The following is a 144179-nucleotide window of genomic DNA, read 5'->3' as shown; positions in this document are numbered from 1 at the left end:
TTGACTGAGTTGGTGTAGGAGGAGGAATGCATGAAATTGCCACTAAATTGGAGGAGAAACGGACTTTAGTTGATTTTGCAGTCTGTGAAGCTAGTGGCAAGAACAGTGTCTTAAGATAGACTGTTTCTTTCTTACAGATGGCTGAATTAATTGAGTACTTAGACAGATGGTTATAGGAGTACCATAGAGTAATGGTGTTAAAGGTGAATCTTGTCTTTTGTCAATATATTCTTGGGTCCAAAGTGCACATGGGTGTTGAACTTAGTATTTTCTTTTCATCTAACAAATTCTTTTCAGTTTACTAAAATATCACAATGGGTGAATTGTGACTTCCATATCCTGTTTCTTTCTTGATTTCTGACTTGATCTTGGATTAAGGTTTAATTAACGTAATAATTAAACAATTTGTGTGGTACAATGTTTTATGTTATTTATTTTGGGTAGCAGCCCTGATGAAGTCATGATGCATTAGAAGTTGCATGACAAAACACGTGTTGGCTGCACTTCTGAAGTTTACAGTAACACCTTGGATTTGTACCGTAACTCATATAAAGAAGATTGGTGTTAAAATTGGAGAATGTTCTGGACTTGGGATTAACCAATGGATTTGTGATTAATGGACATGAATAAGACTTGCCATTTGAATTGATAATTAAATATCTTGACATCTACTTTGGGACTGTGACGCAAGTAGATTTGGATGGACTGCACCTTGATTATTATTCCATTGTTAAATTTGTTCACTTAGATGATTGACCTGTTTTATTTTGCAGTGCTCAGGGAGGAAGTGTCATATAGGTTTGGTTGTGCCCACTTTGTGGGGACTTGTGGGATTGTCTGGTAACGGATCTCTCCACCCTTTCGAAGCACTTATTTACTTTAGAAATTTTTAAACGAGCCCAGAATAGACGGTAGTGCGCCCAAATATATACCTGGTTACCAATTTTGTTGTAAATGGCTTTATGTTGTATTACAAAAAGTCGATGTCATTCAGAATCAGTTGAGTCAAAATATTTTTTTGCCCTTTTAATTGAGGCTGCTGGGTGTAACATGATATTGATGTTGATTATATTGTCATGTTAGAGTGTAAGATGTATGCCTTATGTTTTGTTGGCATTGTAGGAAGCGTATACCAGCCTATAGATATTGACTCCCCTCTAATGAAGGGTAAGCACTAAAGCACATTGTGGCACATGTAATTAATCAAGGTCAAATAACTATTGCTGAAGGGATAAAAATATATTTTTATTCCAAGCAGTGTAGAGCTTTCTTTGTTCAATAAGGATAGATTACTTGAATTTAAGTGAATATTTCTTGAGGCAATTGAAGTGTGTGAGCAATGCATTCCCAAGTGCAAATGTGTATTTAAGCGAGCATATACTGTAGACTTCAGACTGAAGGGAGTAGCCCTGCTTGCACGCCAAAAGGAAAAGTGGGATTGAATTTTAAAATCAAAAGATTTAAAATGTGAATAATAGGAGTCGCAATTAGGGGATCTAAGATACCTAAAATAGGCAACGCCTACTATGAAAGTCTCCTCTTTGCTTTCTGGAAATCTATGAATCCAAGGTATAATTTCAATAACATAAAAGCAAGATATGTTAACAAAAAACATTATGGGCCTTACCAAATGTTAACGGACATTATTAGGTTGGGTCCTGATCAGTTTGTGTGCACTCTAATGCATGGATGTGATTTTAAGTAGAAACTGCAACAAAATTCATACACCACTTGTAACTCATATCACATGATCTATTTGACAACATACCTTTAATATCTAATGTAGATTTGTAGGACAACTAACAAGGTGAATACCAACATGATGGAACTTAGTAGTCACATACATATGAATACCTTTACCACAAAGTGTGTTGCTCATTTAGGGTAAAATAACATAGAGCCAATGATTTATCTGGACTGTTACTCCAAAGAGAAGACCCTTGATTAGATCCACATATAGCAGCCCACACACTACATGTCAAAGAACAGAGATGGTTTAGAGTCTTTGAAGTCACACTGATGACCTGAATGACAAGGTGGAGCAGTTCGCATGAAAGGATCACTAGATCTTTGTTTATAGGACCCACTGTTTTTTGACACTAAGTAACATGAAACATTATCAGATTGAGTAGAGACTGTTTAATTTGACTCTAAGTCTGCACTAATGTATGACTAACTGTACTAATTGCTGATTTTACTAGCCATTTGGTGAAGAAGAGTCCTGATTGTCTTAAAGCCAAAGGAGACAAATATTATGCAGTCTCTTCTTGCTGTTGGTTCTTAGTACCACATACATCCATAATCATGCTACCCTGAGCAGGAAGTAGAAACTAAAACAAAGGACAATATAAAGTCTAAATAGGTACAGCCATTATTTAACCTCCTATGTTTTTTATAGCAAAAGTTAGAGCTTGTAAAACCCCCGAAATATTAGAAACCATAAAATAAAGCTCAAATGAATTCACAAAACTACTTCCTTCCTCTGAACCTCAAACATAACATAAATTTCCTCCTTGTGAGAGAGATTGTTTTCTCCCACAGGAACCACCATCGCTACGTTATCATGTTCCTTGAAAAGTTGAAACCAGTGTCAGTAAATCAAAGAGCTTAATATCATTCTGTAATGTGGGAGGGTAGTATAACAAGAGGTGGGATATTATTCTCCTCCATTGTCTTTAATAAAATGAGGTATCTCCTTCACCAAACTGGGTGTGAGAATCTGCAATTTGAATACAAGACAAGAGTTTCTATTAGGCAAGTTTAAAACATACCTTCCTCTGTCATCACCACATGCACTAGTAGTTTAGAATAAAAACTGTTTTTAGTCACCCTAGACCAATTGATATACTTGAGAATGTGCTCCTAATTGGCTCAAGCTCAAAGGCTTTTGAGGCAATAGCACCCCTGGCAGAGTTACCCTCAAAAAGGTCTATATTTACAACTTCTATGGACATCATCCCCGTTACACATTTGAATGTAACAGTTGAAGACACATGAGAAAAATACTTATGTGTAGAACTAACAACTGCATTAAGGACATTCGCAAGACTCTTGTAACATGTACATATTGTTTGAGAGATCTAACCACAGATAATTTAGACTATGAAGAAACAGATGGAAAGTCTATAGCAGTAGAAGACTTCTGGGCGCATCTACTGATACCAAAAAGGACAACAGCTAGGGAAAAATGCATAAAGGATATAACAAAAAAAGTCTGCAACCTTCCTAAATGAAACCTAGCATAACAAGATGACAAGGTTAGTGGACAGGAATTTCAATTGAACATATCTCACTGTCTTCCCTTATCTGGAGAAGTTGTAACACAATATTCACATTCCACAGTTTAGAATACCTTGGTTTGGGTGGTTTTGAATATTTAGTCCATTTTAGCAACCTACATACCAATGGATGTTCCCTAATAAACTTACCTTGAACTTTGTGTTGTCCAGCCGATATTGCTGACCTATCAGTGGTCCTGTCTGATTTTTTTATTTGAAGCTGTGGATGCTATGAAGTTGAGAACCTCTGTGAAATCTGATAAAATCAGATCAATCATATACCAGTCAGTACCATATACCAGATGTCCCAAGAGGACACTTGCCCAGGAAGCCATGATGTAATTTGAAGTTGATTCTGAGAGGTCTGGCTTGGGTTGCCTGTAAATTACCTGAGAGTTTCCATGTCTCGAGGAGGAGCTTAACCACTACGGCAAGACTGTGACACCACCCATCCAGATTCATCAGCAACTTTCTGAAATATAGGTAACAGAACTTGAAATACTGTTGATAGCTTCAGAGGAGAAGGGCACCAGGGTTGTGTCTTCTAAAGGGGCACTACAAAGACAATTTTCACTTAATGTTTGAAAATCTGTACTATATACCGAGATATCATTATAAGAGGGAACACTACATAGAGGTTTCCACCAGGCCACTCTCAAAGAAAGGAATTTATTGCCAATGCCTCTGAATCTGGGAGGTAAATAGATCTTCATTGAAAGCCCCCAAATGTTGCTCAGAGCTTCAAAAGCACAACAGCACAGACACCAGTTGCTGCTTTCCCAATCCTTCTCGAATACCAGTCCGCTGCTATATTGCATGGTCCACGAAGATATCAGAGATACTCGCTGATGGATACAAACTTCCATTGTGATCTTGCCCATTCTGCCAAGTGTCATGATCCTGTTGCTTTTAGTCTGTTTATGTACCTCACTGTGGTCAAGTTGTTCATCCACAGGAGGACATCACATTCCTGCTTTTTGTTTATAACAAGCTTAAAATCACAAAGCTGCCTGTATGAAGCTCTAAACAGTTTATATGCATTACTGAATCCTTCTTTGACCTTCTTCTTCAAGTCAAGAGCATGCCACACTGGGGACACCATCCCCAGAAACTTGCATTGGATTCCAGTACTTAATCTGGGACTGTAGGAGAAAAGAGTGGACTGTTCCAAGCATTTGTGAGGTTATCTCATGACCTGCCTCCTGACCTAATGGAATGCTTTCTGAATATTCTAACACCCCTTTGAATATTTTCAGATACTGGGGAGCTCTATAATAAAGGTGACCGAGAAAGATTGCCTGAATTGAGGATGGAAGGAGTCCCACCAGTCTCACCAACTACCTGAGAGTTATCTCCTGTTGACCTAGCATCACTTTTAACTCTTATTTTATCAAATTCAGCAAATGGAAGCAAAGGAAATTCCCTTTTGAGTCCACTTAAAACCCCAACACTCCATTTCTTGGGAGGGACTAGACTTCTCTATAATTACCCCAGTGACCCAAAAAGATCATGCCATCCAGTCGAACCATTATCCTTTGACCCTGGGTTCTGAGTGATCTTGAGAGTGGTTTCAACAGCTTGGTGAAGCACGAGTGAGTGGAGGATAGACCAAATGGTATGGATTTGGACCTGAACACCTGCCTCTGCCAAATAAATGGAAGATATGTCCTGTGATTTTGATTAATTGGTACAGTTAGAAAAGTGTCTTTTAGTGTTAGACACATCATCCAATCCTCTGGAAAGAGCATGTCCGTGAGGTCGACTATCGTCTCCATCTTGTAATGGTGATAAAGTGCAAAAGCATTTGAAATCCCTCAAATTTATAATTGGCCTGACATTTCTGCTCTTATTATGTACCAGAAGAATATTGCTCATTAACCCCCTGGGGTGCACCAGGCAGTGTTGTATTGCTCCCTTCAAAAGTAGATCCTGTATCTTTATTGTACTTAGGTGTTCCCCACCTGGGATCACCATATTGAAGGAGTCTCGGTTTGAATAAAACTCAAATTGGAATCCCCGAACTGTTTGCAAAATCCAAGCATCATTTCAAACTGCACCTCATTTGTGACAAAAAGGGCTAACAGCATTCCACTTTTAGGAAGCAGAAAAGTGGGTGGAGAAAATGCTTACCTTGGGTTCCTCTCCGCTTTATTGTCCCATGTTAAAGACCAGGAAACCTCTATTTCTTTGTGGGAATAATTCCATTACTGATGATAGAAAAAAGTCTGAAGATTGACGAACAGCTGGTAAAGCAACTCCCGTATCCACTGATCTTGGGGATATCCAGCCGAACACTCTTGCCAGGCAAAAATTGGCTTCAACTAAGGAAGCAAATGCTTGTAAATATCACCCAATCTCCTGATTAAATCATCACCAAATAAAATACATTGGTCATTAAATCTAACCACAGAAACATCCAGCTCTCCAAGTTTGTATCTACACTTATTAAAAGACCTTTTCACCTCTCAGAAGGTAGTCCAGCTTTTGTGTTTCCCCTAAGAAACATAATGCCATTTGGGACCAGTTGTTGGAAATTACCTCAAGCTCCATCTGCATTAAAAGTTTAATAATTTACCATAGGATATCTAGGTGGCTATTCTGGAATTATGGCCAGGCTCTATCAGCTCCCCTTCTGGGATCTTTCCCTCCCCACTTTGAAGAAAGTGAAAATTTTAGGGGTCACCGTCATCATTATGATGCATATTATTGGCATATATATATAATCAAAATATTGGTCAGATACATCCCCAATTGGCATTTTATCTGGACCACCAGCTAACTTGAAATCCAAATCTTGCTAAAATGGCTCCAAGCCATCTCCAGGCAAGCTTAGAGGGTTTGATATTTCATTTACCACCAAGGTGCCAATATGTGGCCAAAACATATTTAAAAGGATACCAACTTGGTCAGCGAGGCTTCAAGGAAATTCCCAAAGATAATGTTTAAATATTTCATCCTCTTCTGTTGCAGAACTAATTTTCTTACTTCAATGATCTTCCTCCAAAATGTCAATCAGCACTTTATTAAAGTTTTCTTATGGAATTAAACCCCAACCCCTAATTTACAACAAATGTCAAACAAAATTGGCCTGCAAACTCATTAACTGCAAACAATGTTATCGCAATTCTTAAAGCACAACCATCATTTTCCAACATAAAGACATTTTAGCAAGTAGGACCAGATTTTAATCCCTTACACTGCTAGCCTGCAGTTCTGTGCTTTCCGTATATCAAATGGAGAAAACTCCTCCAAAACCAAAATTGTATTGTCAGTTGGTCTTGCCAGAGAACTAAAATTGATAACAAATGTATCCAGAGTGCTTACGGCTTCAGAGAAACTGACTAACAAACATTTGCTTCCAAATACAAACAGAAGCTAACCAGAAGGTTTACTTCCATCAGCCAGCTCCCCTTTTAAAACAAGCTTACTTTGATACAATGTGACAGCAAACTGAAAGCAATATCTGAATACAAGAAAGCAAGCTGCTGCTAATTCTCATGAAGCAATTATCATAATCAACAGCCTACAGCTGTAAACAAACACAAGAAATAAAGTCTGACATCACCTAACTCACATAGCAGCAAGAAAGAGGAGCTTAATAAATGGCTACACCTATTTATACTTTCTTTTTGGTTGTACGTGATGCCCTGGAGAGCAGGTTTATGAGATAGGTAGTTTTAATTTGAATGCATGTGCTACTGTGAATAAAAAGCAAGAAGGGAGTGCATAATATAGCCTCATAAATAAACAAATTACTAAAATGCCATCATGGCAAAAAAAACATCATGATGTTGCAGAGATCCTTCTTTCTGTAATCGTTGTTTGGGACCTCAATAAATGCATGATGTTTTGCCAAAATGAATTGAAAGCGGTAGAAAAGGGGGTGGTGATGGACGGAGCATCTGAATCAATCAAACACTCACACCCAGTCAAAAGATCTGGGTTTAATCCATCACCGTTCTTTAGCCCACTCTGCCACCACAGTCCGGACATGGTGCCACACTTATGGCGGCCACCCCCTTTTGTACCGCAATGAATTGAAAAGCACATTGTCCATTACAATACCACCTCTATTTTGGTCACATCACATTTATAAGATGAATATCCACAGGAAGTGTATCTCACATTGATTTCACAATTTGTGAATGTCTGCCTTCAAGGGCTACATCATGAGTATACTGAAACAGACACTCTAGTATGTGTTGCACTTTTAATTTTCTTCAACGGGCTAATTGGAATGCAGGTACACAGGCCACCTTCTGTGCCCTACATCATACTTTAAGCTCTGCTCCATGCATAGGCTGACACCTTTTTCAAGTACAGAAATAGGAAAGGATTCATTGCACAGAGAAGTACTTCTTATCCTGATATAATAAATTTTTTCTTGGAAGAGACTCCATCAACAACACTTTATAGGAGAGCAAAAACTAGATTTAATTCTTGAAGTGCAAATATCACATATTACAGCGAACGGATGGCTGAGTATCAATTGCGCAGATTTGTGACGTAATAAAATTCAAGAAATCTGGTTGCTCCAAGGACATGGTAATGGCCACTCACCATATACCAGAAGGTATAGACAAAATTTACACCATTTAGGCAAAAGAGAGAGGATATGTCCTGAGCATATTCCACAGTAATCAGTTAAAGTTCTTAATGAATCAACACCAATAGTCTTCTTAAACTTCTTTTATTTCTTTAAACCTTCTCCGAAAACAGTCCTAGCCGCCAACACATGTTTGGTCTCTTTGTGGTGTAAGCCACAGACTTCCTCAGGGCTAATATTTCACAATGTTCCAGGATTAACAGCAAAATTCGAATTATTAACAAGTATAAGTATTTATCATATTTTCAAGAACTTATCAAAGTCCCGATCCATGAGACAAGACAATGTAGTCTCTCAAGCTTCCGTTGTGTATCAAGAAACCATCAGGTACCCGTCAAAAGCAGCGTAGTCAAGAGCAAGTCCTGAGAATAGGCGTCGATTCATTAAGAACTTTAACTGATTACTGTAGAATATGCTCAGGATATAGCCTCTCTCTTTTGCAAATATCACACAGATGCAGGAAGTTGAACTAACAAAAGATTTATTGGCATATAACAATACTTTTAAGTTACATAAGCACTAAGCCCAGAAGTCACATTCAGCCCCCAAATCCTTCACTCAGTGTCTTCTTAGTGTTCTGTCTAGGAACCTTCATAAGTCATCATAGAACCTTTAATATGTCACTAGCCAATAATTAATATTAACATGCATTACTGTATAATAACATACATATGAGAAATATATACACATAATACACCAGTAACTATTTCACACATCTCCCCACTTTTTATTCCAACAGCCACAAAACACACACACACTACAACAACCAAACACAAATCTAAACTTAATCCAAAAATCTTTTAAGTAACCCCTTTAAATGTGAACTCTTCCTTAAAGCTCTCCCAGAATCTCTGGACTGTGAACCTTTCCCTTGACCAAAAGAGTCCCCTCCAACATCGTCCTTCACATCTTCAGAAAACTCTCTACAGACCTAATTCACTTTAGGTACACGAGACAAGTTCCACCACTGGTCATTAGAAATTTTAACTAAATTACCACATACTCTCTTCACTTGAATGGGTACTCTAAACTTTTTCAAACCATTTCTTAGCAGTAAAAGATCTTTAATCCGAACCCAATCTTCTACTCGCACCATTATAGCATTCTTACGCCTTTTCTTACCACATAATCTGTCTCTAACTCTACTCCTACCCGCTTCATCATTTGCAGCTTTCACCTTCTCAGAAAACCGCTGAACATCAACACCCACATCATGAATGTCAGAAATCCATCCAGCAGATACACTTGACCTCACACTTCTTCTCCTATTTCAAAGGGAAATGTTCCTGTAACAGAGTGTGGAGTGGTGTGATATGCCCATATGGTATCCCTGACAGCATACATGCAATCAACAAGAGTTTTCAATGCAGTTTGAATACTCTCAACCAATACTTTGTTAAATCTTTTCACTTTTGCATTAAGTTGTGGACAATAAAGCAGAGTAAGAGTGTGTTTGATCCAGAAGTGAAGTGTACTTCATTGTCTGACAGCACCTCAGTTGGAGTACCTTTTCTGTAGAAAACTTACTAAAAGATTGTTGTAATGCTGTCAGTATTAGATTCCACCACACCCTTCACTTTCACCCATCTGGACAAATGGTAAATCACAGCAAGCATATAACTCATGTCTGCAGGTAAAACATGAAGTGGGCCCAATTGACAATTTTTTACAAACTTTGTAAAGACATAGAGATACTCTTGGTTCTGGGACTGAAGTTACTAGATGTTTATAACTCAGACAACACTGATGGCACCCCACACAACATTGTCAACTTCATGATCCATGGATGGCCACGGATACATGGTCCTTGCACGTCTTTTTGTAGTCTTCATGCCCACATGGCCCAAATGTGCTGTTTTAATATTTCTTTCCTGTAGTACTAAGGCAGAATTAACTTATTTTCACCGACCAGGCTGTCACTTTCTAAAGACTATTTTTCCACATTCTTCCTGAAAGCTTGTAAACTGAACATCATACTCTTTTTTTATAGGCCAACCCCTCCATACAAACGACATAACCTTTTGCAGCTCACAATTCCCAATTAATGTACTATGCCATTCGTCCAGGTTTTCACATGCAACCCTATTGTCAACCATCTCGATCATGCAGTCTCCAGTCTCCTCTTCCTCCAGAGGATCTGTCTGGTCACCTATCAGTAGTCTAGACAAGCTATCTGCTTTGCAATTCTTTCCCCCTGGTATGCAAACCACATTAAAATTAAATTCTAACAATTTTACAGAACGTCTTGCCAATCTAGCTGTGGACTTCTTTATCTTGACTCCTATGAGAATATCCACTAATGGCCTGTGGTCTGTTTTCAAACAAAATGGTCTAACCCACACATATGGTTTACATTTTTCAACTCTCAAGTGCATGCCTGCATTTTTTTTTTCGATGACTGAGTATCTTGTTTCGACTTCAGTCAATATTCTGGTGGAGAATCCTACAGTTGTTTCTTTGCCTCCATCACACTGGGAAAGTATAACTCCCAAGCTGTACTAACTAGCTTCCACTGTGAAAAATGTTCTAAGTCCTTCTATATGTGATTGTAATGCTGGAGCCAAAACAATACTTTGTTTCAAGAGTTAAAAATTCTTTTGACACACAGAAGACTAAACAAAGTCTGAGTTCTTTTTTAACAGGCTTCTGAAACATTCAGTCATATCAGAAAAGATATATGTGAACTTCAAGCAGAATTCACACATTCCCAAAAAGGATCTAAGTTGGACCCTACCCTTGGGATAAGGGGCTTTAGCAAGTGTATCCTCCAATCCTGGTTTGGGTTTGACCACTTCAGAAGACAAAATATGACCTAGATACTCTACTTCATTAACTGCAAACACACATTTATCGTTTCTCTGTGTAATGCCATTGTTGTTTAAAGAATTCAGTAAAAGACAAAATGTAACGTTAAGCTCGTCCATAGAGTTTGCAAAAACCAAGATGTTGTCTTGGGAGACAATAGATTTTTTTAATTCCATGAAGTATTTTTATGTATTTATTTGAAGTTTTATATAGTGCAAGCTAGACAAGAAGGTATCAGAGTGCTTTATAAGTTGTGAGCAATAGGTTAACTTGAGATACATGTGAGGATACATGTAGGTCAAATGGAGTCAAAGGGAAGTATATAAAACATCATTAAATTAGTGAGCACCAACAAGAAAAGTGCATAACAATACAGCAATAAGGTAATGCCGTTAATGCCAAAGCAGGTACTGGCTGGCTCAGGAGCGGTCAAATTGTGAGCAGTTGTTTAGTAGCACCGCTTTGAGTTCTTGTTTTAAAGCAAGGAAAGGAGGGGTTGCAGCAGATATTTTAGGGGAGTGAGTTCCATATCCTGGGGAGATTTCCTGAGAAGCTGCGCACCCTAGTGGGTTTATTTTATCAGTTTGGGGGTTTTGAGAAGAAATGAGTTGAAACTTCTCAGTGTCCCTTGTCTACCTGCTCTGGAAAGTTTGGTTTCTAGGTGTTTGGGTTTTTTTGTATGAAGGGCAATGTGGGTAATGTAGGCTGTCTTGAAGATGCATATTCCTTTAATGGAAAGCCAGTTTAAACTCTTAAGGGCATGTGAGATGTGATCAAACCACTTTATTCAGGTGAGGAGACTGGCTGCTGCATTGAGAGTGGCTCTCAGTGGTGCAAGGTGACTTTTTGGACTTCCAGTGATGATGGCATTGCCATAGTCCAGTTTAAAGAAGGCAAGCAATAGCAATACAGTCTTATGATCAGTGGGGGAGATAAAAGGTTTGATTTTTTTGTGTTGTTTTAGTGTGCAAATGGCTCCTTTACCGGAGTTGTTGATGTGCTCCTTCACTGACAAGTTTTTACTCAGGGTGATACACAAGAATGTCTTCGGAATTGGAAACAGAAAGAGACTAGCCTAGTGCGTTGATGGGCAATTGTTTCTGGGGATTGGTAGGGGATCATTTCTGGGGAAGATTATTAGCAGTTCAGTTTTGAATCTTGTTTAGTGTGGCATTCAGATGGAGGATGTCTCTAGGTGATAATATTTTGCAGTAGAGTTATGTGTCATCATGAAGAGACTAAACAGGGCAGGAGAAGGATTGTTTTTGTCATTATCTTTTGAAATATGGATGCTGCAGAGCCCAGACCAAATGGCATCCTACAAAATTGGACTGTACCATCAGGGGTCAAAAAAGCTTCCAAGTAATGTGACTCAACCTCTAACACACCCTGATAGTATGCTGCCTTTAAGTCCAATTTTTATACCATTTGGCCTGACCCATGACTGTATAAGATCCTCTATGTGTGGAATTAGCAAATTTTTCCCCCATATGGCATTGTTCACTGTCCTCAAGTTGACACATAATCGAAGTTCTCCTGATTGCTTTTTTGCTAAGACATCAGGGTTAACAATAGAGTTGCATCAAAAGGTTCAATTATACTGTACTGCCTCTCACACTAAACTGCACATTGCGTAGTTTTTTTTGGCAAGTGTACAACCCTCTTTTACCTTAATCTCATGGTTAAAGTTTTTGATTTCACCAATATGGTCTGTAAAGACTTTGGTGAACACGGACACCCAGTGAACTTTTTCATTTGTTAGTGTCCCTCAATCATTATGGTTCTCTTCATATGGTACTGGGTACTTTTCCCTGGCCTTATTACAATACTCAAATGAGCTTGATGCCACCAACTGAGTACATTGATGCCCTTTTTGCAACTGAAACTTTTCATTTGAATTCCTTAGTTGAACATCCAATAGTTTCACAGAAATACCCCAGCAAATCAATCCTGCTTCCCTCAAAAGCTGTAGTTATACCACCAGGGGTACCAATACTTGGTCATCCCAATTTGCATTGCATTTTGTAATGCCAATGATAGTAGTCCTAGCAAAACAGTCCACCAAGAGGAAAATTGTGCCTCCGTTAATCACAAATTCCGCCAATGGATCAATAAAGCACTTGGAATTTAATTTGCCCTTTGTTTCTATGACTTCTAATACTAGTACCAATTCCTCTACTTTGTTCCCTGAAAGTGTTATATCCTCCATGGTGTATTGACTTTGCAGGCACAAACAAATATGCCTCTTGTTGTACCTCTATTATGCCCAGATATTTACCACCCCTACATACTTTGTGAAAGTGTCCTGGTTTGTTGCATTTCCAATGCTCTTGAGAAATCGAAAGACATTTTTTAAAACTAGAGACACAATAAGATGGACTGCACCTAAAACATATTGGTCTATTGTTTCCATGTTCTTAGGTCACCGATGTTGAGCCTGGTTGCTGCTGACGACCTGACTGTTGCCTTCTGTTGGAACCATGGTTCGCAAATCCGACCTGCTGCCTGCAAGTTGTTGTCAAGCTCTTTAGAATTTTCCCTTGAGGTCTCTATGTTCTGGGCTATATCAATAGCCTCAACTAGTGTCAGATTTTTACATGCAATTAATCTCTCTTGGATTGGCTTCCAAACTACACCTTGCCACTAACTTGTCCGTTATAAGTAGCAATGTAGAAATTTTCAAAATCACAATATGAAGATAAAACAGTAATGCATGTGTCAATAGATTCAAATGTAGCATGCAGTACAGTAAAAAATGTGTGCCTACATACGACAAGATTAACTTTGCTCTCAAAGTGAATTTCCAATTGCTTAACTGTACATGTGTGTCCAGCACTTCATCTTCAGCAGGACTAAAGTCAGGTTTTTGCCCTTCTACTACTTATTGATAGTACAATAAATTTCTTTTCCTAAATTTTTTACCAAAAATTGCACCCAGATATGTATTGAATGACCTAATCAAAAGCTGCCATTTTAACCGGGGTTCTCTAGGTTCTGAGTACAGCAATGTAACTCTTCCTTAACCTAGTCACAACATATTACAAATTATACATGATAATTAATGATGATAAACAGTCATGTCAAAGTAGTAGATAAACCACTATAAGTGAATGACGAAATTTAAAAAAATGAAAGTAAACAAGATATCATCTACTATACATGTTGAATACAATGTGCGAAAAGTATGACACCAACTTAAACTGTGCTAATCACTGTCAGCACAGTACAGAAGTTATGTCACATGACACAATATCAGCTCCTCTGATAAAGAGTGTTGATAGCTCTCAGCACCAAGCTATGAGGAAACAAAATCCGCTCCTTTGTAAACGCATGCCCATCATTGTCAGCTATGATTAATGAAACACAATCAGCTCCACTTTAAAAGCATGCTAATCTTTGTTAGTATTAATCTGTAATTCTATAAATGCCCAGTGCGTGGAGCAGCAAGTGAAGTGATTCATCCAACTCACTGCTCACTGCCTCTCTTGGTAGAGAACAGCATTTCCTGGTCCATCGGTGTAGAGAGAGGCACACCGCCACCCAGGACGGCAGCTAGAAGCAGCCCGGAGGTTTTGAAGTACAATTGAGTGCCAATCAGCTGCTATGCTAGTCTGCGGACCCAGCGCGGTGGCTTTGAGGTACCAATTATTGCGGATCAGCTGCTATGCTAGTCCAAGGAACCACAATAAAATTAGTCTGGGGAGCTGCAACGAATCGCAGATCAGGATCTGCAGACCCTTTCTGTACTTTTGGTGATTACATATAAAAGAAGTGCCTGGAATGCAACTCAAGCCAAGTTACAGCTTGAGCGCGGCAAACAGTGAGAGACCACTGTGTGATTTGCACACGAGCACTCAAGCAGCTCCAATTGCTACTAGTACAGCGCTGAGCAAAAGAAATACAAGACACAGTTACCCTAAATAGACGAGTTGCTCCCTAGTGCTCCACATGTTACACTGATCTGTAAACCTGCTCTAATTAAATTTGTAGCCCGTTGACTTTCATTTGAATATGTCCAGGACTTATACTGTACCCTTCAGAGCTATTCTTGAATCCACTGACACCAAATATGAAGTGAAAATATCACGTAGTCGCAGGAAGGTGAACCAATAAAGGATTTATTGGCACATAACAATACCTATAAGTTACATAAGCACTGAGCCCAAAAGACACATCCAGCCCCCAACTGCTTCACTCAGTGTCTCCTTAGTTGTCTGTCAAGGAACCTTCAGAAGTCATCATAGAACCTTTAGCATGTCCCTAGCCATTACTGAATAATAACATACATTATTGAATGATAACATAAATATGACAAATATACACACAAAATACACCAATAACAATATCTGTATGACTTTTCGTTTATTACATATAGGTATACCTTGGGACAATGAATTTGCCATGAAGAACATTAATAGCTACTAAGTTTTCAGAGTGCCATTTTTCTTGCCACCACAATTAGGTCCAGCTGACCGGATGTACGCCTGGTTGGGAATCTAATGCAATCCTTTTGAGCACATAATTTTACTGATTCTGTTGGGTTAAATTTAATTGAGTTGGATTTGCTAACCAGCATTTATTCCTTGGATTATTTTAGGTCACTAGTCCTCACTTGGTTGTCCCATCCAATTCCATAAATTTCTTCCCGCTCCCAGATTCACATCCTCCTGCATCCCTGACAGCCCCTCCCATCTCCCAGGACAATTTATGGAGGCTGCTGCACGGCCACACTGCTTGGGCAACAAAGATGCGCCAAAGGCAAGCCCATCTGCACCTGTCCACGCCAGGACCGTGCCCAGTGCCGGGACTCCTTACACTCTCATCTTCCACTGCTGCACCGCTGAGGAGGTCATGACCCTGGACCCAAGCACTAGAACAACAGCTGCTACACATCCTCCCATTGAATGACCAAAGTACCCTTCATATGCCACCACTGCAACTTTTCCTGCAACACTAGGCAGCCATGGATCCACACCCTATCCCACGTCGCTTCTGCCCAGAAGACGACCGACAGCCTGTAACTACTCCAATGCAGCCTGCTCAACTTGAAATCTAAGACACCATTACCACCCTTTCCGCTGACGTTGCCTTCATCAGCAAGAAGTGGTTCAACCGATCCTCACTTCCAGACGTAGCCACTGCAACTCCCAGCAGCTACAAAATTGTACACCAAGATAGCACCAACAGACAGGGCGGAACTATCGCCATCATCTTCAAGGAGACCATCCAGCGCACCATCACCAATGACGACCCTATGCCTCTAATGGAGCATCTTAATTTCTGACAACAGACTATCTCTAAGACCATGATAAGAGGCACACTCACTTACAGACCCCCAAGACCAGCTTTCTACAATACCAGCTCCAACCTAATCGTCCCCATAGCCCTCGACTCCCACCACTATGTACTACTTGGTGATCTCAATTTCCATGTTGATGACTCCAATGACGCCATCACTCTCCTGGAGAACCTGAATAATATTGGCCTCACCCAACTGGTCAACAAACCCATGCACACAGCCAGAATTGCACTTGACTCCATTTTCACCTCCAGCAACAGAATCAAATTCAGCCACATCACAGAACTCACCTGGACCGACCACGCCATTGTTCACTTCACCATCTCCGATGTCCAGCACACCATTGCCAAGCACTACACCTTCCCCCACTGAAACTGAAATAAGGAAAATGGGACCCAGTGGACACAAGCCCTAAGGACCACTCAACCCGAAACTTCAGCTGACCTTGACCAGGCCGCTCAGAACTTCTCCACCTGGATCACCAAATGCACTGACAGAGTAACCCTGCTGAAAGCAGCAGAAACTAACAATACCTCAAAACAAGCCAGCTTTACACCTCAGAGCTCAGAACCACCAATATGCCACCGACTTGAGAAGAGATGGCCAGTCACTAAGAATCCCTCCAACAGAGCTGATCTCAAACCAGCCCTCAGCAACTACCACCTGCACATCAAGCAAGCCATGCGAGCAACCATCAATACCCGCATGTACCACGTGGCTAAGAGCACAGTGGAACTCTTCAAAATACTTAAGGAATTCTCCAAACCGACAGCCACAAGGAACACCACCCACCCCTCCCAATATCTCTGCGAAACCATTTTGGACAACTTTCAAAGCAATGTCACCACCATTGGCAACAACTTCCACACTCAACCCGCCATTCCTAACCCAGACAATCTAAACTAACCTGAGAGCTGAACGATTACCGCCTGGTCTCCACTCACCACTCTACCCATCACAACCATCATGTCATCCATTCACTCCGCGTGCCCACCAACCCCTGTCCCCACCTTCTCTGCCACCTTGGAGCTTACCCAATCTGTACAGACCTCACTGGCATGCTCAACACCTCCATCTCCCCAGCAACCCTCCCTGATAGATGGAAACATGCAGAGATCAGACTCCTCCTAAAGAAACCCTCAGCCTACCCCAGCAATCTAAAATTTACTAAACGATCTCCTTGCTCTCCTACCCAGGGAAAGTACTTGGGAAAGCCATCAAACAACAGCTCACCAAATACCTGGAACAAACGCACCTACTCAACACATTACAGTCAGGAGTCCATGCCAACCAAAGCACTGAGACAACGCTGATTGCTACCACAGATGACATCAGAAATCTCCTCGACCATGGAGAAATGGGCAATGATCCTCCTCAACCTCTCTGCTGCATTTGACACCATTTCCCAACACACCCTCCTTGACAGACTAAACAACGTCATCATACAGCAAAACACCCTTTAAGTGAATTGCCTCTTTCCTTACAGGATGCACACAGAGCATCTGACTGTCCCCCTTCACCTTCGCACCGAAGGACATCATATGCGGTGTACCTCAAAAGTCAACCCTCAGCCCCACTCTGTGCAACATCTACATAACCCCCCTCATAGATGTTATCAGGTCACATGAGTTCAACATAATCTACTATGCATACAATGCTCAACTAATCCTCTCGCTCACGAGGACCCCTCAATGCCAAAATCAACTTCTGCAAAGCCATGACCAACTTAGCCAAATGGATGAGAGGAAATTACCTCAAACTCAACTCTGACAAAACAGAAGTACTTATCTATGGGAAGAACACTTCCATGGGACCACAGCTGGTGGCCAATGGATCTCAGACCACCACCCACACCAACAGACCATGCATGCAACCTGGGCATCATTCTCAACAGGCAACTGACCATGAAATGCCAAGTCAACACAGTCACCTTCTCCTGCTTTCATGCACTTTGCATGCTCCACAAAATCTTCAAATGGATTCCAATCAATACCAGAAAGATCATCACACAGGCCCTTGTCATCAGCCGCCTAAACTACGGCAATGCTCTCTACACCAAAATCTCCTCCCATCGCCTCCAAAAACTCAAAACCATAAAGAACACTGCTGCTAGACTCATCCTGGACACCTGCAAAAGGACCCATATTACCCCACCTCAGAAACCTCCACTGTCTCCCCATCAATAAAAGATGCAGTTCAAGATCATCACACATGCCTATAACGCTCAACATAATCAAGGACCTTCTTACATCAACCATCGGCTGAACTTCCATCTTCCCACCAGACACTTTCTCTCCTATTCACTCGCCCTTGCACACATACCCCGTATCTGTTGCAGCCACACCGGGGGGCACTCCTTCTACTACATCACTGCCAAGACCTGGAATAACTTGGCTCTCCACCTCTGAACAGCACCCTTCCTGGTGTACTTCAGAAAGAAACTCAAGACCTGGATTTTCGACAGAGACACAGTACCCTCAGCGCCCAGATACCCTTAGGGTTGATAGCACTGCACTATATAAATGCTGATTTGTTGATTGATTAATTCATTGATAGAGCTAGTGCAGCTCTTCAAGATACAGCCCGGGTGAAAAGACCAAGAAAATCAGTGCTGTGTTCTTATTATGTGAAGGTCTTGTTTGTCCTCTTCACTTCATCTACAGAGAAACAGGAGCATTGCCAGCCAGTGGTACACATATTCTAAAGCTTTGTCTTATAGAGACAAAGCTTCTCCTCTTACATCAATTATGGCTCTAAGTTTCAACACATTTTCCTGTAACAACGTGGAGGACATGTTAGCTGCATAATTATTTACAGAGATAGAGGAAGACAGGGAAATGGAAAAAGCATTTTTTGCGAAAATATAAATTTTCAGAAATTTTGAAATTTAGACAGAGAACATATACACTTCCCATAGTTTATTGGCTTACAGTCTCTCAGACTCCTGTACTTCATCTGGGTATAAGCAAAAAGAAACTAAGATAACTGAACTGAACATAAACCTAAGTGCAAGTACCTACAGGAAAAGAATAGTAATGGCCATTCCTACATCAGTTCTTCTCCTCTTTCATCTAGATGGAGTTAATGTCTAAGTCAGAGACCTCATGGACACTCATGTGATGTCCCTGGAAGGCTTCAGACACACATCATCATGTTTCATCAAAGGCCTGAAGATGTTCAAATTTATCAGCTAACCTTGAGGAAAATACAATTGCTTATTCTCCAAGCTGGCTTCATCTTCAAGACCAGCTGTCTTCCTTTCAGAAATGGCACTCCACTGTACTGGGCAAAATAATTACCATTTTTGATGGAAAGGGAAAAATCTAGAAGGCAGACATCACCAGATTAGAGCTAATGAAATACAAGAAGGAAAACTCTAGAAGGTCTTCATGTGAAGATTCAAGGCTGCAGACATGGCTTACTGCTTAAGACTAAGTAAGTGCAGGGGAACAATACCTCAAAGCCACTCATGCTGAGTCTATGACAGGGAAGAAAAGTTTGCTCCTTTTTCAAGAGTATCTCACTGTCTGGAGAAAGGCTTCATGACCATGGGAAATGCCCTACATGACAGCACCCGTATGATAAATTCCATTTCCCAACAAGCCTATATAGTTTAAAGACAAGGCTGCCACCTTGGATAACCTTCCATGCAGCCCACAGCATCTTTCCAGGCAGTCAGGATACAATATTGTTGTAATCATGACCTTGTTATGTAGATCTCGGATTTCCTTTGTACAGGGGTGTCACTTCCCTTTGGAGTTATTTGAAGTACATTGGGTAGAAAGAAAACTATTTTGAAAGTTAAGTTGTGTTGTGAAAACAAATGAATTATGTTAACACGTAACTTGAAACTGTCCAAAAGACTGAAGGATTGTCATTTATCACTTACAGTTGTTGATCTATGATTGAACCGCTGGTGGACTGGAGTCTGGTAAGTTACACTTTACCAACTCTCAATGAATGCCAATGTCCTGTTTGTTCTCAGGTCAGCTTTTGCCAATGTGTAAAGCATATATTTTCCTAACATATAATCCTCAAAGTATCAGTATCAGATAGGATGTATTATCTGTGTAAATGTTTCTTGTTGTGTATATATATCTTGTCCCCCGTTCCCTATTATGGGATACCTTAAGGAATATGGGTGTCCCGGATGAATTGCTGTTTAATCTTATAAAGCTTCACACTGACAATTTTGCAAAAGTAAGGTGGGGAAGAAATGGCGAACTCACTCAAGCTATACCAGTAAAAAGGGGGGTACGACAAGGGTGCGTGCTTGCCCCGACCCTTTTTTCTTTATTTGTAAATGATATCCCCCCCTACCTGGCACTATGTAACCATGATTCCCCTAAACTATGCAACGGGGCAATTACAGCATTGTTATTTGCGGATGACACCATTTTAATATCACAAACACCTAAAGGCTTACAGAACTTAATAAACCAATTCAATAGCTATTGCGAGTTAAAGGGGTTAGAAATTAATTAATCTAAAACTAAGTATATGGCCATTAATCCCCCAAAAACTTTTAAGAAGAATTTGGCCCTAAATAACATTAAACTAGAGTATGTGGAATTTTTTGACTACTTGGGTATTAGGCTTGATAGTAAAATGTCTTGGATAAAACAACTAGAAAAAAGTAGGCTGACACTTAAACACAACTCTCTCCCTATTTTAAAAATCCATGGAGGGAGTACTTCAAAAGCTATAACTCCTGCGATTGAAGTGTTTAAAGCCAAAGCGCAATCTGCTGCCCTGTATGGGGCCGAGATTTGGGGGCCTTATTCAAATAAAACATTTGATATTGATGTGTAAATGTACAAATGTACATGTATTTATATAGCGCAAATCGCCCACATTGCAGGCATCTATTCGCTTGCTTAGGGAACCCGTCCTGGTATTCCCCTGTGAGATACCCCGGCAGGGTATCCACAAGGTGAAAGCCAGGCATCCCGCCGCCAGGGGCCGTTCTGGAGATTAAGCAAGCTATTGCCCAGAGTCGCAGAGTGTGAACCCGTGAGTCGATTAGGCACCGGAGCGAGAATTATCGAGTCCGTGGAATTATTGAGCCCAACCCCCGTCAGGGCAGGGAATTGAACCCTGGTCCAGGGCCGATCTCAGCTTCCGGGTCTGCCGCCTCTAACCCCTGAGCCACACTTCTCCATGATGAGAATGCGTTCTTTAGGTGCCTACTAAGATTACCAGTAAGAACGCCTTTAGTAACTGTTTATCTAGACATTAGCCTAAAACGTACAGACCATTTATGTTGGTTGAGGCCACTGCTTTATTGGGTGAGATTATGGTCTACCCCGGAACTCGCTGACTATAGAGCTGGTTTGTTGGAAATTAGGGAACTGGACACTTTTAACTCAATCAAGTGGCTGAGACATATATCCACTTGGCTCACAAAATTAGGTCTTTCGCACTTCTGGAAAAACCCAATCACCTTGCAAACTAATCGTAAAGAACAAGTAAAATCTGCTTATTGGCACTACATGAATAACAATGCATATGAACGTGCCACTGGTTCTTTAACACACAAGTTTTTGCAATTTAAGGACACCCCCATATTTGAACAATTTATGGATGAAGTTGAACCACCTTTGGCCAAAACCGTATATCTACAATACAGATATGGGGTTTTACAGATAAACGCAAACACTTCCCGGTGGGGAAGCTCCAAAGGGAATGACCCATATTGCAAATTATGTGAATTGAAACAAAATGAAGACGAGGCCCATATCCTTTTCTTTTGCCCGTTATAAAAATCGCAACGCATGAAATGGATTAAACCTCTTCGTAAAAATTTGGGCATACGATCGTATAAGGAAGCAGAAAGGTTACTTAGATCATCAACCATTCGGTTGATAACGTTTGGAGTCAGTAGGTACCTCCATAGTGTCTGCTTGATTAGGAAGAAACATGGACTGAAAATATAGAATTAAGTGTTTTTAATTGCTGGCATTTTTAATTATTTAAATAACGTACATAGCTGCTTTTAATATCTGGTCTGTAACTAAATGGAAGAAATTTTGACTGTATGTTTATCATAAATAGTGAAAAAGTAATGTATCCCCACATAAATTGTAAATATTTTGTGATGTTGTCCCAGGATTCGACCTATGCATATACTGTATCTTTTCTTTTATTGTTAAAAATGTTATCTGCTTTTAAAAATCATGATTACGAATGTATTTTATATGTGTTGGCTTTATGACAAAATGTCGAATAAAAGCTTTTACAAACATAAAAACATATATATATATATATATATAGGATCATATGTATCAATCTCCATTACATGGCACATGATGGGTGTCTGTAAGTGTTTTTAAAAATAATAATATCCCTGGACCCATGATATGTGTAACTGTGTAAATGTATGGTCCATCCAAACTGCATATTGTCAACAGGTATCGTTAGACTAACCATTTTTTTAGAGTTGGAAAGTTGACTTTGAAATGACTACAAGTACCATGAAGCCCTGTTTCTACACTTTACCAACTCTCACTGAATGCCAATGTCCTGTTTGTTCTCAGGTCAGCTTTTGCCAATGTGTACAGCATATATTTTCCTAACAAATAATCCTCAAAGTATCAGTATCAGATAGGATGTATTATCTGTGTAAATGTTTCTTGTTGTATATATATATATATATATATATACATATATATATATATATATATATATATATATATATATATATATATATATAAGATCACATGTATCAATCTCCATTACATGGCACATGATGGGTGTCTGTATGTGTTTTTAAAAAGAATAATATCCCAGGACCCATGATATGTGTAACTCTGTAAATGTATGGTCCATCCAAACTGCATATTGTCAACAGGTATTGTTAGACTAACCATTTTTTTAGAGTTGGAAAGTTGACTTTGAAATTACTACAACTATCATGAAGCCCTGTTTCTATAACTCAAAACAAGAAGAAAATGTGATTTGGTTTATTGTCACCTGTCTGACATAGTACAACAGATGTTCAAAGAGTGAGCAATCTACATTCAATGCTCTCCTCAGAGACATGTCTGCTTACTTTCCTGTATGCTGTCCTGGACTCCTCAATTGAAACAATTGATGGTATGACTAGCACCATACAAAGTGTGATCCAATACTTGTAAGGCATGAAGTTAATTCAGCTGATTTGAATGGCAGGCGACCCATTGACTCTACACTGCTCACATGATGACTAATGCCAAACATACAACCAAGCTGTTTCACCACCTGGTATGTACACAGCTAGGCCTTGGAAAGGACAAAAGCACATGTCACCTCTCCAATGTGTTGGCTTGAATGTTTGGGAGATGCCATTTTTATTTTCTCATCCAAAATGCATTATCCCAGGACATCTAATGAGCTGCCTAATTCAAGAACATGTATTTAAAATGTCAAAATGTCTTGTTAACAAGTTCAATACCACTGGAATTTATCACAATAGTTATCTCTACCTATTTTGTTTTTCCTAGGTTTCTGCTTACTGTGCCACAAAAGATTTGGATGTAGATACCACACTTCCACCAATAACAATGTTCTCTATTTTACACCATTTCTACGTGGCACAGCAGATGGCCAGAATGTAGCCACAGAAAAGACACCCACTGCACCCCTGGGGCAAGCCTTCAGTGATGACAACACTCCTGGTGATCTGGATGAACATACTCAATCTGGTCCCTCTGGTCAGCCTGGCTGGCGGCAAAAGGGAGTCTCACTGGGTACACAACAATACCTCCCAACCCAGCTGCAACATTTCAGCCAACCTTAGTCTCCACAACCTGTGTACCTAGCACAATAACAGCAACCGTGTGCCCCCCAGTTCTGGATCCTGATGTGAGAGGCATCATCCCACCTACAGAAGAGTCAGGACCCAGGGTGCCCTGTCGTGGGGCTAAGGGTCATGGGAAGGATACTGTGGGCAAGCAGAGTGAGGACACCGGAGCCATTCACACCCAGGCAACCATCGACCAATTCTTGTGAACCTATCAAAAGTCCCAAGGCGTGATGGGCCAGGTACTCACAGAAATCCGGGAGATGAAGCAGTTGTAGAGGGACATACACCATCAGATGGAGGCCCATAACTCTAACATAATTGTTATAAAACAGGGGGTGACCCAATTAAGTCAAAGGACCTGGGTATCAAGTATTATAGTGAACAAGTGGTCCTTGACATAGATTCAACATATAACACAGTTTATGAATTCTAATTCAATTGTTTTTTAGTCAGCTGTAGATTCAATCTATATAGTTGGTGGAATAAATACATTAGCCCAAAATGACAAGCTTATACATAAAGAGTTACCCGACACTCAAAAATTCAATTGAATCCAACTGGATTCTCTGATTTAATATATAATTTTGAAAAAAGAGAATACAAATATTTACATGTTATAATCAACAAAAATCTTATTTAGTATAAAAAGATGACCGTGCACAGAGAAAGATAAAGATTGGTGCTCAAGTGATTGATCGAAGAGATCAGGAAAAACAAGGTGTGAAATTTGCTATATACAAAGTAATGAGCCTGCCCTAATTCACGCTTGTAAAAAATGGATTCTTTTTACTCGCTTCTAATTGTCAAACACAACCTCCATTGTCCTTAATTTGCACTCTTGGCAAGGGGATTCGGAGGAAGAGGGGAAGGGAAGGGGGGGCAAAAAATAATAGATGCAGGCTCCAAAGGGAGAAGTGTCGACGTTTCGACCCACGTATAATCCGGGTGATTAGATTCCTCAACTTAGGGTCTTCATCAGGACGGGATCAGGGAGGGATAGGGAATGTTTCCAAGTGCACGTCGGTTAAAAACCAATGTCAATGGGCACCCTTTTGTGGTGAAATACCATGCGTGCGACGATTAGTCCGCACCAGAGGTTTGTTTTTAGTTGGGCGCACCGAATCTTTCGGGGCGATGTTGTCCAAGAAATTAATTGGTGCCCTCTCTCTACTTTTTCTTGAAAGCGCGATGAGTTCAAAAACCGCTGCCTTTCTCGTTCCTTCGTCTTCACAATGTGGAAGCAAGCGTGATTGCCGTGTTTGCCTGGTTGCTTAGTATCCGGCGTCACTGTATCACGCAGACGCGAGGAACGAGAAAGGCAGCGTTTGGACCTCTCCGCGTTTTTTCGAAAATAATTAGAGATTATACTCCCGTGATACAGTGACGAAGGAATGAGAAAGGCAGCGGTTTTTGAACTCATCGCGCTTTCAAGAAAAAGTAGAGAGAGGGCACCGATTAATTTCTTGGACAACATCGCCCCGAAAGATTCGGTGCGCCCAACTAAAAACAAACCTCTGGTGCGGACTAATCATCGCACGCATGGTATTTCACCACAAAAGGGTGCCCATTGACATTGGTTTTTAACCGACGTGCACTTGGAAACATTCCCTATCCCTCCCTGATCCCGTCCTGATGAAGACCCTAAGTTGAGGAATCTAATCACCCGGATTATACATGGGTCGAAACGTCGACACTTCTCCCTTTGGAGCCTGCATCTATTATTTTTTGCCCCCCCTTCCCTTCCCCTCTTCCTCCGAATCCCCTTGCCAAGAGTGCAAATTAAGGACAATGGAGGTTGTGTTTGACAATTAGAAGCGAGCAAAAAGAATCCATTTTTTACAAGCGTGAATTAGGGCAGGCTCATTACTTTGTATATAGCAAATTTCACACCTTGTTTTCCTGATCTCTTCGATCAATCACTTGAGCACCAATCTTTATCTTTCTCTGTGCACGGTCATCTTTTTATACTAAATAAGATTTTTGTTGATTATAACATGTAAATATTTGTATTCTCTTTTTTCAAAATTATATATTAAATCAGAGAATCCAGTTGGATTCAATTGAATTTTTGAGTGTCGGGTAACTCTTTATGTATAAGCTTGTCATTTTGGGCTAATGTATTTATTCCACCAACTATATAGATTGAATCTACAGCTGACTAAAAAACAATTGAATTAGAATTCATAAACTGTGTTATACATAACTCTAACATAGGCTCCTTCTTTTGGGTTCTGCGTGACATTCATACCCATCTGGTCAGGGCTATTAGACCACCGTATAACTCTTTCTGTGGAAAAGCAGCATCAGGGCCATAAACATCTGCTTCAGCCACAGGCAGGGAGACCCTGCCCGAGGAAGACACACCTGCAGACACCCCAGTCCCTGCAGCTATGGATCTGTCCACACTGGCAGGCAGGGACATTCACGCAGATTTCCAGAAGGTGTGGATAGCAAGACCACTACCACCATCAGCAAGAAAACTCAAACATAATTTCCTCCAGTGTGTGTAACTCTGTGGGCTATTTCTGTTCACATTTACTTTCTGATGGCAGTAGTATTTTGGACATTGGTCTTCAAACAGTTTGGCATCCACAGCTATGGTTTCATTCACCATTAATGACTTCTTCACTTTTGTGTTTTCCCGTTTAGTTTTCACAATGTTTCATTTTCCTTGGTTTGCTTAAAGAAATCCACTGGTCTGAAACTCATTGCCTGCTATAGTATATCTCAAATCTAGCAATATATACATGTACTCCATCTTAACTTTACAATGCAAATAATATTAACTTATGTATGCATGGTTATTTAGCATGTACAGAATGTGTAGCTCAGGTTTACAACCATATCTCACCAAAACAAGTATGTTCTCTAATACCATCTTTAGTACATGGTACCAACAATAGGGCGGCAACATGTCAGAAACATACGAAATGACACATTGAAAAAACATTATTATGTGTCAGTTATCACATTTTTGGTTCCAGACCTACTGTCATGAAAGGAGGGGGATACATCAGACAATTTCCTATTGAATAGCCAACTTAAAATTGGTCAATAGTCATCAGCTGGAGCCATATCGCCTGGCTCAGAAAAGGAATCCCCTATCAAAAACATATATAGACAAACGCATGTCATTATTACATTTTGTGATCCCAAGCTCATTCCAATCCATTGTTTCAGTATCTGGTGGAATGTCACAACCAAAGTTCAGTGGTATGCCACAAGAACATTGGTCAACAATGAGGAGACACATCAACAGTTGCAGACACTTTACACACAATGAGGATTTAGCCAAAGTGAAGGGAGATTAGCATGTTTTGGGTCCAGTAGCACATTTCGTTAGAGCTAATAATGCCCACACATTGTGTTAGGACCAAAACACGACAAATGACGAGTCCAATGGATTCCGCAGAATTTCCATCCTATCATTGTGCAAGCTGTCTTTGAGCAGGATATGTACACCCATAGTCTATGTCTCTTATTCCCAGGAAAAACCCATGTCTCCTTTGTACTTCCAAACAGCATCATATATCCTCAAATGACACACACATAGTCAACTTCTAGAGAACACAGCCTATGACAAACATTGGAGCAAACCAATGCAACAGAACCAAAATGACGATGTGTCTAAACTAACCCTGGACAAAGCACTACGCTACGCTCGCGTAGTTGGCGAAGTTTGCGCAACTATGCACTACGCAAACTGCACGTAGCACAGTGCAAACATGCGTAGCGTAGCATACTGCAGTAGTCATTTTTTGCTTGCTCGCGGTCCTCAATGTCAAGTTGGCGACCGCGAGCAAGCAAAATAACATCCTTGTGAGACTTTTCCCTTGTTCGCGATCAGCAACATCGTACTGTGCAAGATGTTGTTTTCAATAATTGCACAGTGCCGGATGCTTGTAGGCACTGTGCAATCATTGAAAATTACATCTTGCACAGTGCGAACAAGCAACTACACAGTTTGCGTAGTGCTACGCGTAACTCGCGAAGTGCACCTTGCGTAGCTACGCGTAGCGCTACTTCGCAAACTATGTCCACCCTTAGTCTAAACCTTGTCCAACAAACACCTTTCTCCTGGATTTCTCATAGCCTACCCTTCCTAAGACTTAACATTAACATACTCCTCTCATCATCACATCAAGACTTGCTGTAACAGCCAAAGTTATGACACTTGACGAAATACTTGCACTCATGAAAAGAAGTTGTTGATGTGATCTTGACACTAGCCAGCTCCTTCCGCTTCACCACTATCATCTTCATTTGGCATTTCAAGGCCCTCACCCTGTGGAATTTCATGGCTTCCATCCTCTGTGAGATATGGGATATTCCATTGCGGGGCGATGTTGTGGCACATGCAGCAGACCACGGTGATTTGATATACCTTACAGGGGGAGTAGAGGAGGGCTCCCCCAGTTTTGTCCAGACATATGAATTTGGCCTTCAGGAACCCAAATGCCCCCTCCACTGGCTGCTGTGTCCTTCTGTGGGCCTCATTGAAGCAGACTTCCCCTGGCCATGTCGGATTCCTCAGTGGTGCCAACAACTGTGGCCGGTTGGGATAGGCTGAGTCTCCTAGATGAAAGACTGACATAAGTGCAACAATAAGTTACACACTTTTAGATTATGCTACTTGACATTATCCATACAATAGATCATACTCTATGGAACAGTCTCCCAAGAGCACTCCGACAATGCTCAGAGCATTTACTATTTAGAAAACATCTTAAAACCTTTTTGTTTCAACTTTAGCATCTTTTCTAGCTGACTCCCATACATCTTGCGGTTGTGGCTGCCAAAACGCAGAGATACTCCTTTGGGAGTCGAATCAAGCGCTATACAAACCTGCAAATGAATAAATAAAATACTTACCAAAAGACCTGTCCCTCTCTAAGAAGAGTTGTGACATCAGCTGTGGTATGGTACTGTTCCACAGTGCAAAGGAATTATGGGCACAGATGTCTGAGATATACAAATGTGTGAAGCAGACAACTTGCAAATTGATAGAATGAAATTGCTTCAGGTTACAATAAACTTGTTCCCTGGTGTGTGGTGGTACAAAGGCAATGTGGGTGCCATCAATGGCTCTAAACACTTGTGGTAGGTGAGCTAATCCAAAGAAGTCAACCTTCACATTGGCTAAATCCTCAAGTCTGGGGAAATGGATGTAGTTGGCAATGTGTCTAATCATTGCCGAAAGAACTGCTTTTAGTACCCCACAGAAACTTTGTTGTGACATACCACCAGTTATTAGAACAGAGTACTGAAAGGAACCTGTGCTGGAAATTGCAGTACTTCCATAAATTTCGCAATTGGTGTGATACATGTGGGATTACTGTTGTGAGGCAGAAGATCAGGCTCCAACTGATAACGTAAATCCAGTAGGATTTGCCTTTTCAACCAAAACGTCTTGATGATATCCCTTTCTTTCAAAGTCTTACAGTCTGGAAATGAGCAGTACACTGGAGGCTGTCATCTTCTCTCTCTCCCAGGTTACCTATGTGTGCATTGAACACATATTTTACCATCTGTCACAATAGCCACTGTAACATATGTGAAGAGTAAACAAAAAGTCTTTTGATAGTACCTCAATGGATCAGATTTCAATAAATATTGCACAGTGCAGACAAGCACCTGGCACTGAAAATCACTGTAAACAGCTTTTATCTAACACACTCTGCTGCTGGCTGAGCAACTCTGCTCACAGCTGAGTTTTATTTTGCAGTGGAACTCCACGAACTCCGCCCCGGCTTAGTGCTTTCCTGAAACAGACGCATTACATCCACAGATCACTTTTCCCTGTTCCATAAGTCATGCTTTCACTGTACAACCCTATCTCACATGTGACACTTTAGCAGTGCAGATATTTGAAAACTTAATATGAGGTTTTGTAGAGGAGATTCCTCTCCACTTTCATATTCTACGAATACAGAAGGACAAACAATGGTATGTTAATGTCATCCCTCTAACTGTGCCACAATTGGCAAAAGGTGTATTGTGTGATGCCAGTGCATAATACATGGAATCAATCAGCCGTAGAATAATATTCAATTAATATATATACATGTCCACACATACCCACAGAGCAAGCTCTTACTCAAGTACATGGCAGCCTTTTCATAGTGCCGTTAGTCATAGGAAGTAGTATTTTCTATGGTACCAATCTCTGCGGACCATTGGCGATGTTTGCTAATAAAGCATAACTGTTGAACCGTCAGTAGGTACAATGTTTTGTCCTGTTTCATAGTAGCTCATATCACAGTTAATGTAGGAGGCCCCTGGGCTAGATGATGTCACTGGGCTGGCTTACTGAGTTTTGGACATGACAAGGGATGAGGATAGTCAGCGGATTACAACAAAAGCATGTAATTATGTATTTGTAGTGCTATGTATGTGAAAACTACACATGTCATATGGTATCCTAGGAGTTATGTTTGTTGCAGATGTAGTCAAATTGTGTGAAATCAAATACATATACAAAAAGTTGCAGTAACATTCTTTTTTTTGTCTCTCTTTTATCCATAGAGGTCAACGCCCATCAGAAACAGGACATTCGGCAGGCCATCGCCAGGAAGGTAAGAACCCTGAGGGTCTACAGGCAGCACAGAGTTATTTGCCAGAAGAGGTGGGAAGACCTAAGGCGCTGGACCCAAAAGATGGCATAGACCCAGCTGGGCCTATCCTCCTAACATGTGTGGGAGGTGCACCTATCCTAAGCTTGATGGGCAGTTGAGGGCCCAACATCAGCAACAAGGGGGTAAGTCAATAAAAGAGTTGTACATGTTACATGACCCTCTTTTTGGTTACAGGCAGGCATTTCCACACCAACATTGAAGGTGAGTCATGTCCAATGCACAAGAAGAACTCTTGAATGTGTAGCTCTGGTAGAAGGTGAAATGAAATAAATGACATTTTAGTTTATAACGTGCACTAATACCCATAGGGTTCTAGGCGCTAGTTCTCCGATTGGGAGGAGAAGAAAGAAAGGACCGAAGAAGGTAAAGAAAGGAATGTTAAATAGGTTTTACTTATTGAACAACCAGGTTTTGGGAGATTTACAGAAAGAGAGTAGACCAGTCTCTTTCTTCAGAGCATGTGGCAAGGAATTCCAAGGCCTGGCTGTACAGGTACAAAACTTCTCCCACCCCAGGAGGCTGTTTTGGCCCTGGGAATTACCAGATTCAATGCTAATGAGGCTCAAAGCAGTCTGTTGGGAACATACCAAATAAATCTCGCTGTGAAATTTTCAGGATGGAATACATGCAGTGCTTTGAAAGCAATGCAGAGGAACTTAAATTCAATTGGTCTTTTCACTGGAAGCCAGTGCAATAAGGGCAAGGCATGGGATAAAACTGGTATTTTGAAACAGAAAGCAGAAGGCTTGCTGCGGAATTTTGGAGTGCCTAGAATGTATTCAAAAATATTGACTGCATATTAAAAGAGAGCACACTGCAGTTGCCATTCTTTGATAATGTAGTGCAGAAATTACCACTTTCTGCAGGTTGGGAGGAATAAAAGGTAGGGCTTTCCTAAGAGTTTTGAACATAAGAAAGCAAGAAGAGGTTATGGAGTTTACTTGGCCTTTAAAGGAAAGCTTGCCATCAAAATAGAGAGAGCTCTCCCATTTCCTGCACCGACTACCTAGTTGTCCTGAAAGAAGTGTTCCTCTCAACAGTAAGACCTCTGTTTTTGAAGAGTTAATCATGAGACAGTTGCTGGACATCCAGTTTCCTATTTCATGCATACAGTCTTGGAATCTGGAGGCAGTGTCATCTGGGCCATTGGTCAGTGAAGCCCCAATTTGTATGTTATAGGCACATGACACTACTGTAAAGTCAAAACTAATTTATAAGGGTAGCAAGAGAGGTTACTTATAAATTAAATAGTGTCAGAGTTAGCGAAGTCCCTGGGGTACCCCACAAGGAAGAGAAAAGAAAGTTGACCTGAAGCCATCATGTTCCACAAACTGCTCTCTGCCTGAAAGAAAAGACTTGAGAAGTTTAAGTGCCTTGCCCCTAATGCTTAAGGCAAAGAGACGGTTAATAAGAAGATCGTGATTGACTGTGTTGAATGCTGCGGAGAGGTCTAGCAAGGTCAGGACAGCCTTCCCGCCCAAATCCAGGATTTGTCTGATTACCTCAGATTCCGTAATCAGAGCCAACTTGGTGCTGTGTTGGCTTCTGAAACCAGACTGTGTATCATCTAAGAGATTGTTGTTCTAAATGAACAAGCAAAGTTCGGTATTCATAGCTTTCTCTATCATTTTTGCTGGAATAGGGAGCTGAGAAAATGGCCTGTAATTATTGGGGTCTTTGCAGCCCAAGTTGGTTTCCTTTAGCAAGGGGAGAATGGAGGCCCTCTTCCATTCTTTGGGGAAATATCCTTCAGAAACAACTTGCTAAAGATGCCTCTAAGATAACTAGCTGTAATGTCAGGCAGTAGGTGAAGAATCTGTGGGGGACAGGAGACCTTGACCTTGTTTTATAAAGAAAGGTTTGAACTGTAGATTCTGAAATAGGGTTAAAAACTTCAAGGATAGATGTATTGTCCGACAGGGCATCCATGGAGTTAGTCCTACCAGAAAGGGAGCAATTGTCCCCTATGAAGAAGTGCATGCATGTGCTCATGCTAATGGTGAGGTCAATTGTGATTACCATGAAGCAGGTGCTATTTGTACACTTTGGAAATGGTTTGTGTTTGAAGGTCATGAATAGTTGTGTTCACACAGATTTACAAAACCTATAGTATATGCCATTGCAACATCATCATGGTCAAGTGAAGGTGAAAGGGCCAACATCAGCGTAGAAGCAACTGGCCACACTGGTTGCGGTCCTGAGCCAATGGACAACGATTGAACCAGGTCCAAAGGTTGAGGGGAGTGTCATGTAGGACCGAGACTCAACATCATCCTCAGATTCATCAGAGTCATCCTCCAGTGGACACTCCCTAGTGGTGGCAGACACCACAGGAACTGTGAGACCATCATCCTTGTCCACCACCCTGTAACTTCTCCACCCTCGTTGTTGCTCCCCACCCAGTTGACCAGGCCTGCACCCCCATGAGGAGTGAAGTTTCCTTTGCTCTAGGCACCTCAGCCCCTGTCCCTGTCATCCCCACTGCTCTGAGAGAGGAAGCTATTGGCCTCCTGAGAGACATCTCTGTAGCTCGGACTGCACTACTGAATGCCATCAAGGTGCAACTGCCACAACTGGTGGCCTACCTGGAAGGCATTCACAGTGCAATGTCTGGCCTACAGGAGATCTTTTCAGGCCCTGGCCTCCTCCCCCACTGCAGCCTTACTTCTCTCCCAACTATGTGGCTCTCTCCCCATCCCAATACCCTGTTCCCAAACTTGTCCCAAAAACATGCACACATCTGCAAGCACCCACACATACAGACCCAAGAAGCACATCTACACAGAAACACAAACCAAACAGACAGATACCACACCCAGCACAGACAACACCATACCCACATACATGCACCCTACCCCATCACAACCATACACAGCATATATGACACCAAACCCACATGCCGGGACCCCACCCCATAATAACCACACACAGCACAGATGATATCCCACCCAAATTCCCACACCCCACACCCCTCCCCATCACAACCACAAACAGTACAGATAACATCACATACACACACGAGACCTCTACCATCACATTTAGACACACTGCACACCCAACCACACCCACAATCCCCAACACATCAACATGCACAACATTCACACCCTTCACATCCACAGCAACACCTTCCACAGACACACCAATCCCACAGTGCACACCCAAGAAAATGAGACTCTCACAATCACGCACTCAACAGACACAAGACATACTCATACTTGCAGTACATACAATAGAGCCACAAGCAACTGTACCCTCAACAGATAACAGGCAAATCACACACTTGCACTTCCTCTACTACCAATATCCCACTCCTTCCCAAACAGCCCACCAAGTTCTACACTGAGGACCTTGCCTTTTCCTTTGCCCTCACCCCTCACCCCTCAAAAACCTCCAACCACCCCTTCCAAACATGATCCTACCCCTCACACAAACAAGACCATCCCATTCCAAGCACAATCCTACCCCTCATACACAAAACCACATCTTCCTCATCCAAATCCACACCTATTACAGACCCATCCACCCATTCCACTTGCCAACGCACCACTTCCAAGCATGAATCTACCTATTTGACTTCCAAGCCCTTCACTTCTAAACAAAATCGACCTCTTCCTCTTCCCAAGCCCCTCCTCATAAACAAACAACCACTTCTTCCTCTTCCCAACCCACCCCTTCCCATCAGATTGAACCCCCTCCCAAATCCAAACATCCCTCGCCAAAGTAACATCTATGAGGTGCCTGTCCTGCCCAATGGATGCCCCTTCCTGAAGAGGTTCCCCTGGAAGTGTCTTTTGATACACACACAATTGATGGCAAAACCATGTGCACAGCAGAGATGCTTATTTCTGGACTGGCTAGTGGCCATCGGTTCTGGTTATTTTATCTTGTTTTGGAAATGAATATTTTGTTTATATTAGAGCACATTTGTCCTGGCATTACTTTTGCATTGCTATTGTTGGGTAACTAGTAATGTTGTAAAGCTTAGATTGTGTAAATTATTTATACATTATTTATTTGTTTGCACATTATGGCAGGTTCGACAAAATGTACATTTATAGTGTACTTTGTTATGGACATACAGAGATTGATATGCTACGTGATGGTCCTTACAGTTTATTCTCGGCCATTCATGATACCTTGGGATGTGTGTCTACATGTGTGTTTGTTTCACCTTAATTGATTTTCAATATGAAGAAGGTTATATCTATTGTCCTTGGACCCAGTGGAGGAGTTTCACTGGAGTGGGGAAATCTTGCATGGATGGATATGTGGCAGGAGGCTAACTTGGGACTGACATTGATTTGGGTTGTATTTCAAATAGTTAATGTTACAGCTTGTGTAGAGTAATGTCAACATCATGTTCATTGCACTTCTCCCTATGATGTGTGTTTTGTGCAAGTGATATATAAGTCTATCCACACCTGGAGGGTGATTACTTGTCATTCATTTTTGTATCCTTTTTTGTGCATGTGCCCCTTTTTTTAAGGCAGCTTCAATTGACTGTCTACATGTGAATCAAGTGCTGTTATAGGTGTGTCAAATTTAGATATCTTTCACTTCAACATTACCCACATATGCACTGCCATTGATTATGCCTTTGGTTGTCAGAGATATTTTAAAAAACCATGGGTCCTGTGCATCTGTTAACCGACATATCAATGGAAAAGGGTTATGTTGACAACGGTGTTGATTATGGACATCATAAAGCAGCAGCGACAGGACTTGTAGGATCAGCTCCATGGCCTGAAGTGTGAAGGTGAGTAAAGGTAAGTTTGTGCCTTATATCAGTCACGTCAGCGGTGAAGGACTGGGTTTTTCTAAGACCCAGCGGTGCCAGGGGACAACACCTGAAACCTTCGTGAGTAACCTGTTCCGGCGTACAAATGACAGAGACACGGGACACTTCCTTCGGCGTCAAAGATTCGAGGTTTATTTACTGCAGGGAACACAGAAGTCACAAGAAGTACAGCGTGTGTAGGTTCGAGGAGACTGCTTCGAATTGCTACTGTAGGTCGCTCCTTTTATACACATTTCTCTCATACGTTAACATGGTACACAAAGGTTTACAACTTGGTTCCCAACATTATCCCAGAGAGGGGTCGCTTTGATGTATTCAGGGTCCGGAACATAAGTACGGAGACATTTGGTAGTTCCCAACTGTAAAAACCCATCTTCCCACCATTAGTACATTCCAATCAGCAATAAACAGATCGAAGAAGGAACAAGGACAGGTGCAGAGGAAGACAGGACAGTGGGGAGATCGAAAGGGTGTAAAAGGGATGGTCTCGGGAAACACGAGCTACAGGCATCAAAGGGACGCGCCTAATGAGATGCACGGCTAAGACAATAGACCGGCACGGCAAGATGTGCCTCAAGCGAGGCCATCTGCCTTACAGTATCACCCCTCTCATCATAAAGACACTTTCAAAGGAAACGTGTCTTCCGCAAGAGTCTTGGGAATCCCAGGGTCGCGAAGCGGACAGCGTCCGTTCGCTGGCTACTTGAGGGCAAGAGACAAAATGGATGCCGTATCTAAGATGGAACCCGTGGGCTCGGTTGAAGAAACCCACGAAACAAACGAACGGTTTAGGTTAGCACAGCGAAACTGCGCACACCCACTAAACTTGTCATTTGCGGTTCATAGATACCAGACTCGACCATATTCGTACGAGTCGAAAACACCACTTACAATTGTCACGGAACCTCAGACGCTCCTTTTGCCCTCATGTAGGCAAGCACTAGTCGGAATCATATTCGATATTCATCAGACCGTCTAGATGTTGCTGCAACATAGCTCTGTCCAACCGAGCTCCTTTGGTAACAGGCGGCTGTCTTATACACGTCGTAGCACAGAGGCCACATAAGGCAGGACCACACTGCACACAAAGGCAACACGTGAACAGAAACGCCACAACAACTCCGATGATCATCAGAATCTTCCAACCCCAAGTCGACATCAGGCCCCAAAACCATCCAAGTAGCGTCCAATCCCCTACGTCCACGTGTATGGACTCAGAGATCTTATGCAACTTTGAGATGGCTTGATAGACAGTCGGAGCGTTATCTGAAATGAAAATACAGCAGCTCGAATGGATCACCTTACATACTCCACCTCGATCTGCTAAAACAACGTCTAAAACCATACGGTTTTGTAACGTCATGAGCCTATCCACCTGAAGTTCTGTGGTGATATTACCAAGGGCACTGGCAGTGATATTAGCTGTCGATTCCACCACTCGAGTCAATTGTCTCAGGTTCCTACTATTAACCATAGGTCCCCAAAATGGAAAGAAACCCTTGAAAAAGTCTCCTGCCTCTTGACCGGCAGTGTCTTCTTCGCTAATCACGCCTCTCACAACTCTAGTCTTGTGATAATCTGCATCAACAGTGAACGTCGGAGGCAACAGATTTGCGATATAACATGAGCCCACAAAGTCAGAAGGCAACCATGTATATGCACGATCATGGCAGACAAAGTATGTACCCTTGGCAGCCAGAAACACAGGGGAAGAGAGCATCGGCAGAATATAAAACTCGGAGCAAGCACTCTCTCCAAGACGAGCTCTCGTTCTTCGGCCGCGACCAAAAAAGCAAAAATTACCAAGGTGGGGTACGACCCATATCGGGGACGAGCTTCTAAGCTGTTTTTCACTCACGAGCGCACTATACTCAACCTTACTCAGGACCCTATAGGCTTGTACCTCTTCCTCTAGGATGAGCGACGGGTCATAGATATCCCTATCTAAATCCTCTATCGCTATAGCCAAAGGCTTGTGGTACGAGCCAGGACCGGAGTAGGAAGAACGTGGCTCTCGATTGGGGTAGGAATCTAGTGCACTTCGAAACATTGTTTGAAATGCTCGAGCTGAACCCTGGGAACTATAAGGAAGGACCAGATACGGAATTCCCTTATCCGTTGTATGTGGCATTAACCCACACACCCAACAATTAGTAGTGTTAACCACTAACTGGTGCTGATGAAGGAGCTGAATAAAGGAATTATTTCGGAATTCTGCACGTCTAGCCTGTTCGTGTTCGGGTAAGATATGAAAGGAATGAGGGGATATAGTGGAGGTAGGTTTAGGTTCAGAAGTAGGAGTAGGTATGGCAGAAGGTAAGAAGTACAACATCATGTAATACACCCCTCCCGCCAATAACAAGGAAACAGTCAGAAACAGAAGGAACACTTGAAACATAAAACATTTGGTACGAATAATCTGTTGCAGTTTGAATCTTTGCGCCTGAGCTTCTTCCAAATCCATCAGCTTTGAAAACGCCATCCCCTACGACCGTCCGCAACGTTTCTTGATGCACTTCGTTCTGTGTAGCAGTAGTCAATCCCTAGGAGTTCCCAGGAACCGACGGTCTTTGACCTAGTGTCAAGACCTACTAACCAGAAGGAAGTACACGCGCGGCCCTACGGTTCACCTAGATGTAAGGTATTTTATATACAAGTATGTACAAAAAGTCTCTCAGCTGTGGAAGCAAAAACACATGTGGAAAAAACTCAATATTTACTCAAATCACAATAACACGTGTGTTTAGACTGATCGTGGCACAGGGGTTACGTAGATATCAAAAGGATAGAAACGAAACTTTTATTAGTCTTTAGGATTGGATCGCAAAAAGTATCGCCTCTTTCCAGGACGTGTCTGTTCGTCAAACAAGGGATCCGATGAGGGAACAGAGTTCTGTCGATCAGTCGATTGTTCCGATCTTGAGTCGTGCGATGATGAACGTTCAACAATGTCTTTCTGCTGCACTGGGGATTCTCCAACAGGCTGTGCGTCGCTAAAAGGTACAAAGGTCTGCAGTCCTTCGGTTTCAGATGAAGCAATGCCCTTCCTCACCCACGAGTCCGCCGGTAAAGGTATAGGTACCTTTTTGGTGTGGGTGGCATGCACCCAGTTCTTGCGTCCCTCCAAGCGGACAGCAGTTCTCGTGGCAAGGAGGACCTGGAAAGGTCCAGTGAACTGAGGTTCCAGATTCTTCTTGCGAGCGAAGTTTCTGGTAACCACCCAGTCTCCCGGTTGGAGCTGGTGGCCTGGACCCTCCGTCTGCGTCGGCAATGCTTCAAAGACCTGTTGATGAATTAACCTCAGTTTAGCAGTAAGATCATGCAGATAATCAATCAACATTGGATACTCAAGATTAGAAAACACACTTGGTCTAGGGACCCCCCAAACATTCGCAGGACGACCGAACACTATTTCATAGGGACTAAGCCCTACTCGGGAGTGTACAGTCGCCCTTGTTGACAACAAAGCTAGAGGCAAAGCGTCAGGCCAAGAAAGACCAGTCGTGGCCTGAATCTTCGCTAGTTTGAGTTTAAGGGTGCCATTATACCCTTCAACCAAACCTGCTGACTGGGGATGATTGGCACTATGGAACTTCTGAGTAATTCCAAGGCCCTTACACACACTCTTCATTACACTTCCTACAAACTCACTTCCGTTATCTGACCATACAATTCGCGGCATTCCATACCGAGGAAAGTATTCCTTCAGTAGGATTTTCGCAGTGGACATAGCAGTGTTGTCTTTAAGAGGGTAGGCTTCAATCCATCGGGAGAATGCGCAAACCACAACTAAAACGTACTTCAGGTTATTGCATCGCTCCATATGGATGAAGTCTAGCTGGATCACTTCAAAGGGACATGAAGGGGGTGCAAAATGACCAGCAGATGTAGGGGTTCCCTTACCAGGATTGTACATCATACATATCATGCAATTCTTCACCAATCTTTCAGCACACTTCGTGATACCATCATTCTTCCACACAGGGGACAACAACTTACAGATACCTTTCGCACTAATATGTGCTAAACCGTGTGCCATCGTCACAACAGCTAGCACATATGCGTCTGGCAACATCCACTTCTTGTGCTCCGACAAATCAATCCAACAACCATTCGCATCCAACTTTCCCGTACTTTCTTTCCACTTCGCCTTTTCAGTCTCGGTGGCCTCATTCTGTATCGCTTTCACACTCTCGATGGTATCCTCACACATACTCGTTTCTGTAGGCCACCTAACCGAACTCTTCACATACATTCTAGTGCTAAGGTTCCGGGCAGTCTCCTTAGCAGTCTCATCCGCAAACGCATTACCACGACCTAGTTCATCCGTCACTTTACGATGCGCACTACATTTAACAATCGCTACCTGCTTAGGCAATGTAAGTGCATCCAAAAGATCATTCACAAGTTGTCCATGCTGAATCTTCGTACCATGCGACGTCATAAAACCTCTCTCTCGCCACAATCGTCCAAAGCTATGCGCAACGCCAAATGCGTATTGACTATCAGTAAACACATTCACCCGTTTCCCTTTCGACAACACACACGCTCTAGTCAGAGCTATCAGCTCCGCAGCCTGAGCAGAATTCTGATTCAATCTCGCAGCTTCCACAACAGTGTTCAAAGTTACCACAGCATACGCAGTCGTGACATCACCATTCGGCAATTTAAAACATGAACTATCCACATACAAAGTTCCATCGGGATCATCCAAAGGAGTGTTTTTAAGGTCCACGCGACCTTTTGTTTCTTCCTCAGTCCTTAAATAACAGTCATGAGCTGTTACTTCATCTGACTCTGTACTAATTGGCAATAAAGTCGCCGGGTTTAGGACATTACAACGTTTTATCTGAATGTGACTTGCCAAGAGCGTCAACTCGTACCCAGACAACCTTGCACTCGTCAAGTGCTGAGTTTTCGTACGATTTAAGAGAGTGTCAACTGCATGCGGAACCATCACCGTAAGCATATTATCCATGACCAATCCTGCTGATTGTCGGATGGACACCGCAGCTGCCGCTGTTGCTCTCAAACAACTCGGCAATGCTCTAGCTACCGGGTCCAAGGTCGAGGAAAAATATGTACATGGACGTTGCTTGCCACCAAAAGGTTGCGTCAAAACACTCAACGCACAACCTTCTCTCTCGTGCACGAATAATGTGAACGGTTTACTGTAGGCAGGGGTACCAAACACAGGGGCCGAACACAACGCGTCACGTAATTCAGAAAAACTTTTCTGACATTCTTCCGTCCATGGTAAAGGAGTTGGAACGTCCTTGCACGTAAGAGCCACCAATGGTTTCGCTAACAGTGAAAAATTCGGGATCCACTGTCTGCAGTATGACGTGATGCCCAAAAAGGCACGCACATCTCTCTGAGTTGTTGGCACAGTCATCCGGGCAATCGCAGCAATTCTCTCTGGGGGTCAACCTTCTTCCCTCCTTTGACAATAAGTGACCTAGATAGGTTACTTCTTGACAACAATATTGAAGTTTAGAAGGAGACACCTTGTGATGTGAGTCACAGAGATGTTGCAATAACGATACCGTAGCAATTTTACAAATGTCCTGAGTGTCTGCAGCGACCAATAAGTCGTCAACATATTGGATCAAGGCTGCACCAGCCGGTAACATGAACGCATCTAGCTGGCCCTTCAAGGCTTGACTGTATATCGATGGAGTTTCACAGTAGCCCTGAGGAGCACGCTTGAACCGGAAGCTGCGTCCACCGAGAGAGAAACCGAAAAGGTCTCTGCTTTCCTCAGCAATCGGAATGCTGAAGAACGCATTCTTCAGATCGATCCCCGAAAACCAAGATGCCGATGCTGGAATTAGAGTCAGTAGCGCCGTGATATCGGGCACAACGGGGAACTGAGGAATCACAATTTTATTTACCTCCCGTAAATCGATAACAAAACGATAGACAGGTGGTTTCGAAGGATCAGTACGTTTCAGAATAGGCAACACAGGACTGTTGCACACGTTTCCCCGAGTCTCCTCAATAACGTCTTTCTCGATCAAATCATAGATGATCGCCAACAATGCTCGTTCACCATCAAGAGAGATACGATACTGAGGAATACGTGGCAACCGCACATTAGATTTCAAATGGACAACATAAGGGGAGATGTCAAGCAGGCCCACGTCATTGGGACCTGTTGCCCACAAAGATGCAGGAAGAGAACTCAATTCCGGTGGAAGCTTATCGAGAGACAAGTACATTGGAGAGATAACTCTCTCACCCAAAGTAAGCTTCACTCCCGCAGGAGAACAATACAAAGTCGCATATAAACGTTTTAGCAAATCCAGGCCCAAAAGATTTTCACCACAACCAGTGGTTAGAATCAACGGAGCTTCAAGCTCACGTGGCCCAATTGTAAGAGGCAAAGGGCGTGAAACTGGATTGCTAACAGGGGCGCCAGAGAATCCAACGGAAACATTTGTTAAGCCAGACAAAGGTGCGCCAGGGAGTTTCGAATGCATTATGGAACTTTTCGCTGCACCAGTGTCCAACAGAAAAGGCTCAACGACGCCCGAGGTGGCAACTGCGACGTAAGGCCCTCTCTGATCAACCGGAACTGATACCACTCCCTCTCCTTGTCTAAGGCTGTCCTAGTAATTACCGTCGTCAGTTCCCTGATCGACGTAATAATCATCCACATTGTACTGAGCAGATCGCCCTTGCGACGATCCACGCTGATCAAAACAATTATTGGAGTCAGAAGTGTTAGTGGAACGATCGTTCTGAGCACCGCGACCCCTACCACGTGATGTCTGTTGAGAACCACCACGACCTCCTCTAGATGTGTTACCACCATAACGCTCATTCAAAACGGGACAGTTGAATTTTATATGACCCTCCTGTCTACAGTAGGCACACTGATTGTACCCTAACGACGATCTTTGTGAGGAGGAATCATTTCGTGGTTGTGACCTATTTGATTGAGACTGCGATCTATTACGTTGCTGTGAATCATTCTGATTCGAACGCGGAGGATACGCCTGTTGCAACAACACTTTAGTTTTGAGTTCTTTCGTCTTTTTGTCAGCACGATCGTTCTCCTCTTTCTCCCTATTCTCATAATATTGAGCCGTAGCCAATATCTGAGCAGAAGTAGAAACGGCCCACGCACTTTCGGAATTTTTTAATTTGTTGCTCAAGTCAGGCAATAAATTGGAAACAAATTTGTCCACAAACAACCTCTGACCACCTTCGGTACCCATATCTTGACCACTGTGGTCGATGAAAGCCTCCTCAAATCTCGTAAAGAAATCAGAGACGCTCTCATCCTTCTTTTGCTTGCAAGCGGACAGTTTGTCCCAATTTACCCTTATAGCTGGCATAAGCGTTTTAATTAGGGTAATGATTCTCTGAGGAAGAGCAGCAATAATCTGTTCAGGTTTAGCCCCACCAATTTGTCGTGCATCTGCCGCAATGAGAGCAGCCCAATCACCACCTAATTCGTTTACATGATCTTCCTGACGAATCTTAGCCCATACCGGTTGCGGTACGATATTGCCAAACAGCATATCGATATCGGCAAGATTCATTATCGTAGCGTCTACAAGCTGCGATAATTCTTTGTAGTACCCTGCAGGATTTTTGCGAGGGTCAGGCAAAGATTGCTTCACCTGTAACACTTCCGATCGTTTCCATGGGAGATGTATCCATACTCTCTGGAAATATGGTAGAATAATGGGGTTAGCATTAGGATCGCCAGGCATCCACACTGGTGGAACTTCGCGCATGGGGTACTGACCAAGTGCATCTGACTGCCTCTCAATATCCTCAATGAACAATCTTGAGGCATCATAGAGGGGCGGAGAGCCAATAAGTGCTCAATAGCACGTCGAACATTGGTACCCACTACCATTCGGCTCGAAAACTGAAGCTGTAAGTTAGTCAAAACAGTTAATACATCGTCCGATGCATCTGCCGATATTTGATCGCGCAAAGCCTTGCACATTTCTTCAAAAACATACCTTTGTGTCGGTATATTGAATTGACTAAACGTATTCAATACCGAACGTCGCGGCACGTTCCCTATTACCAGGGAGCTGACTACGTCTTTGTGGACCGTCCGAACCAGCGGACTCAGAAATAGGTCCAAGAGAATTAGCAAAATTAGCAGCAACTGAAGGGGTACGACGTCGGGTAGATGGAGAAGTATACAATAGAGTATTAACAAAAGAAGAATTAGGAACAGAAGAAACAGCAGGAGTAAGTAGAACAGGAGCGGGAGCAGGAGTATGAGGAAGTACAAGCGGAGGAGCAGTAGGAACAGAAGCAGGCAAAGGAACAGGAACAGTCGGAGGAACAGGTTGAGGAGCAGGTACAGGAACAGGTACAGGGGGAATCGCAGGAGCTGCGGTACCCTGTGCGTACGGAGGTGGTGACTTCATAAGATAGGACATTAAAGGATCCTCAACTAAGTCCTCCTTCTTATCCGGCTCCGTAGGCAAAGCGGGATAACATTTATCTATGGAAATACGCTGAAGCCTATCAAAAACTTCCTTTTCCTTTTCCTCCTTATCACGCTGGAACTGCTCTGCTTTCTTTACAATGGTAGCAACACCATCTCTCTGACTACGTTTTAACAGTCTGATTTCTCTCTGTTTGGCTTCTTTACGCCACAACCGAAAGGCATCAAACATGGCCGGCCTTGATTTTTTCTTAAACAATTTAGTCTCGAGATTATCTAAGATCGGGGTCTCGAAACTACCATGAGGTGGCCAACTAAGGACACCATCTTTTTTGGTATAACGGATCCAATATTCATTAAAAGTAATCGGACCTAGTCCGTGCTTGCTGTAGAGCTCGTATGTTGGAGTTCCAACCGGAGGTATCGGGCATGAGTCCTCCAGTCGGGAATCCGTACCACAACGACGAAAACAACTGAACAAAGTACTACGGCTAGGCATCTCGCACACTAGCTGAGTTTCACAAACTTCAAGGGTTACGGGATTTACCAAGTCCCAGCAATGAACAAAACCCTCGGTTTTTGGCGTCTGCAGGCGTCAAATATTACAACAAAGAACCGAGTACTAAGAACCACAAATGCAATGGAACCATGCAACAACTAAGCAACCACAACTAAGGACTCTGGGAGCGACCCACAAATACTTAACTCAAAGATCGATGGCGTCACCAGGAAGGCCCGTCAATCGTCTCGCTGTACCAAGGTCTACGCCAGGCGCCAAAACAGGTCTACAGTCAGGGCAGCAGTCCGTCGCAGCCGTCAGGAGGCGGGAATCTTCGCAGGAAAAGTCGTCGGGCCACTTATTTCGACAACAGGATCGATGAAGCGGGGTGCACCTTCCCTCGGAGATTTCACACGAAGTTCCTCACGATCGTCGGGCTTGGACCGGTACCACTGATGCAGCCCCTTGTTGGGCGCCAACTGAAGGACTGGGTTTTTCTAAGACCCAGCGGTGCCAGGGGACAACACCTGAAACCTTCGTGGGTAACCTGTTCTGGCGTACAAATGACAGAGACACGGGACACTTCCTTCGGCGTCAAAGATTCGAGGTTTATTTACTGCAGGGAACACAGAAGTCACAAGAAGTACAGCGTGTGTAGGTTCGAGGAGACTGCTTCGAATTGCTACTGTAGGTCGCTCCTTTTATACACATTTCTCTCATACGTTAACATGGTACACAAAGGTTTACAACTTGGTTCCCAACATTATCCCCGAGAGGGGTCGCTTTGATGTATTCAGGGTCCGGAACATAAGTACGGAGACATTTGGTAGTTCCCAACTGTAAAAACCCATCTTCCCACCATTAGTACATTCCAATCAGCAATAAACAGATCGAAGAAGGAACAAGGACAGGTGCAGAGGAAGACAGGACAGTGGGGAGATCGAAAGGGTGTAAAAGGGATGGTCTCGGTAAACACGAGCTACAGGCATCAAAGGGACGCGCCTAATGAGATGCACGGCTAAGACAATAGACCGGCACGGCAAGATGTGCCTCAAGCGAGGCCATCTGCCTTACAGTATCACCCCTCTCATCATAAAGACACTTTCAAAGGAAACGTGTCTTCCGCAAGAGTCTTGGGAATCCCAGGGTCGCGAAGCGGACAGCGTCCGTTCGCTGGCTACTTGAGGGCAAGAGACAAAATGGATGCCGTATCTAAGATGGAACCCGTGGGCTCGGATGAAGAAACCCACTAAACAAACGAACGGTTTAGGTTAGCACAGCGAAACTGCGCACACCCACTAAACTTGTCATTTGCGGTTCATAGATACCAGACTCGACCATATTCGTACGAGTCGAAAACACCACTTACAATTGTCACGGAACCTCAGTGGGAAGGCACATCATGATTGGGCCGTTGGGGAAACAGGAGGTCTTACCTCTAACCGCAACTTTGCCCTAGTCCACCGTTGATGGGGTTGAGATTTCCAAGCGGCTAAGGTGGGACTGCGGTGGTCTTCATCTAGGCACCTTCTTGCATCTAAATAGAGTGGATAGGCCGCCAAGTAGACAGACGGCAAATCCAATGCTGTTTATACAGCATGACTGTCTCCGCCAAACTAATAATTAGCCCCATATTCTGAAAGTTTAGTCATATTGTGAAAACCAACTTTAAGTTATTTGAACATTTTAGCTGATACTTTCTAAAGACTCTAAGGTTTTTAATTATCACATAAGGTTATTCTGTGACAGGCCAGGAAGGATTCTTAATTAAGAACTGTATTGCACATTCTACATATTTATGATTGTGCATAGGCTCTTCCAATAAGATTGATGAGTTGCCAATTAATTAATCAGTGAATATTTGCTAATTACTTTACAATGTCATATGATTCAAGTAGATACCACTCATAGAGTAATACATTGATGAACACTTATTTAAGATCCTTGTTTCTTGCATGTTTAGTTTCAGGAATTAAAAGTACAGAGAGCTGCTTACATAAATAATTGATATCCATCCACTCGTACCATTAGAGGTACCACTAAGGTATATCCATTTACTGTTACCAATAAATGCAGGACTGGTATGATCTGTTGCTTAAGATTTCTCTTAAAGACCTTAGTGCCCAGCTGAAATGACAATTCAGTGTGTTGGAGTTCAGTGTCTCTGTTTTCTTCCCAACCCCACTACTTTGTCCTTGTGTCTACTACTGACCCTCATAGTCTTATATATATGGAAGATGAAGGAGTTCATCATGTTGGATCTTGAGTACTAGGTTAGTGCTCTCTGACACTTCTCCACCAGGTATCTGGAACAACATTCCCATCAACAGGACTACAGTTGCAATTCTCCTGCAATTTAGAAATATAATTGAATTCTCATTTCTTTAAAGAGTACTACATGGCTATGCACTATCGATCAATAAGCTACCCATCTCTTTTAAGTGATCTAAAAATCGCGATCCTAGCTTCCTGTCCTTTGTGCAACTTTCATACTTTTAATAGGTTGGCTTGCACTTTAAAAATATCTACACATACTTAAGTGCTAAGCCAGTTTTATATCAATCTGAAACATTCTCAGGAGATTTTTACTGAAATCTAAAGTTATATAATGGAGGAGTGTTTGAGCCTCAATCAGAAAATACAATGGGGCCCGTTTACATATGGAATTATCCTCACATTTCGATCTACACTTACACCCAGGTGTACATCTCTGAATGGATGGAATGCAATATTTTCATGCAGAGATCTCAGCATAGATGTAAATAGACGGCACTCCACCCGCTACAATTGAATTAAAGATGGAAAGTTACTGTTTGAGGAGATATCTGCCAACACAATAGAAATTATCATGATTTTTGAAGATGATGTTTGTTATATTAATATATGTTTAAAATTAAAAATAACTGAAACACATTTCTAATTTCAGTTCATGTAGCACTAATACAGTAACAAAGAACAACACACTTAAAATGGTTTGGGGGGCAATTTACCTCGAATAGTCCCCCGGGGAGTAGCAAAAAGCCCCCTAGACAACCAGGGAAAAAGTGGTCTAAAACAAAGGGTGGATAGACAGGCATCAGGCTGTAACCTCATCCAAGAAGAAGCCTAACAATCTTCTTTTTGCACCTACCAGAAATTGATTGAGCGGTGTGCCAAAATTCTGCCCTCAGAAGGGTAAAAAGGCAAATAAGCACAAGGCATATATCGAAACCTACCAAACCCAGACATTTTGGACATTAAGACACCCAGGGGTGTACCCCCAAGATGTTTGAAAAAAGGGTTGAAAATTTGGCCTGGCTAACATTTGTGGAAAAAAAAGTTATGAATACCTACGTTTGATAAGCCCCAAACCTCACAAAAGGGCTTAGCACTGGGAGCAGAAAAGCCTCCGAAGTTAAGTAATTAAATATGTATTTTGCAAATTGTAATCGTCTTACTCCTATGTGAGTGTGCTTTTATTACCATGTCTCTCGCTTAACCCCTCCTTCACTTTCCCTTAAACCTGCCATGCAGGAATAAGTATGCCTTATTTTCCCAGCACATATCTGTCCTTCTCACATTTACTATTAGATTGTGTGCCCCAGTGTGCGGAGAACTTTGCTTCGTAGAGATCTCTGGACAGAAATGAGAGGAATGGTGGAGCCAGAGATCTCCGGCCCAATGGTCATTAATTGCTTTGTGGAGTATGTAAAGCAGTACTACTCCACATAATCGAAAATGGCTTACATGAGTTGGCCCCTACATCTCTACACGAACATCCAATTTAATTATAAGGACTCCAATCCTTGATTAACACTCAATTTCTCTCTTTCTTGGTTTATGTTCTTCAAAAAATATGCATACATCAATGTATCGTCAACCTGCTACCCCAGTTAGAAAACGTTGGAGCAATAATAGACTTCCAATTTTCCATAATTGATAAGAGTGTGATCAATTTGCTAATAAAAGCTTCCTTACCCTTTGAGTCTAACACTTGACACCTAGAGCTACCAATGTCAACCTGGGCAACATTTAACGTAGCATCCTGCATATTACTACAACTCCCAAAATAGTATTGATAATATACATTTGATAGCACAGATTCCCAGTTTTTCACCATCCATGTTCAAAGCAACCACCCTTCACATGAAGATACATTCTCTGGTGACATTATGGTCTACAATAAAAACAATAAATACCATAATATTGTGTTCTTGTAAATTTTTTCCAAAGAAAATACTATACTTATTCCCATTCCTTCATACTATTCTCCTTTCCAAATTCCGAGTTCATTCATTTGTTAATTTCTGCCATCTATCAGATAAAGGCAATTCAACTTTCAACTTACATTCATTATAAAAAAACGTTCCGTCATTCCCAGAAAAACCTCAAAATCAAACACAACCTGAGCTTTTTTCATTTCCAAGGAACTTCAAAACTTTAGATATGTAAAGAAATACATCCATATTGAAGGTCAACATTCTGCAGTTAATTAGCAATTATTTCAAGATCCCCCTGGGAAATGAGCTATCTCACTGTAACAATACCCTGCAATTTAAATTCATACCTTCTGAATTTTGTCATGCCTTAGGGATTTCTGGATTCCACATTGAACACCACTGTAGTCATTTTAAATCTTATTTTGCTAAGAAAAAGTGGGAGTTTGAAATATGGAAAATGCACAATGGCTTCCCTTGGAATGTTTGCACTACTGAAGGAATCAAAGGAGGCACAAAGTTCATAAACTACTAACTAGTGATGATATGTACTGCAGCAGCAAATTTATAACTTTAAGAGTCTGGCCCTGCGACCTGCCATTAATCTATGTCTCAGTAATTTACAACTAATCCTGTCATGTTCCATATTCCAGACTAATCTAGAAATTTGACAGGGAACTACTGGTCAAGCAAGGTGTGGTTACCTCAGAAAGCAGAAGAAATCTCGACAATGCCACTGTACTGCCTATATATGTTTCTCCAACAATAGTAGACTTTTCCATTTTGCAAATATATGTAACTATCATTGTAACCATCCCTTTGTATACTCCATTGAAAAAATATATTGCCACATCACCAGTGTATGAACAGGATGCCCTCAACCTCAACAATAGAACATCCCTTAATTAGCCCACAGAGCTACACCATTAAAGCAATTGGTTCTTCAAACATAGAACCTCTACGTGAACACCTGAAGCTATTACCAGCATTTATTAAAAAACACTAAAAAATAGATATTCCATCAAGAATTGTCTCTTACCTTGTACCTAATAGGCATAGTAAATAAAGTCAAGTCCCAGGGAGTTCTCTCAGTCTTGTCTCCTTGCATTCCACGAACCCCATACTAATGGAATTATTTCCTCATGCAACAATCTAATCACAGTTCAACCATACATTCATTCATGTCTGTCAGCAACAATAGATGCAACTGTTGTTAGTTCAAATTCAGAATACTGCATTGCTCTTATGACAAGCACGACTGAAAGACACCTACACAATCATCACATGAATACTAGAATACAGGTGCCTGTAAGGTTAAGAGTCAGGCAAAGAGCAATTATATGTCTTCCGTCTTTAGAATATTGCACTGGCTACCATTTTAAACAAGGGTGAGGTTTAAGACCTTCACAATTGCGCATAAACTGTCACTGTGGATATCCCAAGGGTTCTTTAGGAAGAGTTTTAAGTCATAGAAACAAAACAGGAGCCGTTGACCCAGTATCAAATTTGATCTAGAAAAATCTAAAGTTACGATGGCTAAAACAGGTGGCAGATTCTTTGCTTTTCTTGAAAATGAGTCTTGACTTGATCTTGCAGAATTTTCAAAACCACAATAGATATTGCTGGCCTTCCAACGGTTGCTGAAAATCTATATGTCATGAATCATTTGGCACCCTTTTTGCACAATCAGATAAATACAAGAAAGAGATATCATTGATTCGAAATAAACAGGAACAACTTGAAGATCATTGTAGACACCCCAATTTAAAAATAAATGGAATCCCCAAAAATAATCTAACAATTTGTACTTACCAGGAGCACAATCTACAATAATTAAGACTGCAAAGTTGAAAGTTCAGCATAACAATCAATTTCATCTGTATTTGACAACTCAAGAAGTTCAAACTCTTTTAAACAGCTTACAGCAAGCAGATTTGACTAAATGCAAGTAATAATTGAGAGGAAGAATATTAGTTGGTGAAGGGTATGGGTTGGGAAAATAGGGTGATCTGGAACAGTGTAATGGTGCCAGTAAAGACATTGAAAGGCTCTGTTCTGGGGGGTCACAACAACTGAGACATGTAAGAGCAGATAGGAGGGGAGGAAGGGTGGAGGAGTTTGACATATGGTGGTGTTATCATCAAAACAAATGGGAGAATTAGTAGCACCAGTCAAAAGTGGTTAGATGGTTAGCTTATTAGGAAGAAAAAATTCTGAAGATGTTCCACGAATGCATTGTGCACAGCAACACATGCGATGTTTGCAGATTTCTACAGGATGGAGCAGACTTGCACATATACAATATTGAGTTATCTGGTAGGTAGATAAATTAATACAATCTGACTTCTTTTTAATTAACAGGGGAGAATCAGTTTAACTGGTGTATTAGATTTCTCACTTCCTAACTGCATGATTGCACAATTTGGTATTTGCTCATTTGCATATTTTGGCTTACCAGTGCAAAGTATTCACTGTACAGTCGAAATTGGTGCTTAGATTTACAATTAGTTCAATATGGTATTGCTCAATTCCACATTTACTTTTAGGATTTATGATACACCATACAGCGTTTGCTCTTATCTATATATTTGGCCAAATGTATAGAAGCCTTAGCACAGCTTATGTTTGCCTATTTGCATATTTGCACATTTCGACTTAGTAACATATATATCGCATACTACATATTGCATAGTTTAAATCGCTGCTCAGATTTGTATTTAATTCAACTTTGCACTAGCTGAATTGTACATTCTGTTTTAGGATTGTATATGGAAAGGGGCGACCACTCGGTCCCCCCGAACGTATGGTTGGGTGCCCCGATCCCCCCGGGAAACCATTTTGGGCGGGAGGCGTGTCTCGGCTGGTATGCCCGAAGTGGCGTAGCCGGAGCGCGCCTTTTTCCCGCCCAAGAGGGGTTGTCCTAGACACCTACACCGTTGGACACGCCCCGCGGGCGGTTGGAGGAAGGTCCACGCCCTCCCGAGGAAGAATAAAAGGAGCAACAATTCAAGGAAGCATCCTCTTGTTCCTGTGCTTGGAAGCTGCACCCCCTCGTTGCACGTGAGCCCGAGACGGAACAAGGAGCCAATTTTGAGAACCTGTAATTTTTGTGTTTCTCCTTTCAGTGATTCCGAAGCTTTGGATCCAGGACCTCGAGTCGAATATCCGTGACGATGCCTGGCAAGAAAGTCGGAAAGAAGGTTGGGACCGAACAAATGCTTCGCATGCTGGTGAAGGACATGGCGAACATGAAGAAGCAGATGGCGGCAATGAATGGTACGGGTAGACCGAAGAAAGTCATCGGACCAGCATTGCCGGGATTAGTCCCTGCCGGGAGAGGTAAAAGGGCCTGGAATAGGGCGGCAGGAGGGGAGGCCCCGGTCCCCGAGTCACCTCCAGTGAGCCCGGTCAGTCCGGTAGAGGCCCCTGTTCCGATCCCGAATGCGGGACAGCCAATCCCTGTCGTGGTTACACCTGTTAACGAGGGGGATATGCCTCCCGAGCTGGCCGCCCAGTTGGCGGCATGGTTAGGTAGGAACAACGAGGGTACGGAGGCACCAGGAGACGCGGCCGAGGAGGCCAGGTTAATAATGAAGCAGTTGCGGCAATCGAGTGATGCTGCGAAGGCACCTTGTCCTCTTGTTTCCCCGCAGGTTCCCTCGGAACAACCGGCGTCGAGCGTTGGAACAGCATCGACAACGGACCCAGCGACTGGTTCGGGTAAGCAGCCGTTGCCAATGGCGGGGGAGGGATCGTTACCCTCAAGGAGGGAAAAGGTGGTCCAACATATTCCGATGGATGTGAAAGAAAGGATTTGGTCTGATAAATATGTGAACATGTTTTCTCTGTTGACCGATCACTATGAGATAGAGCACGTTAAACAGCAGAAGGAGTTGTTGCATCCGAGTGTATGGCGTGCAAAAATGGCGGGTTTCAGAGTGGATGAAACGATCGCTAATTGGGCCAGGGCGTTTGGAATGTTCACTGCAATCATGGGGGAACGTAGGCCTGAAGTATTGGCCGAATTAGCTTGTTACCAGACACGTATTATGGAATTTTATGAATCGTATGAAGGCAATCAATGGATGGGTTATGATAACAAATTTTGTAAGGCCAAGGAGCACGACTCATCCCTGATGTGGGATTGTTTCGACTCCATTTCCTGGCAGAAACAGGTTATGCTGAACACGACAAAGTCGTCATCTTTTGGCGGGAATGGGGCTGAGCCTTCCCGCCATTATTCGGCGGCGCCCTTTCGGGCGGGCACCAGCAATGATCAACACACAAAGAGTAATGGGACCTCGGGGAGAAAAGGGGTCTGTTGGACCTTTAACAGAGGCAAGTGCACTAGGCCACAAGGGGCATGCAAGTTCAGGTATGAGTGTGCAGGTTGCGGACAGTCCTCACACCCCGAGAGTTCATGCAGAGCCAAGAATGGTGATACAGGAGGTAGAGGAGGAGCCAAACAGGTCTAATACCAACCGAGGGGCACCGTTACCTACTCCCGTTGACATCATGGCAATGATCCCTTGGCTGAACGAATACCCTGATCATGTCTCCGCCGGGGTGTTGAGAAACGGTTTTTCATATGGTTTCCACATCCCGGCGGGGGACTTTCGGGGGGAAGCACAGTGTAAAAACCAACTATCGGTTCAACAAAATACGGCGGTGGTACAGGCAAAGATTGCAAAGGAGGTGGCCCGAGGTCGGGTTGCGGGACCATATGTAAACCCGCCTGTTGTTAACTTTGTTTGTTCACCGTTGGGAGTTGTCCCCAAGAAGGACCCAGGTGAGTTTAAGTTAATCCATAATTTGTCCACTCCTAGGGGTCTTTCGGTGAACGATGCGATTGACCCGGGAGTTTGTTCGGTGCGATATGCATCCTTTGATGAGGCCGTCGCCATGTTGAATCGCCTGGGGCCCGGAGCGCTGATGGCTAAATCAGATATCGAGTCAGCGTTCCGGTTGCTCCCGGTACACCCACAGGATCAGCGTCTCTTAGGTTTTGTGTTTCAAGGACGCTACTACATGGATAAATGTATGCCGATGGGTTGCTCCATCTCTTGTGCGTATTTTGAGAAGTTCAGTACTTTTTTGCAATGGGCGTTCACCAGGGCCACGGGCTTTACGCAGGTTATGCATTACCTTGATGATTTTCTGTTTCTGGGGGCAGCCGGTGACACGGAATGTGCACAGGCTTTGAGGGAATTCTGTAATCTCATGAAACGATTTGGTGTGCCTCTGGCACCAGGCAAAACAGTGGGACCATCTACTTCACTCGAGTTTCTGGGAATTGAGCTCGATTCCGTAGAGGGGTGCTTCCGTTTACCCAAGGAGAAGGTAATTAAATTTAAGGCCTCGCTTGAGATGTGCCTCGGCGAGAGAACAGTAACTCTCCATCAGTTGCAACAAGCTGTGGGTCAGCTTAACTTTGCCCTTAGAGTGATACCGATGGCTCGCCCCTTTTCCCGCTCTATCGCACAAGCCATGGTTGGCCTCAAGGAGGGGCACCACCGCACAAGACTGTCAGCAGAAGTTCGCCAGGATATGCGCATATGGCTGGCATTTCTGGCGGATTTCAACGGTCGCGTCGTGTGGAACAAACCGCCAGCTTCCTCCGAGGAGCTGGGGTTGTGGACCGACTCGGCGGGGAGTGTGGGTTTTGGCGCCATATTTGGTAATCAATGGTCGGCACGAACATGGCCGGCGTGGTGGCACGATGGTGGGCTCACAGGTAACATTGGGTTTCTTGAGCTGTTCCCCATTCTGGTGGCCTTGAAAACATGGCCAGAGGGGTTTCGTGATCGCTCTGTGGTGTTCTGGTCTGATAATATGACTGTTGTTGAATGTATCAATAATCAGGCAGCACGCTGCAAATGGATTTTGAGATTGCTGAAAGAAATTGTCCTGCTATGTATGAGACTAAACGTCCACTTTAGGGCAAGACACGTGCCGGGGGTACTGAACCAGGCAGCTGATGCACTCTCTCGTTCCCATATGCAGGCCTTCCGGGGTTTTCTGCCCTCAGCGGACTTGGTGGCGGCACCATTTCCCGAAGCTCTCTGGTCTCTCGGTGCCCCGGATTACAAAACCTCGTGGGAGAGAGTCTAGCACCCAGGACAAGGAAGGCATATGAAGGAGCGTTCCGTTCCTATTTGTCATTTTTGGGTTCAGCTAGTGGGGAGCATTGGGGGCAGGAGGAGTATGTCCTGAAATTTCTGGTATCATTACATCAGACAGGCAGATCAGTGGCTACAGCCAATAGGCACCGGGCCGCCATTTCCTTCATGGCGCGGGCTCATGGCATCCAGGACCCCACATCGTCCTTCCTCGTAAATAAGGCACTGCGTGGGTGGCAACGCCTTGAGGGTCGTAGAGTGGATGAGAGGCACCCGATAGGCTTAGCAAGGTTGTCCCTGTTAATGTCCGTACTCCCTGCGACATGTTCATCTCAATCAGAGACGGTGCTGTTCCGGGCCGCTTTTGCATTAGCATTCCATGGGGCTATGCGGGTAAGCCAACTGGTAGCGAGGAATAAGCAGGATACGAGGGGAGGTCTGTGTCGAGAACACATTCAAATTAAGGGGGAGACGATGGTAGTCTCAATAGCCAGGTCCAAGACTAATCAGGGAGCGATCGGGGACAGTGTGGTAGTCCAGCGGATTCCAGGGTCTCCCATGTGCCCGGTAAAATGCGTGGAGGAGTATTTAGCGCAGAGGGCGGCATCATGGGGGGGAAGCTTGCTGAGGCACACCGACGCCACCCCACTGACTAGGTTTCAGTTTCAGCGGGTGTTAACAATGGCAATCGCGGCAGCGGGCTTGAACCCGAGCGATTTTGGGACCCATTCCTTCCGGATAGGGGCTGCTACAGAGGCTACAGCCAGGGGTCTGAGTGTTGAAAAGGTGAAACAGTTGGGGCATTGGTCCTCGAATTGTTATAAAAGGTATGTGCGGTTGCACATGTTGTGAAGCTAATGTCATGCACTCACGCTTCTTGTCTTCTGTTTGGTTTACAGTTTCGCGAGCAGGCTTTGCGGGGCGGACTGTGCAGTTGACCCGACACCTGGGGACCAGCGGTCAAAGATCACCGGCTGAGCGAAGAGTGGTGTGGGTCGTGGGCCACTCATACGCGAGGCGCGCCGCAGACGTATTCAAAGCAGGTGACATGATTCACGTGGCTGGGGAATACGGGTACAGGGTGACCTTCCACGGAAGGGGCGGGCTCTGTATTGACCAGTTTCAAAGTTTTATGGAGGGACTGTTAGGGCGGACGAGGTCACCGCCATCTGTAATCATAGTGCATCTTGGGGGCAATGATTTGGTAACCATTGGGCGACGAATACTTCTCGAGTTAATTTTATCCACAGTAAGTTGGTTGGCGAGAAGAGTTCCGGGGTACACGATTGCATGGTCACACATGATTCCTCGGAAGGTGTGGCGGGGGGCCCTCTCTGTGACAGCTTTGAATCAGTCGGTAAAGAAGGTTAATAACAAACTGGGTAGGTTGTTTCGTACAGAAAAATTGCATTGTATTCCACATGGATGTATCCGGGGGGACCATATGTATCTGGAGGATGGGGTCCATTTGTCCCGGGTGGGGAATGTCTTACTCATAGGAGACTTCATAGCTTGGTTGAAGAGTTTGTGTAGCCATGACCTTTAGTAGGAGTTTTGTGGGGGGTCCGGATAGCCGGTCAACTATCCGGCCTGTGGCGGTAAGGTCATGATCGGTGAGCAGTAATTGGAAGATCCCTAGAGGTGGGCGCCACCCATTATGGATGGGAGCGCCCGGGGGGAGGCGGCCATTGGCCCCTCACATGGGGAGGCGGTACCCTCTAAGGATGGGGCCGCCGAAAGGGAAGGCGGTCATAGGCCCCTCCCTGGGGAGGAGGGGCTACGGGCCCCTCCTGGGAATTTCCCGGGGCCAGGACATCCGCGACGGCGGATGTGGTAAGCAGTGTGGGGTGGGAGGGGGGTCTACGCTACCTTCTAGACACCTCACACGAGTCCTCGGACGACCACCAAGATGGCGTCGAGTAAATATGGGGCCCCCGCTAAGACAAGGGAAATTGGAAGTTGGCACAGAGGTACAGTCCTCTGTGCGCCCGCCCCTCACAAGTAAGGGGGGGAGTTCTGGTATTAGGGATCTGACACCGGTTACGACCTTGCCGTTGGCCCGTAATGTTAGGGTGTACAATTTGAATTTTGAGAAATGCATTTACAGGATGTTTTAGAATCGGCTAGGAGAACCTTTGTATTAGAGATATGTTAAGGTTAGCCAACAAACATCGTAATGTGTAAATGAAATTGTACATGATATGAAACTGTTATTTTAATGTTTTAAATTTTGTTTCATATTTTAATAAATACGGCCGGGAGGGTAACTCCCTCCCGCCTTCCAAAAAGTTCAAGAACCGTTTCCGTCTTCCCATTCTTGGGGATTGTGTTGGGAGGGGGTGACGGGTATCCCGGCCATATGGAAAGGGGCGACCACTCGGTCCCCCCGAACGTATGGTTGGGTGCCCCGATCCCCCCGGGAAACCATTTTGGGCGGGAGGCGTGTCTCGGCTGGTATGCCCGAAGTGGCGTAGCCGGAGCGCGCCTTTTTCCCGCCCAAGAGGGGTTGTCCTAGACACCTACACCGTTGGACACGCCCCGCGGGCGGTTGGAGGAAGGTCCACGCCCTACAGAGGAAGAATAAAAGGAGCAACAATTCAAGGAAGCATCCTCTTGTTCCTGTGCTTGGAAGCTGCACCCCCTCGTTGCACGTGAGCCCGAGACGGAACAAGGAGCCAATTTTGACCCACCCACCAACCCCTGATGGCAGCGATTTGTATTGCAATAAAGTCGATTAACGAGGATATTATCTCTTTTTCAGGTTGTTTCTAATAAAGTTGAGAGTGTTTGATGTGACAATAAAATGGTTACTCTTTTAGCATGTACTTAGGCGAAGTATCGCAGCTGAGTTGAAAGAAGTGTTATTGCATAGTTAGAAGTTTATACTTGAAATGCCCAGTATAACTGTTTATTCCGTCCTCATTTGGTTAAAAAATTTCGTATTTATTTTTTGGTCGGGCGGTAAGGTCATGATCGGTGAGCAGTAATTGGAAGATCCCTAGAGGTGGGCGCCACCCATTATGGATGGGAGCGCCCGGGGGGAGGCGTCTATTGGCCCCTCACACGGGGAGGCGGTACCCTCTAAGGATGGGGCCGCCGAAAGGGAAGGCGGTCATAGGCCCCTCCCTGGGGAGGAGGGGCTACGGGCCCCTCCTGGGAATTTCCTGGGGCCAGGACACCTGCGACGGCGGATGTGGTAAGCAGTGTGGGGTGGGAGGGGGGTCTACGCTACCTTCTAGACACCTCACACGAGTCCTCGGACGACCACCAAGATGGCGTCGAGTAAATATGGGGCCCCCGCTAAGACAAGGGAAATTGGAAGTTGGCACAGAGGTACAGTCCTCTGTGCGCCCGCCCCTCACAAGTAAGGGGGGGAGTTCTGGTATTAGGGATCTGACACCGGTTACGACCTTGCCGTTGGCCCGTAATGTTAGGATGTACAATTTGAATTTTGAGAAATGCATTTACAGGATGTTTTAGAATCGGCTAGGAGAACCTTTGTATTAGAGATATGTTAAGGTTAGCCAACAAACATCGTAATGTGTAAATGAAATTGTACATGATATGAAACTGTTATTTTAATGTTTTAAATTTTGTTTCATATTTTAATAAATACGGCCGGGAGGGTAACTCCCTCCGGCCTTCCAAAAAGTTCAAGAACCGTTTCCGTCTTCCCATTCTTGGGGATTGTGTTGGGAGGGGGTGACGGGTATCCCGGCCATATTGCTGTTTGCACTTAGCAGATTTGCACTTCATTTGTGGGCGCAGAGTTAGATCAATTTTAGATCATGTCTAAAGTTGTTTTTACTTATAAAGGCAAACTGGTGAGATTTGACATTCATGTCCTTGGGAGACTTACTACCTGATTATAACAGAATGGCTCCATGACTTGCTACCCACTCATCTGCCCTTTCTTGTCTAGTACTGCATTTTTAAAGCTAATAGCTGTAATTATGTTGTATATGGACTTTTTTAGCTTGAATTGGGGGTTAGTAATGAGGAATTCTGAATTTATCTATGTGTTCAGGTTGATGTTTAAGAATGAGAATTGATCATGAGAGTAGAAAATCTGAGAATTAAATCATGTAATGTAAACATTCTGAACAATAAGCGAGAAAGCCTTGGGAAAATGGATTTTAGGCAACACCCAGACATAATTTTAACTCAAGAGACACAGTTTGCGATTATAAAAAAATCCAATATGACATTGTTTAACAAATGGGCAGGATCTGAGTGTCTTTCATCAACATGAATGGCTCATAAGGGGTGGCCATTCATATTAACAAGAGATTGCACATAAATATAAATACTTTATACACTGATAAGGAAGGAAGATGGGCCTGGATTAATAACTCCATTGGAATATATTTACGTTTGCTATTATGTCCTCATGAAAGATAATCCATATACCCTAACACACTGATTTAGATTCCTCCATATGCAATCCAAGTCAAAACAAATCTAAAACAGTGAAAGTGCTAGCTGTCTATCAGAGACCTATCAAATCCTTGGAGAGAGAAATTCCCAAATAAATGTTAATACATCTGTATTTTGGCTAGATATAAAGTTGCAGCAAGGCAGGATTATTTGGCAATATCTTCTGATTACATTTTTTAGCAGTGTAAGTATCACCCAAATAGGTTTTGGACCATTCTATATTAAAATGTGTACTGCTGTTGTTACAAAGTCTCAGTCGACCTATACATGGCACCTTAATTAATTTTGTTTCTAGAAAAAGAACTTTGGGTTTCAGAAGTAAAAAACAAAATAATCTAGTATCTGTAGCAGCCGTGGTGGGAGTGCTGCGGGTGGAGTGGCGGGGGTGGAGCAGGGTGGGGTGTAGTAAACTACGGAATACGGCCCAACAGAGGTAAGTAAACAAATAAATAAATAATACAAATTTCATTGTGCACGCTGCATCGCATTTGGCAATGCAGCGCGCGCAATGAAATTTGTTTTACTTATTTATTTGTTTACTTACCTCCGTTGGGCCGTATTCCACAGTTTACTACCCAACACCCTGATCCACCCATGCACCGCCTCGCAGCACTCGCACCACGAGCTGCTACTGTCTAGTACTTTTAACAGATAGCATAGCCATGGTCTAGATGTTTTTAAAGCTGCTCTTAAAACTTTTCTGATAACTAAAGATTTGCAAATTGAAATAAAAATAAATTGATTAAAAGTGCGATAGGGATTCAGGTCTAACAGGCGTATAATAGGTACATACACATAAAGAATAGTGGAAGCCCCCAAGCTTTGGAGAAGACAAAACAGGATCAAAGAGATTATTATTATTAGAAGATGTACTTGAACAATAAAACTTACATGCAAAAAGTGTACAAGAAAGGTGAATATTTAGGAGGGCTTTTGGCATGGAAAGCATGTGAAAATGGGCTACCAACTAGGCCTGGGCGGTAAATTCCATTCTGTTCTCGGAATTTGCGGAATTTGGGCAATTTCGCATTCCGCAAAAATTCCGCGATCCGCAACTTCGTGGAATTTTTTGCTTGTTCGCACTTTCAAAATGCATGTTTGCGAGGTATTTCTCCCCGAGCATGCAAACAGCGTCCACGAACGGGAAAAAAGCACCGTGAACTGGCAGAACAAGCAATTCGGCGTGTTCACAGAACTTTTGCGTGCTCACAGAGATGTTAAACTGTTTCGTGGAGCTTTGCATAGCACGACTACACAAATTCCGCCCACCCCAACTAACAATACGATTAAGGCACTTTTTGTCAGCAAACAAAGACTCCCATTATTGATAGAATAATGATAGGAAATATAATTTTACAGCACTTTAAGATTATCTACGGTTATCCACAAAAAAGTAGACATCAGTATGTTGCAGAACTTTCTTAAAAGCCTCTCCATCCCTACACTGACTTCACTGCAAAAAATGGTAGAATCTCTTACACAGGATAGAGGTCTCAAATGTTTTTTAAAATCTTCATCTAATGGGACAAGATAAGAAGAAGATAGAGAAGATATGTACCTAGTGGAATTTGAAAAAAACTCCGAAAATCTTAACAAATACATGTTGAAGTCAGCCAAGAATACACTAGGGAGAGTTCCATTTTCTTTCGACTCAGGGGTCGTGATCAGCTTTATTAGGAAATTTTAAAATCTAGAAAATATAGATACACACAGGTAAGTAAGCCTTCTTAATACGGAAATAAACGAACAACTGAACTGCTGGCTAATATAATGAATCAGGTTGCAGGTTAACTGATCATCAATGATCAAAATGGATATATAGTCGGCCAGCTATTTTAACAACCATAAAATTCCTGCACCAATGTGTTTTCTAGATGCTAAGAATACATTTGAATTTGTACGCTGGAAATGTCTTTTTACTGTTTTAAAAGATTTTATGTTTTCCTCACAATTTATGATGGAAATCTCTAATCTAAATAGAGGAGCAAAGGTCAGATTAATTTTGGGATCTGCATATATTGGAGAATGCAAAATGAAATGTGGAACTAAACATGGGTACACACTATCTCTCATTTTATTTGGTTATTGCAATAAGAAATGAAGCATGAATAAAAGCTGCTACTCAAAGGATGTCAAACATTAGACACTATGCAGACAACATAATGCTGTTTTTGAGTCCATATTCAGTTTCACAGCAAAATGTCTTAGCACAACATTAAGAGATAGGGGCTATAAGATGAACAGACAGAGCATTTTATTTTATTAGGCAATTGTACTAATGATACCTTAGAAGTAGAGATATTGACCTTAATTAACAAGAAATCAAAATGATGTTTGAGGACATATGTGACTGCCAAATTAGATCATCTTTATGAGTTCATCAGTCTCTGTTAAATAAAGTGAAAGCATTATTTCGAGGGTCGAATATGCCCCCATTCCCAATAATTGACAAAATTACTTAAATTAGAATGTTGATTCTACCACTGTTTGAGTTTTTGTTCCATTTTTTTTACTTTTACTTCTTTTTATGGTTTGACTTTGAACATTAATGGTCATGGGATGTCAAAGGATCTAGGGTATACTCTAATGGTTCTCTCTTACTTTTTGAATCATTTACAATTCATCCAAATTAATACACATTTGACTACTGATGGCATTAAGTCACCCAAGTAGTCTGCCACGGCTCTATTCTCTACGCAGGGATGCTTAATATCCACACTCAGTCCCTTGGAATTATTCTCACCAACTACAGGATATACATCATCCACCTTCTAGATGATACACAAAAGTATCAAATACGCATGGAAATTATACAACTATCTTAAAGATAAGATCTTACTTCCCTGACACAGAATTCACAACTAGTGTGCACGTCCTTGTCCTCTTATATCTGCATTATGACAATGCTCTGTTCAAATGCATCCCGGAATTGTTCGTATTGAGAGATCTTCCACACTACCGCAATCCTAGTCTAGGAACACAAGAAATCTGAACACATATCGCATAGACATACTCTGGCTTCCACTGGAAGTCTTCCTCTTCTTCAGAGACCACGTGCATCACATAAAGAGTAGTAGTAGTGAACATCCTATCTTAATGAAACAGCTCAACCCCAACCATGGTCAAGGCATCAAAATATACAAAGACATCACCGATATTCAAAAAAAAGAACTGATAACTAAAAAAACTATTTGAGGCAGCTCTCTCTCATTCCAAATATGGACCACCATTGTGATATGTACCAAACTTGCTAATCACTCCAGTAGTTTAGAAAGTATTTGAAGGCACTACTCTTCAAGGAGCATTTAGTCTACCAATATGGGTAATCAACTCCAAGGTCATATGAGCCAAATACAAAAACAAAATTTTCCACATGGCTAGGTAATTCCTAATCATCTACCTTGCTTGAACACACACTCCACTGCTCTCCATTCACATACTCTGCACTGAAATCTGGGCTACATTCATACTCCATAACTAATCTGCGCAGTACAAAAAACAAGCACTGGTAAAGCCAAGAGGTTGAAGAGAGTTTGAAAATGCCTATTTTTGCATGGTCGCCCTCAATTTTTAAGGACTGATTCTGTTGTTTTTTTAACTATGCACACTAGGGTACTGCTGACCAGTCCCCGGTGTATGTGCTCTGGCCCTTAAAACTTGACAAAATTGGCTAATCACCAATTGGCATATTTAACTGTCCACAAAAGCTATAATATATGGTGCAGGAAACACATCCATAACATGAAAGTCATGTGTGAACAGTGAACTGCAGCACATATTAGGTCTGCAACAAGGCTGACAAGGAAAATACGGATGCATGCCTACATGTGTAACCTGACTGCTGCAACTTTTAAACCTGTAGGTGAAGATGTTAAAATAACCCTTTTTGACAGGAAGCAATTCTACTTTTTCATTATTATGTATTTCACCCCTAAGTAGGCCTAGTAGCCCGCAAGCTAAGGCGCCTAGTAAAAGGGATGTCTGCGGGGGTCCATGGGACCCTCTTCCCCCTTCAGAGGGCTGCCATCTGGGGGCGCACTGACAGTGCTTCTAGGTGGTGCACTGTCAGTGAGCCTCCTAACAGCTTCTTTGCCTCTGCTACCATGTCTGTAATGCAGCGTGGCTTTAGAGGCAAAGAGATTCTATCAATTACATGGGGCCAAGCCCCCATGCAATTGAGGAAACGCCCTATGATGTTAGCGCTGGGGCTTTATGTGCGCCAGCACTATCACTATTCCAGAAGTGGAAGCTCAAGTGTTTGCGGGCCCTTCTGTCATAACTAAGTGCCCCAGGGGCACGCCTAGCAGGCGCAAATGCCCATTGTGCCCCCGGGGCACATCTGTAATATGGCCCCAGGTGTAAATTATTGAAACTATTTGTTTAACCAGTCAAGTGTCTGGACTTATTCCTTGTTATGGACTTTCATCCACATTTAATAACATTCTTTCTTACTTACTCAGAGAACATGCACACAGCCAACATATACAGCCACACAGCCACACACAATAGTACTGGCCCACAGATATAGATAGGTTGCAGAAAATCACCTTATACAGGTACCACTGCCCCAAGAGAAAACCTAAATGTATGCGCTACCAGCACAAGGCCTGTTTACATGAGTGGATGTATGACTGTACCTGTTCCCTGTGTATATGTAATATGTGCTTATAAGTGTTTAATTCCATAGACTCTCACTAAAGGAGTTTCTATAATTTAGTGGGGAGGGACATTTTCAGAAAAATCTATCTTTGAGTCTATAGACTTATCATGGTAAAAACTCATTTTATTAAATTATAAACATATTTGAGCGTATAATAAGCAGATTCAACATAAATACAAATATTGTACACCTTGTATTCAAAATATTTGCTTGTTCCGTGGTAGAGTTCCTTATACTTCAGAATCATAGCAAAAGCATACAGCCACAATAACAATGCCAATATGTGTATCAAAACTGAAACAATGCTTCTTCATAGCATCAAGGTAGCCATAAACAAAGATCACGGCATGATCTCTTCTCTTCTCCCTTCCCTTCAATCATCACCCTCCAAAAAGAGCACTGCTGTTTAAAACATTTTGAAATAATTTACGTGAGTGCTGCATCATTTTGTAGGCGAATGCACCACACATGATCGCACCTAGAAAATATTTTTTGCCCTTTTTAATTAAAGAGCTGTTTTTTTTTTAATTTAAAGCAAGGTTTTTTGGGAAATGGAAGCAATGGGGAGGAGCCAAAACCGCAATGGGAGGGTGGTTGTGAAAGACAAAGCAACACTCGGGAGGGTGGGATGGATGGGAAAGCAGCATGGTGGTTAAAGGCAGGGGGCTCAGGTGAAGGGAAGCAACACAGAATGTGTGGAGTACAACGGGAACAAGCCACGGGTGTGCACAACCGGAATGGGGTGGGGAGAAGCACTCAGGCGACAGAGAGCAACCCGGAGTGGAGGGGAAGAGAAGTAAATGAAAAAATGTTTCTCATTGAAATGAATTCTTGCAAAATGGCTGGTTTATCTTTTAATGCATGTATGTGATTTATTTAGGCAGGGACGAACTTCCAATGTTCTTGTTGCCTTGGGAGTGAGAGGAAAGGGCAGGAGACACGAGGGGCAGAGTCTGTTATCACTGGACTGGGTAAAGGAGCACGATTTGCATAAAGTTTACTTATATTTAGAAGATAAGAGATGAATTGGAAAAAGTTGCATATTTAAGGGTGAAGTGGGAGTTGAAGGATTGGTACCCAGACGTTCAGATAATCAGGAGACCTATTCTAGTGCGTTTGACTGTTCAGCACCGCTGCAGCGTAATACCTGGAGAAGTGTGGCTCACTGGTTAGAGCAGGCAGACCCTGAGGCAGAGGTCAGACCCGGGACCAGGGTTCAATTCCCGACGCGGCAGGGTCTTGAGCTCAAATGTCCACGGACTCGATAATTCTCGCTTCGGTGCCTGACCTAATCATGGGTTCACACTCTGCAACTCTGGGCATTAAACTTGCTTTATCTCCACAACGGCCCCCCGCGGCGGGATGCCTGGCTTTCACCTTGGGGATGCCCTGTAGGGGCTATCTCACAGGGAAAAGCCAGGACGGGTTCCCAAGGCAAGCGCATAGAGACCCCTGGGTGATAAGCGCTATATAAATCCAATATACAATACAATACAATACCTATGGTAAAAAAAGTCTGTTCTCAAAGGTAGAAATCACTACAAAAAATGCTGCAGATGATCGTTTGCCAAAAGAGGAAAACTGCAATGCTAATATAGTGTGAAAAAAAGAATGGAGCCTCATTTATGTTACTACTGGAGTGCTGTCACTGGTCTTCCTACACATAGCAATGATTTTTTTTCTGCCATCCTCCTCTTGCACAGCAAACAATAGGCCCTGACAAATGATTTGTTCTTCATACGCTCAGATGTAAAATAGTCCCTAATGGGTTGCAGTGGAAGCACTTCACAGGAGGTGGAACATAACTTCAAATAGCCAAATGCTGTTGAGTGAAAAAGAAATGCTATCCTGTCAGGAGCCAAGCTGTGATTGACAGTGTCTCCAAGCAATGGATAACGAGCGCTGACACAACAAAGCCAAAGGTTCCAGGAGGCTGACCCAAACCCCACTCGCTGTGTGCTAGATACAGTGTTCTAGCAGGCAGCCGAGCTGGTAAGCCAGACCTACAAAGCACCCCTGGAAGTAAGCAATAGTATAAAATACGTTCATCTATCTGGTTATTACTTCACAGAGAGGATGGTGTTCTATTCTCTTTCCGTTCATAATAACCTAATAGGTCTTCTGTGAGGTGCACTTCTAATGTGTCAACCAGAACATAAGCACCTTTTATTCCAAAGTTGAGAGATCCTCCCCCTACTTCACCTGGGAAATATCTGATCCATTGCTTTACGTTGAGATCTATAAGCTACAATTTTTCGGTCTGGCCTTGAGACATCCTTAGCTGTCTTCCCAGCCTCATGTTTTGCAAAGAGATTCATTATACATATACATACATGTAAGCATAAATAAAAGGGCCCTAAGTCAAACATCTTCATCCATTGGTCTATCCAAGTGTCATGCACATTTTGCTTCTAGCCACCGAAGCACACAGCATAGTGCAAAAGGTTAGCCCACTTCATCAAGTGAGTGTATTGCAATGTGAGTGATGACAAAAATGTGCCTGATGACGTGCACAGCTACCTGAAAAGAATGGCACTTCAGTGCAAGAAATTGTGTCTGTGGTAGCTCCTGTATTTCTATACATCTGTGACATTTTATTACATACATTTGTACAAAATGGCCAGAGCTGTTCAATTTCCCAGTAATTGTCTGTTCAATCTTAAGATTTTCATTATTCTTCAATAGTCTTAAATGTTTTATTTCATATTCGATTGTAATCAAATGTTGTATTCAAATGCCATGAATGGGTCATATGAAAAATATAAGAACATGGACACTGATTTAGAGTCAGATACTTTTTTGTCCCTTGATAATATTGAAGCTTTCTTTATTTCTTAAGATCTTAAACCATTACAATAAATCGTTCGCTTTGAAGGGCATAAATGTACACATGCATACAAACAACATGTAAGCATTTACAATGATACAGGGATGCTTTATAGCTTTTTGAAATTATCAAGGTCTACTAATCTCTCTGTTTATTTACTAGGATCATAACTTCATTGATGAGCGTTGTTCAAGGGTTGAAATAATGCTAAACGTGTAAGCCTTGCTTGCAGAAAATAAAGTACACAATTCCTTTAAAACATAGTTTAAGTAAAGATAGTTTTGTAAGTTATAACCTAAAAACCTCTGACAGTCAGGGCAAGCTAGAGAAACCATAACTCAGACCACATAATGAAAACTATATCCTTCCCCCTCTAACGGACTGTGCGTAAACCCACAATATTTATACCACTGAACAGCTTTAATTAACAACATAATAGATAATAGTGCATATCCAAACAACGAAATTATACTGTATCTATAGTGATGTTATCAATCATGCAAATGGTAAAATACTGTGTAATACTACCAGTGACGTCATCAACCTAATTTCTGATGGAATTTGCCACATTACATGCAAAGTCATAAGGTGTCCCTTTTGGGTCCGATGTATGGTTTTGATGGTGGAGCTGCTAGTTAAATTGTCGAAACAAAGGGTGTAAATAATTCTCTCTTAAACATTTTCCACTGTAAGAAAGAAGACCCACCGAATGACTGGGTGAAGGGGCTGGCTAATAACCAGGCATTCAGCCTACCCCTCTGCAAACAGCCTAAGGCCATGTGCATTGGGGTTACTTTAATAGATGCAGATTGTATGATATCATCACAAAAATCCCAAAATTCTGTGGCAAATCTTAGTTAAAGGGAAGTAATGGTTTCGTCTGGTCATAAAACTTTGGCATGAGTTTGCACAAACTCTGACATTTCCTTGAGGTAACACAGCTTAAGTAAAACTATGCTTAGTAAATACATTTAAAAAAAACTCTAATTGTATAGTATTGGTAAATTCTGTAAACCATTACTTTTACTCAGGGTCGTACTAGCAAATAAGGCGTGATGTGACAGATCAGTGTGAGCACTGGTTTTTAGCAGTTTATGGACCTGCTTTATGGCAATGTGGGACAGTTTTTGATGTTGATTTCCCCGATATTGCAAGCAATGACTGCAGCGAACATAAAAACATGCAATCTCACATACATTTCAGAATACCCATGCAGTGGGCCTTTACAAGTTCAAGACTGGGCTGATTTGTAAATGTGGCCTCTTTTTTAGTTATCTGGTTCACTACTGGGGGCAACTTTTATTTATGTGCCCGGGCCTATTTGTCCCAGTCCGACACTGCTTTTGCTCACACCATGAAAACCATAACTCGCACAACAAATTGCACTTCTAAGTTCACAATGGTAAATGACAAGAATATAATTGTTCATAATATAGCAAATGTAATGAATATATTTTAAACTATTGCTGATGCAAAAATTTCGAGAAGCAAAAAATAGAAGGTAAAAATACAGTTCTTATGTATATAATATAATTTTTCAAAATCATTTTTAAAAATATTGAATGTAATATTGTTTACTTTATTATTGTATTAAATGTTGTTTTACCTAAGTACTAAAATTGCTATATTAATTTGAGCTATTAGTGTTATTAATTGTTTTATTTGTTTTAGTAACGTTTGTAATTTTTAATGAATAATTAAAATTATTTTACATGCAATAAGTAATTTAAACTTTTGTGGTGGATTGTAGAGAAATATGATGGGAAGCTATTTGAATTATTTAAGAGCATTTTGTAATTTTTAGACTGGGAAGTTATTTAAATTATAAATATTTTTTTCCAGATTATGATTTTTGTAAATAAATATGTCATTGATAGTTAATTATGTAAATTAATTATTTGATTTTTGATGTACATTATTTGCTGTATTTTAAATAATTGGTAATTTATTGATATTTGTATTAATTAATAAACTATATAACTATTTTATAGCTATTATTGATTCTATTTTGTTTTCTATTTAATTGATATTTTAAAGGTTATTATTGGATTTATTTCAAATGCATTTACATGCATTTTTCGATATACAAATTCCCAGTTGTACGCTCCACATCAACTCAGAAATGCATGGGCAGGCAGGCCCTGCGACCTAGACCTCAGGTAACTGACTGAAAATCACAGGCGGGGTAGAACGTAGCAGTCTTACAAACATGTGAGCAGGAAATCCCAGATCAATCCCACAGATAAAGCCTTCAACACCACAATGGTCCAGGGAGATTGGCCCCAATAAAGCACACCTGTCAGGATGGGTGCGCGCATTTCCAAAATACCATAAAGTCAGATGCCATATGAAGTTAGGAACACTTAGCCAATCAAGAAACAGCAGTACAGTACATGCAGTGGTTACACGCTCCCCATGCCAGACATCTGGACATGCTACCGACTGGCTCCATTGTGTCCACGCAAGGTCGAGGTCCACCTGGATTTCTTATCAAATGCCCACATTTTTGGCTCCAAAGACAGAGGTACACATTCCTTACCAAAAAGGGATCTCCAGAAATATTTTATAATATTGTATGAACTTTATAAAAGTCTGTGTTAGACTGAGTGGTAGTTAAGACAGTCCTCTGAAGATGTGCCTGTGACTGTGCTACTCTCCACATTGTTTAATTTATTGAACTGTTCCTGTTTTCCCAAATGCCTCTTGTCTCTTGGTTTTTCACAGTATTAGATGTTCAAGAAAAACCTTTCTTCACAAAAACAATCCTAAGAGGTGGTTTCCCCTTTCTATGTGTGTTGTAGAATGCAGCACATGTGGAAGGAGGGAAAAAACAAGGAGAAATAGACATATTTATCTTTTTTATGGCTCACTTCGGGAGATTACAGATTTGGCATCTCCCAGACTTACACCACTTTGTAAATCTGTAGCAGCGTTAAATTCCATAGGTGTTGCATGGGAAAACCCACTGCTCATGGAATGCCTCTCGGGCGCAGAGTAAGGCGACGCAGCGATTTGCTCTACATAGCCTTACTCATGATTTATGAGGCCACTCAAAGCCAAAAGAGTGGCTTTGCGTTGCTTTATACATTGAAATGAGAGCCGTGTGTCTTTACGTGGTGCAAAAGTGATGCAGGGCTCACATAAATAAGGTCTGAGTTTCTAGGCAGGAGATAACTTCACCAGAGTTTGTGGGGGTGAAGGAAATTGTTTAAAATACCCGCCAACTAATAACAATTTTCATTCTCAAATGAGATGCTTGCACTTTGTAACCTATTTCTATCTGCGTTTTTTCAAACCCTATGTATGGCATAGACTGTACTAGTTTGATAATTATGCCACAGAATGTGCTACACGACTTCTGTTGCACATAAATGCAGCATGTTTAACATTTCCCAAGCTGAAGAATATATTGCTTCATTTTCACATTATTCTAAAGGCTCTGATTAATGTGAATGGTATGTAAAATAAACATTAGTAGGTAAGACAGTAGAAACCTCTAAACTATAATTCAGTGCATGGCAATACAATAATATAAAGAGAGCCTGAGAAGACCACCAGGTTAATCCCACACAACAAAGCCAAACCAAAGAAGAAAACATCAAAAGATGGAGGGAGTTCATTCACTTAAGTAGCCGCTGCAACTAACCAAATGGAAAAAAAAACCTAGGGATTAGAACCTAAACAGATGTTTGTCTAAATCAATATTAAGGAACCATAAAGTATGTGAAAACAAAATAAACTAAAGAGCAGAGTGGGCATTGCAACAACGTAACCACTTAATGATTAATTGAATGCAAATGCCTTAAAAGCATTACATGCCACACACAGCTGCTTTGAGTTACTTCAGCATTGTCCCTAAATAATTGATGGATGCAAAAAAAATTGTTAAATATTCTAAAGTGGAGTTGCAGATACAAACAAGCACTGGCGAAGTACTGGGTCAGGGGTTGGCCACCACCCGTTTGGCAAATCCTTTTTTGTTTTGTCATGGTTTATGCAAATCATTATTGTTTGGGGAGCTGCTGGGCTGTCATTAAATCATTGGCTAAAGGCAAAAGTTTTTTTCTGGTCTCAAAAATTTACACATTACCATGGTACACATGGCATTAAAGGAGCTACCTTGGGTTGCTTGTGCTCCTTGCGAAAGGGCAGCATGCCATAACTCATAGTAAAGCCAGTCAATGGCTGAAGTGGGATAACATGTCAAGTCATAAGTCAAGTCATAAAATTTGTATAGCGCACTACATACCCAGCGGGTTTCAAGGCGCTTAGGAAGGGGAGGAGGATTATTTGTCAAATATCCACGTTTTAAGCTGTTTTCTGAACGCTAGGTGGTTCTGGGTGAGGCGCAGGTAAGCGGGGAGTGAGTTCCATGTTTTAGCAGCCAGGTATGAGAAGGATCTACCTCCCATGGTGGTCTTGTTGATGCGAGGTTCAGTGGCGAGGGCTTGGCTGGAAGACCGTAGATGGCGGGGGGGGGTGTAGAAGGACAGTCGAGAGTTGAGGCAATCTGGTCCGATGTCGTAGAGTGATTTGTGTGCGTGGGTAAGCAGTCGGAAAGTGATCCTCTTATTGACGGGTAGCCAGTGGAGGTCTTTAAGGTGATCATAGATGTGTTCGTTGCGTGGGATGTCTAATATGAGCCTGGCTGATGCGTTTTGGATTTGTTGGAGTTTTTTCTGGAGTTTTGCGGTAGTACCCGCGTAGAGGGTGTTTCCGTAGTCCAGTCGGCTCGTGACCAGAGCGTGGGTGACTGTTTTCCTTGTTTCGGAGGGGATCCAGCGAAATGTTTTTCTGAGCATGCGAAGAATGTTGAAGCATGAAGAGGATACGGCGCTGACTTGTCTGTTCATCGAGAGTGAGAAATCCAGGATGACGCCCAGGTTCCGTGCGTGGTCTGTCGGGATGGGTGCTTTTCCAAGGGCTTCCGGCCACCAGGAGTCGTCCCATGAAGAGGGGGAAGTACCTAAGATGAGGACTTCTGTTTTGTCTGAGTTCAGTTTCAGACGGCTTTGTTTCATCCATTCGGCAACTTCTTTCATTCCTTCGTGTAGGTTAGTTTTGGCGGTGCTGGGGTCATTGGTGAGAGAGAGGATTAGTTGAGTGTCGTCCGCGTAGGAGATGATGTTGAGGTTGTGTTGGCGTGCGATGGCCGCGAGGGGGCTCATGTATACGTTGAAGAGGGTGGGACTGAGTGAGGATCCTTGAGGTACGCCGCAGATGACTTCAGAGGCCTCGGACTTGAATGGAGGAAGGCGGACTCTCTGGGTTCTTCCGGTGAGGAACGATGTGATCCATTCAAGTGCTTTTCCTTGGATTCCGATGTTATTGAGGCGTTGTAGAAGGGTGCTGTGGCAGACTGTATCGAATGCTGCAGAGAGGTCGAGGAGGATGAGGGCGACTGTGTCTCCGTTGTCCAGAAGAGTTCGAATGTCGTCTGTTGCTGCGATGAGGGCGGTCTCAGTGCTATGTTTTGCTCGGAAGCCAGATTGTGAGGGGTCGAGGGATTTGTTGGCTTCGAGGAAAGCGGCGAGTTGGTTGTTGACGGCTTTCTCGATGACTTTGGCCGGGAATGGAAGAAGCGAGATGGGGCGGTAATTTTTGAGTTCGGTGGGGTCCGCTGTTGGTTTTTTCAGAAGGGCGGTGAGTTCAGCGTGTTTCCAGTCTTCTGGGAAGGTGGCGGAGTTGAAGGAGCAGTTGATGACGTCTCGGAGGTGCGGTGCGATGACGGAGTCTGCTTTGTTGAAGATGTGATGAGGGCATGGGTCTGTGGGGGATCCTGAGTGGATGGAGTTCATCAGGCGGATGGTGTCCTCGGTGGAGATTGGGTTCCAAGCGTTAAGGGTGTTCACGGGGGGAAGATGGTCAGCAGATGGTAGGGTGGGTTGGTTTCCGGGTTGGTTGTCAAAGCTGTTGTGGATGTCTGCAATCTTGTTGTGGAAAAAAGAGGCTAGGGAGTCGCAGAGGGTTTGAGAGGGTGTGATGTCGTTGGAGTTGGCCGAGGGATTGGAAAATTCCTTGACGATGTTGAAAAGTTCCTTGCTGTTGTGGGCGTTGTTGTCAAGTCGATCTTTGAAAGCTGTTTTCTTGGCTTTTCGGATCAGTTGGTGGTGAGAGCGGGTGGCGCTTTTGAAGGCGTCCTTGGTGCTGGTGGTTGGGTCTTTTTTCCAGGCCTTTTCAAGGGAGCGGCAGAGTTTCTTGGACTTCTTGAGATCATCGTTGAACCATGAGGCTTTCTTGCTGCCAGGTTTGCTTTGACGTTTTTTCAGTGGAGCTAAGGTGTCGGCGGTGTTGAATAACCATAGAGTGAGGTTGGAGGCGGCATCGTTGGCGTTGGAAGAGAAGGCTGGGGAGTTTTGGAGGAGCGATGCGGAGATTTGGTCCGTGGTGATTTTGTTCCAGTTTCTTTGCAGGGTAGGTTGGGAGTGGTTGATGGGTTTCGGCTTGTTGTAGATAAAGTGGACGCAGCTGTGGTCGGTCCAGAGGAGATCCGTAGTGTGGCTGAAGGAGACATGGTTGCTGGATGTGAAGATGGGGTCGAGTGTGTGACCTGCGATGTGGGTGGGGGAAGTGACTAGTTGTTTAAGTCCGAGGTTGGCGAGGTTGTCCAGGAGGGTGGTGGTGTTGCGGTCGTTGGTCTTTTCAAGGTGAAAGTTGAGGTCTCCCAGAAGGATGTAATCTTTGGAGGGGAGTGCTCAAAACTCATAGTAAAGCCAGTCAATGGCTGAAGTGGGCTAACATTGCTCATTGATGCATGCTGGAATAGCTGGAAGAAAAATATGAATGGCACAATCACAGACTGATGGCGGAATTTTGTCTAAAAAGCCCCATATGTAACTATGTTTTACATACTTTTAGTAGAATCAGGTCTCGTCTTGACCTAAAAAAGCCATCAGTTTGACATTGGTTGCTAACCTCTCCTTTGAGAAAGACGGAAAGAAAAAAAGGAAGAAAAGAAGAAAGGAAGCAAGGAAAGAGGCAAGGAAGGAAGAATGTAAAAAGGAAGGATGAGAGGGCAGGAGTTAAAAGGGAAGGAAGCTAAAAAAGAAATGAGGGAAGAAGAGATAAAGACGGTAGGCAAGAAATAAACAAAGAAAGAAGACAGACATGAAAGAAAGAAGGAAAAATTACAAAAAAGAAAGGAAGAAGTAAAGGAAAGGAAAGGAAAGGAACGGAAAGGAAAAGAAAGGGGAAAGAAGGCAAGAATGGAAAAAGGAAGGCAAACAAAAAAAGTAGGAGAGAAAGAAAAAAAAGGCAAAAAGAAATATATAGCAACAAAAAGGGAAATAAGGCAAAAAAGAGAGACAGAAGAATAAATAAAGAGGGAAAGAAAGAAGGAAATAAAATAAAGCAGAAACAAAGAATGAAAGTAACAAGGAAAGATGGCAAAAAGGAGTACCAAAGGCAAAAAAGAAAGAAGAAAACAAAAAGGCAAGGATAGAAGTCAAGAAGTTAAAATAGAAATAAAGGAGGAAAGAAGGCACAACTTATACAAAGAAAGAAGAAAAAAGAGGAAAAAAGTAAAGAAGGCAATAAATAAAGGTGTAATAATGGAAAGACAAAAGCAAACAATGCAATAAAAAGAAAGAAAGGAACGAAGGAATGAAAGAAGGCAAAAGAGAGGGAAAGAAAGAAAGGAGGGAAGAAAAAGGAAAGTAGGAAAGAAAAAGGAAAATAGGCAAAGTAGTGTCAAAGAATTAGAGAAGGCAAAAGAGAATGAGAAAAAGAAAAATTAAAGAAGGAACAAAGAAATGAAAAAAGAAATTTAAAAAAAGGGAAAGAATGCAATAAGAAAAAATTCTGAAAGATGGCAAAAAAGAATGAAAGGAAAGAAAGAAAAAATGAAGGTGGCAAAAAAGAAAATAAGGAGAAAACAAGGAAGGAGAATGGAAAGGCTGAAACTAAATAATGAAACAATGAAGGAATTAATAAAGAAAAAGAAGGCAAATAAGGAAAGAAGTGAAGAAAGTAGGAAAGAAAAAAGGTAAAAAGAAAGAAGAAGGAAAGAAGATTCGCAGTATGAAATATTGGATGCTGAAACCCAAATTACACCCCAAACTATTTTTCAATACAACTGTTACAGTGTACTGCAAATGAAACATGATAACGTTTGGCTTTCTTCCTGGGCAGAGATTATTAAAGAAACATTGATGAAATAGTAGCAGTCGAACTCAAAAGGAATTTACAACCCCATTGGGAGGAGACAGGAGATGATAAAGCTGGAATGTGCGCAGTTCTCACTTCAATTGCGCTCTACTATCACATCAGGGAAAACTGGCACTAAAGAGAACTAAACTACCTTGTTTGCAAATGTACTCATTGTGAAAGAGCGAAATGCAGTCACTCAAAATGGCTTTAACCAGAGGCTTAACTAGACTGACTCACTGACCCATGCTGTAATATTGCAGCAGGCAGAAGCAAAATCGGAATGTCAAAACAACAGGCCAATGGGAGAAGAGAGGTGGCTGAAAGACCCTTTAAGTAAATATATTATACATATTGTTGTGTTCTAAAATCAAAGTTCTTCGCTAATGCCAGACCTAACAAGTCTTTGATTGATAAGTGGAATAAGAGGAAATGTATGTTTAAAATACATTTTTGGAAGTTTTTGAGATATGAGAAAATCAATTAAAATTGATCTTTTCCACTGTCAAGATGTATGGAATCTGTAGAAGGAGTTGTAGTCATTTATGCTCATATGTATATTTGCAGCTTCTCTTTATCATTTGTGTTGCCAATGATATTACCACCTTCAAACACTGTATTTTCTTTAGGGCTGACACTTCAGAATCCATGGGAATAAGCTAAATATAATGCTCCCCAGGTTAAAACTGTGAATAATGTGTTCTTGGATTCATTTGTTCGACAGGGGTATCAGTATTCTGTAGATGCTGTAGAGACCTGATATTTTATCCATGCATGGGCCACCTGAGTCTTTAGAAGATTTACAGTCAAGAGTAAGATTGTATTCAAATGAATTCTGTCCCTTACTGCAAAGTAATACTATTGTCCAAAAGACCCAGAAAGCACGTGAGAAGGTTAGAGTGAAGTGGAAACTATCATAAATGGCATACCAGTAGTCAGCCTGAGGTACCTCCTGGCTTGTTGGTCTATTATCTTGCTCCTTTCATGTACTTTATGATGCCTTTAAAAAAGCAAGCAATGGCAAAGCCAATGTTTTGCCTTTGTGATAGATTTTAGTCATGCTGCACAGCATCGCTAAAGTTTAAAAAGAAATGTTTTAATTCTTTTGACATGAGCGCCCTGTCAATTTATTGGCACACGCACCTACAAAATGACACTGAACCTTGTCTTTAGTCACCAATTTGAGTTGAGTAACTAAAAAGAAAATAAAACACGCAAAGCATTTTATTAAATTTAAAGTAACAGGATTTCTGAGATTTGAAACAATGGGGGTATGACAAAACATAATGTGGGGGTGCTGGACCCCACAATAACATGGGGAAGTACAGGAGGGGGGAAGCCAAAGCAACATGGGGAAGGGTGGGAGGGGTGGGAAAGCAACATGAAGAGAACAAGTGGAAAGTGAAAGGAGCTCAGACGGCGCGGTTGGGCTAAGCAACACAGGAGGTGCAGGGTTTAACAGGGAGAAGCAAACTGGCAAGAAGAACAGGGAGAGGGCCTAGGATCAGCACTCCGGTGACTAACAGTAGTGGGGTTGTATGTCGATTTAGATTCCAAATGAATTTCCCGATTAATGCCCTTATATAGGTACAATTCACATTTCCCTTATATAGGCATAGAAATCCAGTCCTTATTTAGGCATAGCCCATGCTACCCAAATACAGGCATGACTACTTCCATCTGTTCATCTAAGTCACAACGATTTCTTGGAAAACATGACTCTTAACCAGAAGGGACTTCCCCTAGCCTGGATATTGATTTCTCCAAGAAACTCGTTATTATGCATGAACAACTATTCCCTAGGGGTTCATCCATGACGTTCATATGCCCGACTTTTACGTCAATACTGGCATTCCTAAACACCTTCAAAGTACAAATATACTTTCACTTGCTATAGCAACAAAGCACGGGGTGGTTCAGTGCACTTTGACTACCTACTTGCATGACACAGCTTGCTACAGCAAGTGCTGAAGGAAGCCAACTCTCTAGCTGGCGCGCTAATCAGTAGTTATCTTCCTGCCGAGAATCCAGCTCCAGTGCTTCTGACTCCCCTTGCGGGGTGTTGGGAAATCAAGTCCTGAGAACAGAGATACCAACCTCTCTTATTCTAAGGTATGGAGCTGTTTAGAACCTACAGAAACCTTTGGCAATTCTTGGCAAAACTAAACCTATGCTAAAAGACAAACACCTACTTCTTCCCTCGTACTAGACCTAGGTTAGGTATATTGGGGTAGGCATATTTTAGAAGCAACAGTTGAATATTTTAGCCTGTGTTATTTATGTATGTATTTTTACGTCATAGCAACAGACAATGCTATTACAGTATTATTTTATATTACTGTTCTCGCTGTATGCATTATACTTTGCATTCTGTCTAACGAATGTAGCAGTTCACCTCTTTTGCATGAGAAAGAAGACTGTTCAAGAAATCCCTTTTTATTGAAACGCCCGTCTCTTTATTTCTATGCAACTCTGTAGAAACGAAGCATGCACGATTTGCTGAGTGAAATAGTTATCCATTGCTTCCAGGACTCTGAAGATATGTTTCGATTCTAGGGAAAACATAGCTATCATGTTTATGCGGTTGTGTCAGAACTCGAAGCAAGAATTTATATTGGCTTGCCGGTTCTTGCACAGGAACAGAGATGCTAGGTCCCTAATCCCTTTTAGCCAGGAGGTCTTTCTATAGAACTTCCCAGTCATTACCTCAAGGGACAGGGGAATTGGATAAAATAATAAACAAAGAAGAGACTGGTCCAGATTTGGCTCCTTCCGTCAGCTTCTTGTTATGACGTTCTCTTTTCCTTCTTAGGAACCTGAAAATGAATACATCATTGAGACTACCAGCTCTATTCTTATTTATTTCTTATTTTACTAAATGATATTAGGACCTCACCCACCCTGACTATACTGGACGTTTGCTCCTCTTCTGTTCTAGAGGTTTACAGCCTTCTCTTCAGTTAGTTGTTACTATTCTAAATAAACGACAAATTAGTTACTTATTTTTTCTGTTACCTACTTTCCCTCTATGACTTATATAGTAAGTGCACTTACTTCACTAACTAGAAGAGTAGTCCTTATATGGGTTCTGTTACTTGCTCTTTTCACCTTTTCTACTACCCAATATCTGCTACCACTTCTCCGGATTTGTTCTCTGTTTTCTTTCAGATTTTGATAAAGAGAAGCAGCAAGACTTTTCTCGAGGTGAGTGTTATATATATATATACAAGTTCAGGGTTTCAGATTTAATTCTTCTGTGTTTACGCTCCAACTGACTATTACACTTTTCTCACAGGTTTTCTTTTGTCTTTCAGCTCAAAGGTTTCTCAAGAATATTCAATGTCGGGTAAGTTCTTAATATCTTGTCATTATTATAATAAAGACTTTATCACTTAGCTCAGTTCTGTAGAATCAGTTCTTCAGAACGTGTGTCGTTTGCCCAGTAGAAATCTGCCCTTTCACATGAACAATTCTCTCTGGTCGGCTCGCTCTCACTGGACGAGAAGCTTGAAGACTCTCTCTCTCCTCCGCTCGGTAAACGCTCGCCTTTACTGCTGTGGTCGTAACTGAGTCATTACTGCCACCTCCTGACTCGCGCTTGAATTATCGCGCCGAGTCTTCGAAAATTACAGCGCACAAGTTCTTTAATTATTCGGAAACGAAACTTCTGGGAAACACTTGGAAAAAACTAGATTTCATTTGAGACTCTCCGACGGACATCTTCTCGGGCTCTTAACTGTGGTGAAGTGTGCAGCTAACCGAGAGCTCGCGCGTCACCTAATCTCTCTTCAGTTGTGCCCAATAGACTAGACCACCACCCCATTCAGGGACGTGGGCACTTGGGCGGCCATCTTAACTCTTCTTAACTTTACCAATTCTGACCAAGTGTGGGTACCTTGCGTTTTTGGGCATGTTCTGGCCAATTCTACGCTGCATAGCTCATGAGCCAGTTTTAGGATCCTGACAGGTTGTTAGAAGCTAATCATTTCTTGTTTATTCGAGAAAGTTTCTAGTGAGCTCTGAGTTAGCTGGCACACACACAATTAAGTTTAGTATACTCGATAGATACATACTGACCTCAGTCCTATGTCAATTCTGTAGTGTATAATATTACAATGCACAGAGCCTATTGGGAATATAGTAAGGGTGGGCGTAGTTGGCGAAGTAGCGCTACGCGAAGCTACGCGAAGTGCACTTCGCACTATGCAAACTTCACGTAGCACTACGCGAGCTGCATAGTAGCATGTTCGCACTGTGCAAGATGCGTTTTCAATGATTGCACAGTGCGGACAAGGGTCCGGCATTGAAAACGGCATCTTGCACAGTGCGAGCTGTAGTTTTCTGCTGCTCGAGTAGATTTTTACTTGAGCGGCAACTTTCTCAATGCAAACTGGTAGTTTCTCATTGCGAGCGGTCGTGAGCATGCGCAACCACTCGCAATGAGAAACCTGACCTCCCCGCATTGAGAATCTCGACGGGATTTCATTTTGCTTGCTCACGGTCGCGAACATGACGTTGAGGACCCCGAACAAGCAAAAAATGAACGCTGCACTATGCTACGCTGCTCTACGCATGTTCGCACTGTGCTACGTGCAGCTCGCGTAGTTTGAAGTTGCGCAAACTTCGCAAACTACGCAAGCGTAGCGTAGTGCTTCGCCCAGGCTTAGAATATAGGAACTACACTACATGGCGCCCAATGGTTTGGTAAGGCACTAATTTAATGCTAGATACTAAAGTAACTCAGTTGTGCTATTCTCAAAGACCCCATACTCATAATACTTCAATAGACGTCTGGAGTGGGTAAGGGATAATATCCGCCATAGCTGAGTAGGCAAAAACTCCTATGTATGTGCTCTTTGGTTTGTTCAACGTTGAAGGATACAGTGTTCAAAATATTGTGCACCTTATCTTTGTCCCCTTGAAACTTGCTCTGCAATGTTCATTTCAAAGTGACCGAAAACGAGGATAACAACTCGACTGGAGCTGCATGAGAAAACACTCGAACAGCTTTTAACATTACAGGTTTCCAAGAAACCGATGAGAATGCTTTAGTCATTCCTTCAAATTTAAGGAAAGCCATCACTATAAAACTTATAAAACATGGCCTAACATCAAGAGGTGGTAGGGCAGTTTTTGTGATCGAGGCACATGAATATCATCAGACAGAGGTATTCTATTCATGGATAGTATTCCCAGAAGCAAATCCAATAACACACTTGTTTCACTTCTGCAAAGAAGATGAACCACTGGGTGGGTATATTCCTTTCAAGAATATAGAAATTCTACTCCCATGCCACGAGCATGAGCTCTGGTTTAAAGGCGCCCTAAAACATATAAATCACATTACCAGGCTGGGTCCACTCGGTAGACCAGGAGCAACATGGCTATACACCAGACCCTGACATTGAATCAATGTCGGATGAGGACTTACTTTAGTAACATACAAAATTTAATAGAATTATACAGTTAAAGGTCTTTACTAAAAACACTCCTACAGCTTCTAAAAAGAAGTGGGAAAATAGCAAACAAGCTTCTAAAGAGAAGCGTTCTCAATCCAGAGGTAGGTCTCCTCAAAAGGAGCCCTCTGAAAGGAGGTACAACCACAGGAATAGGGATAATTTAAGAAAACCTGATAGATATCAAGATACTGATACACGTTCCTCTTGTACTTTTTAGACTTCATCACAGAAATCCGAAAGAAGAGGACGGTCAGAAAACAAGGAAGAACGCGTGAAGTCCAAAGATGATCAACACGTTCAGAAAAACAAGAAACCTCAATTCACCAAAAAGAAGGTAGCAGGCATAAAAATCAGACATGCCGAGGATCTTGAGGACACAGCTCAAGAACGGAGAATAGGCTCAGGTAATGTTGGACAGCGCAGCAGAAGTCACAATATCTTGCCAGAACCTGAAGGATCTTCTGGAGACAGTGGACATGAATGAATTCATTCAAGTTGAAACTGCAGATACCAGGGTTAGTTCTCTACATAAGTTATATGAAATAACACTCCGGATGGAGGGAGACATACCAAGAAAAGTGAAAGCACTCTTTTGGGAGAGGCTTTCTAAGGGTTATAACATTCTTCTAGCTGAACAAGACTGGCCACCAGAATTTGTTAGGAAGTGCCCACATGGCGAAGACATCAATATGCCTATCTTCTCTAACCATATTCCAAGTCGTTTAAAATATACTTATGCCAGGAAATGGGCAGTCGCCCAAGCTCCTGCATTATTTAAAATCATGTAGGATGGGATGAGGATTCTCCTCACCATAAAATCCAGTTAAAAAATCAACCAACTGCACAAAGGCTGTACCCTGTTAACCAAGAAGCTAAAAAACAGGTCAGGGAGATATTAGATCAACTTGATTACCAAGGGGTGATTGAAACATGCACCTTGTCAATGAACAATCCTTTGTTTCCTGTATCCAAACCAGACAATACATATCATCTAGTATTGGATTACAGACATCTAAACTCTTGTTGCAAAACATTTGCAGTGCAAAATCCACACAGTACACCATTAATGAATAACATTGTGCTTAAAAAATATAAAATCACATTAGATATTTCTAGATTTTTCTTTTGTCAAAATATTGCACCAGAAAGTCAGTATTTGACCACTTTCTAAATAATGGGGACACATCGTGACTTCTGTCGTCTCCCTCAAGGATTCAAGAATAGTCCTGGGTTATTCTCAGCTAGAATAACAGAGTTACTACAAATGTATGATGATGAAGCATTTTCATATGTGGATGACATCTATCTGACAGACGATGACTTGAATAGGCACTTGAATAGGGTGAATACCATTATACTTGGATTCGCCTCTGAGGGTTATAAATTCAATTTAAAAAAATCTGGAAATACCCACTTAAACGTCCTCTTTTTAGGATATGAGCTTTCAAGTGAAGGAAAAAGCCTGGCAGCAAACTTTTTAGAGAAATGTGCGCTGCTCCAACCTCCATAAACGTTGCAGAATCTACAGTTGATTCTAGGATTCTTAAATTTCAGAAGAAGTTACATTCTAAACTACGCAGAAAGGGTTAAATCTTTCTACGAATTAATAAAACCTGATTTTAAAACAGTAAATTGGACACAAAAACACACAGAAATTTGGTGCTCAGTGCAAACAGACATGTTAGCAACTAAACGTTTACAAACACGCGTAAACTTATGCAACTTAGTGATCTGGATCATTCCAGGTCAATGCGGATTCAACTACTTAACTTTTAACAAGGGTGAAAAAGTACCAATCTCATACAAATCACACTTGTACACACAAGCAGAAATGAAATTTACATCAACAGAAAAAATTCTAACTGTTCAAACCTCTGTAGCAGAAGAAAGAGCCCTCGCAAAGGAGAAACACATTATAGTGTAACTCCTGTACCTGCCGTAGAGGCAGTGACAAAAGCAAGCATTCCAAATGCTAAAGCTTTACATCCAAGATGGATACAATGGGTTAATTCTCTTACTGCAACAGATGTTGAATACGTTTTTGATCCTTATTTGAAAATACAAGCCTTTCTACAGTACGAACAAGAATCTCCTCTGCCTACTGAAATTCTGCCTCTTGACCAGTATGAATGTATAATTCATCAGTTCAACCCGCTACGGAGGGTAAACAAGGCATGCACGATCGTTAAAGGTCGTTGGCGTGATGGCAAATTTAGACCAATTGTCACAAAAACTCAATCCTTAGGAGATTGTACAGCTCAGCTAGCTGAACTACAAGCCTTCAAGATGGTACTTGAAAACATGGATCGCAAATTCCCCACACTCATAGTGTGCAATTCTTTTTTATTGTGTTCAATCTTTCAATGAATACTTGGAAAACTGGCTTCAAAATGGTTTAAAAGATGCAAAAGGTGGCACAATTAAGCATAAAACGCTTTGGGAACAAGTAGTTCAGTTACGAGAAAGACTACAAAACACTCACGTGATACATACGCTGAGTCATCAACATGATGGCGTTTACGTTGAAGGGAATTCATTGGCTGATGAAACCGCGAAGGCAGCTGTGCAAACGGCTTCCATAGCTGCAATCACTGGTTCAAAAACAAAAATAGACAGCGAAATAAAGCTAGCTGTCAATGCTTCAAGCAAAGACAGTGGTAAAATATTACCGAAAGGGTTTCCACTCAAATACTCGTATATAACTGATGTGAACAATTTTCTGTTTGCTGGAATCCCTAGAGTGGGGGATAGGGTAATTTCAAACTTGGAACATAGATTAGGACTGATCCTAGCAGCACATGAAGGGCTCACCTCAGCTTATGCAGGTGTTTCCGCCACAGTATCGTTATTAAAACAGAGATACTGGTGGCCACGCATGAGGAAAAAAACAGAAACTATGTTTTATAATGTGAAATATGCCAGAAGATGAAAGTCTCTACTGTGAAACGTCCTTCGCAGACGCCCCTGTTAATTTCAGTTAAACCATTAGCGTGTGTTTACCTGGACTACTGTGGCCCCTTACAAAGGGATGGTAGCTATAAATATATCATGGTCACAGTGGATTCGTGTTCAAGGTTCATTTGGATGTGGCTTAAGCGAGCGGTGGACACTCAAACTGTTATAAAAGATTTGCGAGTCTTTATCGACACATACGCAGTCGGCACGCTACATTCTGAACAGGGTTCTACATTTAGCTCTCAAGCTTACAAAGAGGCCATGGCCAATTTGGGCATTGCATTGCGGTACTCTAGTCCATTCCATCCTGAGGGAAATTCGGTTGTGGAGAAAAAAAAATGGGACATAAAGCAATCTATAACAGCTAGGGTATTAGGTTCAGGTGACGGGTGGATAAAACATCTAATAAGTGTCCAACGTAGCCTTAAAAACTTGCCAAGAAGTTCTCTAGGGGGTATCACTCCATATGAGGTCCTTTTTGGGACAAGAATGATAGTCGCGGACCTTGATTGTCAGACATCAGTGGTGGACCAAAAATAATTTTATTTCAAAGATTGTTTTGTTGTTTTACACAACTTAAATGAACTAAGAACGAAACAAAGCAACATGATCCTGAAGCCAACCACCACTGGGGAAAAACTGACTGTCCCAGCAAGGCCTGTCTGGATCCCAAAGCTTGGAGATCTAGTCAGAGAAAAGATCGCGGACAAAAAGGAATTTGGGCCTACTTTCAGACAACCAGTACCTGTCCTAGCAATCCACGGATCAAGAACTGTATTACTGCTGCCCCTTGCTGGTAAAAAGGAGAACAGGTTGGTTTCCATCGACCTGATAAAACCACACAATGTGGCTGATACTAAGCAGTAGGCCGAGTGGACTCCGACCAAGTAGCAGGCGAACTAATCTAGCTACTATACAAGAGGTTCAAACTGAGAGACTCATCACCTTTGAGGAATCTGCAGTGCGAAAAGAAGGACTATGCAACCAAGCTCTGGAACTTATACCTCCTGAAACCCAAATAACAGTTCGTTAAGAAACATGTGAAAAAGGACACAGCAAGTAAGAACATCAACTTACTCCTCAAACCTCACAAATCATCCCATTGTGAACAAATAGACTTGTCATCAGTGAATATCACAGCCGTTCCTATACCAGGTGGTATAGCTTGGGACAAGACAGAATATGACATTTTTGGCCCGTCGAAGCTGTTGAAGATTCTCCACTTATTCATGATTTTATTAAGTGATTTTGTTTCATCTAGTACCTTTTCTGATGATTGGGACTTCAAGACTGTTAATAATATGATGTCAGACCTAGAAATGTCTGCAGTGTTCACTAATCATGAATATTTAGAAGGTTCTTCAGACTATGAACAAATGTATTGTTATAATTACTATGGTCATCATTTCTTGCATAAATCTTCAAATCCTAGAATTGTTTTAATGTATAATCAATGGGAACATTGTTCTATGCCACCAAAGGGTAGCTCAAAAACTTTTTCCAATAAGTTTCCATACTTTTCAGGGTTCAATGTATCAAATCCAGAATCATTTTACTTTAAAAATATAAACAAAACAAGAATGAAAAGTATGTTGACCAATACAAAACAGGTTTATGCTGCAGCCTTTTATGCCCAACTGTCTAAACTAGGTTTCGACTTTTGGAAAGACAACATTGAGACAAAATCTGTCTGGGGCACAAAAGATTAGCAGGTACAGGGTGTAAAAGGTTTATTTAGGGCCTCCATCATCCCTGAGCAAATTATGTTTTAGAATGACACTGTCCAACAGACATCTAGCCAAGATCAAAGACATGAACACTCCATCCATACCGATACCTACGCCTGAAAGTAATAACACTTCAGAGGCGGAGGTCGACTTGCATACTATTTTTCATCACAACAGAACATATCCAGATTGGAATAAATGGTGAATCTGGCCCACAGACACAAACAACTGTCAAGATAGATTCCTGAACAAAACACAGAGTTTCACATTCACTAGGCCAGACCCAAGATGTGTTCAAAGACAGCATACAGTGTAGGGAAACTGTGCCTTGATTGGTTACATAGATCTACACTTAAGATGTAAAGCAACGCTTATCTTTACTTAAAGATGGCGCTAATCTTAGGGAATTCTTACTAGGACCAAGAAAACCCTGTCATAAACATCTTATATATGCCGGTATCTATGCTGCTTATAATGAAGCATGGAAGATTACACAAGCGGAGACTGCAGAAAGAATACAAGAAATTGATCGTATTAATTTAGAGAAAACTCTCTCTGTAGTTGACAATGGGTTAATGACTCTGTCGTCCAGGATATATTCATTGGACAGCATAGTTACTTCTGCCATAGACATCATGGAACAGGACTTGGTCATTTTGCAACATGGTCAGTCGCAATTACGTTCTATCATGCTATTAGGCTGGATGTTTGAAAACCTTTGTTCAGGCTATGTGACTATCGGCCACATGCATCATCCCAGCCTTTTGCAAATTCCAAATTGCGAAAAATAGGGAATCGCAATTTGGAATTCGCAAAATGGGATGCATGTATATTTTCGCAAAGTATTTGCGATTCTGTAAAAATCTCAATTTTTACCGAATCGCAAATATTATGCGAATTCCAAAGTGCGAATTCGCAATTCCCATTGATTCCATTGGGCCAAAAGGCCCATAGGGATCAATGGGAAGGCTTTAACAAATTGCGATTTTCTTTTTGAAAATCGCAATTTGTTAATGCATTCCAAGGGTGCAGAGAGGGGTCCAAAGGACCCCCCCCCCTGCACCCCAGAAATGTAATTTGAAGTGCATGTTTCACACACACATCTGAAACATGAAAGTTTAAAAAATGCATTTTTGAGCATTTTCAAAATTTTTCGCAAATTACCACGAGGTTCAACCTCGTGGTAATTTACACCTCCTAATTGATAATTCGCAATTAGAAAAACAATCATGCATTGCTTTTGAGGATACGCAAATTTGCGATTCCTTAAAAGCAATCGCATTTTTGGAAATCGCTACAAATAGCGAATTTCACAAAAATGCAGGATGCATCCCAAAAACTTATTTAGGAAGTGCAAACAGCCGAATTTACCGATTCGCACCGTTTGCACTTCCTAAATAGGGTGATACAGAATTCAATCTAACTGATAAACAGATCAAATTGGCACAAAGGGGAGCAGACTATACGCTGCTGAGCATTGAAAAACTGCAAAGATTGCCATTTACGGTAGCGGAAAAGCCAGCTACTGAATGGATAATACATGGAACAATCACTCTGCCTGTTACAATTTTTCATTTTAAGTATTGCCTAAAACACATACCAGCAGGCACATATGAAAGGTTGGGTAAAGAATACATCAAGACATCCTGGAAATTACCTTACACACACAGATGTTGGAGTGGGGGACCTGAAGTGTTTCTTAGTGGTAAAAACTGTGAAAACTCACTAGGCTGTACTCTTCTTTGTCAGGGTATAAATTTACACAGGGCCTGCAATGGTTCCTCTAACAACTCCTGCAAGGTTCACCGGCTGTAGTGATGATTCAATATTTGGACGACTTTCAAATGGGGGTTACCTCATGTTGAACGATCACAGCTGCTGTGGCATGTTGCCAGTTATACCATATCTAGTGACTGTGTTAGCCAGGGTCACTTGCTGTATGCAAGTATTGTTTCCAAAAACCAAGACAGACAGGGAGTCGGCTTTATGGCCTTCACTGAACATCTCTTTTATACAAATTGATACTTTAAGCAGAATGAAAGGCATTCTTTTGCAAAAAACTGTGCCATTTACCTCGGCCAAAGAGACTTATGATCTCTGCAAGTCGCAAGGACTTCTGCTGAGATACATGCCCTCTTATCTACTAACCGCCTTATACATTTCTCGGAAATGTTAAGTCGTATCTTAAACATGTATGGCGATATTGTACATCTATTTAAGAACGTATGTTCAGCACTGTTAGCACCTTTTCAAGCAGTCCTAGGAATATTTCCAAACTTTGTGCACTCTGTGTTTGGCGGATTGCCTCTCCTTTCGGGACTCGTTGCGGGATACTATTTTTGCTCCTTCTGCTACGATATGGCAAGCCAAATCACCAGCGCCACTCCAAGCACCATAGAGAGAGCACTAGATGAAGTGTTGTGAGTGCATCATCCAAATTTTGGGATTAACTCATTTACGAGAATTAAATACCACATGGTTTCTGTCAGTCTGACCAATCTGGCAATATTGCATCTTACCTGTTCTACGCTGCCTGCTATGCGGAGAATAAGGCATACTAGACATCTGTCTGACACTTCCAACAGTCAGGCCAACAGATGTTGATACTTTGCTGGACACGGTAACGGCCCATGCGCAGTGTTGTCCCCAACAGCTACCAATTCTGATGACGGCATTCATTGAGATAACACAGATGCAAAATGCTGCTGCTGAGGTACAAGAGGAAACCACAGGCACACAGGTAACATCCGACTCAAACATTGCTAATGTGACCAATGCTGAAGGCGATGCTTCACATTCTTGTGGGGTTAATCTTCTAAACAAGGTAATCCAACTGTCACCTACAATGATAGAAGACTTTTTTACAGACTTAGAAGATTTCACGTTTCCTCCAAGTGCTAACACTTACTTTTGAATTTGGCACACAGTGTTCTGGTAGACTTTGAATTTGACCCTCATTTTTTAAAACAAAGAACTTTTTATTATGATGATTTCTTTTTTTTGCAATTTCATGTTTTGGCACAAAGTAAACTGCTTTAAGTATAACTATTCATAGAGAACAAGAATTCTTTGAATACTTCCAGAGACAATATTTGACCTTGTCCACATACAAACAGTTTTATGCGATCTGACATGAAATGGTTTCGGCCTTTTTTCTTCTGTATATATGAGCCATTTCATAAATGTATATTTTTGTGCTTCATTCATTTAGCATTCGAATATAAATATATGCTTAGAATGAAACATTGCCTTAATGCGTACAGCACCAATGCATCTTTTACATGTACAACCAGTTCTAATGCATTTTTATGTATTTTGGAGGGGTTTTCACATTTCATGTGTAGATATGTTTTAGATATGTTTAAACATGTTTAAAATCTAGTAGCGTTGTACATAAGAAAGTGGAGTGGGTGTTGTATGTCGATTTAGATTCCAAATGAATTTCCCGATTCATACCCTTATATAGGTACAATTCACATTTTCCTTATATAGGCATAGAAATCCAGTCCTTATTTAGGCATAGCCCATGCTACCCAAATACAGGCATGGCTACTTCCATCCGTTCATCTATGTCACAACGATTTCTTGGAAAACCAGACTCTTAAGCAGAACGGACTACCCCTAGCCTGGATATTGATTTCTCCAAGAAACTCATTATTATGCATGAACAACTATTTCTTAGGAGTTAGTCCATGACATTCACTTGCCAGAATTTTACGTCAATACTGGCATTCTTAAACACCTTCAAGGTATAAATATACCTTCACTTTCTATAGCAAAGCACGGTGTGGTTTGGTGCAGTTCTACTACCTACTTGCACGACGCAGCTCGCTACAGCAAGAGCCGAAGGAAGCTAACTTTCCAGCTGACGCACTGATCAGAAGCTGTCATCTTCCTGCCAAGAATCCAGCTCCAGTGCTTCCGACTCCCCTTGCGGGGTGTTGGAATATCGAGCCCCGAGACAAAGATACCAACCTCTCTCATACTAAGGCAGTGGTCTTCAAACTTTTTGATGCCGAGACCCTCCCATCAAAATGTTTTAGGCATAAGGACCCCCTCCCGACAAAAATTTCTAGAACCTGGTTGCACCTCATAAATACCAGTTTAACACCCAAATATTGCAATAAGCAACAAAAAGGGGACCAGTTCACCTTCACAAAAGGTCTACAGAGTGGCAACACCTGTTGCTCCTTTTAGTAACATTTGAATCTTTTGAGTAATTTTTTTTAAAATCAGCAGATTATGCGGCAGATGATGGATTATGTGGCAAATGCGGCAAATCTATAATTATGCCAAAATTGCTGCGGCTGCCCAATCACATAATTCTGGTGGCCCTGGGTATAAAAGCTGTAATGCATGGGCTGATACTTTATTGCATGACATTAGAAGAAAACCATACTATATTTCATGGGATGCTGACAGCTTCGCATTTACAGCTGCATGTGACTGGAAGTGGCTAAACATCATTTATCGTAATTAAAACATACGTATATTTGTTAGGTCTTTCACCGTGAGGTAGCTACAAATAATAACGAGCAGCTTCAATTAATAATAAATACATTTTAAGAAGTTGTTACTCAGTGGGAAATGCACTATAATAAATTATAAAACCTCTATTAGTTAATGCACTGCAAAAGTCTGTGTGAAACCAGAAAGCCACAGAATTAAATTGTGGTTGGTGCGGTGGAGAATAGTGACCTGTGTATTTTTAGTGCAATGAGGTTACAACCCGTGACAGAAAGCACTGTGAATATGTAAGTCTTTATTTTACACTTGCATTACACACAGTACGAGATAGACCGCTACAAAATGCAAAAAAAATATTTTACTATAAAATGGAGCTTCCAAAATGTATGGGCTCTTCCAGAATATAGGTGCTTATTTATAAGCCCCTAGCGCTGCAGGTGCTTCATTTTTATGACCCTCTGGCTGTGCAAAATGCCAGACCCATATCTATGAGGCCACGCAAAGTCACTTTGCGTGGCTTTTCAGGGCCTCCTAGATATGGTGTAAGGCAACACAGCGCAAGTCGATGCGTTGCCTTACACTGCATCAGGGCATTGCAGTGGGTTTTCCCTTGGGTTTTAACACATTCCCAGATTTACAAGGATCTGTAAACCTATGGATGTGTCAAAAAGGTAAGCTGCCCCTGGAGATCCATAACGAGGAGAAATATCTTTATTTCGACTCAATTGTTTGCTCTTTCTATGTGTAGCGCACATAGAAAGAGGAAAAAACCTCCATGGGTTGTTTTTGCGCAGGAAGGCATGCCTTCTTGCACAAAAACAATCCTGCCAACATTGTAGACGCCCTTGTATCATGGTGCAGAGGTGCCTGCATTGGTGCTAGGCACCAAATTGTGCGCCGGCAGAAAGGGCATGAGTGCACCTTATCTTATAAATATAGTCAATTCCTGCTCTGTTGAATTGGTGTGGAGCAGTGCAGTACACATATTTGCAGAGCTGCCTTGCACCATTTTATTGTAAATAACACCCTTAGATTTTAGTAACATCCAGACCCTATGTAATGCTATTTTTTTTTACATAAGTGTCCCTTCAGCACATTCTCAGGGATAGAAAGCACTATGTAAATACAAAGACAATTAAACACACACACTTCACAGCTCTACCACTCAAAAAGTGATTTGATCAATTAACTGCAACAGCACTCTCCTGTCCTGAGAAATCAAGCCAGGCAGACAGCTAACACACCTTTCTGCCAGCGTGCTGCTGGCCTGAAAGAAATGTAAATGTGCACAATGAGTTAATCTGCAAATTCTTTACATTTGCAGATTAACTCATTGTGCACATTTGCATTTCTTTCAGGCCAGCAACACACTGGTAGAAATGCATGATTAGCTGTCTGCCTGGCCACGATTTCCCAGCTCAGGAAAGCCTTTTAACTAATCGTCTGGGCCGTTTTCTTTTTCCGAATGAAGTGCGCGACCCCCTTTCCATGCCTCCACGACCCCCTTGAGGGTCGCGCCCCACAGATTGAAGACCTCTGTTCTAAGGTATGGAGCTGATTAGAACCTAGAGAAACCTTTGACAATTCTTGGCAAAACTAAACCTATGCTAAATGACAAACACTTACTTCTTCCCTTATACTAGACCTAGGTTAGGTATACTGGGGTAGGCGTATTTTAGAAGCAACAGTTGAGTATTTTAGCCTGTGTTATTCATGTATGTATTTTTACATGTCATAGCAACAGACAATGCTATTACAGTATTATTTTATATTACTGTTCTCGCTGTACGCATTATACTTTGCATTCTGTCTAACAATTGTAGCAGTTCACCTCTCTTGCATGAGAAAGAAGACTGTTCAATAAACTCCTTTTTATTGAAACGCCCGTCTCTCTTTTTCTATGCAACTCTGTAGAAACGAAGTATGCACGATTTGCTGAGTGAAATAGTTATCTATTGTTTCCACGACTCTGAAGATATGTTTCGATTCTAGGGGAAACAAAGTTGTCATGTTTATGCGGTTGTGAAAAACTAATCCCTTCTTGTTTATTCAAGAAAGTTTCTAGTGACCTCTGAGTTAGCTGGCACACACACAATTAGGTTTAGTATGCTTGATAGAGACATACCGACCTCGTCCTATGTCAAATCTATAGTGTATATTATTTCAATTCGCAGAGCCTTTCGGGAATATAGGAACTACACCACAGTGGGAGAGAATTACATAAGCTGCACAGTTTGAGAACACATGCACACTCATGGAGTGTTTACCAAAAGTAGTCCTTGAAAACAAGTAGTTGAAACAGGGATACAAGCCAGTCAAACCAACTGTAAAGAGGCAGTGCTAATGAGAGTGACAACCAAAAGATTGACTAGCTGAGATACGAACAAAAAGCATACAAATGAGAGAGACAGGAAAGCTAACCAATGGTAAGCATTATACATGGTCCAAGACCCTCTCTGTACTTAGTAAGCCACAATATGCCTTACAACTGACAGTGCATGTGCTATCTTCTAGGCATGACTTAGTGAGGAGAAACGGTTTTAACCTTATCAATATCAATAACTGATCATAAGTCTACACAAGTTGTAATACAGATTAGTGTTAATTTGCATTAAAATTTCCATCTTATTGAACTGAAAATGCACTTCAGTATATATTGAACACCATTGATTTTAGCTACATTTTCTTTGATTGCTTCTGCTTTGTATGTTTTGGTCATGTACATCTGTGAAAATGCCTCCGGGTTACAATTATTCGGCTTGTCTGTAGGTGTTCCATGTTTGGAAAATTGGTTTGGTGGTATGGATTTATGTCAGGGGAAGGAAGGCTGTGAAACTATACGTAATACATTGCAATATCTAGGGTTCAGACCCTCTTCCAAGATCAGAAGATGTGAAGCATGGAAGATACGGAAAACAGGGACATGGAAACTAGTGCAAAATTTCATGATATTCTCTTCGAGGTTAGAGGAGTAACTTCTGGGTAAGTCGAGAGAGAAATGCCATATATGATTTGCATGGGCAATTGGTGTAATGCTTGGCAGCATTCCACAGTTATTTGCGTTTCCTTCTCTTATGAATACATTTGTCATCTGTCCTTTGAATCCATTCACGTTATTATTGGTTCTCTATCTCTATGACTCGCCTCATCAGCCTTCCCTTTGGTTCTCTCTGATTCTTCCTTCTCACCCTGCATATTACAAGATTTTTTTTCCTTACCTGCATTCGTGAATCCCTCTTGAGGAACTGTTGTCAGCATGCTGCCTAGTTCAACTCAGAAATGCAGTGCTTCTCTCATTAGGTCCTTCGCCTCCTGCATGATTTTAGGACTGGTGCTTCGTTGTGGGACCCCTGTATGCACTCCTATGGTACAGGGGCCATCTGGGGCATCCTGAATGCCGCACTGCATGAATCTACAACATGGGAAAAAGACAGAAGGATTAACTTAACTGCGCTGCAGCAGGCTGCCTCCTATCAAGATGCAGCTGTGACGTAGGCCAAAAGGAAACTGCTGATGTGGCCCAAATCTGATTGTAATGATGAGGCATGGGGTAGGAGGGAAGGCATACAGAATATTAATATCCCGAAGATGTGCAATCCGCTGTATCCCAAATGCTGAGTGGGGGCTGGCGGGTTGTACTCCTCTGTTCAGGGAGTTGAGATTTGCGGCCTGAGAGAGCAAAGTGATGATGGATTGTACTTGCTGAGAATGAAGGACAGGCCTGGCATTCCAGCCCCAAGGTGATGATGGGGTGTCCTTTGCCTACACCAAATTCCTCCTGTTAGTTCCTCCTCCTTTACAAACCGCCATTTAGCAATGCAACATTCCCAGGCACATTTCTAGACATAGTTTCAAACCTTATAATGCCACACTGCAACCCATGCATTCTTGGTGACCTAAACATTTGGTTTGACAAATCCAATATTCCCGATTTAAAAACTATCATCACTGGCCTTGTCACACTGAGCATACATCAGATTGTAGACAAACCTACACACATCACTGGACATATCCTAGATGTCACTTTTGCAAATCCAGAACTAGTTACTTTTCAAATGATTACTCCAGCCGCATGTTCAGACCACCATTTAGTAGCAATCCAACATAAAACACCACAAATCAACACACCTAGGACAACCTTACATGCATCCACCTATCAACCATGGAACAAAAGCAAACTTGAATACTTAGAAACACAACTAACATCCTACACAGATCTAGCCACAATAAATTCCGTTCAAAAATGTTATGAGTGGCTACAGGAAACATTTGATATCCTTATACTACTAAGAATATTAAAACAAGCACCTTGAGAAAAACTAAAAAAGATAAAAACAACAAATTAGAGAGCTGCAACGCACCTGCCTCAACGCAAACAGAAATCAAGACATTCTTCAACTACACAAACCTAACAGAATATAAATTCAACAATAAAAAAAATAAAAAAGTACTATTCAGACAGAATTCAAAATGCTAAATCTGCAAATAAAGAATTTTATAAAAGTCCCACAGAATTCTATAAAGCCAAATGCACAGAAGACACTCTTCCCATTACTAAATAATTCACTAACGAACTGTAAAATTATTACAAACTGAAGCTGACAGACTTGTCTTCTATTAAAGACAATGGAAAACCACCAGGACCAACCCATGTCCAAAGATTCCCTCCTCAAGCAGACTAAGCAGGCTTCTGCATTCCTTCAAACAAAAAACACAAAGTTAACTTATGGATCTGCTCAAAACAAGCATACCAGCTGGCTGCCCTTATGACCCTTGTTCACCACAAATCTTAAGATTATTACTTTCACTACCTCTGCTGCCACACTAGTAATAAGTAGGTCTGGGCGTAGTGCTCTGCATCATCCAAGGAGTGTGCGTAGTGTTGCCTACTTCGCAATCCGCAAAGTAGGCGTAGTAGGCAGACTACGCACACCATGGAGGAGCGAAGTTGCCTACCACCCGCCTCCCTCCCGCCCTCTTCTAAATGCCCTTACAATCATTAGAAGCATTCTAAAAGTAATGAAAGCAATTTACCTGAGATGCGGTGTCCCGGGGCTCCCTCTCCCTGGTTTATCGTCGACTTCTTCCTCAACAATGCGCATGCCCGGGCGCCCACGCATGCGCATTTGTGAGGAAGAAGCTTCTCAACTATAGGGACAGGGACGTGGTGTTGCGTTAAACTAGGAAATCAGACGACCTGACTGTGGGAAACAGTTGGGTAATGTTCTTTCCGGATGATACTGCAGTGGTGCAGAGACGGTGGAGCACCTATATGGCAATGAAGCGTCAGCTCAGGGAACTGGAGTTGCCCTACTCCCTACTGTTCCCATCTACGAGTGGTCACAAAGGAGGGAGCTTGTTTCTTCGACTCTCCGCTGGAGGTGTTGGATTGGCTGGAGGAGTCGGGGCAATGGTCGGGAATGAGGCCTCAAGGCTCAGAGAATGGTGGCCAGCCGGAGAGGAGGTCAAGACAGCGTAGAAGGCGGGGACACACCGCGCTGCGAGGCTGGGACCAGTAGCGCCCAGCCCGGAGAAAATCAGGATGGAACACCAGGATGCTCTCGAGGTGGTGGCAACTCCGGGAGCAGGGCTAAGCAGCGGCTGGATGGAGACCTACATATGCAGTGACCCGGGAGCCAGTGGTTTGTCATCCCTGTCCACCGTGATCTCCGAAGACATGAACTTGCCTGTGGTGACGCCCCAGACTGCCGACCAGCTTATGTGAAATTATGGTGTTAGGTTACATCTATGCATGACTGCCTAATGTGTATGCACTGAGAACTGTTTTGTCTTTCCTAGACCCATGCACATGTTGTTATATCGTGCAGTATATTGGGGTTGTCCTTGCAGATCAGCAGGACGCATGCACATAGCCGGGGGATGACACGCTGTGCAGAGGCGGGACGCGCGGTGCAGGTATTACCTCCGTAGGTTCCATACCACTGTGGCTCGTGCTGGGACTGCGTGTTAAGCTAGACCGTGACACATTGCACACCTCCCGTACATACAGGAGGTATGAGAAAGGGGGTACAGTGCAGACACATCACTGAAAACACACCCCAACCAGGCACTACGCTGGAATAGCTCACCACTACCTGTGTTCTTTCTTGTTTTGAGGTTTGGACGAATGCCCCTTCGGGGATCCGCCCCATTAGTTACACTGTTCATAGTTGTTATCTTGTTTGCAAGGCAGCACATCGACATGCTTCCCTCATGCCAAGACCCAAGCCCCCCCTCTAGTGCGGTCCCTTTATCTTGTGATGCGATGACTCACCCTGATTCATGATGGCACGCACTAACATAGTGACCGGGAACATACGTGGTATGCACACACCATCAAAACGTTATTCCATTTTCTCCTACCTGCAGCGGCATTCTGTTGGGGTTGCCCTACTACAAGAAACTCACATGACCCAGATGGAGCTTGACAAGCTTCGCAGGCGTTGGAGGGGGCAAATTTATGGTACTGTCTTCTCGGCGCACGCACATGGGAAGCTGATCTGGGTGAGGGTGGCCAATCCCTTTATCTGTGAAGAAGTGAAGGTGGATAGTGAGGGCAGGTACACACTGGTGCGGGGGAAATTGAATGGTCAGGAAATACTGCTGGGATCCTTGTATGCCCCTAACGTCGACCAACCGTCCTTTCTGGCTCAGCTGACCCAGGCCCTCCACCCCTATGTCGGGCTCCCTTGGTTACTCGGGGGGGATTTTAATATGGTACTAGATGTTTAGCTAGACAGGTCTTTTCCTCCCCTGTGCGCCATGGCGGTGGCGTCCAACGCGCAAGCGCTTAAGGACTGGCTCTCACACTGGGCGCTCCAGGACCTGTGGCGCATATTGCGTCCAGCTGATAAAATCTATTCCTACTATTCCGCGGTTCACGGCTTGCATGTCAGTCTGGACAGGATAGTGGGTTCCCAGGCTTTGCTCCTGCTACTTGTGCAATCAAAATACTTGGGGAGGTCACACTCCGATCATAACCCCCTGTGGTTGCAGATTGGTTGGGAGGTGGGCCGTCCGCCTGTGCCCACGTGGCACCTCCAGCCCAGTGCACTGGAGGACTTGGAGTTTCCCTCGTCCCTGGGCACAGCTGTGCTCGCGTTTCTTGACATCAATGAAGGGACGGCGAGCAGTGCAATGGTAGAGTGGGATGCCCACAAAGCGGCAGTCAGAGGGCATTGCTTGGGAGCCACGTGGATAATACGCATGACGCTATCAGTCTCACTTGCGCAACTGGATGCTGAATTATTGCGCTATGAGTGGGAAGGGGAGGGAGGGGGCAGGCATTCATGCAAGCTAGGAGAGCTTTGCGCCCAAAATGCAGAGCTTTTGGAGTGGTTGAGATGCCATAACTATGCGGCGCACACGGGCAGAACGCATGCCAAAGCAGAAAGAGCGGGCCACCTCCTGGCTTGGTTGAGCAGAAAGGAGAGGCACTGTGCCCTGATTGGAGCACCCCGCACAGAGGGCGGAACACTGGTGTATATGCAACACGTAATCCATCATGCCCTAATGGACCATTACAAACAGTTATATAGGGCCAAGGGAATTGGCCCCGGTTACCTCCTAGGGGAGTTCCTGTACTCTATCCATCTGCCCACGGCCTCTGACCAGCATAAGAAGTCGCTTAACGCACCTCTTTCATTAGAGGAAATTGGGGAGGCGATCCAGTCAATGGCCTCTGGGAAACCTCCGGGGCCGGATGTAGGTTGTACAACTCAGCAGTGGAGGAAGGATCATTGCCCCCTTCCATGTTGGAGGCGTTCCTGGTCTCCCTGCCCAAGCCTGATAGGGACCCCACGGCACTAGGCTCATACAGACCCCTGGCAATGTTCAACGTGGATTATAAGATCTTTGCAAAGGTGTTGGCGGAGCGGTTGGCGCCGGTGGTCCCCCACTTAGTCCATGCTGATCAGAATGGGTTTGTCCCTGCGAGGTCCAATTCATTGAACCCTAGGAGGTATTTCAGGGTGGCAGCTGAGGCCGCACGGGAGTGGCCCAAGGCAGGGTGCCTCATGCTAGACCTGGAGAAGGCATTTAATTGCCTGGAGTGGGGATACCTGTCGGCGGTGCTGCTGCGTTATGGGCTGGACATGGGGTTCCTTCACATGGTCGACCTGCTATACAAAAATCCCACGGTCCGGGTGGCGGTTGCCGGGGCACCCATCAGGGGTGCCCCTTGTCCCCGTTGCTGTCCGCACTGGCAATTGAGCCCTTAGCCGTAGCTATAGCCGGTGCTATACGGGTGACTCTCAGTGACGGTATGCCAACGGCAGACGCAGTCCATCAGGTGTCACTCTACGCTGATGACTTGCTGGTGTTTGTGAGGGACGTGGAGCACATCCCTGAGCAACTGGCCCAGCTGCTACACGCCTTTGCCAATACCTCAGGGCTCCGAGTAAATGCGGGTAAATCCTGCCTTTACTCTTTCAGTGCAGGGAATGCGGATCCGGGATACTGCCTCGTGGGTACACGGGTCCAGTGGAAACAAGATACCTTCCCCTACCTCGGGAAACAAATCTACCGGCAGCCGGCTGAATTATTTGAAGGGAATCTGCGGAGGGCGGTCGCAGCGCTCAGGTCGCAGGTACTCTTCTGGAACACGCTCCCACTGACGACCACGGGTAGAGTGGCGCTTGCTAAAATGGTGATGCTTCCCCGCCTCCTGTACTACTTTGTCAAGTTGCCAGTATTTATTCCAGCCCCCTTTTTTAACATACTTAATAAGATGCTGTAGGACTTTATCTGGGGCACCTCTAGACACAGGCTGGCGCTGACGAAGCTATATCTGCAGACAGATCGGGGAGGCCTGGCTGCTCCTTGTTTTGAGCACTACTACCTAGCCGCTCCGCTGCAGTGGGTTGCTCGTTGGCTGACGGATCGAGGTAGAGACGATACGTCCACAGCACTGCCGCCATACTCACTAGAGCGCATACCCAGACTCTTCCACCCCATTGCTGCGATTGCGCGCCCAACACCGCTCCTCCTAGCAGTGGCGTACAAGTGCTTTCGAAGGGCACTATATCTCACCCGCAACATTATCCCTTATGTGCGGGCTATACCCCTAGAGGGCTCGCCTCGTGGCGTAGGGGTGCTCACAGCTTCTATGCTCACGGTATAGAGGGAGGCTGACATTCATATGCTTGGAGACTTATATCGGAGTGGGGAGCTCTCGACATATGAGTCCTTAGTAGCAGAGGAGGGGCTTCCATCAGTGGGGTTTTTAGTACATCGCTCCCTAATAGCGAAATTGACCGTGAGAGATGTGATGTGATCGCGGAGCCTAGCCAGCATTTAACTATGCAGTATCTGCACGTAATGGAGAAAGGTAGGCACCTGATCTGCTGGTTTGCGGCAGCGCTGAGGGAACACACAGATGTTAGCTTGGGCTCACTTAGGTGCAAATGGGAACTGGATCCGGGGCGGCCACTAGTGGACAAGGACTGGGAGAGGATCCTTAAAGGCCCCGTTCGCATCCCCAGAAACATGCGATTCCGCCAAATCCAGGTCTTCATTGTTCACAGAGCTTACCTAATGCCTGAGTTGATCAACAAGTACTTGCATCGTAATGACGCCCTCTGTCCTCGGTGCAGTAAATTGGGGGCGGGGTTCCTGCACATGCTGTGGTGCTGTCCGGGGTGTGGGGCACTTATTGGCGCACAATCAGTGTCTCCTGCTGCAGAGCTGCGCGGGCCGAACCATACCTTTTGACTGGCCTGAGTACATACTGCATCATTTCAAAAGGTGCCCCAAAGATAGGTGGCGTCCCGGTACTTGGATCTGGGGCTGGTGGTGGCAAACGCCTCCTTACAAGGAGATGGAAGGCGCATTTCCCGCCGTGTACACAAGCATGGAGTTCCTCATTCCAGACATGGGTTAGGGAAGAGTTGGCTGCCATTCGCAGGGAGGAAACGCTGCGGTTGCAGAAGGAGCCTATAGCGGCCCATTGGAAGCGGATGCTTGCTGCGCTACAGCGGTCGGACAATGCGGAGGGTGCGAGAGAAGATCACACGGGTGGATACACATCACAGGCTGTTCTACTGATGGGATAATCCAGCAACACCTTGCCTTTGCTCTCCCAGGGCATGGAGGAAATCACAGCAGCACAGCTATAGATGAGGGGGTGCCAGCGAGATCGGGGGGGGTGGAGGGTGGGGAAACCGGGGAAAGAATTAGAGAGTTAAAATGTGCATATGGTTTGTATACCCAAGATGCAGGGTCAACATTGGACTATACAGTCAGTTGAGAAGTTGACACATCGAACCTCACTAGTGGCCTTAAGGACTGCACCAGGACTGGAGAAAAGAAGCATAGTTAGCTCCTGGGTGAGCACCTTTTGTTCCATTCACAGCAATGTTTTTATGCCTGTACAACACCATGGCCATGCGCTAACAAGTTATTGAATACCTGTGCATAACTGTGAGCTACTACATGTGATGTTTGCGCTCTCAAGTGTAATCTTAAAACAATAAAAACAGATTTGACAAAAGAAATATAGGAAAAAAATAAATAGACCAGAATGGGGTTGCTACACTACTTCTCTTGTACCTCCCAGCTGCCTTCAACACAGTTGACTAAGACGATCTAATACAAATACCCAACACAGCCGGCATAGAGAGGACTGCTCTCGACTGAATCACACCCTACCTTCAAAACAGAACAAATGTCAGCCATACTCCACCTTTCTCATCCAAACCATACTTCACAAAAGCAGCGTTCCCTCAAGGCTCTATCGTCACAACTATGCTTTTCAACATTTACATGAAGTCTTTAATGACAATGATCAATTAAATTCAGCTCACATGATATAACTATGAAGATGACACTCAAATACTCTTTAAACTGGAAAGCCCCAAAGACATTGAAAAGTCAAAAATCTTCAGTTGCCTCAGATCCTTTTATCACTTGATGACATGGATCCTTTTCACATTGAATGTATCCAAAACTGAAATAGTCACATGTGGCAAATGGAAACATTATGACCCACCCTTTCTAGACTCTTCTCTATTCTATAACTCCATTATCCTACTCAATCCAACTAACAGACTTGCATGTTCACCACTCAAATTAACTCATATATCCATATACTAATACACCACTAATCCTCTTTGGGTTCCGAAGTAGCATGCTACTCTCCGAAAAGTAATTTGACGCCTCATCAGGCGTGGTAAGCCCTATATAAATATAATTGCAATTACAATTTTGGAAATATAGTAGAGGTGCATTGTAGCAAGCATTGAAACGTAGGTGACAAATAACAGCAGAGACAGCAACTATTAACTGGAAGGTGGCAAAGACCAAGGCAGGACCACTATCAAAACCTACTGAAAGACCAGGTTGAATTTCGTTATGGACATGTATATTCAGAGAGGTCTGGCATTATAACCAGCGTATCTGCAGCACTCCCTCTTCTGAAAAGTCAAAGAAACAATATTCATGCATGGTAAATGTGTGGTTTAATGTGCTTTTTATGTACTGATTGCTGTTCAAAAACTGTTCCCACAGGTAAACTCAGTCAGAATATTTCTTGTGCCTCCATGTGCTTGCACTATGCAGCCTTTCTTTCGCATCTCTTCCTTCTTCTTAACAATTTGTCAAACACGACTAACACAATAGCAAATCATATGTGAAAAAACAAATCACAATTGTATTGAATGTATCATATAAAGTGAGCCCTGGTAGTGATAATTTTAAACAACTCTATGCCACAATTGTGGTCTGATAGGGGTGTTACATAGTTGAGGAGCTGCAGCTGTGGTATTTTATCAACTGAAACTGTGAAAAATGGTTGTTTGTCATGTGTGTTCTTTCCGTTTGGAAAAGTAACAGCATGTATTGTCATCTCAAAAGTAATTGCAGAGCACAATAGAACACAACAACGTAATCCAAAGAAAAATACTTGCAAAGCATACCAGGAACAACATAACAAACCAGTACAAACAAAAAGTAACACAACAATCACTGTACAGCCCACCAGTAACTCAATACAACAATGTAGCAAAAAAACACAACTAAACAAAAAAAACACACGCATCACCACCTCTAAAAATGAAACACAAAAATATGCCCAAATAACCTTGCTGCAAGTTACCACCCTGCTTTCATCATATGGCAGTGAAAGGTGTTTGTACCAGGCACTGCCTAACTTACTACTGATGGGATTCAGTAGCTCCAGATAAAAAGGTTTTGTGATGTTGCCCCAAGTTTCTCTAGTAACAGGCCATCACATAAAAGATAGAAGGGCCCGATTTGGCAAATTGGTGAAAAACTGCTACATGTGTTGTCAAATTGGACACCAACGTCAAGCTAATTACCTGCAGATTGCTTCCAGAATATTTTCTAATCTCTGAAGTGGAACTGAAATAATTCATGTCTCTACTGATGTCAGTATCTTTTCTAAACCAGTACAGCTGAGAAATAATACACTTTGCAGATACAAGCATATATAGTGATGAAACGGGTTCAGAAAGAATAGATTGATCATCATCAGTGCTTAATTTGTAAAATATGAAGTGCAGGTGCTCAAATCTTTGTCGGAGGCCACACCCACTTTTTTCTGACCCCACCCACTTCCTTCATTGGCTCCACCCACTTTCTCTATTAGCTCCACCCACTTCCTCAACTGGCACTGCAAAAAGACAGATGAATTTCAGCAAGGGAGCCTTATTCATAGTAAGGTTTGATAGGAGGTTCCCCTACTACTTCTACTTCTAGGTACATCCAGGTTAGTGTTCGGCACTCAATATTTTATCAGCCTCAAATCACACATGCAGTCTGTCTCAAAAAAACATTACTGTCTAACTGCAGGCAGGTTAGACAAGCACAATGTTCTGATAATACAGCGCTCTAAATGGGATTTTACAGCCACAAGAAACTCACTAAAAGAGATATCACAGAAGTATTCCTCCTTAGTCCTGAAGCAGCACCCAGGCGGTGTAAAATGCACTGAGTGCATTTGGCTCAAGTAATTAACTCTACATCATGAGAAACTGCAGTTAAACATACCTAATGAAGAATTTGCATAAGTCATCCACAGCCACAGCCTGTGCCTGTCCCTGAGCTGAAGATTCTTAAGATAAGAACCTCTCTCCCAGTACTGCTCTCTCCACAAGCCCAGGCTGTCCCTGAATATTCCTGGCATAGGAGCATCTTTCCATAGCCCCAGCCTGTCGCCTGCTGTCCCTGTTCTAGGAACCTCTCTCCACAGTCCCATGCTGCCTCTTTTGTTGAAGCATTGTCTGCTAAGAGCCTCTCTTCTACTTTAGACCCTCTGGAGCCTTCTGCACCCCTCCGAGGACCCTCCTGCTCACTGCCAGAAGTTTGAGGCAAACCTCTATGGCCAGGGCCGGTGCCAGCACTTCTTCCCTTGGCCTGCTGCCTGAGTTACCACCAGCTGGGCCACGGGGCTCAGCCTGGTAAGGGCTGGTCCCAGCCGCCATGAATCTTTCAACAGGAGCCTGGGAAGTGGGAACAGACACCGCTGCAGAGAGCGCGTTCTCTCCAACTATGCCACCGCTCTCTGACCCCGGAGTCTCTTACTGTCTGTGACTGTGACCTAAGACCCCCCTGTGGCACCTTAGCTGCCTTCACCCACACACTGCGGCTTGGGCGGTCCGGCCGGCCGGCAGGAACACACACCGGCTGGACTGGCTGGCTGTACTGTCTTTGCTCAGTGAACTGTTTTTATAAGATTAGGCAGTCTGCTGCACTGCTGCGGTTTGCTACCACACTCATTGCTGCCAATTTTTCAGATTGATATGTGTGACATTTTCGTAATTTCTGTGCAATTATGAGTGACATTTCAAGGACTATGAGTGACACTTTCTCATGAGCAAAATCAAGCAATGAAGACGAGGGAATCATATAGATAGCAGAAATTACACCCATTTGAGTATAGCTGGTAATGTTTCAGCTTGCTTATGTGTGACATTTTCATACATGCAGTGGATTTATGAGTCATTCAATGACTAAATGTGTGGCACTTTCTGGCGACCAAAATCATGCAATGAAGTCAATAGAAATAAACAAATATCAGAAATCCCACTCATTTGAGCAACAAGAAATTCGAACTCTGCAGCAGGTGCTTTTAAAGCGATTATTTAATTTCTAAAAATTAGCACCCTCCACCACAAACTCTGCTTCAGTTGCGGCTGAACCACATGTAAGAAAGGGATCTCTGTGACAAAAGCTGCAACCCACTGAGCTATCCACATATAATACAGTTCAATACAATATGCTAGTAGACTTTCTTTGCAGTAAGCATATTAACCCTCTGGGCTACCTAATGGTTAAAGTAAAAACTGAAACTGCCACTAGATAAAACTCTGACCTCTCTCCAGCAGGAACAACATTAATCACCAGTCTGCCTCATCTCTGACATAGCAAGTCTCTCTGCACTGGGGAAATAAAGGTTGTACCACATGTCATCAGTAGCAGATTAATGTCTCTGCAGTGCAAAGAGCAATTATAGATGAGCTTGCAGCGTTCTCAATAGTATTGTCCGGACACCGATCCTCCTGCAAGGAGAAAGTACTAACTGAAAGTATGAATCCTCTACCCTTGCTTGCCCCTGACAACATTTCGATAATGAAAGCAATACATACCATACGCTGCTCACTATAGCAGGCACAATTAATCTCACCAGAGGAGCAGTAATAAGGATTACTATTTTTTGAATAGTAGCTGGCTGCTCACTAGTCACGGCATAATGATGTTACTTATTTATGTTGCAGAGTGTGAAATTCTGTAACACTTTAACAGCTTATAGCTGCAGACTCGCTCCAATCGTGCCTGAAGCAAGTCAGTCAGTGAAAAATAATTATTCACACACTGGCCTGGGCCTCGGCTCGCCACAGGTCTGGCAACGTGAATGAGGCCCTGCTCACCACAGGCAGTCAGCAGTGCACCCCAGGACTAGTCGACACAGACTGAGACCCACGCCGCTTCTGCCTCACCTTCTCTTCTCCGGACGTGACAGCAGCACTAACGATGCGGATTATCCCAGGCCCCCATGGTGTGCTACAAACAGTAACAGCAACTTTGGGCGGCGAATACCAGATACTGGGCGAGGGCCAGGGAGAGGTGCGGGTATGCTGGGGCGGGCAGAGAAAATGGCGTGCATGGCATTCAATTGCATGCAATCTGCGCACGCGTCGCTTCCTCTGGCGCGCAAAGCCCCAACCCCCGCAGCAAAGCCCGGCCCAGTGCCCTGCCCTGGCCCCTGCAACAACACTGAACAGTGTCCCGCCCACTGGGGCCCTGATCCGCGCCGCGGCCGGGAACTCTTAAAGAGAGAGACTGAGAGTAAACTGGGAGCAGCAGGCACGTGACGTCACCGACACAGCAGTAAGTACTGCCAGTGCATGCATCATCGAAGTGAATCAACAAGTTTGGCACAACACTGACAGCAGTAGCACAGCAGCACCACGCTCTCTGTGTGTGCCAGAGTCATCAGTCAGTGCGCAGTGACACGCACGAGTCACGACTTTTAAAAAAATTAAATTCTAAGGCAGGAGGACAGGTGCACTTAATGCCGTGTGATAGACCCGGCCCCCATAATTAAGTGCCGGTGCTGAGCACCGGCAGGCTCCGGCTCAAATTAAGCCCTGATTATCATTAATGCGCTGTCGCTTTACAAGCCCTATATATTTCTCCGTACTCTAAATAAAAATGAACGTGAATTTTGGTTACTCTTGTACTAATTTAGGAACTACCCTGGCAGGTAGTAGGGTCGGGTGAACAGTGATTACAAACAAATGATTCTTTTTGCTGGCAGCAATATTTCAACCGGTTGAGATCCGCCATTGGGAAATCTGACTGACAATGTCAATGGGTTGTAGAACTTAATTTGAATGGTGTATGCCTCCATCGAGTCTACCTCATCAGGAAACAGGGCACTTTAATACATAGCACTGTAACACAAGAGGGCCATTGAAAGGCGCACCTGGACTCATTTGCACATGCTTTAACCCCTTACCTACAGGCCTGCCCCCCAACTGCTAAGCCCTTATGTGGCTATTTGGGTTAGTTCGCACTTTAGCCTCCATAACATTTGACCCAAGTATGGTATCCAATATCTATGCCACACTTGCGTCCTTTTTTCCAATATCCTGAGGATTCTAAAGGTGTCCAGGGTTTGTAGATTCCCATGCAGGGGATAAATTAAATATTCAAAATATAACGTTTGAGTTTTTGGAACAAATGGGAAAAAAGTCCTCCGAATAAAAGTGTCTATTTTTTTCCTAAACATTGCATCACCATCTTTTCAGCTTTGAGGAACATGCGGACCTGCATCAAAAAAACTATGGGGCATATTAGCAAGAAGCTTGTTAAAATGATCGCTATAATGGGTTTGATAATATGCGCTATAGAATTCCAATAGAAGCCCATGTTAGATGTCCATCTAACCTGGGCTTCTATTGGAATTCTATAGCGCATATTATTAAGCCCATTATCACAGCTTTAGCTGCAGTTTCCTGGGTCTAAAACAGCGATAATTTCAACGAGCTTCTTGCTAATATGGCCCTATGTTTTTTTACCACAATTTTGGGCATTTTTCAAAGAGGTACCCCTTTGTCCTATTTCAGTGTTTTAAGCCTTCTTCCAGTTTGTGGTGGAAACTGCTGTGAAGCCCATGGGTGATCCTAGAGAGTTATTAGATTTCTCAAATGTAGACAGGATTTTGAATTCAGCAAGGGGTCATTTGTGTAGTTGTCTCAATGTTTCCCTAAAGAAACTAACTGTTAAAAATATATTCAAAATTCGCAGGAAACAACATCTATTTGTGACAGTATTTTCATGTGCTACTTCTCGCAATGATGGCTAATTTTAAAAATCAATGCAGATGTATATGGGAGTTTCATTAAAAAGAGTATCACAGTGATGTGAAAAAATATATATCAGATGAACTATGCGTGCCAGCGGGTATGTGTTTAAGATGTAAATAATGTTGAAAATTACCATGAGCAATACCTTTAAAAATGGCAATGTTTTAAATGTCTAAGCATTATGTGCAAAATATATACATCTATAATATTTGCATTCTGGGAGTTGTGGTTGTTTTAGTCACATTATTAAGTAGGAGTAGTGTAGTCAGAAAAAAAAGATAAGAAAATGTGCTGTGTCTATATACATGAATTATAAAGTGTCAATACTTGTTAGGTATGTATAAAAAAGTGTTTGCCAATGTGCGGCCTGATTCACAAAAGTAATCTGAGACAAAATCTTAACTTTACGACTTTCAGTATTCACAGAAGGCATTTAGGAGTACTAAAATTAGGATTTTGTCTCAGTTAAACTCAAGTTTTGGTCTTAAGTTAAACTTAAGACAAATTTATGTTTAACTGAGACAAAGTCCTAGTCGTAAAGTTATAATTTTGTGTCAGTTAAACTTAAGTTTGTCTTAAATTTAATTTGAGACCAAAACTTAAGATCACCTGAGACAAAATCCTAACTTTAGTACTCCTAAAGCCTTCTGTGAATCTGAAAAGCGTAAAATTAGGATTTTGTCTCAGATTACTTTTGTGAATCGGGCCCATAGTTTTTAACTTATATGACTGGTTTGCATATACTTAGATATGGTTTTTGTAGTTGTAAATCGTTATCTGTACGATAAGACTTGAGATTACTCAAAGATGCAGAGAATTATATATTTTTGGAAAGATGGTCTGAAGGTGTATATTTATTATTAAATGAGATATATGTTTACCTGGTGATCTATGTTCTTTAAGGTGGTTGAAAATTGCATGTGATTGTTGAGGGTGTTGTATTTCTTTAAGCATGCTATGTTTAAAATAGAGGAGGGTTAATAGTGCAGAATGTCTCTTGAGAGTTCTTGTGCTAGCTTCACTTGGCATGTAACATTTCTTTGAGAAATGCTGAAAATATATTTTAAAGACAAAATAAATATTTGTGAAATTATGTAGGTATGCCATTAAGAAAATGTTTAGAGCTTTGAAAAATTGAGAATTGCTTTTTGTTTTGGAAAGTTACTGATGCATGTGCCCGCTAAGTAACAGAGCAATGTATGCTCTTAGAGAGCCATGTTTGAAATTACATATCAAGTATGATATCTAGGCTTATTCAATCACCCAGGCTTGACACATGAACTCTTCCAAACATGCAGGCACTAATTATGTACTCATTGCACTATGCAGGCAGCACCCATGTGTTCATCCAATCACCCAGAAAGTAGCAATAGAGTTACGTGAATACACAGGCACTAACTATGCAGATATGGAACCACCGATATATTTCCTATATACTCAGGGAATCATGCAGGCGTTACCTATATTCCTCGAGAATCACCCAGGCACTATCTAGGCACTCATCAAATCATCCAGGGAGTATTGTTGTAATCAACCAGAAACACATGTATTTACTAGTTTTAGCGAGCAATATGTACACTTTTAGAAACATCTGTTAAATTATATATGTAACCTGTCACACTCTGTTTGCATGTTCTCAGAAGAATTAGTGATCTATATGTTCTGATAGAGATTAATGTGCTGATTTTATATGCACTATTTGGCATGTGATACATTTAAGTAGAAAAGTACTGAGATACTAAATACACAAGTGTCACAGTGGTAGAGAGGCACACAAATAGGTCTTACGTTGTGTTTTTGGATTGACAGTATTGAGACACTGTATGTACTTTTACACGTTGGTTGACGTTTATTTTAAAATTGAGAACATAAGGGATAAAGTCTCTTATGTCTTATACACTCTAAGTGAGAACTGAGATATGGTGCAGGTGTGTTGTAGGAGAGGGTGCTATAATATAAAAAGGTAACTAGTAAATGAAGTTGTGTGTTGTGGTCTGGGTTTGGTACATTGAAGTAAGTGCTTGTAGTCATGTGGGTGGGTTCATTTGTATATTTAAAAATGCAACATAACATAAAAACAGTTTTTATATTATGTGTATGCCAATAGTAAAGTACCTATACATTGGCTAGAATGTTTTTTTAATTGAGTTATTTTTATTACTGACCGATATCCATGCAGAACTGAGACTGAAAAGGGGCAAAATTAAGAAGAAGGAGTGAACAAAAAAAGAGCTATTGGTAAGAGGATAAAGTAATTTCTTAAAAATATGTGTGGACATTTTCATAGATTATTAAATAATGAAAATAAAATTCAAACTATGAGAAATTTTAACAATGGACAAAATGTTTATAACAACAGGAAAACATTTAACTAAGATGGATACACCTTATTCAGGAGACAGAAACAGTTTGAGGAAATCAGAGCCAGGATGTTTTGCATTAGAGTATTTATAAATCTATTGAGAAGTATGAAAAAGTACAGAAGAAGGAGAGAGGCACTGAAACAGAAAGAACAAGTTGGGAGAGTAGTTGATAAGGACTTTCCTTTGAAGAGGACGCTTTTAATGTTGATTATAAATAGAACTAATACTCTTGACAAAATTGTGTTGTGCATGTGAAGACAAAACCATAAAAAAAGATTAGTGAATAGAAGTAACTTTTGTACAGTTTTTAGTGGAGAATGCATATATACCTCTAGGACAGATTCATTCTTTAATGAAGAAAGCTTTTCCCAGGATAATAGATATGTACATGCTATTGATTACAGAGGACCATGTTATAAAATGAAGAATGTTACAGCAAACAAATGATGGTCGGAATGCTGACAATGCAAACATTCTTCCCCAGTCAAAAGATCTGGGTTAAATCCATTGTTCTTTTGCCCACTACGCCACCCAGTTTGGACCCAACCATATGCAAATCAGTCTTGACCCTGTGCCCCATGGGAACAGTACAGACCAAACAGTAATTCCTACGTATCTGTTCAAGGCAAAAATTAAAACACAACATAAGCAATTTACAATGACCGGATCCTTGCAAGATTAGAAAGCATACACATTTGCAGGGACCCTAAATAGCTTGTTTATCAAAGAAAGCCATGAGCCAAAAAAAAAAAATCTACATTTATGATTCTTTGCAGCATTGTGAGGGGCTGTTATGGGCTGCTCTGCAGCACTCACTACAACTCCACAATCAATGCTGTATAATGTCATCCCAGAAAGCTGTGGTGCCAAATCTTGAAGTAGAGATTGGACCTCTAAAAGGATGCTCTACCCTTGTGTTGTTGTGGTTGCTATTGAAGTTGAGGGTCATTCAGACTTGCTTTGTTTTCTTGCTGCTGTTACACTATTGGTATGGTTTGTTTTTGCTAGCCAAGCATGGACGTGGTCCAGTAAGAATATTTTTTATTTGTACTCCTTGACAATGTTTTGAGACATATTGTGCATTGCACAAATCTTCTCACTATGATCTCCTCTTAAAGAATGTTCAAGAAAGAGAAATGGGTATGTTCTTCGTATTTTTTAATTGAAAAGTGTATTATCCGATGATATTCCTTTATTTATGGTAACAAAAAATGGCAACTGGGACAGGAGGACTTTGAAAAATATGCCCTGATGCATGTGCAAAAAAATTTAAAAGGGGATAGAAAATTAGCTTGTATGATTTTTGCAGCTTGGCGAATAGATGTAACACACTGCTCATCAGCACTTATAACAATAATGCAGTAAGTGGCCTTTCTTGAAAATTCTGCGTCTATATATGTTATTGTAGTATGTACCTCTGAAGGGACTTTCTGGCCAGGTATTGTTCCTGCTGCCACTGATGTAAATGGTCCTCTAGCTTCCCTCTGGTACCTCATCAGTTGGAGGTGTTTTCTCTGATAGGTTTTAAGATAATATAAGATGGACATCATCCCGCATGAATATTTTTTGTTCGTCCCTTTACAGAGTGTATTGTCACATATTGTGCATTGCACTAGTTTTACAGCAGTTTTTGATTTTATGGCAAGACAGGAAGCTATCATTATGCATGCAACTTTTATTTTCCACTTCTGAGCAGCAGCATTAAAAGTTCCATAAGTAAAATGTAACTACATCCAAAGTGAACAGAAATTTCCAGTCTATATAAAAGCCCAAGACTCCTATGATCTTCTTCTTTTGTTTGCTGCTTCTGAGTAAATAAGTATTACTTTGTGATTTACATTTTAACACAGACTAAACAGTATTTCTTGACCTATACAAGATTAGTATCAAGCTAAAACGAATGTTACTTAATAAATTAGTATAAGTTGTAGTTAAACCCAATTTATGGGTTTGGATTTTTAGCAGGTTAATTTTTGTTATATATTCAGTTTGTATTGTGATAAGTGCTTAATATAGGCCAAAACTCACTAAATCCTTTTCGAAGAACGCTCTGATTAACATTTTACCGAAGCTGCCTGGGGCCGTAGACCACTGCTCGAGCTACGGCGCCTAACACAACGTGGCAACACTAGACTGCATCACCGCGATACGCTGCCATGTTACCTGAGGCCGACACATCACGTGTATTGCCTCCTGCATGACCAAACCACAGAACAGTTCATCACGCGTCACACATTCAGATGATTGTTTCTGAGCAATGTGCAATGGTTGAATAATCACAGTAACAGGTACCAAAGAGACTTTGCACACATTTACATTGAAATATTCAAAATCATTTCCAAAAATAATAACAATATTCAAAAGATGGTTGAACAGGAACAGCTTTCTTAAGAAGAAGCCATAAGGAAAACTGTATTACAGGAACACTGTTAATGAAGTTCTGAGGTCCAAGAAATATGTTGAAAGCCAAGAGACTGAGGAATTCAATTTAATTTGAGATGATGAGTGCCAAACCCTCAGAGGACCCGGGGCAAATGTATATCTACAGGGAAACACTTATTAAGTAAACTGGGGAAAGGAGTCCCCAGCAGCTCAAAATGAAGGAACGTCCGATGTGATGAACATGATAGGCAGTCTATCACTGCATTAGATAGGGACAAACTATATAAGTTTGATAAGTTAGAGGACCGTCATGATTGTGACGGTTATGTATTGAACTTAGATTACAAGCACTTTTATGATGGGTTTGATGAAAACCCAAAGAGAAAGGAAAAGGGAAACAACATGGTTTTAGAGCCCATGGGCAACCCTCTGGCTTCTATACCCAGAGATAAAGAAATAGTAATAGAGCAAGAGAATCAAGAGCCTGAGGTCAAGGCTCTTCAACAGGCCAAAGTGAATATGAAGACAAATTCTGGTTCTACCCAAATAAAAGTTGGGGGAAGGTTACAATTATTCACAGAGCAATGAGAAAGAATAACAGATGACCCATGTGTAATCTCTACAGTAAAGGATTACTTAATAGATTTGGATACAGAACCATATAAAGAGAAAGAACCAAAATAATTGAACTTTTAGAAAGATTTAGGTGATCTTGTAACACAAGAAGTGCTTCAAATGTTATAAAAAAAGGTCATGGTGGAGATAGAGGAGGACAGAATTGGTTATATCAGTACCCTTTTTCCGGTAGCAAAAAAAGTACAAAGGGTGGAGACCTGTAATAAATTTGCCAGGCTTGAACCAATTTGTGACATATAGACACTTCAAAATGTAAGGTATCCATCTATTGATTTTGTTGGAAGGGGTAGGGATGATCAAATTGGACCTCAAAGATGCATATTTTACAATCTCAAATCATGCAAAAAGTCAGAAATTGTTATGTTTCAGATGGAAAAGTCAATTGTATCAATCTCAGTGTTTACCTTTCGGTCTATCATCAGCCCATGGTGCTTTACAAAAATATTCAGACCAGTAGTAGGCTCACTGAGAGAGAGAGAGGTGTAAGATTAATAGTTTACCTAGAAAGTATTCTGGTTATGAATCAGAACCCATCCGAATTGAAGGAACATCTTACGATTGTCAAGAACCTTTTGGTGTCGTGTGGATTCATAATAAACATAGAGAAATCTGTTTTAATACCAAATCAATCACTAGAGTTTTTAGGTTTTACTGTGGACACTTTACAAAGTCAATTGCAGCTCCCTGTGAGGAAGATAAAGAAAATAAAAGCAGAGATAAAAGAATTTGTTAACAAGGGAGAATTTCACCTTAAGAGATTTAGCACATGTGATTGTACTATTATCATCATCGATCCAAGCAGTGTTCCCTGGCCCTATACACTACAGAGCTCTACAAAGGCTAAAGACAGCTGCCTTAGCAAAAGGCTATGGTCTAGCAACAGAGTAGCATTAAACATGGAAACAAGGGAAGAATTAGCTTGGTGGTTGGAGATTTTGGAAGCACGGAATGGACGTGCAATTTTTGGAGCAACACTAGCTTTTGTTCTAGAGACACATGCCAGTATGTAAGGATGGGGTGCATTTTGTTCAGGTCAGGAGGCATGTGGCATGTGTGATGCATTAGAAAGGATAGAACATATCAATTATCTAGAGTTGAGAGCAGGCTGTTTGCACCCACGCAGTTTCAAAGAGTTTTGGGGCAGATCGGTTTTATTAAAAATTTACAATATACCCGCAGTGAAATATGACAACAAGTTAGGGGGGAGCAGACCAAAGAGATAGGCAGACTTAGCAACCGAAATGTGGAATTTTTGTTTGGAACACAAAATTGGTTTGAAAGTTAAATACTTTCTGGGCAAGCACAATATAGTATCAGATTGTAATTTAAGGAACCTAGTATGCTTCAGTGATTGGAAAGTAAAAAATGCATATTTCAACAAAATACAAAAATTGTGGGGCTCTCTGGCCGTGGATCTTTTCACAACCAGGTTGAGCTTCCAGTTATCAAAATATTTTAGGTAGAGACCTGTTCCCGGGGTGATGGGAGTAGATGCATTTATGCACGACTGGTTGAGTATGAAAGCTTATGCATTTCTCCCTTTCTAGATGATACAAATGGTCCTATTACAGTACAGGAGTCGGAAATGTTGGATTGTATTAGTAACGCTCTTTTGGAGGACTCAGGCATGGTTCCCAACTGCATTGGAATTAACTATGGAGACCCTTTTTTTGATCAGATCTGAAATGGGTTTGCTAAAAGGTTTGGAAGGGGGAGAACACCCACAAATTCTATCATGTTTGCTCAATCTTCTACTCTGGAAAATTTCAGGGGATCAGAAAGATTCACAAAACTTTTGGAATCAACTACAGTTTACTCAATGAGTCATGGGCACCAGGAACTAGGCAGACATACAAGAGTGCATAGTGAATTTGGTTACGTTGGTGCTTGGCAAGGGATTTGGATTCCGTGGAGGCTGATATAATAGAAGTGACTAATGTTTTTGCTGAATTGTTTGACAAAGGCATGGCCTGCAGAACAGTTAATTGTTATTGTTCTGTGGCAGCAGCAGAACATTCTTTGTTCTAAGGTAGCTCTGTGGGAAAGAGTATTCTACCTTGTAGAGTAATGAAAGAGATAAGGTGGAGAAGGAGTCCCAAACTAAAATAACAATCTCTCTGGAATGTGGATTTAGTACTGAAACTGTTTCAGGATTGGCCCAGTAATAAATATCTAGATATGAGAGAATTATCCTGGAAACTGGTGACTTTATTATGTTTAATATTCTTACAGTGTCAGATGTAGGGGCCTTGGAGGTTTAATCAACCAACAGGGATACTATTCAAAATTGTCAAAAGATCAAAAACTATGTCTACTTCTTTATTTTATCCAGTTTTAGATAATTTACCTAAATTATGTGTGGTCAACTGCATAAAGGAGTATGAATGGCAATTATTAGAGAAATAAAGTGCTGGGGTAAATCAACTGATAAACCCTTTCATGCAATTACTAATGCCACAAGGTGGGTGAAATGCGCTATAAGAGAAGTGGATGTATGTCTTTTTTACAGTTTGTCATTTGTATTTGTGACTACTGATGTCACTGCGACCTCTGGTGTTGCTGTGAAGAATGAAAATTCTTTTTTGATGTATTTATTTTGACAAATCAATGCAAAGGGGAAAGATAAATTTGTATCTTACTAAATAGCTACACTAAAACTTTATGTAAAATATGTCTATAGATGTGTTTTATACTGTGTCAAATAATATCCGGTATTCACATTGTGTCCTTGGCATTTGCACTCATAGAATCATATACACACTCCCTATGCATTCATACAATCACCCATGCACTTACGGAATTACCCAGACATTACACACTTGCTCACAGATCTATACAGCCACTCAAACACCCAGTCAGCAACATATAGAGTGACTCACACACCACTCTCAAAGTGTTCAGGTTACAATTAGGAAATAAAATAATAAATACCTTCTAAATTCACTGAAAAAACAAATGCTACAGGGATGTTATATTTAGGGAAGAGCATTTTAAAAACCATAGAAATGTGCTGAAAAAATCCAAAGTTTACAGAGACGTTATAGTTAGGTTCAAGTTTCACTCATACAAAACCAGTGAAATTCAGCAGTTATAGTTAGCTGACCTAACTATAACTCCTACAATGCACTGCTTATGACCTCACATATTACGTCACTCATGGCATGGTCAGTGACAATATTGATTACATCTCAAATTATATTATTCATGACATCATCCACAGAATCTCTGACGCACCCTCTCACACCCCAATGTAACCTTTCATACAGCCAGTCCAACTTCCACACTACCATTCACATAAACTATTGACACACCCATACCAGTACTTACACACCCACTCATTGATTCATAGATCTACACACACATCCACTCACTTACCCATACAGCCACTCATTCACCAACTCACTCACTGATATATCTATCCATATAGCCATACAGCCAATCATACACTGTCAGTCACTCATTGAGCTACTCACACACCTACGCACTCAACTATAGAGTCAATCAGACAGCCATTTACTTACCTAGACAGTTACACACACACTTTTCATACAGACACTAACACATACTCACTCGCTCATACAGATCCTCACACACGCACTCACTAACCCATACAGCCACTGTCACAATCCCTCACTCACGCATACAGTCACTCATATACTCCAAAACTCACTTATACTGCCTTTCACATAAGATATGATATGATAGGATATGATTTGATATGAAATGATAGGTGAATTGATTGATTGATTGATTGATTGATAGGCTTTATTTCGATATAAAAATACCATAAAAGCTTGTACATCAAGTATACAAGTCAACATTAAAAAACAATAATTTCATAGATACACAAAGGGAATAAAGGGGAAGAAAGTGTTAAAAACAAATAAAACAACAAATTAAATCGACAAGGAAAGCCTTCTTGCACAAATCAACCATGACCATTTAAAAAATGTTGAAACAGCGCAAACAATCAAAGTGGATGTGTCCGACATCAAAATACGTAGCGCCACTTTGTGCTGGCGGGTACCTAAGAGTCTGCATAAAGGTTTGAGCCAATGCCTCCTAGGTGTAAAACAGTCCGGACATTCGAAGAGAATGTGGGCTACCGACTCTACTCGAGTAGGACAACTTGCACAGAAGGGGGAACGCTGGGGGCAACATTTCCAGCGGGCAACTAGTTCACCTACTGGTAGGGTCCCCACTCTTAATTTGAAGTACAAGGCTCGATCGAAAGGGATAGAAATCATATCTAAATAAGGTTTGTATGCCACTACATCCTTAAACCTTATAAAGGCTACAGTGGAGCTACAATGATGTGGATCTGAAGTTAATCTAGGAGAGGCCCAATTCCAATACAATTTCTTAATCGTGGCTTTAGGTGGGGCAGTTCTCTGGGCCCATGCATCATCCAGCCCTAACTCCTCTAGTAACCATTTTACTTCCCTCAGCCATTTAATCCCGGACCAACCATCCATAGCCATGACCTCTGATAGTCTTTCTGCATAGGAGGCTAGTTCGGGCACCCGCCACAGCGGCGCCCACAGGAGCAAGGGTCGAAGTAACGCTTGGTCCTTGATTGATCTGCAGCCAAGGTCCAGTAGCACGGGTACTGTAGGAGTACTCAACGGGAGAGCCATCAGATCTTTCAAAAATTTGCTCTCCGATTTTACTAATGGATCCAGGTTACAAGTACCCCACAACTCTGCCCGGTAAAGGGCAGCGCTGACCCCTCTAGCTTTGTATATCTCAATGACTGGGGCGATGGGTTTACTTGTGGACGAGAGTTATTCCTTTAGTAATGCACCCCCCACCCTTTTATAACACAAAAAAAAATTTTTAATATGTGGGTTCCAACTAACTGTATCATTAAGGTGGATACCCAAGTAATCAAACTCGGATACCCTCTCCAGTGGGACAGAATTCAATACCCGAGGTCACCCAGGTTTCTTGGGAGGATTCATAATCAAATACTTAGTTTTATCTGTATTGATTACCAATCCTCTCAGCGAGCAAAACTCCTGAAAACCATTCAAAAGGCTTTGGAGACTCATTGGGGACTTTGAAATAAGAAGGGTATTGTCTGCAAAAAGCAGTGTTGGGATCCGTTTGCCTGCCAGGGAAGGAGCATCCGAGGGATTCCTTGACAAATGCTCAACCACTCCGTTCACATAGAGGGAGAACAGAGTGGGAGCTAGCACACATCCCTGACGAACACCCCTTCCCACAGGGATCCTATCAGTTTTTTCACCCTTCGTGCCCCATCGCTCCCGCGCGAAATTGCCGACGTGCAATCTCACGAGGAGAGTTAGAATGTAAGGTGAATTATAATGCAAGAAATCTACTCTTAAGAGTGTCCCGGTGCAGAACATAGAGAGGTCATGAGAGTGGAGGTTAGCATTACACAAAGAGCCAAGTATTTAGTTTCTTCCTAAACAGCAGTGATGTATCGACTGAACAAAGCTGATTCCATGCAGAGGCACCCAAAAAAGTGACAGTTCTACTTCCAGACCTTTGGCGCAGGTACTTTGGGACCACTGCTTGCCATTTATTGGAGGAGCATAAAATTCTAGCAGGGTTGTAAAAGCGGAATCTGGCTCTGAGTTAACCGGACCCATTTGGTACAAAGCATTATATACCAGTGTCAATGGCTGCTGGGCGTTTTCCCCCCCTGTGCTGGAAAATGCCATTTTAGTGGCACCATGACGAGCTCAGCTCGTCATCAGCACACGACACCTTTGGGTGATGACGAGCTGAGCTCGTCATCAGCATCGAAAGGTTTAAATGTAATTCTCTCCCTAATTAACAGCCAGTGAAGTCCCCGCAAATGACCACTAATGTGTTGTCTTTTTGGAAAATTCAGCAGAAGGTGAGCTGCTGCATTCTGGATCAGGTAATTTGTCCATGAAATATTCACGCATAGCCAAATACAGTGCATTGCCGTAGTCCAATTTGGATGGAATTGGAGCCTGTATAACCATTTTCTTGGCTGAGAAAGAGAGGGGAGGCAGACATTTCTTTAGTGACCTCAAAATCCCAAAACATATAACGCACATTTTTCAGAAGGACAATTTTTTGTTGAAGTTATCCCCAAATTTTTAACTGATTTCTTTGGAGGACCGGGCAGGGAGAAATCAGCTGGCCACATGGTTGACACAAAGCCAGGAGGAAAAGTCCCAAAAACAGAATTTCCATCTTCTCTTCATTGCATTTAAGTTGTGCTTTGGCTAGCCAGTACACAACTGCTGTGAGGCAGCTCTTAATATAGGGTGCCAATGGGCTTGGATCCCTTTCTCCAGGAGAAAAGAAATTGAGTGTTGTCTGCGTAAGATAGGACCTTCCCTCTCAGTTCTTCTGCAAGAAAGGCTGAGGGAGTAAGGTATATGTTAGAACATGTTGGACTCAAGGCCGAGCCTTGAGGGACAGCCATGCCCATTTGCCTGTGGCTGGCCATTCAAGGCAGAATCCAAACTTGCTGTCTTCTATCAGCCAAAATGATGCCAGCCAGTCCAGGGCATACCCTGCTGCTCCCACATTCTGGAGGCATCCTAGCGGTTGTGAGTGGGGAACAGTATCAAAAGCAGCTGACAGATTGAGCATGATCAATATCATCATAGCTCCCTGGTTCAGAGTTTCTTCGATGTATTCTGATACCTTGACCAGTGCTATTTCTGTACTGTAGCGGGCTCTAAAGCCTGATTGACTAGGATGAAGCAGTTTGTTGACTTCTAAGAATTGCATACTGAATTGCTTCTCCAATATTTTAGAGAGGGCTGGAAGCAAGGATATTGGTCTATAAATGACCATGATGGCCGGGTTTGCCGTTGGTTTTTTAAGAAGAAGGAGGACCTTTGCCTTTTTCCAGCTTAAAGGAACAGAGGCTGAGCTTAATGAGGCATTACCAATCTAATTTACTACAGGATTACTGCTCTCTGCCACCTGTGCTAGCAGTTTCTGAGGGCATGGGTCATCTGGAGAGCTAAATTTAATGGTCTGAAGGTTGGGTTTTGCTGTTGGAATCATCTTTGGCAACCGTAAGATTTCAGCATCGACTTTCGGAAGTCTTCCCTTAACTAGGGAGGCTTGAATATTATCAATTTTATTCATGAAAAACTTCCAAATCTTTCACACCAATCTGTCGAAGATATCTTCATATAAATACATGCTGCTGGGGACATAAAGCTTAAAACAATATAGAAAATCTCATTAGTCCTATTTCCTGCCTTCTTATGCACTCTTTTAAGTAAATTTGCTTTGCTTTGGTAATCGCTGCATAGTAAATATTTTGAGCCTGCTTAAAGGTTTCTTTGGGCCAGTAGTATCAAGCCTTTTACCGGTCACAAACTGGCTGATTCTCAGAATCGTCCCGTTTGCGACCGATAAAAAGCCTTTTGGGATGTATCATCCCAAAAAGCATTTGCAAAGTAGGGAATCACAATTATTGCGATTACCCTTTTTGCAAATGCATTTAGGGAATTGCAATTTTTGATTCCCTAAATGCAAGATAAAAAATTGGGACCTTGCTTTAAGGAATCGCAAATCACCACCAACTTCAAGCTTGTGGTAATGTACAAATTCCTAGAATAATGCATATTTTTGAATTTTTCTAAGTGCCCTTAGGGCATGTATGTGTGCCGCATATAACCTTTTGAGGGGCATCAGGGTGGCCTTTTGGTCCCCTATCACCCTTGTAATTGCATTTGCAATTTGCGATTACCAGTTTGGTAATCGCAAATTGCGAATGTCTTCTAATTCATTCCTATGGGCCTCTAGGCCATAGTAATGAATGGGAAGGCATTCCTTAATAGTGAATCTCAATTTGCAATTCACTTTTAAGGAATATGTAGGAATAGCAATTTTTTGGGGCAAAACCTACATACATTGCATTTTGCGATTCCACAATAGCGAATCTGTAAAATTCGCTATTATGGACTTGCATAATTCAATGTTGATACTACTGGCCCCAAGTCTGCTAAATGGTAGTCCTTTCTCAATTTCCACTCTAATGACATTACAATGTTTTTTCTCTGCCTCCAGAGCAGCAGTAAACCAAGGACTAGAATGAGCGCTTCGATATTTCTTGCTCCGAAGTACCGGGGTTAGCTCTTCTGTGGCACTTCTGATCCAGCTATCATACCTAGCCAAACCTCATTCATGATACCATATAATACAGATGGGTGTTCCTTTGGCACCCTTAAGAATTCTTGTGGATCTCTTTTATTGAAAGCTTTCCCATTGTCGATCAGACCGGTCCTGTGTTACTTGTCGTTGCCAAGAGAACCTGATTAGAAAATGATCCGACCAGCATAGAGGTTGCGGGTCCTGCATCTGAATCGCCATGTTTGAACAGGCTTGTTCTAGTGTATGGCTGCCTTGGTGAGTCAATTTTAACACATACATGCAGAGATTCAACACAATCATTATCTCTTTAAAAGCTAGTGCATCTGTACCGTAATTTTCATCTACATGTCTGTTAAAATCACCCAAAAGCATGAAGTGTGTATATTTTTGGGCTGTGGGGGCAATCACATGATCCAAAGACTTCAAAAATATCCAGCAAGACCCGTGGCCTGTAAACTAACATTCCAGCCACTGATTGTTCATGAGAATGCGAAAGCTCATGGCTTTTGCACCCGCCAAAGCCAATGCCCCCGTATCCTTGAGAGACCAATCTTCTCTGAGAATAATTGCTAAACCACCAATGCCTTCTAGTCTATCTTTTTTATAGATTTTAAAACCCTGCGGTAAAGTATTTGTGATGGTAGGAATAGAACTTACTGATAGACAGGTTTCTGTGGTACAAATAATATCCAGTCTACTTTCCTCTAGGAGGTCAAAGATGCTGTACACATGTTTTTGCATTGAGCGTGCATTTATTAATGCAGCCCACACTAAGGAAGGAGCGTTCCTCAGGATCTTTGGAGATTTTAGTGAGTGAGGAGGCTTGTGTTTTGCTATTTTTGTATACCCTTTGAAGCAAAATTGACAGTCTGGGCAATGTGCCTTATGCCCACGGAGCGTCATACAATCTGATAGGCATTTAGTAAGCGGCACCAGATCAAGCAGAGTCTCCTTGTTGTATTTAATAAGCATACCAGCGTCTGTAAGCTCCCAGGCAGTGTGGCTGGCACTGGCAGATTCCAGGACGCTGAGGGGCGCAGACGAGCTTGCCTTAAGTGTGCCTTTGGCACGCCAGAGGTGCGTCCACACAGTGTGACTGCCTAGCATAGAGCCCCAGAGACACTAGATCAATCCCAGCCAAGAAATGGCAGCTCTAGTTGTCAACCTGGAGGGCTCTTACTTCCTCTCTTCCTGTCTTGGTAGACCCCACCTCTCAGAGACCAATTTAGGAACCAGGTCGGCAACAAATCTTTTTTAAAAACCAGCAGTGTTAAAAAAGAATTAAACAGCACAACAATTAAAAATGATACACAGTCAGGAAAATAAAGTGCATGGTGCAGCGCCTTGCTAAACGCAGACCGACCTCCTAATGTCACATCTGCACAGCGTAATTTCCTTTAGGCATAGAGCCCGGAGAGACTAGAGCGCGCAAAACCCAAAAAATGGTGGCTTTAGTTGTCAACCCGGAAGGCTCTTCCTCCCTTCCTGTCTTGCCTTAATTCCCCTTCCGGAGCCCAATTGAGGAACCAGAATAGAGCCCTGGAGACACTAGAGTGTGCACAACCAATAAAATGCATTTTAATACTTTTTAGGGATTCACGACACCGTCATGCACCATGCTGGCATATATTTATGGAGCAGGGGTGGGGACGCAACCCCTGCATATAAAGATGTACTCACCCACTTAAAAAATATCTCAAAGTAATAGGTTTGCTAAAAATAATAAAAGCACTGCATTTATTGACCATAAACATTTTAATGGTGGTTTTAACACATTTGGTGGATTTGTGAGATCACTGCAATGTCACTGCAACATGAGTGTGATGGCGTTATTACTCCCATGTGGCATAGTGGTTGAAGACATTTCTATCAATAATAGAGGAACATCCCACCCCTTTATCTCCATCTTTTTGATGTGTCTCTTGGATTTCACACCTTTGTATTGTCTTAGACAATTCTGTTTTTTTGGAGTGTTTGAGTTTTTTTTTTGTCACTTGAAGATGCCATCTGGTGGTGCACAGAGCCCAGAAGACAATGGCAACATCCCCCAGGATCAAGAACCACCAAGAGCAATGAAGGAAAGTATTGTATGGGCCTTCTTCACAATACCGGAAGGGGAGAAGAAGGTAAATGCAAGAAAAATAACTTGCAACCTTTGCCAGAAAATACTGTCAAAAGGGTCTGACAAGATATGTTCATATGGGACATCATCAATGTTTAAGCATCTGCACACCATCCAACCACCCTGCCTCCTGAGAGAAGAAATAAAGAGGGAAGGTAATGAGCAAGGATCTTGTGGTAATAGTGCACAACTGAGCACCTTATTTGCTCCAGTGTTGGCAACAAAACCACATCTCAATGTTCCGGTGTTTGCCACTGTTGGCCAGCACTAGCAAAAATGCAAGGCCATTTTGAGCATAGGGGAGAAATCAATCCCTGTGATTGTTCAAATTATAAACACTCATAAGGGTTCGTTTCTCTCCCCAGTTGCTAGTACAGGTGTTCTTGCTTAATTAAAATGCATTGTGTTTCAAACCTTTGTCAAGAAAAACAACACCAAAATAACCATATTTAGTAGGAAAAAAAAATGAAAAAAGTTAAAAAGATTAATATGCCACTTGTTAGAACTACCTGTTCTGGTCAAGAAAGAATAATTACATGCTATGTATATGTTTGTAACAATGTGAATACATCTTGGTGTTTGTTTTGGTGTGGGAGCTAGAGTATAGATAATTGACTGGGTATGCATGTACCTGTATGTGTGACTGGTTGGGTGTGTGAGTGGCTGTATGGGTGTGTGACAAGGTGCATGAATGCCTGTATGGGTGAGTGAGTGACTGTGTGACTGGCTATATATGTGAGTGAGAGAGTGTATGAGTGTACTACTGATCTGTCACTGAGTAAATGTTGGCGCAAATGATACAGTGCAGAACACAATATCTTCTCTGGATTATGTTCAATTTGAATTACTAGATGTGATAAATGAAATAGTACATCGAAATGACATTTGCATTGCAGTTGTCACCTGAACTGTTTTCCAACTGTTATCCTACAAAAACTCCCTCATTTTCTAGTTTTTCTTCTTAACGCCTTTTAGCTTGGCCTGGTTTCCTTTAACTTTTTTGAACATCAGTTGACTCTTTTGTAAGCTTCCGTTTTGGACAGATTACTTATTTCTCATAAATGAAGTACTGACCTAAATGAGGAGCGCATAGTCTTCTTAAACGATTGTACTTTATTACAAAGCTTGCACCAGCACTCATTTTTTTATCAACAAATTCAACTAAAACCGAACTAGAGGATGTTCTAACAGGGATAATGCTACATATGACATACCTTCTTTAAATACTGTACTTTCAATATTAATGAAAGCAGTATCTACTCTTAAGCCTTGAGATTTGTGGATAGTTATAGCATATGCTAGAGATACTGGAAGCTACTGCCACTGCACATATAAGTCCTTTACAAGCAAAATATGAACAATACAATATCCAATCTGCTTAACCCCATCAATCTGATCAAATTCTATTGCTTCGTACTCAACCTCATCTCTATTTGGAAAATGTATGTCATCAATAACTTTGCCCAAAACACCATTTACTAACCCTGCGTCCACATTTAAATTGTGCCGCAAAATTACTCAACAGCTTTTGCACATGTGCAAACATTTTTTTTAAATTCTGCAGTCCTCGAAACATACTTTTCCAAAGAATCCAATTTTGCTTGTAGTTTCTCTGTTAGTAGTACTGTTACTCCATTTTATCAAAAGCTGTAGTTTCCAAAATATCTTTTTTCTCAAGCTTAAGTAATTGCTCATTGAATTTGGAGCATTCTTGAAGTGTAAGCATTAAACAGACCATGGATTTGTCTTTTCAATTAAATTGCACGATAGTTGTGCTGCTGTGTTGTCAGATAAAAATAGTTTCTTGGCAAGACGATTTTCCAAAACTCGCTCTCCCTCCATTGTCAGAACTCCTTCTCTAATGTCCTTCATATTCCACATTCAATCAATCAATACATTTATAGAGCGCGCTACTCACCCGCGAGGGTCTCAAGGCGCTGAGGGAGGAGGCCGCTACTGCTCGTATAGCCAGGTCTTGTGGTGTTTCCTGAAGGTGAGATGGTCCTGGGTCAGTCATAGATCAGCAGGGAGGGAGTTCCATGTCTTGGCGGCCATGTAGGAGAACGATCTTCCTCCAGTGGTGGCTCTGCGGATCCGTGGGACGGTTGCGAGGGCAAGGCTGGCGGAGCGGAGCTGGCGGGTAGGAGAGTAGAGTGAGAGGAGGTTGTTGAGGTATCTGGGGCCCATGTTGTGGAGTGCTTTGTGTGCGTGGGTGAGGAGCCTGAACGTAATCCTCCTGCTGACGTGGAGCCAGTGCAGGCCAGGTGGGCCGATATATGGCTGTGGCGAGGGATGTTGAGGATGAGTTGTGCGGAGACGTTCTGTATGCGCTGCAGTCGTTTCTGAAGTTTGGCTGTGGTTCCTGCGTAAAGGGGGTTCCCGTAGTCCAGTCGGCTGGTGACGAGGGCCTGCGTGACTGTCTTTCTGGTTTCTGTGGGGATCCACCGGAAGATCTTTCGAAGCGTGCGCAGGGTGTTGAAGCAGGAGGATGAGATGGGGTTGACTTGCTTGGTCCAGGATAAATTACAGGTTGCGTGCGTGATCCATGGGTGACGGTGTGGTGCCCAGCGCTGTGGGCCACCAGGAGTCATCCCAGGCGGATGGGGATTGTCCAAGGATGAGGACCTCCGTTTTGTCTGAGTTCAGTTTCAGCCGACTGAGCTTCATCCATTCCACGACGTCCTTCATTCCTTCCTGGAGGTTGGTTTTGGCGGTGGTTGGATCTTTGGTGAGGGAGAGTATTAGCTGGGTGTCGTCGGCGTAGGAGATGATGTTGAGGTTGTGTTTGAGTGCGATGGCTGCGAGGGGGCTCATGTAGATATTGAAGAGGGTTGGGCTGTGCGAGGAACCTTGGGGTATGCCGCAGATGATCTTGGTGGCCGTGGAGCGGAACGGCGGGAGGCGGACTCTCTGGGTTCTGTTGGAGAGGAACGAGGTGATCCAGTCCAGCACTTTTCCTCAGATCCCAGTGTTGTGGAGGTGGGTTATTAGGGTGCGGTGGCAGATGGTATCAAAGGTGGCTGAGAGGTCTAGGAGGATGAGAGCGGTTGTCTCCCCGTTGTCCATCAGGGTCCTGATGTTGTCGGTGGCTGCAATGAGGGCTGTCTCGGTGCTGTGGTTGGCTCAAAATCCAGACTGGGATGGGTCGAGCGAGTTGTTTGCCTCAAGGATTGCAGTCAGCTGTTTATTGACGGTCTTCTCGGGCTTTGGAACCCCCTTCCTCTATCAATCAAATCATCCTCTTCCCTTCTGAATTTCAGAAAATTGCTTAAAACTCACCTCTTCCCTCCCCTTAGCTAGAATTCCGCTACTCACTCTTCCTCCTCACTCACTCTGTCTCTCAGCGCCAGGAAGCCTCGGCGTCAGTGTGCTTTACAAATTGCACCTAAGATAAGATAAGATAAGACTTTGTCCGGGAAGGAAAGAAGAGAGATGGTGCTGAAGTTCTTGAGGTCTTTAGGGTCAGCTGTGAGTTTTTTCAGAAGGGAGTTGATCTCTGCGTGCTTCCAGCTCTCTGGGAAGGTGGCTGATGCGAAGGAGTTGTTTATGACGTTCCGGAGGTGGGGTGCGATGATGGCGTCTGCATTGGATGTTTGACGCTTTTCTTTTCTGTGTGCATAGTCTTTATTTTGATATCACAGATCATAAAAGACAATTAAAAAAATATTATTTTTTAAAACACAGTACAACATATTAAAAAGTATAGATAAAAACATACAATTTTTGGCTCAACGCTTAACATTATACGCTTGACATAAGAGCAGAGTTAACATGAATACATACAAGATTTTAAAAAGGGTTGTTTATAATATTACCCCAATAAAACTGCTAAAAAAGTACAAAGTGTAAAAACTGGTACCCATCCATTAAAGCAAATAGGAGTACAAATGCAATTCCATGAGGCTACAATTCTGTATATTCATAGGCATAAGTTGGTCATTGTTTGCAGAACAGTACAGCTGTTAACCAATGTGTTCTATTGCTCCATCTTGATCAGATTGTTATTATGCCTGACATAGCCATTCCATCTTCTTTTTACTATAAGCTACTGCTTTAGTTTGCCTCTAGCGTCTTAAGTGATTTAGCGCTTATTCTCCATGACCAACCTAAGAATTTGGCAATGGAGATCACACCAAGCTCGTTAGTGTTTGACATCATAATTCTTAGCGCTGTGAAGCTAGACCTGGTGCCCAGGATAGTGCATAGGCGTTTTAGCCATTTGGCCCGGGAGGCCTTGTAGGCGGGACAAAAAAAAGGATGTGAGGGATTGACTATTCCTGCTTTATACATAAATAGCACCTATTGTCGTTAGTATTGTGCCATTTGTGGGTAAAAGATTTTAATGGTATTGAGCCAACCTGGAAATGAAAGAATAATCTCCTGTCAATAGGCTTGTTAATCACATTCCAGTAGGGCTGATACCTTGCACAAGGCTTATGCTCTACGAAGGAGTCGGTCAAGGAAGTATACTCAATGGTACACGAGCTGCTTTTGTAAACCATGGACCAATAAAGCTCCTTGAGTTGTCATTTAGTTGGGAACTGGTGGTCTTCTGGGTCCTCCCAAAAGTGGCTCATGCCCATCTTAACTAAGGTGCTCTTCGCCCTTTGTAGCCAGCTTAACTTACAAGACGTATCAGTCTGTCTAACATCCTTTAGCGCTTTTACATAGTGTGATAGTTCAGGAGTGGACCATAGTCTGTGCCAATAGACTATCGGTCTGAACCTTGCTGTCTCCTCCAGATGATTACATCCTAGGTCATAGTAAAGGGGCTTTAATGGAGTACTTTGCAGAAGGCCTATGAGGCCTCTCACAAATTTATTCTGAGCTGAGACTAGAGGTGTTAATTTGTCGAAGTCCCAGAGTTCTGCCCCATATAAAGTTGTTGCCACGACTTTAGTGTTGTAGATCTGAATCACTGGACTGATGGGCTTAGTTTGGGGGGTTTTGTGTTCTCTCAATAGTGCACCAGCTATTTGGCAGTGTTTAAGAGCCATGGTCTTGATCTGAGGCTTCCAATTTAGTTTTCTCCAAAGGTTTATCCCTAGATAATTGAAAACATCAGTCTGTTCAAGGTTTTCCTTATTTAGGTTTACTCTGCCCTTTTGTTGCTCTATGTTTGTGAAGGAACATGAATTTAGTTTTGCTTTTATTTATTAAAAGACCACGATCCTTACAGAAAGCCTAAAGCGCGTCAACGCCTTCTGCAGCTCACTTTGTGTTTTTTGAGATGTAAATGTAAATGTAAATGTATGTGTCTTGTAAAGCGCACTGCTGCCCTGAGGCTTTGTGGCGCTGTAGACCGCTGGGGAACCCGTCCTGGCTATCCCTGTGAGATGGTCCCTACTGGGTATCTCCAAGGTGAAACCAGGCATCCCCGGAGAATGTGGTGGGCCATTGTAGAGATGAGGCAAGCTAATGCCCAGAGTTGCTGAGTGTGATCCCTGGTTAGAGTAGGCACCGAGGCGAGAATTATCGAGTCCGCTGACCCTGGTCCACGACCCTGCCGCGTTGGGAGTTGAACCCTGGTCCCGGGCCGTTCTCTGCTTCCGGGTCTGCCGCCTCTAACCAGTGTGCTATCTGACCAACATATCACCCTTGAACATAAGTATTGGGACTTTGGTACCTGCAAGTGAAGTAGCGTCTGTCTGGACCGAGGAAAAATGGTAAACGACCCCATTTAAAAATAAGAAAAATAATGTTGGGGCCATTACACACCCTTGACGAACCCCTTTAGATACAAGGAAACAGATCTGTGGTGTTACTCTGTGAGCCCCATCAAATACAATGGGGTGGCCCAATGACCCTCAGAACCTGGGTTCCAAGTATATATAAGGATAATGGTTCTGTCAGGAAACAATTGCTTTCATAAACCTTCTATATAGGTAGATCACATAATTTGCATTAATATTAAACAAATTCTTTTCTCTACTGCTGCCAATACATTGGAAAAAAATGTTTTGAAGGAAAGGTAAATGTCCTGTAAAAGTAACCACACACACCTCTTCTCGAGGATAGTATCAAATTTTATCTTATTTTTAAATTTTTAAATATCTTATATACACATATATACAAAAGCTGTCCTAAAACAATGACATAACAACATATCCATACAAAATTGTGTTACTGTGAAATAGTGGCAAGTGATTAAATTGTGAATTAATACATATATACACACAACAAGAAATAATGTGGCAGTCCCAAACTCAAAACAATAGTTTCAATAGATACGATTTTCTTCTTTATGTTGAAACTTAAATAGGGACTGATCCGTATTTTAACGTCGACGTTTCGACCCTAGATATTGGTGCTGGTTTTATCGCAACCTGGGCGGGTCTTCATCAGGACTATAGTACAGTTGGACAGCCTGTTATTTTCGAAGAAGGCCTGCGTCTATCTCTCATTAATCAGCAGGGCGGAAATGGTATGTCAGCCAACACTATCTGACACAGTAGGAATTATCCTGGTATCTTCCTTGTTCTCAGTACTACCACCAGCCGGTGGGAGATTCTAGATATCTCTTTGTAATAGTGCCGCAATTGCGATCACTTTCTATTCTGTCAGGACCTCAAGCCGTATTAATCTCGCTTTCTCACGGTCGATACTCGACTTCAGCAGGGCGGAAACGGTATGTCAGCCAACACTATCTGACACAGTAGGAATTATCGAGTATCGACCGTGAAAAAGCGAGATTAATACGGCTTGAGGTCCTGACAGAATAGAAAGTGATCGCAATTGCGGCACTATTACAAAGAGATATCCAGAATCTCCCACCGGCTGGTGGTAGTACTGAGAACAAGGAAGATACCAGGATAATTCCTACTGTGTCAGATAGTGTTGGCTGACATACCGTTTCCGCCCTGCTGATTAATGAGAGATAGACGCAGGCCTTCTTCGAAAATAACAGGCTGTCCAACTGTACTATAGTCCTGATGAAGACCCGCCCAGGTTGCGATAAAACCAGCACCAATATCTAGGGTCGAAACGTCAACGTTAAAATACGGATCAGTCCCTATTTAAGTTTCAACATAAAGAAGAAAATCGTATCTATTGAAACTATTGTTTTGAGTTTGGGACTGCCACATTATTTCTTGTTGTGTGTATATATGTATTAATTCACAATTTAATCACTTGCCACTATTTCACTTTAACACAATTTTGTATGGATATGTTGTTATGTCATTGTTTTAGGACAGCTTTTGTATACATGTGTATATAAGATATTTAAAAATTTAAAAATAAGATAAAATTTGATACTATCCTCGAGAAGAGGTGTGTGTGGTTACTTTTACAGGACATTTACCTTTCCTTCAAAAAAAAATTTCCAATGTATTGGCAGCAGTAGAGAAAAGAATTTGTTTAATATTAATGCAAATTATGTGATCTACCTATATTGAAGGTTTATGAAAGCAATTGTTTCCCGACAGAACCATTATCCTTATATATACTCTGTGAGCCCCAGCGCACTTGAGCGTAATTGGCCTCGTGTAGTCTGACAATAATGGATAGTAGGTCAAGTGGCAGCCCCAGATCGTATAGGACCTCCCACAGCTTTATTCGGGGTACCATGTCGAAGGTGAACTTGAGGTCCACGAAGGTGGCATAAATTGTACCTCTTGCTAGCACCACCACCGCCAGTAAATTTTAATAAAATGGACCACCTGATCAATGGTGCTCACATGAGCACAAAAAACAGCTTGGTACGGGTTAGTATGTCATTCTCTGAGATCCAGTTTTGGATTCTACCCAGCACTAACCTTGCCAAAATCTTCTGAATTTTGTCTATAAGGCTGATTGGCCTGTAGTTTATGGGACTGGTTCGGTCGCTCTTTGTGTAGATTGGCAGGATTTCTGCTCCACACCAAGATTCTGGTATTGGAGCTCCACTAGCAATTGCATTTGTTAGTTGCTGTATGTACCTTTGCCACATGTCACTATTATGCAGGAACAAGTCTGCCAGCAAGCAGTCAGGGCCCGGGGCTCTGCCACGAGGTACTTCTCTTAACGCTGATTCAACCTCACCCAGATCCAAATTTAACAACGTATCAGGGTGGGGAACTTGAAACCCACTGTTGTGGTGTCACATAATTGTGTGGTGTGAGAGCCTGACCACTACTGCCCCATACAACCAGATGCCAGAACTTCTGAAGATTTTACTCTGTTCTGGCCTGTTGGAGGTCGTGCCATCTGAGCTTGTCCCACTCTTTCTTCACTTTGAGCTGAGTTGCTCTATAGCTCTTCCGTGCTAATCTGATTCTACCCAATTCCTTTGATTTTATAGCTGAGGCCAATATCCTGTAGGCTTCTCTGCACGACTTATTATACCAAGTAGAGTGCTTTGTGTTGGCTTTACTTTTCTGACTACTGGGCTTCGTAAAATGGATTTTAACTTTACCAAATAAATCTTCATGTGCTCAAATTATGGTCTTCAATAAATTGGCCTGAGTTGTAGCAGATTTGAAGACTGCTAGGAACTTCATGATATCAGCCCTAATCAAAGCGAGTGATTGATCATTTTGCGGGCCAATTGACCCACCTCATGTCATTGCAAATCAGGGCATTATCTGTCAAACACTGAGCTACCTGTGGCGTTGCTAAACCTTTGGTCGACATCTCGAGTATAAGAGGGTTGTGATCACTTTCTACTCTTTCTATAACCTCCATGTCAATGAGGGGTGGCCAGTGTTTTAGATTGATAATAAAGGAATCAATGCGGCTCCTTCTCTGTCCATTACAGAATGTGTGGGAACATTTTCTGTCCGAGGGGACTCTGCCATTAACTGCCCTAATACCCCACTCAATACACAATGCTTTGGGTTGTAAATCGGCCTCCGTCCAATTCTTAATCAGGGGCAGCTCTTATTTTCACTAGATCCTTGTATTCAAAGTTTAGGCAAATATTTACATTGCCAATACTTCCCAAAGAATGTCCTGTTTCATTATGGAGATGTGTCTTATAAACAGTCTATCACTTCATGGGGGTGAGTTGCAGTAGGTCAACAAAGACAAATAAATGCTTTTCTCCAAACAGCATGTCATATCCTGTTTTGAAATTTTTCGGCTGCATTCTTACGTGTAATAAGGTAAGCATTAAGTTCAAAACCATGCTCACCTCATTGATGATTAAAAACTTCAGTTTCCTCAATTTTCTTGACACCTCATGACACGCATTGTGTAGATCTCTGTAAGTAGTGAGTGCATTATTCGAAAAGTATTTCCAGCGCCAGTTTGACCACAGAGGTATATTAGAATTGGCTTAAATGAAGAACATTCACATTGTTTCTTCTTGTGCAGAAATCCATGCCCTATTGCATCTTTTACTTAAATATACGTTTATTTCTGTCCATAGTTCAGTTGTGCTCATAAGAGTTTTAAATCCACACTTTTCTCTCTCTTGCTTGTTACATTGCAGTCTCTACCTCACTCATGGTTAGGGCAACTTAATTTTGAATAATTTGCTGCCCAAGTGGATCTTGACTCCATGGCTCAGAACTTTGAAGCTTTGTAAACTCTCTTTAGCTACTTCAGCAGCAATGGTTTCTTCCTATTCAATCTTATTTTTCACCATTTTCAAGCAGATTGTATAGACTGGACACTGAATGCTGTCTTTTACAATATTGAAAGAGTCTTCTTAGCAGTCATAGTCTCCAAACACTTCTGATTCAGCACACGGAGGTGCCAAATAGAAATACTCTCTTCTGTCTGCAGTTTAGCAAGTCCGTTTTCTGTGGTTAATTGGATTTTCGTTGCTATGTATCAGCAAACAACAGTCACATCCAATTACTGCATATTTTTCTTCTATGTTTTTGTTTATATTCCTTTTTATTAAAGTACTTCATAAAGGTACTTGTCGTCTAGATGTGCACTCCATCTTGGGTAGTACGTGTCCAACATTTTTGTCTTCACAATGTCTGTACTTTTTAGGTCAAACTCTGCTAGATACTGAATTTATGGCAAAAACTTAAACACTCTATTCTGTGTACTTGCTAAGTCTATACTTACCCAAACTATTCCCCTTGACTTTGAAAAAAACTGGCCAAGCTCAGTTGGTCACAGCACTCATAGGAGCCCATCTCTCTATGGGAAAGCAAGCTGAGGCTGTACAATTTTTTACATAGACTTTTTTCTGCAGAAATTTCCTCCTACATCTCCTTTATCTCTCTCTTCTCTGACTTTGTAGTGTATGAAGTAGCGTACCAATAGAAAGTTTAATGGGACCCCCTCAAAGGTTAAATAAGGCCAGGGAAAGGGAGGGGAATGAAAAAACACAATAAAAAGAACAATTTTCCCTCGATGGTCACAATATTTCGGTACATATATATACTTTTCTAGTCTTTGTTTTAGCAGTCAGTTCAGTATGGGTGACAAATACACAACAGTCTTATTTGCTTTCTTTAAAAAGTTTTATTCATTATTTCCATATTATTATTTCTATTGGTGATAATCCTTTTTCATATCAATTCAAAAAAGAAGAAATTAATTTTTTTTAAAGAGTTTTTTTTGTTTTCTGATTTATAACCACTTTCATAATAAATATATAAATCTCACAAATCCAAATGCATTGGTATTTCATTCAAGAAAAGAGAAGAAAAACACATCAACATATACATAATATAAGATACAGGTCTATATACAAAAAGGCACAATACACCAAAATAATTATCCCCTGGTAACCAACAATCCATCACAAACATCCTCACGCAGTCATACCCTCACCACACTCATATCAACAACATCTGAAAAGGGGGACTGGATCCAATTGGCAGGGGCACCCTGCCAATCAGTAAATCTCAAAGCACAGTGTTAGACTTCGCACTTGGTCGACGCGCGTTTCGGCGGCACAAGGCCACCTTCCTCAGGACCTCTTCCAGATAGAAGTAGCGCACCGAGCACCTGTCATGGAGTTGTCTGCAACAAACTATAGATAGATATTTGCATTCCACATTTTCAGAACAACAGGGCTGTTGTTATGTATATATTTGGAGGCCTATGTTCTTCTCAGGTTGTATGTGTTTTTTGGTGATTTCCTTGTCATTGTATATCTGATTGCAAACATAAAGTTGTTCACTCTTCCTTGTGAAATCACAGATCGTGGGAATCCAAATCGACATATTGTGTAAAATGTTCTTTGAATCTGCATTTCAACTACAGTACTTCCCGCATCTATGAGTTTGAAGCTATGGAATTTGTTGTCTCAACCCCTTTTCAGCACCATCTCTTGGGATAGCACATCACATACTGTTATACTAAAGACAAGACTGACTCATTACTTTGTGTTCCAAATGTTGGTGCTTATTTTATCCATAATAGCATGTGAATATGTGGAGCACCTCTTGCTTGGTACTCTTTGTGCCAAAAGAAATCAATAACTTCACCAAGGGAAGGATGACATGTGTTGCAGATGAAAGACATCATGGCTTGTAACATGTAGTTAAAATATCAGCAAACAGAACCAAGTCCTGTGCACACATATAAGGGTGAGGGTTTTAGTGTAAAAACCAATTCAACAGATATTATATTGTAGAAAAAATGCAGGTCGACATCAGGAATAGTATTTAGTGGGATTTATATATCAATCCAGATCAATACAGAAAAGAGAGACCAGCTGACACGTGTTTCGTCACAACATGATACAATTGTGACTCTTCAGGGCTGGGAAGGACACAAAGCATGAAAAAGTATAAATACAAAAGGAAGCCATGAAAAGGTGCATGAGAATCATAAACAAAAAACAAAAAAACCAAATAAAAACCATTAATGGCATGGGTGTAGACAAGCGAAACACCTAAGAGCACGTGGATACCCATGAGGTGGAAAGTACATAGTAGCATGAATTCACTGCACTCAATGAGAAGCGTCTCATGGATTAAAAGGTGTAAAATAAATTGATGTGCAAGAAGGAAAATGCAACACATAAACAGTGCCACTGAAAATTATTCAGAGTAGGCCTGGGTGTCTAGGACTAGAGCAAATGTTAGGGCAATGGAAACAAAAAGGGTGACAATTGAGTGCGATTGCATTTGCAACAGGAAACAAAAAAATGCAAAGGTGGTTGTATATAATCATGCAGATTTACGAGACTCATGTTCAGAGAGTCTTTTGCAAAACTGTATAGGTAAACATTAGATGCGTATCTAAAGGTCCAAAGGTACCATTAGGCAGAATGATGGAAATGCGGCGTACCTACATCAGGAAAAAACACAACGGTCTGACCAGTGAGGCGTCTGACCGAAAGAAATATAAGGTACTTTTGTTTGACACAGTTTAGAAATAGCGGGTAGAATTAAGAGAGTTAAGCGGGTGAGCAACATAACAAAAACCTCTAATAAAACAGTTCTATTTGGCGTGAAACAGTCTGCGAGATAGCAAGTAGAAGTAAGAGATTATAGCAGGCAAGAGAAAAGGCCAAAAGTAACAGTAGGTGGCGTCCTGATAGAATGGTCAGAAGGAAAACATAAATGCATGTAAGCATGCAGCCTAAAAGTAAAAAGCAATGTAACTGTGCTGTTTGCAAATTTGCAAGGATATCTCGGGGAGAAAAGGGTAAAATAACGGGTGCGAGTCAGGATACCGGTCCGAAACGAACTTTCCTAAAAACAAAGAAAAAACTAAATATTGTGCTACTGAGCAGAACGAATGGAATGCACTCACTGCATGGACGGTGATAATTCCGTTCCGGTAGCAGATGTCGGTAGATGAAAAAACTGACGGGAAAGCGAAAACAATCTTTCCCGATATCTCATATGTAAACGTTATATACGTCAAGAATAGTGTGTCCCATTCAAAGGAGATGTGTTAGAATGGGAAAAGTGGGAAACAGAATATAAGTACACTCTGTTTACAAAAATATAGGTAAAGGGGCCATAAGAGTAAGTAGAAAATGGGCACGACAAACGGCCTTACCTTAGCTCCTGTGTAGTGGCGATTCTGGTGTGCGTCCAAAATTTCCAGGGTAATGGAAATGGACGACGGGTACCAGAAGTATTTACGGCAAAAAATTCACGAAAAAAGGGGCGGAAGACTAGAGCGATAATGCTCACTCAGAAGCAAAAAAACGAAAGTGAGTATATGTGCTCCTGGTGTGGAGTGAAAGGGAGGAAAAAGAAGCCGCAAAAAGCGCATCAGTTGCACAAGTGTGGTACTAAAGAGTAAATACGTCTGTGTGGCCGTGGGACATAAAAATTATAATAAATGCCCGACCACACAAAATAATGCAAAAGGACAGGTGTGTTCCTACTCTAGGGCTGGAATTAGAACGAAAAGGGAGCTAAAGGAGGGGATGCCAAAGACACACTGCGGGACAGAAACTAGTGCCACAAAATATTGTGTGGAGGGGTCAAAAAGTAGTAAATAGCCCCAAGGTATGTGGGTGCTTGAAATATCAATAAGGTAGACGAGTCATCAATAGAAAGGATAGGAGTAAATAGCCCCAAGGTATGTGGGTGCTTGAAAAATCAATAGGGTAGACAAGACAAACAATAGAAAGGATAGGACGTACTACTAGATGAGACAGATAAGTGAATTGACCAAGAGGTAAATAGCGATGAAGAAAAGAAACAGAAAGGGTGAAAAAAGAAAGTGACAGAAATATCATCTTAGAACGCAGTTGAAAGAGAGTAGTCAAAGTCAAAACAGTTAGTGTTAACTTAATGTCGGAGTACTTGCTGGTACTGAAAATAGGTCAGCTAAAACATATTTAGAACAATGTTAGACGGGACCTGGAGGGTCGGCCGAGGATAAGGGGAGAGGTCTTCGGGGAGAGCCGTCTCCAGCGATTGTACAGACAAGTAACTTCCCCCCCACAGATAGGCACCACACAAAGATAAGATTTAACGTTCTTTATAAGCAATCTTGAAGTACGGTAGAATGGTACAAGGAGGTCTGGACTCAGGGGTCCCCTCGATTCTAGTCTCTTGGATGGGAAAGGGGGTAGCGGGACAGTCTTATTACCAAACTGGTAGTTGCGATGAGATGATGGATAGCTCACAATCCTCGAGCTCGGTGTTTCTTGAGGGACGGGCCGCGGCAGCGCCAGCAGGTCCCGATGAAGGTGGTAGATGCAACGGATCTCGGCAGCGCCAGCCGGTTCCAAAGAGGACGGTGATTACAACGGATTGCGGCAGCGCCAGCAGGTCCCAACAAAGATGATAGGTACAACGGGTCGCGGCAGCGCCAGCAGGTCCCGACGAGGATGTAGATTGCAGAGGGCCGCGCCAGCGCCAGCGGCGGGACGACAGTTCACAAGGTAGGGCTGCGGCAGCGCCAGCAGTCCGTCAAGGATGAGTTCTTCTCGGTGTCTCTCGACTCCAGGATACAACTGCCTTCCTGCTCTGGAGCTGCCCCAGTTATAGGTCTGGCGGCCTTTGATGTCCGAACCCTCGCACTTGGAGGTCGGGAGGTCCGGGATGAGGGAGTCCAGACACCCAGCAGGGGGGTGGAGCCAGTGCCCGGGGAGGCTGGGGGCGATCGGCACCTGGCGGGGGAGAACCATCGACACTTCTTTCTCCCATTGACCTGCCAAGTGGGCCGTTCACCTCCTGGGTGGATGGTGGTGCCGGGATGTCGGGGCCTGTCCAGGATCCAGGGTTGGGCTCGGGCTGAGGCCACACGGCCTCGTGGTGCAGTGTCCAAGATGGCGGCCGGCCCGGGCAATGGTGATGACGGTGGCCCGGGCCCGTGATACAGAGATGTCCGGGAGTAGGAGTCCCGTAGGGGACGGAGTGTGAGTTGCTTCGGTGGGTAGCACCTGGAGAGCTGACGTCCCGGCTCTGTCATGCGGGGAGGGAGCGAGCCCGTCATGTGGCCTGTCCAACATGCGTCCCCCCCAGCTGAAGGCGGGGAGAGTCACCCATCTTCTTGGGGACTCTCCTCGTCGAGGCGGAAAAATCGTGACAGGCCATCCGCGTTGGCGTGCTCCTGGCCTGGTCGGTGTTCCACCGTGAAGTCCATCCCTTGCAGGGAGATGGACCATCGCAGGAGCTTGGGATTCTCCCCCCGCATCTGCATCAGCCATTGCAGGGGGCGGTGATCTGTTTGCACCCGAAAGTGGGTACCGAAGAGGTAGGGACGGAGCTTCTTGAGGGCCCATACCACAGCGAAGGCCTCCCTCTCGATGGTGCTCCAGCGCTGTTCTCGGGCCAACAGACGTCTGCTGATGAAGGCCACTGGTTGGTCAACTCCCTCTGGGTTCAGCTGGGAGAGGACGGCCCCAATGCCATGGTCAGAGGCATCAGTCTGGACGATGAACTCCCGGCTGTAGTCGGGAGCCTGGAGTACCGGGGCGGTGCACATGGCGACCTTCAGCTTTTCGAAGGCCACTTGACAATCGGGAGTCCAGTCGACTCTTTTTGGCTGGTTCTTGGAGGTCAGGGCCGTGAGGGGCCCCACAATGCTGCCATAGTCCTTCACAAACCGCCGGTAGTATCTGGTGAGCCCCAGGAAGGCCCGGACCTCGGTTTGCGTTACGGGCGGTTGCCAGGACTGGATGGCGGCGATCTTGAGTTGGAGGGGGGCCACCAGACCGCTCCCCACTTGGTGTCCTAAGTATGTCACGGACCCCTGGCCAATCTGACATTTGCTGGCCTTGATTGTGAGGCCGGCCTGTTGGAGGGCCCGCAGGACCTCTCGGAGGTGGCGGAGGTGATCTGACCAGTGGCGGCTGTAAACCGCGATATCGTCCAGGTAGGCGGCGCTGAATTCTTTGAGGCCCGCCAATACCTGGTTCACCAGGCGTTGAAAAGTTGCTGGGGCGTTTTTCATGCCGAATGGCATCACTTTGAAATGGGAGTGGCCATCCGGGGAGGAGAAAGCGGACCGTTCTTGCGCCCTGGGGGTGAGGCCGATCTGCCAGTAGCCCGCTGTCAGGTCGAAGATGCTGAGGTAGCGGGCAGCCCCCATACGGTCGATCAGTTCATCGGCTCGGGGAATGGGGTGAGCGTCGGTCCGGGTGACAGCGTTTAGGCCCCGATAGTCAACGCAGAATCGGAGCTCAGGGGTGGCGCCGGGGGCAGCAGCTTTGGGGACCAGTACGACTGGGCTGGCCCTGGGGCTGTCCGAGGGTTCGATGACTCCGAGGGTGAGCATCTTGGAGACTTCTTCCTGGATGCAGGCACATACCCGATCTGGCACGCGGTACGCCCGATGTCTGATGGGGGGACTGTCCCCCATGTCCACGTCGTGCAGGCACCAGGGGGTGACCCCTGGGGTGAGGGAAAAGAGAGCTGCGAACTGCAGCAGGAGAGCCCGACAGTCTTGGCGCTGCTCTGAGGTCAGGGCATCTGACAGCCGGACCCCGTCTACCGAACCATCCTTTTCACGTGTCCTCAGTAGGTCAGGGAGGGGCTCGGAGTCTTCTTCTGTCCCACTGTCTGTAGCCATCAATAGGCTGAGCTCCGAGCGCACAAAGTGAGGCTTGAGTCTGTTGGCGTGGAGGACCCGGAGGGGGTTCCGGGAAGATTCCATGTCGATGAGATAGGTGACGGGGCTCTTGCGTTCGACCATTGAAGGGCCCCGTCCACTTATCTTGCAGGGCACAAGGTTCGGTGGGGGACATCACCCATACTTGCTGGCCAGGTACGAACTCTATGGAGGAGGCGTTCTGATCGTACCATTTCTTCATGTCCTCCTGACTGGCTTCAAGATTGGCTTTGGCGATTTCTCGGAACCGCCTGGTCTGATTGCGGAGGGTCAGGAGGTACTTGTAGACGTCTGGAGGAGTTTTCAGGGGGGCCATCTCCCAACCTTCCTTGACTAGGCTGTGGGGCCCTCGAACAGGGAGCCTGTACAAGAGCTCGAAGGGGCTGAAGCCGAGGGACTTCTGAGGGACTTCTCGGTAGGCGAAGAGGAGGCACGGGAGGAGCACATCCCACTGGCGACGGAGGGGCTCTTCTAACCCCATAATCATTCCCTTGAGTTTACGGTTGAACCGCTCAACCAGTCCGTTCCCCTGTGGGTGATAGGGGGTTGTGAATCGGTAGGTGACCCCGCACTGCTGCCAGAGGGATTTCATGTATTTCGAAATGAAGTTCGTGCCTCTGTCGCTGACGACTTCCCGGGGGAAGCCCACCCGGGAGAAGATCCCCATCAAGGCTCGGCTGACCACCGGTGCGGTTACAGTTCGAAGGGGGATGGCTTCAGGATAGCGGGTGGCATGGTCCACCAGTACCAGAATGAAACGATGTCCTTGGGCTGTTCGGGGGTCCAGGGGCCCCACAATGTCTATTCCCACTTTTTCGAACGGGGTGGTGACCACCGGAAAGGGCTGCAGGGGCGCCTTGAGTTTGCGGCCGCTCTTCCCGCTGGCCTGACAAGTGGGACAAGACCGGCAGTGGTTGAGTACGTCATTTCTCATCTTGGGCCAGTAAAAGTGGGTCACCAGGCGGTTGTAGGTTTTGTCCTGACCCAAGTGTCCGGCCAGGGGGACATCGTGGGCCAAGTTCAGCAGGAAGTCTCTAAAACGGAGGGGCACCACTAACACTCGACTGGCCCCCAACTCGGCGATTCTCTGTTCACTGTACAATAGATCATTGTCCCAATAGATCCAGTGGGCCCTGGCGGTATCTCCCGTGCTCTGGGCGAGGGCTTGTTGTCGGAGTCCCTCGAGGGAGGAACATGTCTTTTGCTCTTGACGGAATTGTTCCTGGGTGGGTCCCCCTTCTTGTTGCCACTGAGCCAGGTCTGGGAGATCCTGGGGCTGAGCGAGTTCTTCTTGTGTTTGTTCTGGGGGGTTGACGGTGTCGGCGTCCCCCACTGGAGCGATCAGGGAAGGAGGTGCTGGCCATTCGGGTTCTTCTGGTTGGGGGATGGCGCGGGCCGCCATGGACCGGGTGGTTACGCACGCCCAGTCCGGAAGGCCCAGCATCCCCAGGTGTTCTCTTCTTTCTGCGGCGGCCCATGGGGAACTCTCGAGATCGTTCCCCAGGAGACAGTCCACGGGGGCATCATCGCGGACCGTCACCTTCAGCATGCCGGATACTCCTCCCCACTCGAAGGGGACGCAGGCCATCCGACACATGCTCTCTGAATTGTCGGCTGAACGGACGGGGCAGAGAATGTTCGGTATTATTTGCTCGGGGGTCACCAGGTGACAGCGGACGGCGGTCACACTGGCCCCTGTGTCCCGTAGGGCTTCGGCCTTGCGCCCATTTATGCTCACCCACTGACTATACTTTCTAGTGTTGGCGGGTAGGGGAGCCCGCGGGACCATGTCTCTCCCCCCCAGGCACGCCAGGACCATGGCGGCCGGTTCCCACTCTTGTTGCTCGTGTTCGTACTCTTCCTGTTCCTCGGAGACTTGCTCTTCTCCGAGGGCGGCGGCCGCTACCTGGCGGGGCCTCGGAGTCTGGCTCTGTGGACAGTTCGGGTCATTGGCGTAGTGACCGACTCGCTGGCATCGGTGACACGTGACATTGGCTCTGAACCCCGGGCGCATCGGGGGGTTGCCCCTGTTGGCGGGGGGCGGGGTGCTGGTAGTGGGAGCGGCCGGGACGGTGTCTTTCCCCCGGCCCTGGCCTCCTCCTCCTCCTCGGGGACGGTGATGGCCTTGGTTGTTCCTATTCTGCTCGTTCGGGCCACCCCGGCCCACTCGGGTGCTCTCCCATCGGTCAGCCTCGGCGGCGAGCTGCCGTGGATCAGTCATTTTACTGTCGAGGAGGTGCTGCCTGAGCTCGACAAAGCAGTTATTGGAGAGGTGCTCCCACACAACAAGGTTAAAAAGCTGCTCGTAGGTCGTTACGTTTCTCCCCTTGATCCATCCCTCGAGGGCTCGGCTGAAATAGTTCACATATTCCACCCAAGTGGTACCCGGGATTCGGGTGCAGTCGCGGAACCTCTGGCGGTACATTTCGGGAGTTAGCCCATATCGAGTGAGGAGGGCGGCCTTCATGTGATCATAGGACGTCATTTGGTGATCCGGGAGCTGTAACAGGGCATCCCGGCCTTCATTGACGAACCTCCCCCATAGACCGGCTCCCCAGTCACTTCGATCGATCCGGTGAGAGGACATGGCGATTTCATAGGCCTTGAACCACTGCTGTATGTCGTCGTTTCGGTAGAACTCTCGGACGACATCTTTGGGAATGTGGACCTTTGATTCTGAAGTTCCTGGGGTGCGTGGTCGCTCGGGCATCCCCAGGTCCTTGCCTTGCTTACGTAGTTCTATTTCGGCTAGTTTGCACTCGTGTTCATATGCCAGTCTTTTTTCTTCAAGCTCTCTTTGTCTTTGTTTTTCCTCCCGCTCTTCTCGGAGCCGTAAGTGTTCTAGGTTCAATTTTTGTTCCGCTAGTTTTAGTTCTCCATCCATTTTGAGCCGTGCCAACTCTAATTCATGCAGTCTGGTTTTCTCTCGCTCTTGGATCTCTTCCCGGGAGAGACCTGCTCTCCTTTCCTCGGAAGGAGCGGGGTTGGTTTCCGGGGCTTCGCGGTGTTGGTCCCGGGGACCAGCGGTGTTTACCTCTGCCCATGATTCTAGGGCGTGTTTAAAGTCATCTTTTGTGCTCAGACCGGTGGTAGCAATGCCCAGTTCTATACAAAATTGTTTTAATTCTCGATGGTTGTACTCCTCCAGCTTGTCCATTTGGAATTTCTCTGTAGACCCGCTTTCCTGGGCCAGCATTGTGGTTTAGTCGTGGGGTGAGTTGCTTTCTGTACGATTACGCGTTGGTTCGGATCGCGCCGCTGGCCACCAATGTTAGACGGGACCTGGAGGGTCGGCCGAGGACAAGGGGAGAGGTCTCCGGGGAGAGCCGTCTCCAGCGATCGTACAGACAAGTAACTTCCCCCCCAGATAGGCACCACACAAAGATAAGATTTAACGTTCTTTATAAGCAATCTTGAAGTACGGTAGAATGGTACAAGGAGGTCTGGACTCAGGGGTCCCCTCGATTCTAGTCTCTTGGATGGGAAAGGGGGTAGCGGGACAGTCTTATTACCAAACTGGTAGTTGCGATGAGATGATGGATAGCTCACAATCCTCGAGCTCGGTGTTTCTTGAGGGACGGGCCGCGGCAGCGCCAGCAGGTCCCGATGAAGGTGGTAGATGCAACGGATCTCGGCAGCGCCAGCCGGTTCCAACGAGGACGGTGATTACAACGGATCGCGGCAGCGCCAGCAGGTCCCAACGAAGATGATAGGTACAACGGGTCGCGGCAGCGCCAGCAGGTCCCGACGAGGATGTAGATTGCAGAGGGCCGGGGCAGCGCCAGCGGCAGGACGACAGTTCACAAGGTAGGGCTGCGGCAGCGCCAGCAGTCCGTCAAGGATGAGTTCTTCTCGGTGTCTCTCGACTCCAGGATACAACTGCCTTCCTGCTCTGGAGCTGCCCCAGTTATAGGTCTGGCGGCCTTTGATGTCCGGACCCTCGCACTTGGAGGTCGGGAGGTCCGGGATGAGGGAGTCCAGACACCCAGCAGGGGGGTGGAGCCAGCGCCCGGGGAGGCTGGGGGCGATCGGCACCTGGCGGGGGAGAACCATCGACACTTCTTTCTCCCATTGACCTGCCAAGTGGGCCGTTCACCTCCTGGGTGGATGGTGGTGCCGGGATGTCGGGGCCTGGCCAGGCCCAGGGTTGGGGTCGGGCTGAGGCCACGCGGCCTCGTGGTGCAGTGCCCAAGATGGCGGCCGGCCCGGGCAATGGTGCTGACGGTGGCCCGGGCCCGTGATACAGAGATGTCCGGGAGTAGGAGTCCCGTAGGGGACGGAGTGTGAGTTGCTTCGGTGGGTAGCACCTGGAGAGCTGACGTCCCGGCTCTGTCATGCGGGGAGGGAGCGAGCCCATCATGTGGCCTGTCCAACAAACAAAATTAGACAGGTGGCATTCTAAAGGATCTAATCCGAGTGGAAACGGTAGTAAGAAACAGATTAAGAAAAATGTTTAACAGGTTGTTACGTAATACCAAACTAACATTGTAAAGAATTATGAAACACTGTAATACATAGTTACTCAGTCAAAATGTGGACCTAGAATAATATAGGTTCAGAACTAGGTCAGTATAAAAAGCATTAGGATCCCAAAAAGTATTGAAGTTCATGGTCGATGTTAAGCCCTTGTTTCACAGAATGAAGTTGCATTATCCAGGTAGCCTCAAGTCTCCTGAGTCTTAATTCACGATTGCCACCCCTGACACTTGGTTCGGTTACGTCTTCCAAAAAAGGTCAAAGTCTTATGTGGTGCCTGTGTTGCACATGCAGCTATGTGAATTGCCAGTGGGTATCTGGCATCTCCGTTGCGCATAGCACTGATGTGTTACATGATGCGTTTTTTCAAGGGCCTGATGGTGTTTCCTACATAGTATTTTTTGCATGTGCATTCTAGGATGTAAACAACCCTCTACCGACACAAAATATCAGCAAACATTTGCAGGATCTAATGAGCAAAGTTGTCCTGCTATCTTCACTTTGATGTCTATTATGTTTGAGTTTGCTTCTCGCAATAATTTAAGCATGTCATCCCAGGTTTACTCAGCACTGAGTGTCAGAAACCAAATAGGTGCACCTAGATTTCTCTGCATACATTTCAATTCTCCAAGTGATACCAATATTCATTGTCGCCACATTGGCACGTCATCAAATTGATCAAGTTGTACTCTAAGTATTCGTCCCTCCCAAGAACTTTGTCAATGAATTCTTTTGCAGACAGATTTTGAGGATTAACTCCTGTTTTTCAGTGTATGATTAGCAGCATATGAAAATCCAAACAAGTCAATCTCAAACAGAAAATGGAATATGTAGGGAATACACTGTCAAAGTATAGGATCCTTTGAGTATGATCTGGTTAACTGGTATTCAGCTGCTGGAATCTGTACATATCAGTCATCAAAACAGCCACCTCTCTAGTGGGAAACAGCTGTGGACAACAGCAAACTTCTAAAGTTTGCTTGCTTCATTTGAAAGCAATCAATAGCATCACTTCTTTAGAATGAATGCTGCAGTGTTTGTAAATCTTTTCTGATCTGGATCAATCCATTTTTTTAATCTGTCCACTTGATGGTGATGTTTCATTCTCTACACATGTCATATCTAGAGCACCATCAACATTTTCATGATAAACAAATTTTGTACCAGCTATAATGTTGCTTTTTTCCCTTGGTAAAATCCACTACCCCTTGCCAAACTTTTTTTATTCTTTGTAGGCACACCATTTAATAGATGGACAACGGGTTCATGATCCTCTCTGTGTACACCAACAGTATCAATATTCTGCTCAAAATCTAAAGGTAAGTAAACACCTCTTCCTTTAAGGCCAATTGGTGGCGGCTTCCGTGTCTTAGGCTCCATACAAAATATAGCTGAAATGGGTGTACACATGTTATGAGAATTGGCTCATAAACCTTTGAGGCTTTATAGGTTTTCTGGAATAGATACTAATTTTAACTTGCAATAGACTGCTCAAGCTGGAAATGTGTTATCCTCCAACTTATCATAGCAGTACTTACATATAACTTGCCACGTGGACAACTCAAAGTGTTCTTCTACAAACAAATATACCAAAAAGTCTTGCCACTTCTCTCTATTCTCCTGTTCAGTTTTTGAGAATACACCTACATTGAAAGTTTGGCTTTTGTAGGGGGTGCATCAACAACAAATACAAACTTAGTTTGGTTTCTCTGAAGAAAGTCAG

Source organism: Lissotriton vulgaris, chromosome 4_1 (genome assembly GCF_964263255.1).
Source record: "Lissotriton vulgaris chromosome 4_1, aLisVul1.2, whole genome shotgun sequence".
Taxonomy (NCBI): Eukaryota; Metazoa; Chordata; class Amphibia; order Caudata; family Salamandridae; genus Lissotriton; species Lissotriton vulgaris.
This window is presented reverse-complemented; position numbering follows the sequence as displayed.